Here is a 128,558-nt window from a genome sequence, read left to right as displayed (position 1 = left end):
TACCAATGAATGGGACAAACGAGAGACGTGTTTTGGGAGATGGCGGCTGATAGAGTTTTATAATACTTACAAACTTACTGGAGCTGGCACCTGCTATGAAATTTTAGTGTGTGTGGCATTTAGTATTTATGACTGGACCAGTCAGGCCTCCTTCGCAATTGAACGAAGATTGCAGTCCTCAGGGGGAGGTTCGCCTTCCTCTTTTTCCAGTGCTTGTTTTGAGGCTTTTGGGTTTGAGCGACTTGCTTAATTTACCTATCCTCTTAATAAATAAATTCAGGGTGGCATTCCCAGTCTCCCTTTCCATCCCCCCCCCCCCAAAAAAAAGACTCTGCTTAATTTACCTGGTTGGTACTCGGCTTAAAAGTATGGGTTTGATGACTTTGCTTAATTAGTTGCCCTTTACCTTTCTGCATTCCTTTCCCTTGTTTGCTCTGTTTTCTTTTTCTTTTAGTTATAGCTTTATCTCCCCTCATTTTCGCAACAGAACACAACTTGGTAGTAGCCTAATCTTTTATAGAAATGTCGTGCAATGATTTTAAAGAGCACTTGTTGTCCATCATAGAGTTCACTTTTCAAGAAAGAGAGAAGCTTCAGGTAAAAAGGTTTGGTTCCGACTCCTCGACCAGATTTGTCTCTCTCCTCTCCGAAAATTTGTGCAGCTTTCGTAAAAGGTTTTATATCTACAAGCTTTGTAAGCCTCGTGGGGTGTTTGTACAAGAAATTACATCCAACATCTACATGCATCTTAATTCGAAACAAATGCATGATGAATGAGACTCATAAGAACAAGATGAGATGATTGATATGGTACACTGCGACATAATGTATATGATATAGTGTATAATTTTTCTATTTTAGCCAACTATCAAAGAGATTATTATTCAGCAATTTCCCTGGTCTATTCATGGATCGCCACTCTGCTTCAACCTGCCCGAAGCTTTGCTTGCAATGGATGAGTAGATCATCTTATCCGCATAATGAGCAACCGGTTTCATCCCCACGATCACAGAAGGAAGAAACCGGAAGTTGATTGCCGGTCCATTTTGTGGACGGGACTATGACCAAGTACAATTGCTTACATATAACCACACTCTCTTTGTTTTTTGGTAAAACCACACTCTCTTTTGACCTGAAGACTTGGCCCTAGTTCTGTGGGACCAGCATGTCATTGCTTCAGCCACAAATAGAAGGTGGTCTATTTTGTGTTTCTAAAGGAATCCCCTTTTTGAACATGCAGGACTCCAACCCCGACAATGGTTTACTTTAAGGAGGCATTTGGTGCATGTAATCTTAATAGGATTACATATAATTTTACAACAGATAATCATATTAACAATTTATTTCGTCATTTTCATAGATAATACCGCATTACATATAATACAGCACTATCTCAAAAAAATAATCTGATTATCTAGGAGGATGTGGCTATGTGATTCCATATAATCTTAAATTCTGCAATCTTTAATAAGATAACTTCAGAATCAAAATATTCTCATCAAATGAATTAAAATAATTATGGTAGTTCCAATTGGTGAAAATAAAAAAATATATATGGGTGATGTCACAAAAAATGGTTGATTCCAAATTAAGTTGTCCCTCTAAAAAATAGACAATAATTAATAAGTAAGGATGGAAGTATTTGAGAAAATTCGTTTATATTCCATGTAATCTAAATTGTATATCAAACACTATAATATAGGATTTTTTATAATTTTATAACAATATTACTGCACATACCAAATATTACAATATAGAATTTTCTGTAATTTTATCAAATAATCATATTCCCTCCGCAATCACATTATCGTAACAATATTGCCTACGTAATGCACCAAACGCCTTCTAAAAAAATGCTTGTGCTTTTAGATAACAGCCACTCTCTCCGACCCGTCAGAGTGGGTGCCAACCAAAACACATGCAGCAAGTTTAATTTAAGAAAGGCAAGTCGGTTCCAGTCCTTGGTTTGACCTCACTTTTACTTTTAGCACTTGGCCAAGTTCTGCTTGATGTTTAGTTCTTGATGTACAATTACATATTTTTTTTATAAATATATGATTTGATCTCTTTACATCCATATTTATGTATGTTCTCTACACAATTATATATGACTAAGGATAAAAAATAAAATTATCTTCAAAATCAAGGGTCAGAAATAGAATGCCAGTCAGTAGAGTCTAAAAATGATGGTCGATCCAATGGCTAGATTGAGTTGGAAGGTGAGACCATACGCTCGCTTCTATTGGCCAAAAGAAAGTGGCTGGGCTGGTGGCGAATGAAGTTGCACAAGCAAAAAGCATTCACAACTGCAATGCCTCTTGGATAGCCAGAAAGATTAGTAATGTTTACAATATTAATTTTATTTCTCTTTTCAAGCTTCTATCAGTAATTTTTGGTGGATCCATAGGTAGTTCAAGCCAAGCCATGAATTTTCAACTCTTATCAAAATTTAGGTTATGCATCCATTGTGAATGGGGATTCCAGTAACAAACTACTTGGTTGTCGTAACATTGGTTCATAAAGCTTTATCTTCAGTAGAAGATGCTTACTAGCACACACCACAAGGGTAAAAGTTGGATCCTCCATACACAAATAAGAATTCTTTTGGTGCCACCTGAATGCATGACATGTATAGTGAAGATCATAATGATATCATAAACAAAGATCAAATATAAAATTTAGTTATAATTTTCTATTAATTTAGTTGGAGGCTTGGTATTTATTTATCGAATAATTCCACATAATAAAAACCTAGTAAATATCAAAATATTTTATTTTTTGTATTTTTCTTTTCTGTACTCGCTTATAACGTATACCGTGGACATAAAGAGTCTCTCATCAATCTCTTGAGTCTTAATATCCCATTAGCAACAATGCAAGAATCCAAGCACTTAAAATGCCGGCAAATGAAACCAATCTTCCCGGAATTGGATTTAGAGCATTGACAAGGTATATTCCAATGTCCATAGCTTCACTTTCAAAGCAAGTTAATTGCATTGGAAGGATATCCTTGTACAAAAGATTGCAATGCTATATACCATACTTGTTATACGGCAAGCATCTAATAATCATTTACCCAATAGTCACTTGGACAGGCTAAACAAAAAAAGCACCATTATGCAAACCAAGTTGCAGCATAATATCATATTCCTATTTAATATACAGCATATTTACATTATATCAAGTTGCACATCATACCTTCGAAGGAAGAGAAGACAACGTGTTCCCACATGTCATCAAAAGTGCACCTGCCTAACCTTCTCCTTTCTGCAAGACAGGACTCATCTAATTACACCCTGACCATTAGAACACGACACATATTATAATACAAGATTTTTGTATATTTTGATATCTCACAGAATAGTGCAATCTTTGATAGATAGCCACTAAGAGATCTGTGCAAATGATGATAAAAAATATTTAGAGTGCTTTAGGAGCTGTGTGAGATATGATCTAACGGTTGATGTCGGAAAAAATAAAAAATTTCATTCCTTCGCGCAAAAGATACAAACCGACCCCACCTTTGGCTAGGCTCGTGCGGGAAGAACAAGGATTCTCCATCGTGCCACGCGCGAGTGTCCTCGAGCCTGCCTTCATTAGTCCACCAAGGCCAGAAGAAAGCAAGCAGCCGAAAGGCCACGAGAAAGAGGAAAGTCCCAAATGCCCCTCTAAATCATAATTACAAGATCACACGGATCAGAGGATCTCAACCGTTCGATCAATGGATTTCTGAAGTGCATCCTAAAGCACGCCGGCCGTGGGGTCGGGTACCGTCTCGTAGAAAGAGAGTCAAAGTGGGAAAATGTGGCCGGATGAGCTCCAGCATCGAAGACGACCCCCCATCTACCGCAATAGCAGTCAATAATCATATTGGTTTTCCCTTCCCCAATTCTGAGATGGGTGGTGGCCTCTCTTTTGTTCTCCTCGGTAAATCCCGGGTGATGGATGATGGTTCACAGGATTCCGGGGGAAGAGACGCCAAATCATAACTAGAAAAGTTTCGAACTCCAATGGAACGCTGGTTATGCCCATGCCGGTCACGTGACCGCTACTCTGCGTTGCAATAATTCTTTGGTCCGTGGCAGGTTATTCTCAGAGGCCACATGCTTGGGGTCCATAAACTATTCTGTTGTGCTGTTTGACACTACGACCTCCACGCTTTAAATAGTGTTTATTTTTGGGGAACCATCCATCACTTATGGCTTCTGGTACAAGGAAAAGTAACGCCAAGACGTAACACATTTAGATGGATCATGAATAGATTGTGTTTTAAAGGATCGAGCTGTCAGGATATGACCTGTGAAAAATAACCACGTACAGGAAACAGATTGTGTCGCATTTAAACCGCCATCACAATTACCCCTGGGAAACCGTCCAATTTGGTTATACATAACATAATTCCCGGGAAAGTATTCCTAGACTTAACACCATTTTTAAAAATTTAAAACTAAACATGTCTTGGTGACAATGAAAAATAACTCTTCTAGCAAGACTATTTTGTTCCACTGTCGGGATAAAAAGCAGACGCCGAAGTTTGTCCAGCATCTTCGCGACTCAAGGGAAGCACCTGACCTCAGACATGATGCCCTCACTCAAGTCTCAAGTGCAGGGCGTAACCATCTCTATTCATGCTTTACTCTCAAGTCTCTGTGTATCAGCCACCAACTATTTGTGTACCACCCTCTCGTAGTTGGGTGAATGACACCCGAGCCAAATTGCTCAGAAAGCCTTCCTTTCGGCTTCTTTTTAGCTGTCTATGGTGCTACAGAATGTATCGCTGATCTCCAGAGAAGTCCTACGGTTATACCACTAATTAACCAGATGATGTTACTGTCATGGTCTGGTCATGGTTGTCATGTTGACAATCCACGCCAACAAATACAGTTAGCCAGTTCCCAATTCCCATCCCCTTCTTCCCGCGGATTAAAGGCCACTGGTTTTCACTTTTCTAGCCAGCAAGAAAGCCACTAATTCTCAGGCTCCACCAGTCATCAGGAGATTCCCCTTCCTGTGACTACGGAAAAAAAAAAAAGAAAAAAAAAGACACGTGGACACGTTGCATCCACACCAGCCAATCAAAAAATCCGTTAATTTTCTGATAAATACTCCTTTTATTTTCGTCTCATCTCTCTCCAAAATCTTCAGTTAGTTTAAATGATTGGAAAAATGAGAACTCATAATCCGCCAATCCAAAAAAAATCCATCATCGGCAAAGCATCATAACAAAGGTATTACAGGCACCGGCCGGTCACCGGACTTCACCAGTGCTTCGCCTGGAAGCCGCTGCCTTTGTTCCGCACGAAGGAATTTTTTGGTTTCGGGATCTCATGGATATCCATCACCTGAATGGTCCTCTGCTTTTTAGCTTTTCCCCGAATTAAAAAAAAAAAAAACAAAATATTAGTACGCAATTAAACACAATAAAATCCAGCAGTTATATATGTTAATGAAGACAAAAAATAATTAAATACCATTTTGGGCTTCTTGGTAGTTTTCATGAAGTCGTCTTCTCGCGGAAGCGAGTCTCTCGGGATCGAGCAGGCTGTGCTTTTGCTCGTTGGCGTTCTGCAAATTAAAAACATAATAATAATTGGAGGAATTAAAATAATTTTCGTTGAGGGTAGGTGGAAAAGAATTGATTTCTTTACAGCTGGAGGAGAGAGTGCAGAAGGCGGAGAGGAGTGGTTTGGCTTAGCTGGAACTTCCTTCCGCGGGACGGCCTTTGGTTTCGGCTCCATTGATTCCCCGCCATTTCTCTCAGAGCTCACGTAACCTTCTGCTTCAACCCAACGCTTAGTTTTCATATACCATCTTTTGATTAAAAAATAACAATGCAAAACCAAAAAAAAAACACCATCACTTACTGGGAGGATTTGGTGAGTACCCGAATTCTGAAGCCTGATATTAAAATTAAAAAAAAAAAAGAAAAGATAGCAATAAAATAGAAAGTAATTTAGATTTAGAAATTTTGTAGAGAATTGAGTACCATATGGTGCCCATTTTGGTGGTTGTTTTTCACAGGGATTTGCTGTGGCGAGTCTCCGTCAGCTGAAATCCATTTGCATAGGAAATTAGATAAAGTTGATGATAAAAGTTCATTTTTTCCTGTACATCTTTTTGTCCTTCTTTTTAGGATTGAGTTTGGTGACCTACTGATATTCGCAGGAGATGCAGTGTCGCCGGCGGAACTCGATTTCACCCACTCGTCCACGATATGCTTCCACCTCCTGGGACAAATTGGAGAGGAGGATCAGATGCTTTTCTTCTAAACTTTCGAGGAACCAAAAAAAAAAAAAAAAAAGAGAAAATTATCGTCGTCATCATCACCTCACGAGTAGCTTAACCAATTGCCGTACTTCTGGCGATGGATGCTTCCGAAAGCCGTTCACATGCCTTCCTATATCCGTTTCCTAAATCCAGAAAAGAAAAATAAAAACTAAATTTTAATAAAACTATCAGACATAAGACGAGAATTTTTTGAAAAGAAAAATTAGAATTTAAGTTTACCTTAAGATTTTGGAATGTAATCTCCATGTCTGCAAGATTTTGCAACAGGCTACCAAAGAATCCTCCGTCTGTGCCAACCAAAACAAAAATTTGTTTCCAAGAATAACCTTCTTTATCATTCAAGAAAATAAAAAGGAAAAAAGAATGCAGAGAAGCAAGTATGGAGATTGACCTGATCGGGGTCTTCCAGAAATTCTTTAATGGCCAAAATTTTGGTCTTGTCGTCGATCGGATGGTCATCGTCTTCTCCTTCTCTCTCTTCTCCTTTCTCCTCTCCATCCATCCACAGCGGCGATGCCGTCGCCGCCCGCTTCCCGGCCGCGGGGCTACTACTCCCCTTCCCCTCTACTCCCCCTGTCGACAGGCCGACGGCCGCCTCCCGCTCCGTCGCGGCACCGGAAGCGCAGTTCCGGCACCGATCCGCCGCCCGCGGCCACGCCGAGTAAAGCCGCTCCACGATCCCGTCTCGCCGCTCCCGGAGCTCCTTGCCATAGTCCGTCGCGGCGACGTCGAGCGCGGTCTCGATCAGCGTCCACAGATCTACGCCCAGGCTCCTCATCATTCTTCTCAAATCTTCCGCATCCATCGCCCTCGCCCCTCCTCCCTTCCTCGCCGGACCTGAAATCCCTAACACGCTTTCATTACTTCCATCCTATCTATCATTCCAAATCCAACAAATCCATCGATTGGGCATCATCGTCCCATTCGATCTGGACTCGACCGAAACGAACAAAATACCGGATCTTTCAACGCAAAATTGAACAAAAACTGACAAAATCCTTTAATAAACACCCGAATTCCAGATCGAAAAGGCCACTTTTTCAGATTTTTTTCCTTACTTCTTCCTGGGGAAGGGAGAGGGAAGATGGATATGAGGAGGAAGTAGCAACAGTGAGGAGAATATAGAATTATATAAGACTGTACAAAACTTTCTCTATGTTTTTTGGTGGGGGTTTTATTACTATTTTGGTGGTTTTTCCTAAAAGACGGGGTGCGGCTGACCTCTCTTTTCTTTTGGGGTTCTCTCCGCCCCAAGAGAAGACAGAAGGGGCCTTGGTTCGTTCTCTTCCCCTTCCACGAAACGAAGCAGACAGCGAGACGGAGAGAAGGGGTAAGAGGAGGGAATCGAGGAGGGGAAGAAAGGGAAATTTAGCGCACACTCCCCGCCCTGTCGCCTCGCGATTAATTTTTTTTTTCCTCTCCTACGTTCGTTCGAGAAGCATATTCCGATGATTTTTTCCTTTTTTTTTTTTTTTTTTTCGGGTTTGCTTTTAATTATGTGGCCCCGTTTTGGGCCTCCGTTGCGGTCCAGCATTTGCGGCGTTGGCATCCCGATCCGTGGGCCGCGGAGACTGACGGCCTCGATTCTGTGGCTTTTGAAGGTTACCATGGTCTCTGGATCCTGGACTCTGGATCAGGACGAGGAAGGTGATGCGAAGCCGAGCGGTCGGCTCTTGTTTGTACGGCTACTGATGTCAGATAAATCCTTGAGTTGCTATCTGTTGTCAGGGTCGGACTTTTACTTGTGTTTATGCTTCAAATATAAGCAGTATTAGTTTATTGAATTATACTCTTATCAGTTATAACTAGGGGGCTCACGGTCAGTTGCATAACAACCCATTCAGCTCTTATTGCAAAGATGGTATGATCTCCTACCTAGCATGTAGGGGACAAAAAAAAAAAAAAGGAAAAAAGATGAATGGGTTCGAAGTACTATCAATTATAACGGTTGGAACAGGAGAATCTAGCATATATTCCACACGATACACAGCTATAATTTTTTAATCTATTTTTGAATTATTCTTAAAATATAATACGATAGTGTCATAAATCTTATGTAACGTATTATGTAGGTTTGTCAAAGATATTATGGTGCCATTGCGATATTGTAAGAACTGTTACTTCGAGCCATAGAGTAATTACGTATGCGTGCGCTAGAGTACAAATTGTACTAAATTTTGAGACCATAAATGTATCGACCAGCTTGAGTTTGAGTTGACATTAATTATGAAGGTATAATAATTTTATATGATATTAAATATATTCTTATAACAAATTAAAACATATGTATTTTATTGTTTTATTATATATAAATATTATATCATATTAAATAAATTACGAAATTTAGATATATTTAATTCAATTGTTAGATAAATTCAACCTGGACCAGTCAGAAGGTACTTTTCTTACTGCATCAAGGCATCGGGTTCGTTATCATTCTTCAAGCTCCCCATGCTCTTCCTCTTTGGTTCGATGGGTACCCCAACCCCCCTTGGCATGATAGAGGTAAGTTTTTTTGATGGCTTTGTAAAGAATATGAAAGCTAATGCCCATTTTGTTATTAGAAATTGGGTAAGTAGGCTATTTATTGCTAATGCTATGCAATGATGCACTATATTGCTTCTGAAACTGAACTAGGGAGGCTTGGGAAGGAATACATGGTGCAATCCATCAACTACATGCGACTGCTGTTAGGGTTGAAAGGGATTCCATGAAAGTGACACAGCTGTTCAAAGCTCTATACTATTCACCAATAATTATAACTGCCCTCTTCTTAATGTCATTGTTGCTATATGTGCTGGCTTTCATCCATTTCATGTTTATCACATTTTTATGGAAGCTAACCAACCAGCTGATGGACAGGCTGGTGGAGATTTGTTCAAACTTGTGTTGGGTGATGCCATAATTGCCGTTCCTCTAGAATTATGCTGGCTCCTTTCTTATTTCAATAGCGAAATTCTTTGTGCACTACAGGCAGCGTAGAATAATCAATATGGAGTGCACTGTCTCGTTCGATTGGTCCACGTAGTTATTATTTTCTAATACGCATTTAATGTCTACAGATCGATTTTTTTATTTAAAAATTTTGTATGATAAAAATGTCTCTGTTCTTTGAAAAAATTATGACATTCTATTTCCATATTATGACATCCTGCATCCATAATATACAAAGGATGTCATAATTTTTTCTAAAGAGTTATGACATTCTATTTCCATATTATGACATCCTGCATCCATAATATACAAAGGATGTCATAATTTTTTCTAAAGAGCGGGAGTATTTTTGTCATTCAAATTTTTTAAATAAAAAAATCGATCTACAAATATTAAATACGTGTTGAAATATGGTTGGACAAAAATACTCCTTTCATATTATGATATCTCGATTATATTATAACATCTTGGGCTATATTACGTCACAGAATGTTATAATTTTTTTTAAAAAATAGAGATATTTTCATTATATAAAATTTTTAAACAAAAAAATTGATCTGCAGATATTAAATATGTGTTGAAAAATAATAACTATGTAAATCAATCAGACGAGATGGTGCACTCTACGTTGGATTTTTTACACTATCCGTGATGCATAAAGAATTTTGCATTTCAATAAAAGTTGAGGGCCTCCCAGCTGCCACACACCCTCACACCCTACACCCACACACACAAGGTGCCAGGTACCGTATTTATAAGTCATCCTACGGTTTTGAGTTTACATTTGGAAGAAAATTCGTAAATTAGCATACAGTACATATTATTGGCTGATGTCACTAAATCATGCATGCCTAAGTGATCGTCTGTGAAAACTTAAGGGTGGATTTGAATTTGTGCCTTCATAATATATAATGGATGGATCAATATGCTTATTGTTGTGTATATGGTATTGGGTGATTGTTAACATTTCTTATTGCTTTGTAAGGTTGCCGCATGTTTGGCATCCTTGGAACCTGCATGATTCATCCACTCCCCTTTTCCCCTTCTTTTCTTGTATATATTGTAACAAGATATACATTTTGCTAATGGGTAACGGTAGAAGTTTGTTGCAACACTTTATCTTGTACATTATTCAAGTTTTTCCTTGTATTTCTCATGCGGCAAGTGTTAGATCTCATTTTCTCTTCTATAGTAAAAATGCCAAATTTTTTATTTTTCCAGTCTAAATGAGTTTAATGGTTCAACAAATTATGTCTATTTGCCATACAGAGTGGATTCTCGTAGATATGCTTGGCACCAAATGTATATATACCATTATGATTGATTTTACGTTAAGACTTAGTTTACAACTAGTTTAAATAAAAAAATATATATATAGTCCTAACGAACCCAATAAACATTATCAACTTGATTCAATTTTCAAACATAGAGCATAATTTTCCACAGCACCACGAGACCATGTCCTTCTAACCTTTTTTTTTTTTTGTTCCAGCAAGTCTTGTTGATCTCTATGAATCCTCATTGACTGACCACTCCTAACTAGAGACAATTTGATATTAATTTGAGTTTTTTCCTTTTTCTTTCTTGCAACAACCATGTATCTTATGTTGGTTTTTCACTTTCTTCGACATGGTCTTGGATACAAATTAAAGTACTCACCCATGCTGGAGCGTTGTCAAAGTCTTATTATAAATTCTTATACCATCTACGTATATTATCCACCACTTTGGTTTTTAATCATATGCTTCTGTTACAATTCCTTGTCTATTTTTTTTTACTTCAATATTTATATTTTTTTTTTTGGACATCAATCTTAATATTATCTCTCTCTTTTTTCTTTTTTTTTTTTTATGTCATACTAGAATTATTTTTTTTTCCAATGCTCTTTATTATCTGATATTGTAAACCATGCAATATTATGAACATTCCTTTCATATCTATAGATTTTTCCTTTAAATCATCAGAGCATGTGCCAATAGCATGTTCTTTTTTAAAAAAAAAATTGAACTAGCTTTGATCCTATTGCACGTCTTCATCTGCTTCTCCGCTGTTGCTTATAGCCTACCTCCGTTACTTCTCTGCGCACAATCATCGTTTAGAACTCGTTATCTTACGGAAGAAAATGATTATAGCTTATGTTGCAGCCAATCCCCTCATCGTCTGATCGTCGGAAATGCGCATCTGCAAGAAAAATCTTCATCGACCGAAAATATCTCCGACGAAGATCCTCCGATGCTTAAGACAGAGAGGAGACTAGACAACAGTGGAAAAATCAGGAGCTCAGCGAGAGAGAGAGAGCTTATCAAAACCGTTGCCTTACCCCATTTTATAGTAGAATGTGGTATGATCCCGCCATTAATAGTGTAGACAATTGAAGAGTTGTCAAATCGTCGGAGACTATCAAATCATCGTGGGTTGTCAGGTCATTAGAATTAACCCATGTCCTTGACAGGACAACGTCCCATGACGGTCGTACAGCATGTCCTTGGCAGGACAACAGCCCATGATGGTTGTGCGGCATTTGGATGGGCTGGCCGACTATACGTCGGTATTTGATTGCCGGGACATCGGGTGATGACTTGGAAACACCGTCGGCTGATCTGGTGCCTTGTGGAAGTCGGATGTCGGCTGCCACCCCCGATAGTGAGTCGGTGATATGAGTTCGGCCGCTCGATCGGTTGGAAATAGTATTGGCCTGTTTGACCGGCATACCTTTGGTCGGATGTTGTCGGCAGTCATTGTCGGAGTCGTCTGTCCATCCGGTGGATAAAGTCGGACGTCGGTCGGACCATTTTGAGGATAAGTCGGCGTATAGGGGTCAGCCGGTATATCCCAACAGTTGTCCCCTCCCACTCCTGAGTCTGATGTCGTGTTGGCCCGCGTTATCACATGGACGACGGTCTCGGGCGAAAAGAGTGGTTTTCCATCATGTCATGCGCCGACTCTGCCGACCATACCAACGGATGATCCAGGGTCAGACGTCTTATCGGGAACGCAAACCGCCATCGGTTAATTAATTCCGAGACGCGATTTTTCCACCACGCGTCGGGGGGCTATTGGGTCGGAACCATTCGCGCGGATGGAGGTGACGTGGATGGAGGCGACGTGGCTCGATCTGGGACAGGTGCATCGAACCGTCGGACCGAAGAAGGGCCCAGGCACTGCCATGTGTCAACATCCAAAAACCCTCGTTCGGTGCGCTTTCAAATCGACCGTCGAAGGGCCTTATATATATACAGTTACTCGTATCCAAAGCTTCACCTTTTACTGTCCTATTTCTGATGCTGAGGCCCTGTCGAGTTGTCCCCCAGTCCCAGATAGCTGTTTCCGTCCTCCTTATTTGAAAGCTCTTCTCGAAGCTTTTCATTCTTGTCCTTTTGTATCTTCGCTCCTTTGCATTTTCTTTTTAGTCTCTTTTCTTGGGGCTAGCGTTATGGCTAGAACCTCTCTTCGAGAAGTCAGTCGGAGAACCCGACGATGATTCCCAGTCGACCCCGGAGGCGGACGTTTCTTCACTTTCGGGGCCGAACGTCGAACGGCTTAGGGAACAATATGGTATCTCGGAGCAGTTCTGACTTTTCGCCCCTGGGGCTGAGGGTCGGGTTAACAACCCGCCTCCGAGCCAGGTGGCCTTTTATGTTGAGGGCCTTTGGGCTGGTCTTCGCTTTCCGATTTGGAGTTCGTTCGGAATGTCCTGGATTATTACGGACTTTGCCCGATGCAACTAGGCCGAACTTAGTCCGATTAATAATCAGCTTCATTTTGTCGTGTCAGCTCTTGCCGACCTTTTCCCGCATCTCTCTCTTCTGGGCATTTTTCATCCTCCGACCCCACCCAAAAGCCCGAGGGTGGTGGTTCTTCAATCTTCGAAAGGGCTTTCATTCATTACCGATCTTCCATCGTCGATCCAGGGTGGAAGAATAATTTTTCTTCGCTTCTTCTTCGCTACCGTAGGGTTTCCTTCTCGCTGGGGCGACCCCCGAACTCAGCCGAATGAAAACAGTCGAGTGGAGGCAGAAGATCGAGAGAACTTTCACGACTGAAGGATATGTCGTGCCGAAGTAGAGAGAGCTCGTCACCGAGCAAGCTCTCTATGATGCCGGCCTAAGTTTGTTCTCCACTTAGTACAGTTCAGTCTGTCGGTCATCTTTTGATTTTTCATCTATCTTCGGACTTGTGCTAATCATTCATTGAAATTACAGGCATGCGCTGAGAGTAAGACTAACAGATGCCGACATTCAGCAGCACGCGCGAGGAAGAAGCCGGGCCCGGGACGACTTTCGCAGTACCAAGAGGCCCAGACATCATCCCCGACTGTCGTTGCAATGGTGGCTGTGCAGCCTACACCGAACGAGCATCGGCTTTGAACCAGTCATCGCCTTATCGGCCGGTGGTGCCACCCGAGGCCGTCCGAGGAAGGGCGCGGAGGGGTAGCCGAAGGAGTATCATGGCCTCGCCTGTGGAAGAGATTGGGTCAAAGCATGAGAGCCCAACAACCTGCGGCGGCTCCCGTCGCCCCTAGGAGGAACTCAGTCGAGTTCAAGCTTTCCATCTTTCTCCGATCTCCGGGCCTGAGACTGATCGGGGGAAGACTCCGATGCGCCGGCGATGACTCAAGGTCGGCGGACCGTGTCGCATCGTCCGACGTTCGGGTTCCGAGGGGCATCGGCCTGGCCAACCACAATTTGGCCAGGAGGTTGTGTCAGGCAACCATTCTCCGGCCGACCGAAGCTCTTGAAAGTTGGCAGGTACCGAGATGCTCTCTTCATTCTATCCAACCATGATCGAAGTGAGTTCTTCTTTTTTTTCCTCTCCATTATTATTTTCATCATTTTATTTTTTGACGATCGACCTTCTACTTGCAGCTGATCTACGATATGTCTGAGTTGGAGATGGGTACTGGAGGTTTGGATATTCGGGTGGCTGGAAGGATAGGACGGAAACCGCCGAAGTGAGAAGGCGATGCTGGTGGAACAGCTGAAGCTGTCAGTCGACCATGAGACCAGGCTCGAGAGGAGATTTTTCGACTCACCGACGGCCTGGCTGCCTCAGAGCCGAACTTCAGTCGGCCGCGAGCAGGCTAAGCGCAAGACCCATTCCGTTCATCGATTGCGGCGTAAGCGGGATGGTTGCATTAGTGAGCTCGAGGCCGAACGCGAACAACTTCAGGTCAGCCTGAAAAATCTGGCTAAGGCCGAGGAGAACTATCATCCGCCCAAGCCGACGTTGACATAAGAAGGCGGAGGCAGAGTTAACTAAAGAGGCGTTGAGCCGTGCGGTGGAGGACTTCCGCGGCTTGAATGAGTACCGGGAGGAGCTTCTCGAGAGCGGCTTTGCCTCCTACCGAGTGGGGTACAATGATGCCGGGATACAATTCAGAGGCTATACCGGAACTCAATCTAAGCAGCGTCGTCCCTCGAGGTCGGAGGACCAAGCCGCAGAGGAGGAGGCCGACCCAATACGAAGGATCAGATGGTTGCGGAGGAGGCCGTCCCTGGGCCGGTGGAACGAGCTACCGAAGGTGAGGCGGCTCCAACCTCCGATCCCACTCGACCCGAGCGGGTGCACCGATCGCTTCCGAACCCTTCCCAGTCCAGAAAGTCGATTCCGATGAGTAGTCGGAGTTCTGCTCTATTGTTTTTATTTTGTTTTTGTTTCGCCTTTGATACTTGCAATCGGTTTCGATCCAATTTTGTAAGTCTAACTTCAACTAAATGAAATCGAAGACTTTTCAAATTTTTCTCTGCATGCGGTTCAAAATGTATATCTCGTCGAGACATCCCGAGGGTATAGGTCGTAGATCCGACATACCTCGTTAGGACGTTCGGTGAGATCAAGCATAGTTGATCAAGGTAGTCAGTAGCGTGCGCCATGCTAAGGCAGAGCAAGCTCCGATCGCAGACCGGCATCCTGACTGTCATACAGATTGCGTAGGATCCAACGATCGAGAGTGTTCGATGCAATTAGCTTGGGTGTCGACTGTAGGTCGAGCGTCCATCACCTAGACCTTGGTCGGGCGTGCACGTCGAGCCAAGTGTCGACCAATCTCCGAATGTAGTTTGTTGACACGATCATTCCGTAAAATCTGATAGTCGAGTAGTGTCCGACGTATTCGGTAAGGATAACGATAATAAATCGAATATCCATTGCCGACCCTTGGTCGGCGTATACATCGTGATATATGATAAACGGTGGCAAGCCGAATATCCTTCGACCGATCGTGATCAAGTCGGTATGTTGCAAATGCGACCTCAGTCGTCTTGACATTTTGTCCTTCTTAGTCGAAGTCAAGTCAGCAAGTTAGCCAGTCGCGCTGATCGAGAGTCGACTGTGGAAGGAGCGCGGCTTCAACTTAAGAGGTTTCATCACCAGCGCTGGCCTTCCATTAGTGTAGGTTGACGAGTCGCTGGTAGGTGGCTCCGATATTTTTCAGACCGAAGGACATCACTCTGTAACAGTAAAGGCTCTTGGCGTCACGAAGGTCGTATGCTCTTCATCCTCGGGCCATCAGATCTGGTTATATCCGACAAAGGCATCCATGAAGCTGAGCAGTCGATGATCGGATGTCGCATCTATAGTTGATCGATCTTCGACAGTGGAAAGCTGTCCTTCGGACAGGCTTGATTCAGGTCGGTATAGTCATACAAATCCTCCACTTCCCGTTGGCTTTCTTCACCATGACGACATTGGCGAGCCAGTCGGGATATGTGGTTTTTCTGATGAAGTCCGCCTCGAGTAGTTTGTCTACTTCCTCATCGATGGCCTTCTGTCTTTCGGGGTGAAAGACGTTTCTTCTATCTCACTGCCTCATGCCAGGGGCGATGTTGAGTCGTGAGTCATTATTTTGGAGGGATGCCGGACATATCCACTGCCGACCAAGCGAATATGTCGACGTTGGCTTTCAATAGCTCTATCAGCTGCTGTTGCTTCGGATCGAACAATTGCGACCCAACCCAGATCACCTGTTCAGGATTCTTTGCCATCGGGATGAAAATCAGCTGTTCAGTCGTTCACCCATTCTTCCTCTTTTCGTTGGTCCAACTTATCGACCGAGGAAATCTTTGATTTATTATTTTGAGTTAGATTTGAAGCATCGCCGAGCGAGCCGTTGATCCCCACGTATTTTTACAGCTCTATTTTAGTCAAAATTAGACCAGCAAGTGATACGTCGAGACTATAGCTCTGAAAGCATTTAGTCCGGATTTTTAAGTATGACGTTGTAGGCTGAAGGTACTCGGACGACCGTGAAGGTCAAGTAGACGGTGCTTTGTCATGGTTCGGCCCCAGCTGTCACAGGAAGGCAATTTCTCCTTCCACTCGACGACATCCCGGGATAACTACTAGGGGCATAGAGACTCTCCTGAGTCAGTCGGTCGACAGTCGCATTCAGAAGAAAGTCGAGTAAAATAAAATATTAGTCGAGCTTCCATTATCAATAAGAATTTTTTTACATCATAATTGCTATTTTGTCGAGACAACAATAGCGTCATTATGGGGAGTTTGGATTCTTCAAGCATCTTCATCTGTAAAAATGATTACATCATCCTGATGGGCTTCTTCGTCGACTCCTCTTCAGCAGTCGTCCCTCGTCCAGTCATTTGGAGATCATGTTGATGACTCCGACAGTAGGTGATTGTTTGCTGCCTCTTCAGTCGGTTGGGGTCGTCGGTCGGAAAGAGGTCGAGTCGGTGGGTCCTTTCGATACTTTTTGAGATACCCTCATCGTATGAGGTCTCTATTTCATCCTTGAGTTGGATGCATTGCTCGGTGTTGTGACCGTGCCCCGATGGAATTGACAGTATTTTCTTCGATCGCGGCCCTTTGCCTTCAGAGCGGAGGCCATCGCAGATATTTTGCTCCTTCGATCTCCATCAGATTGCTCACGAGACGAGAGAGGGGTGTAGGAGTCATACCTGTGATGCATCGGTCTCGGACTCTACCGTCGGAGCGATCTCGAGCTCCATCATCGGGGCGAGACCCGTTTATCGTCAGGGGTCTGCTGGGTTCAGTAGGAGCCCGATTTTTTTTCCGTTCTCCTTCTGGCCCTTACTCTCGGTCAGGCGCCGGTCGAAGCTCTTCGTCCGCGGCATGTATTTGTACGGTGCTCAGCAATTCGACATATTCCGGGGGAGGGTCTTGTCAAAGAAATATATGAATCGAACCCCCTTAGCCCCTCTTCATGGCCAGATAGCCATGTCTTCGTTGAGATCCCGAACCTCAATGTGGCCACGTTGAATCGGCCACAAAGTGTTGGAGTGTCTCATTTTCTCCTGCTTGAGAGAGAAAAGACGTCCGAGGTTCGTAGTGATTTTCGGTTGGTGCTGAAATGGCCACAAAGAATACTCGAGCTGTCCGAAGGAGTGGATACCTCCTGAGCGGAGGCGGAGTACCAGACCCTGGCAGCTTTATGAAGTGTGGCAGGGAAGCCGATGTAGAGGAGGCATCGGTTGCCCCTTGAATTGTCATGAGAGTTTGTAGCTCTCCAGATGGTCAACTGGGTCGGTGGAGCCGTCGTAAGGCTCCACATGAGGCATTTGAACTGACTAGGGATTGATTCGTCGAGGATAAATCAGGAGAGAGATTGGTGGTCTGAAAGTCGACATCGTTTGAAGACTTCTGACCATCCGCCTGGAGCTGGACAAGCCGATGGTGATTTCTTCGAACTTACGTTCGTAGTCGTCCAACCATCGTGTTGAGAAACCCCAGGGTCGAACCTCCCGACGAATTTGAGAGGGAGGCGGATGATGTCCGCGCCGCTTCTCCTTCTCGCTCGCTCCAGCTAGGAAGGAGAGGGATGCCGAGACCGATGGGTGTCGCACCGTGGCCGCCTCCCCCTTCTCATGGGAGTGCTGAGACGGCTGCTCTTGAGGAGGAGACGGAAGTTGACACGGGCGTCGGCGGCTGCTTCTGGACGGCATCGGGTGCGCCACCGGTTGTTCCGCCGGTGGTTGCGGCAACTAGGTTGGTTGTTGTTGGAGGTTTTTGACCGCGTCCGTCATAACAATCATTTGCCGCACGATCACCGCAATCTATACCTCTGTGGTCACCACAGGATGCGGAGAGCTGGGTTCTGCCATGGAGAGTAAAGGAGGGGCCTCTTCCCGAGGAAGAGTACTCACCGATCTGGTAGCTCTCGATCGCTGAGCCCTGATTTTTGTCATCTTGAGAGATTTTTCAAGCTCTATGAAGCTGCTGTCTTACCGCTGCCGCGCCGCGACCCCTACCTGGCACGCCAAATCTGTTGCGGCCAATCCCTCGTCGCCTGATCACCGGAAACGTGCACCTGCAAGGAAAGTCCTCGCCGACCGGAGATGTCTCGGCGGGACCCTCCGATGCTTAAGTCAGAGAGGAGACTAGGCAACAGTGAAAAAATCAGGGGCTCAGCGAGAGAGAGCGAGCTTACCAAAACTGTGTCTTACCCCATTTTATAGTAGAATGTGGTATGACCCGCCATTAATGGTGTAGACAACTAGAAAGTTGTCAAATCGTCGGGGCTATCAAATCATCGTGGGTTGTCAGTCATTAGAATTAACCCATGTCCTTGTAGGACAACGCCCCATGACAGTCATACAGCATTCCTTGGCAGGACAATAGCCCATGCGGTTGTGCGGCGTTTGGACGGGTTGGCCGACTATATGTCGGTATTTGATTGCCGGACATTGGGTGATGACTCGAAAAACCATCGGCTGATCTGGTGCCTTGTGAAAGTCGGATGTCGCTGCCACCTCCGACAGTGAGTCGGTGATATGGGTTCGGCTGCTCGGCCGGTTGAAAATAGTATTGGCTGTTTAACCAGCATACCTTTGACTGGATATTGCCGACAGTCATTATCGGAGTCGTCTGTCCGTCTGGTGGGTAGAGTCGGGCATCGATCGGACCGTTTCAAGAATAAGTCGGTATATAGGGTCAGTTGGTATATCCCAACAGCTTAATTTTTAATAAGCAGATTGTGCTTATGAAATGGTGATATTATGATAGACTAAGGTAGCCCACTCAATTTGAATGGACTATCACTTTAGTTGGAATCAGATAATCAACTTCGAGGCTTTGTATTTGCTGTTAGTTGCATATAGGTTAAGTTAGCAATACACCCATTTTAAGATTATACAATCTTATGCAAATATCTTATGGCTAAAAATTCAAAAAAAAAGTCATAAAATAAAATTTTACTCTATTCCCCCTCATCACAGTTGTGCATCCATTTTTTTTTTCATTTGAAATTGATATTATTGTTACGGATAAAAAAATTAACTTGGCACGAGCCCAACATAACTTTATTTTGGTTTGATTTGTTTTGATTTTTCCTAACAAAGCTCGAGCATGAGTTAGAGTTTTAACCTGGCTCAGATCAACTAGAATTCTATTTAAAATAAAATAAAATAAAATAAAAATTATAAAATAAAATTTTACTCTATTCCTCCTCATCACAGTTGTGCATTCATTTTTTTTTTTCATTTGAAATTTGATATTATTATTAAGGGAAAAAAATTAACTTGGCACGAGCCCAAGATAACTTTATTTTGGTTTGGTTTGTTTTGATTTTTCTAACAAGGTTGAGCATGGGTTAGAGTTTTGATTTGACTCAGATCAACTAGAATTCTAGTTGGGTTGAAGTAAGATTGGATTATCATGATCTTCAATAGTAATTTTTTTGAATGGTTAGTATTTTTTTTTAAATTCATACTAGTTGTTAAAATTATTTTGAAAAATATTCCATAATAATTATAAAAATTGAATTTGATAGATTAGGTTAAATCTATTAAGAATGGAGTGTTGTAAAATAAATTAAATCTAGGCCAGTAAGGGTGATCCAGAATCATCAGTGGATCAGTACATGTAGAGAGTCTGTTGCCTCATCTTAGATTTTATCTAAACTGATGGAGATTCTGTTTTTATTTGACTTGAGCCAAGCCCCACAAACCAAATCCATCACCATCCCTAATTATTATTTACATGTGGATCCTTTATTTTTCTTATTTTTTAAATATCTAAATTTGAAATGTGTTCCTGCAAATCACACCAACTTATTTCATTTTCAAAAATAAATTTATTATGATAAGATAGTACCTATAAAGACCAATGCAAAAGGAAGGGACAACCATCTCATGATGATAATTTGTGCAAGCATTTGCCCCGAAACAAAATTTGCAGCCTTTTCCCCTCATTGCAGTTATGCACTCGGATTTTTCTTCAGTTTTTTAAATGTCTAATATTGAAATGTGTCAAGAGGACACTAACTTATTTCATTTTCAAAGATAAATTGCAGGCGTAACTTAAAAAACACCTAACGTTATTGACTTTGCCAATGAATATGAGCTCAGCCTGCTATAGCATTTTATTGCCACGTTATAATAACCATTATTCGTTGAAATTATAGAGGAATAGTAGTCCCTAACTATATTGCACATATGTTAAATTCAGGTGCTACTACATTAAATATATTCATATCATCCTTTTTGACTCGGAAAAAGCTTTGATAATGGTGACGTTGATGATTGCCCATGTTTTATATAGGTTATATATAAAAACATTATTATATAATTGCTTGTTAGTAACGGCGTTTATCAAAGACCAAACCCCGACCAGCATCCGCTACGAGTACAAGTGTACAAATTAACCGCAACCAACCGACCATAGCAATGCAAATGGCATCACTTCGCATCAGCTTCCGTATATATCATGGACCAGGTCCAGTGGACCACTCCAAATGCGGGGCACATGAACGGTAGATAACAGTTTGATCTAGCGGCTATTGGAATGGTCCATTGGACCTACCCATCTAATAATTAGACAGACGCTAGAGCCTGGTAGTCGGTCCAGGAGCTAGGCAACGTAGTCTAACCGCAGTCGGTGGAGCAGAAGTTGTCAGGCTAACCACGAGACGAGACGACTGGACTGCGGCGATCCAGACCACATCGAAGCACGGATATTGATGTACACGTGGATTGTTTTCATGTCCTCTATGAAAAATTCTTTTACTACACGTCGTACCTTATCCGGTGGTAAAAAGTCGAAACAAAAATACGAACCAAGGCCTATTTGGCGTGGCGCGGCACGGCAATGCCGTGATGGAAATAATTAACTACCAAGAAAATCTGGCCGGTGGCCGCTGCCATACCTAATCTCACCGTCTAGTCGTCTTACCTCCATTTTGTTTCGAGAGCAGCACCGGCGCAACGCAGCGAAGAGTCACCTTCGCTTGGCTCCGCGTCCGGTGACCAGATTACCTGACCGCTAAACGGCTATCCGAACCGCCCCGGGCCGGGCCCTATCTTTGCCTTTTGTGGCAACTCCCGAAACCGCTTCCCGGTATTCTTGAGACCCCGGGGCTTCATAAATTTCCGCTCGGGTCCCTCGCTTCCGTAGACCAGGCACTCGGAGGGGGAGAGGTCTCCTTCGAGATCGTTCCATCAAGCGGCGCAAGAAGTGGAGATAAGAGAGACAGAGAGAGAGAGAGATTTGTGATCGATAACCAAAACCCTAGGCCTGGAGACCCGCGGATGGCGTCGTCGAGGGTGATGCAGTCGTCCTCGACGGCGAACTCGGATCTCGCGTGCGAGCCCTCCATATATTCTCTCACGATGAGCGGCGACCAGGCCAAGAATTTGGGATCCATGAACATGGACGACCTCCTTCGCAACATCTACGGCGACGGCACAGCTGCGGCGGCGTCGCCGGCTACCCCCTTTGGTGGAGACGCAGGGGCCGCCGCTGGCACGGGAGGGGAGCTCCTCGCTGCCGAGGAGCATCGGGAGCAAGACGGTGGAGGAGGTGTGGAGGGAGATCTCCGGAGGGAGGAAGGTGGATGGAGGAGGGGATGGATCGGGGTACAAGGACGCCACGGCCGCGGAAGCGGCGGCAGCGAACGGGGAGATGACGCTGGAGGACTTCTTGGCGAGGGCGGGGGCGGTGAGGGAGGAGGACGTTAGGGTTCCTCCGGGGTCGGTGGCGGCGGGCGGGTTTGGGGTGGATGCGGTGATGAATGATCGGTTTAGTCAGCAGCAGGCTCAATTGCCGCTCGAGAATCCGATGCTAGGGTTTGGAAATGGGGTGGAGGCTGGGGCTGGGGGAGGAGGGAGAGGAGGGAGGGGGAGGAAGAGACAGGTGCTCGATCCGGTGGACAGGGCGGCGCTACAGAGGCAGAAAAGAATGATCAAGAACAGGGAGTCCGCAGCGAGGTCGAGGGAGAGGAAACAGGTTAGAGATATAATTTATGGAAGCTGATTAACGAATAAGATAATTAATTATGGCTTAAATGTGTCAGATTTTATCTATATACGTCTTTGTGTAAATTTTGGCTTAAATGCGTCGGGTTTCTATTATATATGTTTCTGTGTAAATTTTTTCAGGCTTATACTGTGGAACTTGAATCTATAGTTACGCACCTGGAGGAGGAAAATGCGAGGCTATTGGGAGAACAGGTACTGCTTTGGTTAGTTGTATATCATGTTATTGTCTTTTGAGTACACTTATGCTTTGATTTGCATTGTACTCTTGGTAGAAGTTGTTATGTGGTGGAAGAATTCATGTTTATTTCGTTGCAATTGCTGATATGTGGCATGCGTTGCTTAGCCTGGGACTGGAGTGTTTATTACATGGAAAATAAGATTTTTTTCCCCCAGTATGCTTCATGTTCTAATACGGTATTAGTTGATAGACCAGAGTTTTTTTTTTTTTTTTAATTCTATTTATCTTTTTCCTTTTCCTTTCTTTTTCCTCTTCCTGTTGAGCGGTTTGGAGTGGGATGAGGGGTTCTTATGCTTCTTTGGTGAAGGCATTAGTTTTCATGCACAATGTATTTCAGTATTTGTTAATTAGATGGTGTGTTATGTCATAAAACTCAGTCTCAAATTAAATATGATTTTTCACATGAAAAATTGAGATATTAATTTTCCTGGGTTTTGAGTTGGCATCAGCCGGGGGATTTCTTTGCTTTATAGACAACATTTTGTGGCACCACCATATTCAGTGGTACTGAGACATGATGTCTAGCATAAGTTTATGCAGTGTGAAACTCGAGAATATATCTTCTCTCTCTCAGTAGACTAAAATGTATCGTTAATGCTTATTGTTGCTGGATCATCATTTTAAATTTATTATCTGATCTTATTATGAATTGCAGGAGGAGGTCCACAGGCAGAGGCTTAAACAGGTACATGTTCTACTTAAAAGTTACTCATTTATCGTGATTTGGGATATAAGTATTTGATTGATCAATGTGAGCATAGTTATTGCATCTTTCTAAAACTGGTGAAATCCATTTGGTGAATACATATTTTATACTTAATTGATGGGTTGACAAGTTTCTAGACATAATTAACTATCCTCCACATTACTTTATTTGATCAGATTTTTTCTTATCTTAAAGTTTTAGCGCCATATGGCATGTCTGAGAAAGTTTTTGAAATCATACACTGCTTTTTGAAATTGATATACTACTCTCTCTCTCTCTCTCTCTCATACACACACACACACACACGCACGCACGCACAGGCAGAGCATGTTTGTGTTCACATGTGTTTCTATATGCATGTGTATGAGTCAATGGAAGCTTATTTCCGATATTTTTACTGATCAATTTGATAATATCATAAATATGTCAAAATTTGGATATTCATATCTTTAGTATTTTCTTAAAAAAATATAAATCATGCCATAATGAACTACATGGTGATGGGTGTAAAAATTGGATTTGAAACAAAAGAGCACTTCAAATGGTTTATAATGGAACAAGATGGAACCAAAAAATCTTTATAGTAGAATAAGATCTCAATTACAGGCAGAAAATGTGATATGAATATTGAACATGTGGACACTAAGCTAATAAAAAGCTTATGAGGGTCATGGAATAGTGTATGCTTTCCATATCCTGTGGAAAGTAGCCTTACATGCATTATCAGTATAGGGATGTTAAGGGAAGGTTCCAATGATGATTTCCGTTACTCCCAGCGCTGATGGATTCATATGAACTGCTTTCCAGCATTTGCTGAACAATGAGATTACCAAGGAAGAAGTACATATGGAACTTAATGTAGGAGTTCAGGAGCACAACTAGCTAGAATTTCACCATTAATCATGTTGCTGTGTTTGGTATTAATATTCGATGATCGAACTTGGTGTCAAAGGAGATTCTAACATGAAAAGATTTCCCTTTGAGAGTAGAGGTGCCAGGCCAAATGCCAAGGTTGTGATTACATACTTGATCTTATCAATAAGATGATAGATATTCTCCCTACCTGGTTCAAAATAAAGCAAGTGCTGTGCAAGAGCATATTGTTTCCTAGTTTCTTTTGATTTAGAGGAACACTTTCTTATGTCTAGATTGGCACTTCCCAAGTTGATTCATGCCAGAATTATATTTTTGTTTCATAACCTAACAGGTTTGATAATATTTGGCTTCGCAATCTGGACTTTGGTATTTAGGTGAAAGGTGGTGCATAGTTCATCAAAATTGAGAATACAATCAACATTTCTTTTAAAAAGAAATACCTAGGTGATCAAATCAGGAACTTGAATGAATGGTCTGACAATGTTCAGGTTACATTGCTGAACCTCTGGTTTGATTGCAAAGAAGGACAAACCGGAGGATTCATTTGTTTTTTTTTTTTTTTTATAATAAATAATTTGGGTTGGGTTGGGGGGGGTGTGGTGCAGGGTTGGGGGTGATGTTCAAAAAGATAAACAATGCTATACTAGGTATTTTTTGAAGCAGACTAAAATTGAAGAGATTTCAGCAGGAAATCAAGAGCCTCAAGCATCGATTTGAGGAATATTGTTATGCTTCAATCAAACTGAAAATATAGGGAAGAAGAACCACATTTATTTGTTACAGATAGGAAATTGAAATTAGATGGAAATATGTCTGTTGAACAACTTTGACTTGGTAAATATTGATGGGAAATTAAAAATATATAATTTGAAATATGCCAAATGGTGATCATTTTAGGATTTCAAGGTTGGAGACATGATGATGGGGATTCTACTAGCGAGTTGTGGCTGGCCATATCGATAATCATGTTATATGGTCTTACATAATTATTCAAGGAAGAACTAGAGGTGAACAACGGACATGTAATGGGCGATTGGTCCAGATTCGAAAGGCAACCAAGGGAAAAAGGTTCCAGTTTAAGGAAGCGTTAAAACAAAATGCCAACAAGACTGGAAACTATAAAGGTAAGCCTTACTAGTCCCGATCATTGGGATATATTATCTAAATCGTTTAATGCTAACAGTTCCTAATCTTTATAATGATTTTGTTATAGGTCGAAAGAGAAGAAATGTCTATCTGCTGAAATGAGGAAATAGGAATCTTGAGATTTAGTTTAAATATGGTACCTAAAAAAGTATTTTAATATGGTGAAAAATGAAAATAGTAAATCAAGTGTAAGCACAAAAGTCATCTCTCAATTTTCAGTGAGTTGATTAATGGAATAGATGAACCTCAATTTGAGAGAATGCATGTCTCTGGTGATACAATTTGATAACTAAAGCAGAAGTAGCATTGTAAACGATCCAATGGTTGCCGTGTTGGGCCAAGCTGATATAATAATCAAAACTTGGACAGAAGACTTAGAGTTTTTATTGGCCAATTAGCTCATTAAATGAGATCTTGAATGTAAGGAGAATATCAAATGATTCAAGAAGTATGATGGTATTTATTTTAAAACTACTGGTGATGTAAAAAATCACTCCAATTATTGTGAATTAAGATTATGAATCACATTAAGAAATTATGGGAGTCTGATGGATCAAATATTGAGAAAGAAATGGCAGCAATCTTAAACCAATCTGTTTATTCCATAAAAGCAAGTCATCTAGCTTATACTCATGCTTACATTACTCTTAAAAAGATTAGAAGCCTGTGAGATAATTCCATGCATTGGTTTATACTTGTCTGGACAGATGATATTGTAAGTGCCACAGGAGGTATAATAGGGCTTTGAGTGGGATGATGTACTTTGATGCTAAATTAAAATTATAAAGGACAGGTATAAAGGAACAGTGAGAAGCAGTTGAAGTGCTTATAACAAGATTGATGAGTGTTTGGCTGTGATTGCTTAAGATTACTTTCTCCTATAACTTATATCTTATTCTCATTGGTTATTGATTAACTTGCTATTGGCATTAGCAGAGTTATTGTAGTTCATATTATGTGCATATTTGTTAATATGTTCCAAAATTAACAATTTCAAAAAATAATATATGAAATGTGTCAGGATGCCTTATTTTATTGTTTTTGTTATCCGATACACACACACACACACACACACACATACATGTATACATATATATATATATATATATATATATATATATATATATATATACATACATGTATACATATACATATACATATATATATACATATATACATACATACATACATACATATAGATATACATATGTATATATATATATGTATGTATGTATGTATGCATGTATGCATGCATGCATGTATATATCTATATATGTATGTATGTATGTATGTAATGTATATATACATACATGTACACATGTATATATATATTCATACATGTACACATGTATATATATATACATACATATACACGTGTGTGTGTGTGTGTGTGTTTGTGTACATGTATATATATATGTATACATGTACACACACACACACACACACACACACATATATATATATGTATGTATGTATGTATGTATGTATATATATGTATATGTATGTATGTATGTATACATGTACACACACACACATGTATATATATATATATATATATTATTATATTATATATATATATGTATGTATGTATGTATACATGTATATATATACATGTACATGTATATATATATATATATATATACATGTACACATGTATATATATATATATATATTATATATATATATATTATATATATATATATTATATATGTATTATGTATATATATATATATGTATGTATAATATATATAATATATGTATATATATATATATATATGTATGTATATATATTATATATATATATATATATAATATATATATATATATGTATGTATGTATGTATTATGTACTATGTACGTATAGTATGTATATATGTATGTATGCATGTATACATACATATAATACATATATATATATATATATATATATATATATATATATATATATATATATTACATGTATACATACATATATATATTATGTAATTTATATATATATATCTACATGTATACATACATATATATATGTATGTAATTTATATACATATATCTATCTATCTATATATATATATATGTATGTATACATGTATACATATATATATATAGATATATATATAATGCAAATGCATTGAGAGATTGCTTTTAGGATTGGGAGGGGCAATAAAAATAGGCAAAGAAAGGAGATAACTGTGGTGCATATCCTAGCACATCAGTTTGGCATAACTTGATATAGCCCTGTGCAAGACAATGCAAGCAAATATGACCCTATTGTAGCTGTCCTTAGCCTTGATTTACATTCTTTATTTTCTTTTAGCATCTTTTCTGATCATTTCTACTAGTGAGTTCTTAATCTTAAGTTCTACCATTATTGGCTGCATTCTTTATGTTCTTTTTTGGATGCAGTTGAATTTAGGAATATTGTACTTATCAACTTCTGTTACCAAATATATCTAAACTTATGTCCTTATTTTGTTTTTCCATGTTTTTTGCCCCACTCTTTCTCTGTTTATGTTTCCTTGTACAATCTCTCATATCTCACTTATCCACCTTCCAAATAATCCTTGATCTTCTTTTTTCAACTTTAAACCACATCTAGATCCTCTCTTCCTCTTTCTATGTTCACTCTTGTAGTCCCACTCAACGACTGTCCTAATGATCCTTAGTGATCTTGCTTCAACATATAGTTCACCTAAAATCTTTCCCTCCTCCTCTTGTTCAGGTTATTTAAACAAACAGGTTACCAACCATCAATATCAACCTTTATTTACCATGTTAAACTTGAATTAGTTTCCATATTGTATGTGTATTTTTCTGTATGTGCTTTCCTTCTTGATTTTCCATCATGGAGAAAGCACTTGGCAGAGTGTATTACATCAATCATTTGCAGAATAAAGATGAACATATTTGCATTAGTAGTTGTTTTTGAATTATTAGTAATTGCTGAGAGCAATGCTTTAAAAGGCAGCTGCAGTATGCAAGCAATGATGACCGTATAATAGCTGATATATTTAATTCTTTAAAATAAATATAAATATAAAATAGGTAGAAAATTCAAAATAGATCAGCAAAAAAAACATAATAGCAGAAAATAGTGATAGAAAAGGATGATTACAATACTAGTTATGAAACAATCATAAAAACAAGACTGCAGCAAGAACAACAATAACAACAATAGCAGTGGTAACGACAATTAATGACAACAACAAAAACAATAACAGATCAACAATAGCAATAAGAATAAAAACAACATTAACAATGACAATAACAATGTGATAGCCAGAGCGGTAATAACAATAAGTTATTAGTGAACAACTAAACTACATGAGCAGCTACAAAATAACATAACAAATGACAATAAAATAAGAGCAAAAATTTGAAAACAACAACAATAATAACCACTGCACATTCATAATAGAAAAGGCTATTATCTATTTATGGTCTTAGCAATTTGGGATCCTAACAGGGGCTAACTGGGGACATACCTAATCTTTGCTATTTCTTTTGCACAAAGTGTCGGTTCCAAAACTCGAACCCGCCCATTGTGCTTGTCAACCCAAGATTTTTACCACTACACCAAGCAATGTCCATTCATAATGATGACAAAAATAGCCATATTTATTATAATCATTACCAACTCAAATAGAGAGTGACACAAGGAACTGAGATGGGAATGGGAGAGAGGAGGTAGAGGGGGAGATTGAGTTAGAGGAGAAGAGGAGGGATAAAGAGGCGAAAGATGAAGGATGTGGAATTGAGGATGAAAAGATGGAAGAGGAAGGGACACATAGATGGCCAAAGTAGAGGAAGAAGATGAGCAGAAGAAGAGAAAATGGAGGTGGAGAAGGTGATAAAAGTGATGGAGGGGAATGTGGGGGGAGGCAACAGTAGTAGAGGAAAGAGGCAGTGGTGGCGGGGACAAAGGAAAAAAGGAAAGGAAAAAAACCTCTAATCTGATTGTTGTTAGGGCTGAGCATGGGTCGGATTCGGTCGGGTTGAGAGAAAAATTTCATCCGATCGAATCCAATCAGATTGAAGACAATTTAATTCGCTGTCGATCATTTATCATGTATAAACCGTTTGAAACCAAAGTGAATGATTTGCAGCGGGTTTGTAAGGTTGTGTCGGTTTGGACTTTAATGTTGACCCAATGATGATTTTAGACCCAATGTTGGCCCACTTAAGCTTATTTGCATTTTTTTTTAATGCAAAAAAGGTCTAAACCTTATAAGTTATAAATTTTGGGCTTATTTTTAAATTTGTACAAAATAAAATAGAAAAAAAAATATTTACTCATATAAAAGCAACTATATCTGAAAGCTTCCACTTTAGAATTGTCTCAAATTGATGTGCTTCTATCAACAATTCAATATTAATATTCCTATGAATCTAAATAGATGACGCGGTGTTTTTTAGAATGAAATATTGAAGTCTAAACGACGCCGTTCGAAAATGAAAGGGAGTTTGTGAAATACTACATTGGTTGGGTTCGGTTTTATACGGTTTAAAAGTGTAAGAATCGAATCTAATTTTTTATAAATTCGATTCCACCTGATTTATGTCTTTCAACCGACTGAAACCGATGTTTATTTGGTCGGATTGGGTGGGTTTCTTCGGGTTTTGGTTTTTTGCTCAGCCCTAATTGTTGTTGCCTACCAAAGCTTTTGGTTGCTGGTGTTGAAAGTTGTCACCTGCTAATTCCAGAGGTCTTTGTTTGCATCTTGTCCACATCTTTTCACTTCTCTGCTCGTATCTGGTTGAGGGATTAGGGTTGGGGATTTTGATATAGAGAGGAACAGGGTGAGAAATCTTAAGGGACACTTGAAACCCTTGTTTGTTGTGCCCTGTTCTCTGGCTACTGAGCCAGATGGGCTGCGTTAGACTGACCTGATATATGCAGTTTCATAAAAGTCATGAGGTTGCTTATTTGATCCATGTGTGGACTAGTCAACTGCACCTAAGAAATGTAGTTCAGCTAGGGGTCTGCCTCTACCAATACTGCGGCATATACTAATTTTCTAAGAACCATTTCTAACAATTTAACTTTACAAGAGTGGGATATGTTTGAAGACTTTGGTGGATTTCTAGGATTTGTGAGCATGTGAGAGCTGTATCCTTGGAGTGACCAGCCCAAGGTGATGCTTGTGGTCTTGGAAGAGAGTGGCCCTTCCCTGCTTCATTTCCAACTATCGTCCATCCATTCTAATACCTTGCATCATACATGCCGTACTGGGGTTTCTACTCTGTTACAATTGGTTGTGTCTATATGTCCTTTCTCTTTTAAGTTTTCAGCCCAAATTCAACACCTTACATCAGTTGGTATCAGAGCAGAGTTTCAAGATGCCACTCCACTGCCCCAATGTCGAAGAGTGTGTTTGGGAGCAAGATCTGTGAGACATCGAAGTAGATGAATTCTGCCACCAGCTATGGAACGTGAGCAAGATTTGTGAGATATTGAATTAGATGCAACAAAGCAAATAGAAACAAAGCAATGAACGAGCCTACTATCAATAGATATGGAATTACCAATCTTAATCGACTAGCCATTTTCCGAGACCAAAGATAGGGAAGAACCATGGAGGTGCCAAGAGATGACTCTGTAGTGCAAGAAAGCAAATAGAAACAAAGCAAATAAAAACAAAGCAATGAATGAGCCTACTATCAATAGATATGGAATTACCAATCTTAATCAACTAGCCATTTTCCGAGACCAAAGATAGGGAAGAACCATGGAGGTGCCAAGAGATGACTCTGTAGTGCAAGAAAATATAGCATTTCTAGTGAATTTTACTGTGAGCTTGGAAGGGGCTCTTCAAGAGGATTAGCAGAACAAACTTCATGCAACTAAGAATTCAGAACCTGCTAAGATCTGTTTTTCAGATCATCAATTCATGTCATCTAATAATTCAATCAAGGATGAAATTTCATAGGCCAATGGTTTTCATGTGGAGAACACTGCGAAGTGTATAAACATGAGTCAAGAGAGGAAGCAGATTGCCATCTAAGGGCTGTCCATTATTTAGCAAAGAGATATGTTGCCTTGAAAATCATGTATTTAGGTCAAAGGTTATATGGTTTTGCTTTAGAGGCTTAAACAGATTCAATCTTAAACCTTTTGCAATCTCCTTCAAGATGGCTGAAGTTTTGAGAGAATGCAACAAGAGACTGTTAAACTTAGGCATGCATGCAATATTTCCGTAGTCTAAAGTACTTACTTTTTCCTGCTCTTCAAAGCTAATCTAACAGATTCTATCTACATGGAAGCAGAATGCCAGAGGTTATCCTTTCTAGAGAACACTCTTTCTCAGAGAAATTATGATAAAACATCAGGTGGAGGTCAAAATACTACTCTCTTGTCAAATACAAGGATGCTTGGTGGAAAGCACAAGGGCTTCTGTGACAAGAACGCTGGCCTAGTTTAAGTCAAAATTAAAGATTCTCTAGATATTTGGTGGCTCTGCTACACTTCCAAGCTGAATGTGGATTATGGCAAGACCTACTTACTCTGGATAAGCTACACTGCAATCAATAATCAGCCCTTCATCAAGGTAGCCGGCATTCCTTCATCATCGTCACTGTGGATGATGGCTACAACCATAGAAATTTTATTCTACAGCCAAGTACTTGTGGTTTTTTAATAATCCAAGCTTTTTTGTTGATGGTGTATTTGCAATGTCCAATGTAGCTGATTTATTGCCTTACTAGGAAGATTAGGAAAACCAAGAAGACCTAGACTCAATGGCGAGTCTTCTCCACTGAGGGGAGTATGATGTCGGAGCGCCTGGAGTTCACATGCTGAGCAAGTGGGTTCAAACACTACATTGGGTGCTGCCACACTTAGGTGCAATATGAGACATGAGTTTGGGGTGCATGGGTCATGGGATCATGCAGGTTGCCGTCTGCACAGGTCACGGGTCTGGTTTGCACAGGTCTCGGAACTTAAGCTAGCTTTGTCTCATTAGGAAATTTTGATGCTAGTTAATTCTATGGAGTTTTGATTTTTGTGGATTTTTCTTTTTGAAAACTTTTGGTGCTAGTAGAAAAGTTAGTGATTTGGGTTCTTCGAATTATAAGTACCCCGGACTACTTATAAGGACCCCATCGGGACTCCTTTTGTACTACTTGAGCTACTATTATCAAGGTTTGTTGTATTGAATCATGCAGCATTCCATGCATCCGCAAGGGGACATGCCATAGTGACCTATGCCATATTTGTAAGCTACAGATATGATGCCTAGTACCAATAAAACAAACCTTGATTGTTAAGATGTAAGACAATTAATATAAACTGGAAGAAATCATGCATCTTTTAAGTCATATTACATTATGTTGTACATCATGTAGCCATTGAATATACATCATGTAGCCATGGAATATGTTTAGGCCGTGTATTCTACTAGAATATGCAAAAGAATTTCAATTAGGTGCACAAAGACATCTCAAATTCATCATTGCAAACATTCGACATCATTTTTGTTGTTGCCTTTTTGCCAAAACGAGTAAATATTCCTTTCTTTGAAGAGGAAAGACACCCTTCTGGTGAGTTGCATGGCAGATTGGATGGTGATGTTTGCCCATATAGAATATTTGGGACTTGGATGTGAATATTGTCACGGTTGTGAGGTTCTGAAAATGATTGGCATGATTAACTTATCAAAAGTTGTTAATCAAGTTGCTAATTGATCTCTTAGTTCTGTTTGTGTATGCTACACTTGCCCCATTTCCTTAAAATGTGAATCTTTTCTTGGTTTCTGATTGATCTCTTAGTTGTGTTTGTGTATGCTACACTTGCTTCTATTCCCTTAGAATGTGAATCTTTTCCTGTCCTTTTGGATTCTTGCTTTCTTGGTTCGTGTCTTCACTTACTGTCAATTTTCATTTTTGTCTCTTCTCGATGGCATAATCGTTGATGGAGTGCATGTTATTGTTACTGTAAATGTTAAATACACAGTGTATACATCTTTTCCATTAATTTTAGTTATTAAGTACATCTCTTTTGGAGTCTTGTGTTGCCTTAACATTTTTTGAAATGAAACATTGTGGACAGATACTTTTGTTGGGAGCAAAAAGAAAAAGTCTATCTTTAGTCTACACATTGCATGAGATATTGTACCATTATTCTAGTCCTTACTATTGTGGTCACAATTCCTTCCCATTCGTTGAAGCTGTAGTCCTTTACATCTGCAACTCTTTCTAGTTGATACATCACCATCACTTTTGTCCCTTAGCATGCATGTTTGAGTTCTTTAGTTGTGCTTTCATTTGTGTCTTTCCATCTGTCTAACTCTAATCAATATTTTTTGGTCGACTCTTATTTGTACAATATTGCTTCTGGTTTATGGGAAAATCAGAAGATAAAGTTATGATAACCATAACTGATTAACCATAACCTTTATGTCCTGTGTCAACCGTTTGGCATTGGCTTTATTCCCTTTAAGCCATTGAGATTTGTTAAAGGTTTCCTTTGTCAATGTAAGCCTTTCGAATTCTTTCTCGTTCTTTCTGTCCTTTTTTTCCTGGATTTCCTGGTTTTTACAGCCTTGAACACAAATTTAATCTTGGCTTCAACAGGGACATCCTTGCGTATGTCTATACGTAGGGATGTCCATGGTTTTGTATCGTATCATGCCAGGTCATCAGGTTTGGCCTTTTCAAAATTTTGCACATCTTTTAGTCATACCTGGCCTGTCGACATTATCTAGTTTCCCACAGTGATGAAACACTTTGAAGTGCTTAACAGTGACAGGTGCAGCAGCAACACTTTCTTGGCTATTCTCAATATTTATTCCATTATCTTCCTCAATTCTGCAACCTGTTTCTAATTCTCAATTTTTAGTTGTGGTTGTTACCTGTGTAACAAACAAGTGACTCATGTGAAGTTAGTCGGGGTAAGACCAGCCAGTCCTAGAGGTGGTTGGATTGTTTTATAAACTGCATCGCTGTCTAAGGTTCCTATGCCGAACAGAAAGACCTACAGCTGATAGAGAAGATAACCAAGAGTACATTTTCATCTAGGATTGGCCTAGTTTCCACCAAATGTGCTTTTTTTTTTGGTAGCTTTCCAAGAGTAGTTTTTAACATCTACTCATCTAATCACTCCCTTTTTTTTTTCCACTCAAAGGGTAGAATTACTAAATTCATTTGAGAGGACAACATTCGCTAGCCTTCTTCTTCTAGCATCATGTTTCCTCTTCTTCCATCTTTTCTAAAATGCTAAAGCACTTAATTGGAGGGTGGTTTTTTGTTACATTGGATGTACAATCTAGCATATCTTGATTCTTATTCTCATGAAACTTGAGTTTTTTTTTCTTATCTATTATTGTCAAATTATATTTCCTTTTGGAACATTAGACTTTTGCAGCCTTGAAATTAAATGTAAATGCATTTTGGAGTTATTTGCTTCTTATTCTTAGACCCAAATCGGCTTCAGCTTAAATGAGAATGCGAAGCTCATTCAACACATGCATCTGTCATTTGGGTTTCAGGAAGCCTCGAGCCTTTATGAATTTCCACAAAAAATTTGATTTGATCCTATTTTTTATCGATATTTGATGATAATGTTTTCATGTATCTACTTGAATGCTATTAACCTTTATCCCCTTTTTTTCTGTTGAATTCCAATCTACATTTGTTTCTTCCTAAAACTATCTCATCCCCCATACGCAATATCTGTTATATTAACTCATTATCAACAATCTGTCCAATTATTATGTGTCAAGGTGCCCATTTGAGGATTTAAAATGAAGAACTAACAGAGGCATCTTGTTTTTAAATAGTTTAATTTTTACACCTGCAAAAAGCTATTGTTTTCTATCATCCCAACAAGGTATTGTTATAATTTCTCAATTTAGACTTCATAGCATGTGTTTGACCGGGATTTCATGGACAACTAGTGCTAAAACTGTTATATATTAAAAGAGCTAAGAACTTTTATTCTTGAGATGCTTAACAAGGGTCTCTATCGACTTTCAAGTACACTTATGTGATATTTCCACATGAATGAGAAAGAATTAATGAGAGAAGACAGGAGGAAGAAGTTGGGGAGAAAAGAAGAGTTGTGATACACAATCTCAAGATTTCTGGGATACCAGAAATCAACTCATCACATGGAGTATCCCAGAAATCAACTCATGACATGGAGTCTGATCCTGAAATTGATAGTGATTGATGAGGTCAGTCACTTCGCCTCACCCTCCCTCTTGACCCTCTGAAATCAGCAAATCCATGTGTACACTATAGGATGGTCGGGCATTGCAACAGGGCTTGAACTTTTTTCATTTTATTTTATTGCCCTATTTGTAGTTTAGTATCATCCGATAACCATAGATAAGGGATATTAGGTTTTTGTTATATCTGACTATCATTGGGTTTTGTAAAGCTATCTTTTAGCACTTATCAGGAGAAGAAAATGTGATACGAATTTATGAAAAGCTAGGCCTAATACCAGAAGAATGATTCATAACTCCAATGTCCTATATGATCTCTTATTAAGAAATATGGTTCAAAAGTAACTATGTCAGGGATAATTAAAAAAAAAATATTTCTCTGCACGTGCCGGATGAATGTTGGGTTATTTGACCTGTACTGGTTGTCCTGCTGCAAGAGTTCTGTTTGCCCTGTGACCCCATTGAACTTGTATTGTCTGCTGGATTTCAGCATATTTTGATTAAGGCATGCTATACCTACAATTCATTCTCAAAAGGCCATATCTAGGGATTGGGCAAGCATGCTACTCTTGTATGTCACTTTTCATATAAGTATAATATTCCTGATATGAGATTTACTCGAGGTGTCATGGCTTTTGAGGTCATGAGTCTGCAAGAGTGAGTAAATCGTTCGTATTCCATAGCATTACAAAGGTCGTGAGCATATGTTGGCTGCATGCGTCAAATTCCGGAGTTTTTTGTCTTTACATTTGAAGGTCAAATTAAGATGTGATGTTCAAGCTCTGCATAGCTTTTGATCTATAGGTTTGAAAGTCAATTATGATATGTTAAGGCTCTGTGGCCATTTAAAACTTGTTTCAGATCCAAGTACAAGATTGCTTGTTTTTACTTGCGGTCAAGAATTCAAATCAACTTTCTTAGAGTACCTGACAATGCCCTATTCTGTTCCTCTTTATCCTTCTTTGTGTTCTCTTTACAATATGAGCTACTGTTATTTAGTACAAGATATCTTCCAAAATTTGAATAGCATTAGCACATTTGTGCCTTTCTAAGAACCTGTTTTCTCATATTCTTTTTCCTTTGTGTGTGTGTGTGTGTGAGGTGGAGGAGAGAGAGAGAGAGAGAGAGAGAGATAGTGATATTGTCCAGTGGGAGTATGAGCCTATTTTGCTACTTTAGTTTGGCTTTGCTTTATAAGTTTTCACATGAAGAATCAGATGATGCTAACAAGTAATGGTTGTATTTTTTTTTGTAGCTTCTGGAGAACCTGATCCCAGTTACCGAGAGGAAGCAGCCCCCTCGTGCTCTGAGGAGAACTCACTCCATGTAGCGGTGGAAGGGTGCTAAGCCCATCCAAATGCAATTATTGAGAGAAAATTTTCCCCTCCTTGCTTTGTAGGCATTGGTGTAGGGGAAGGAAATCGACAAGATGTGGCATACTGGCACCCTTTTTTTTATTCTTTCCACCAGAGGGCTTCGCCGAGTGACTATTTCAGAGGAATACGTTTACGTGTTTAAAGGTCATCAGTGCGAACAAAATAGTTAGGGAAGGTGGTCTTTTTGATGGGACCAGGAAGGTGGCTGCCGTTCCAAGGTTTTTTTAGCTGGAAAAGTGCGACAGCGTAGATTGCAATAACCATGTCTCTGTTACGTAGATAATTAGAGTCATGATGGGTTGAGCTATGTTTTCCACACACACATTAGAATTCCATCTTGTCATCATTACAGCATACTGATTACTGGTTATATATGTTTCTTTTTTCTGTTGGTTCTTGTCTTTGCTGATGAGCCAATTATGACCTGGATTATTTTCATATCACATCATTATAGTACTTACGTTCTATATATATATATATATATATATATATATATATTAAAGAATGAATGGATGTTCACGTGAAAATCTTTCAAGTGAAAAATTTTTTATGCATCGTGAGCATGTAAAAAATCTGTTATATATAGTTTTGTCCGATTAATATATGTAGTCATCATTTTTCAATATATATTTAATATTTATAATTTTATTTTTTTATTTAAAATTTTAAATGATGAAAATATTTCGATTATTTAAAAAAATTATGAATTTTATGTTTATATTATGATATCTTGTATCTAAAAATAATAAGATATAATATAATGCAGGATATCATAATATTTACAGAGTATATAAATTTTTTTAAAAAATAAAAATATTTTTATTATTTAAAATTTTTAAACAAAAAAATGAAGCTACAGCATGAAATACGTGTTGAAAGTAGTTGGATAAAAATGATCTTTCATATTATGATATTTTAGATTATATTATAACATCTTTAATATTGATTATATTATGATTTTTATATGTAAGAAATAATAATTTGATACAAAAAGTCATAATATGAATATGATGTTATAATTTTTTGAATTATATTATGATTCTGTCGTAATTTTTTTTAAAAAAATAAAATTATATATATTAAATATACATTAAAAAGTGATGATCATATAGATCAATTATATAAAATGATGTATTTTATGTTGAATTTTTTACACCGCTGTGGTGCATAAAGAATTTTTCTTTCAAGATTGGGTAGAGCAGGGACTATACTTGCCCAAGCTGTCAACTCAAGGGATCCTAGAGCAGGGACCATACCTTCTTAAGCTGTCAACTCATGGGGTCCCAGAAAACCTAGGGACCTAGATTGCAATGCCTGCATTCGTTTTCATTACGTGTGAGCCCCAGTATTCATCACTTGATTTCTGCTTGCTGAGCTCTAAATTGACTTGCCTCGGTTCAGTTCTGGGCGACAAAATTTGATGGTTCTTGGCTTTAGTGACTTGACCATTTTCTTGACCATCGCGTTGTCGAATTCCCATCATCACGTTTCGAGATTGTCGATGAATGTACGGATGCACAGAAAGAAGAAGAAGAAGAGAGAGAAACAAAAACTCTATCACGCCTTGCTGTACAATGTCTTCGTTATCCGTCTGGAAGATATAGCCTATGAATTTGTTGGGGTTAATAGACTAGTAATCACTCACGGATAAAGTTAAATCACTTCAAAATTTGTTTAGATTATAGTAATAGCTACTACTAAAACCAATCACTTCAAACTAACTCCCACCATCGCATTAAAATGCCAACCTTCTTTCCTAGATTCTCTCTCGCTTTTTAACCGCTCGGTTTCCTAAGCCTCCTCTGACTCAGGGCCTGTCCCCTACTGGCTGGTGAACCCCTCTGCTGTCAGAGCCAAAGACTCGCGACACAAATTTTGCTGTTCAAAGGATTTCAAATCAACACCGCACTGATTCACGAGAAAGGAGAGTAGCTATAATTCAGAGAGGCCACACTTCCTTACTGTAGCCCCATCCAGCATGGCGGAACTCTCTCCATTCCTTATCTCCTCATTCTCTTACTCCTCTTCCTCGTCCAGCCATCTCAACCCATGAATAACATTGTCATGGACGGCCTCGTCGAGCGGAAAGGCACCACCGTTCATGTTGGAGACTCTCTAGGTGGGTGCCCGACCATCCCTACCTCCCCATCTGTCCCATATTCATTTCCTTTTCCCCGCAAACTAATTCCGAAGCTATACTCTGTTGCTTACCCCGCTCAGTGTTCAAGCACAAACATCACCTCCAGAATTTATACCTCTTCTACAACAGAAGGGCCTTCGATCTCTGCAGCTTCTCCCAAGCTACACTCATCTACGACGGCAGCAAGTCCACCCATTTCACGGTACTCTCTTCAGGCTTTAGAACAAAGTTATAAAATGGGAAAAGAAATAAAAAGAAAAAGATAAAGAAAAAAAGATAAAGGAAGCCTCTAATTTAGATTTGGTTGCTGCTACTGCTCTTTTTTTGTTTTGTTTTTTTTTTTTAGGTGTTGGTTGCAGCTACTGTTAATTCCCACCCATTCTACTTAGCTAATTTCGTTCTCTCTCTTCTCTCTCACAGTGGCATCCTGCCCGCCCCGGTTATTACTACTTCTCCACTCGGGACAGCTCTAGGAGGAGCTGCGAGTTGGGCGAGAAGATACCCGTGAGGGTCATAAACCCTGACCCCTCCCCGGGCCTCGCTCCAACACTCGTCGCCCCGCCGCCCACCGCCGGCGGGGATTTTCCCTCCCACGGCTGGGCCATCAGCTCCCCGCGTTCTACCCCCACCCCCGCGCCGGAGGCTGCTTCCTCTTCTTCTGGCCCGTTGGAGCCGAGCAACGGGCACGCTCCATCGCCGACCTTCGGCGACGGGGGCTTTCCGTTCATCAGTAGCAATCCGGCGGTTCCTCTTCCCACCGGAGGGACGGATTCGGCTACCATTCTTCCACTTCCCTCCCCAGGAGATGGCAACCAGGTGCCTTCTTGTGTACTCCTTTCTTTTCCATCAACCGCAGCGTTCCCTTCTCTTGAAATGGTGATTGAGAAGTCCTTTATTAAAAAAAAAAAAAATCTTTTTTTTTTTTTTTTTTACATTTTTCTTTTGGCTTTAGTTTCTTCTTTTGTGTGTTTTATTGGTTGCTTTGGTGCAGATGGTGGGGCAAGGCTCTATGCTACGAGCTGGTGCTAACTTGCTGGTGTTTGTGATGATGCCTTCCTTTGGGCTGGTGGTGGAGAGCCATTTCCTTTTCGGGGCTTCCGTATAAACAATAAGCGGGCTAACCACTTTGTACCATACTAAAACGTTGGCTTTCATGTAGATGTTTTCAGCTACTATGTTTTGTTCTAATTTTGCAGTTTAGTTTCTTCTCCTAAAGTATTGTAACTTTTGATCATGATAGGATTTGGTGCGACATTGATCAAAATGCTATCTATACCATATGGGTGTGTGATTATGTGAGATACATGGAGTGATAATGATGGCCTAGTTCATATCTGATGATAGGTCCCATCTGGGAATATTTTGGGGGAGCCAGAAAATGCTTTTTAATTTTTAAAAATATTTTAAGCCAAGTGGTGGTATTTGATAAAAAAAATTAATTAAAAATAATAAAATAAAAGCACTTCTTGATCTTTTGAAAAGCTTAAAAACATCTTTTGGGATTAGTTCTATCCAAGAACTCTCCAAAAGTACTACTTGGTTGATGTTGGAAAGTTATTTTGACTTAATAAAATTTTTATAGTGACCAAAATATTCATACTAATATATTGTATTGCATTGTATTGTTGCATTATTATGTTGCATTATATTGTTATAATAATAAAATAATACTTGATTGATATTACATCATATCACTTTCTATTATATTATTATGATTTTATATAGAATTGCAAATATTTCCTCGCATATTGAATTTACTGCAATATAAATCCTACATTGTCATATTATTGCAATATTGTCCACTCTCCTAATTGGGATCCAAGTTTATCAAAGTGCTGTGATAGATAATATGGAGTAGTTGTCTAAGGTGAACTCTTTCTCTTTTTTTTTTTAAGAAAAAAAAATTCATGCAGATATAGTTGAGCCCAAGTGCCAAAATTCTCACAAAAAACTAGCCCTACCTCTATTTTAATCTCTTGTTCTCTATCTTTGTCCATCTCAGGCTCTCCCCCTCTCTCCTTGTATTTCCGTCTCTTTCTCTCTGTTGGGGGTAATATCTCGTCCCCTCAAAATAATAAAAAAATTGGTGCTTTTGGTTTCATCTAATATAATGTACTTTGAGACTATCTGAATTCCATTGATAGCTGGTCCAGAAACTTGCCAATTAAGTGTCTCAAAGAAGCACTTAAGAAAAAAGAGACAGAGATAATAATAAGACTGCTGGAGAGCAACACCTCGATTTTATCAGAGATAGAGCCCCCTAGTCTGAAGTCAAACTATCGAAGCCCTAAATACCGATCCGAGGGATACCATGATCTATACCTCTTAAAGGTTTTTGGCCAATCTTTACTCCTAATCAGCCTCGAAGTCATTCACTATTACAACCCATCGTCCTAGGGAGATCAGCCTCTGCACAAATATTTTGGGTCGCGTCCCCTGTGCGAGACCTGGTGACATCGGCCACTCAGTCTTCGATCGTCGGCTCCTACCCCGACGTTCTTTGCTAGCTGCTGGCCCCCGAGACCAGCCCCCTCCAATCCTTAATTCGGTCGCCATCAATCGAGCTTTCTATGCAGCGTCAAGTCAGATCATTAAAGGCTGCAACTTATCATGATGGCCTTAGGATGTTTTCTTGAGAACTGGTTGCACCCATTCACTAAAGGCTGCAGGTGGTCAAGAGGGAGGTGAGACCATATTATTCTCCAATCCCCTCAAAGTCAACAGATACAATCAATGCAAGCGGCCTCCTCCTGTGCTCCAAGGATTGCTTTGGGTCACCTGAGCCTCACAGAGGCATTGATGCCTCCCCCTCTTATCCCAATTCCCCATAAGCCACATCAGACAAAAAAAATTGAAGAAGAGGGAGGATAGAGATAGAGTGGTGGAAGAAGAAGAGCAAAGAGAGACCGAACTCCTATGCTTGTCTTCTGCCCATGAGTGCTCGTGCTCTCTGTGCTTGTCAGATCCCTATTTTGGCCTACGGACCCCATGGTGGCCTTGACCCTGCTTCAGTTGCCGACTCACTCTCAGCCGATCGATCCTCGGCTATTGATCCCTGCATCGGCCTCCACAATCAGCTTTGGCTATAAGCCCCGTGAGGCCTCTCTATAGCTCATCACATCACTCCATTAATAAATAGAAATAATCATGAGTCGAGCAAATCCCCCATATTCTCCAGCCGCTGCTTGTTAGCTTATGCTATTAATGGAGATGGCCCCCATGTGCCATGAGGCGACGTTGCCAGGCACGGCTCTCGAAGATATTTAATGGGAGACAATATCTTTCACAATTCATGCTCTCTCACACCTCCAACCTCTCTCTATAAATAGAGATAAAATAGAGATCCAAAGATATGTCTCCTCTCCTTCTCAAAAATATGAGTTCTTCTCTTCCTATTACGAAAAATCTGATTTGAACATCGGAGAATTTTCACTAGAGTTATCTCCGACTATGATTTTTCTTGCAGATCCGACCATCATCGACTCGTCAAGATTTTTTTATGTTCCGACGTCTCCAACCAGAGATGAATTTCATCCGCAACACTCAATTTTTTTTTGTGTCCATCTCCATCCCAAACAATGGAGGCAATGGTGAGGGAGCTCTCATCGTACTTGTTCCAATCACAGGATGAGAACCTGGTGGTCATGATTGGTAACGCGATTGTGATTAGATGAACGTACCGTGGTATATGGGGCAGCTTACCAATAGGTCACATCCAATCATGCTCATTGCAAATAAAAATAACCGTGATCGAAAAACAGGTCCCATTCGGTCCGGAAACACTGACCACAATTCATAAACAGTTCAAAAAAAAGTTTTCACATGGTTGCCTCTTTTATTCTATTTCTACCTTATTTTAATTTCTTTGTGCTTCTTTTCAATAAAAAAAAAAAAACGCGTACTTCTTCGTCTCTTTGTATTGTTTTTTAGGTAATTCTTTAATTCCCTCAGAAAATGAAAGGAAAAAAAAAAAAAAAGGGGACTCGGTGAAGGTTCCTTGACGTCAACAGTTTCCTCGGCCCACCCATTGCTTTTCTTGCATGCTTACGAGATTCCCGGTTTCTCTACACTACAAAGCTAGTTTATTTATATTTTTCTTCATTGGCTGAGTTTGGATAATTTCGGCCTTTTCAGGTTACAAAATAGAGGAACCAGTTCAATCAGTCACTCACCACCGCCACCAGTCAGCTACGAACACTGTCCTGCACCAAGCGTGTGATTGAACAGGAACCTCCAGTAAACAATTCAGAATAGGACAACTTCCCTTGCTTAGCTTCAACCACACCATACAGTTGATTTCTGGCCTTATTTAATAATATACTTTCAGTTAAGTAGTATAAGATGCTTGCATGGTTTTTCGACAAGACAAAGTAAAAGAAAAAGGAAAAGCAAAGATTTCTTTTGTGAAAAAGAAGAGGGTGAAATTTGTGTCGTGATTGGTTTAACAAAGGGAAAGAAGTGTCAGAATACAGGAACAAGGAAGTAGATTTCACGCCCTTAATGGAAAAGCAGAAGGAAATAGAACGGATTGAAGTCAGTATTTCAGAAAAAGTAGATAACTTGAAATTAGGAAAAGGTCCCAACTTTTTGACATAATCTTGAGACTCATGCCTTGCCAAAAATGGATTTTTTTTTTTTGTTTCTCAAATGCTTGCCAAGTCCAAGGACACTAGAAAAAGATGTTTTGTATTTAAGAAAACAATAACTAATCAAAGTTTATCAGCAATCTTCGCATTAGACATTATATTCTGTTTTTATTATGACACTGCATGAACAAGGGATTGCGTAGTTCATGCATTGTAACTCAAACCAATCTTGAAGATGGGGAAGGGTATTCACTAAGATGATTGAATTCATATGCTATCCTATTGATGTGAAGACGACATACTTCTACATCAAACTTGGTAGTCTAAATACAACAATCTAGTCTAAGCCATTGATTTTGGTAATCTAAATACAACCATCTAGTCTAGGTCATTGATTTCATGCCCATGAATGTACTGGGTATGTTCACCTAAAATGTGATAGTACACCATGACATTTGTGAGCATTAAGAGACAACTATTCTTGATTGAAGCATAGTATCTGTGTTTTGCACATGAAGAGTTCCTTCTACCACGTGGCACTAGGGGATTAATGTAACTCACAAAAGTTAATTTGATACAAGTTTGGAATGTTGAGTTGCCACTCCAGCATGGGCTCAGAAATCTTCTATACACATTTACAAGTGAACCAAAACATTTCTTCCAAACAGTCTTGCTTTCATCGCTTTAGTAAATCGTTTATCCATTGGATTCATGTGGACTAATTGGTTAAAAGAGGCTTTGGGGCTAGACCTTGGTATTAAAAGAAACCCCAAAGGAAAAAAAAAAGCCTGTGATTCTAAATAGTCTCCTCATGCCATGCAGCATGAAGCTCTTGTTTTGAACCATGGTTGGGCCCCAAACTCTTGATTATGTTTTATCACTCAACCACTAGTGTGACCCATGTTTTTATCATTTGATCACCAATTCTAGAATCAGTCTATTTTAACTGCCCCCATCAAAAACTATTCTCGTCCAAACAGTTGCAGTAATCAGTGTTTGTCTCTTTTAAGTAAATTATCTAGTATTAAAATAATAATAATCAAAGAGGATAATATTACAACAGCATTATAACATAAAATGATAGGTAACAACAAAAGAAAAACACAAATTATTTTTTTCAAATAACTGCTCATTTTATCAAAGTTTAATTTTTAGATTGTACCAACTTCTTTTGGAAGTGAAACTTGGTATAGAAATTTGAAATTATTTTGTTTCAAAAATTGAGCAAAAGATAAATAGCAGCCACTATTTTCATTATATAAAGGACATCATAAAAAAATAACAATCAAATAATTTCCCTCATTTAAACAATCCTTATTAACATGTATAAATATATTGATTGTTTTAGCCAGTACCAACTTTTTTGAAGAGAAAATTGGTGAAAAAAAATTAAAAATTATTATTTTTGGAAAAAAGTATGAAGCTACAAATAGTGTCCATGTTGTCCGATGTTATTTAAATACCTCTTATCGATCCCTTCAAAACCATCATAGGAGCATACATGACGCTGCAATGACTGTTACTTTAAACTATGCAAGGCAATCTCAAAGATCAACAACTTTGTACAAATTTTTTAAAAAAAAATAATTGCAAAACCCTTTTTTCTCTAATTAATTCAAAAATCCTGCCTATTTTAGAATCCCCTTCCATTTTGCTTTTCTTCTTGGGATGCCTTTCCTCCCTTACCCGTCGTGGTTCCCGTTGTTAGTGCCATGGCATGCTAATAAATATCATTATTTTCTGTTTCCATTTTTTATAAAAGAGCCTGACACCCATCAGATTCGGAGATTTCCCCGATGGTTGCTCTACGTGATGGCTCCGTATTGCATGCACCAGGTGCAAATGGACCGTGTCAAATCCTACGGTGGATAACACGCCACGCTATCCTTGTATTTCACCAATTCACGATTGGGCGCCATCCACCATGCATATGCTCCGCGATTCACCGTGCTTCACCTGCACCTGGTGCATGCAATAATTTCTCCTAGTGATGCCTTGGAACGGTTTCTGTTTCAACGACTCGCTCAGAGTAAAACCAAGCCGGATGCACGAGAACTGGCTGAACATCCCGGTGCGTCGTACCCATCGTTACGCTATCTTCTCGCCCACGCAAAGAGACATCAAAACAAAGCAAGCCGGTCAACCGGCATCTCTTCGGATGAAGGAACGGATAACCGCAATTGAAGTCTCCCATAGCAGAAACTAAAACTATCCTACTAATAACTATTGGAAGAAGAGCAATATTTATAAAAAAAGATGGAAGAAGAGAGGAGATTATTCCTTCATGGAGCTAGATCTAGGGCTTAGAATAAACAGGGCAGTTGAAAATCTTACCTTCTCGTCCACTGAGACAGAGACCGTCTTCATCCTTTTCGCCCATCTTCCAGGTATTGCGAATTCTAAAGCACTTTAAAGAAAATTGCTCTCCGGTTTTCTTAGTGGCGGTGGAATCTTCATTGCAGGTTTCAAGGAGGATGAGATCGAGATATCGATTAACGAGGCGGGAACGGAGATTAGTATCAGCGGGGGAGGAGAGAGATCATCCATAGAAACAACGATATCAAGGCGACTAATGTTGGCTACGGAAGTGATCGAACAGTTTCAAAAGGTGTTTCGGATTCCTAATGGCGTGGATTTGGACCGGATCGATGCGGGGTTTGACGAAGAGAACGCCGTCCTCATTGTTTTGATACCCAAATTGATCAAAGGAGATGTTTCCGGAGTCAAAATCGAAGAGATCAAACAAGGAGAGGACGAAGGAGGAGGAGAAGGGAAAGAAGCTTCGTTAGAACAAGACAAGCAAGAAGAAGAAGGGGCTACAAGTAAAGAAGAGGAACAGGACGAAAAAGGAAAAGGCAAAGAAGCTTCGATTACAGAAGATGAACAACGAGAAAAGGGTGAAGTTGGAGAGCCGGAGCTAGAAAAGAGCAGATTGGAATGGAACAAAAGATACCAAAAGAGGAAAGAGAAGAAGATAAGGGATTCAGAGTGGTACCAGATCAGCCTCCGACGCCTCCAGTACCAGTAGAAATCCAAGAAGAGGCTCCATCAGAACCAAAGGAAGCAGAACACGAGAAGGAAATGCCAATTCCCATTGCACCTCCGACACCTCCAATACCAGTGGAAACCCATGATCTGGACAAGAACCTCCATCATTGGAAGCATTGGTACCAACGGAAGCAGAACACGAGAAGGAATTGCAAATTCCCATGGCAACTCCGGCACCACCAGTACCAGTGGAAACCCATGATTTGGATGAAGTGCCTCCATCACCGAAAGCATTAGAACCAAAGGAAGCAGGATACGAGAAGGAATTGCAAATTCCCAGGGCACCAGATTTGCACTAATGCCCCCAGCTCCGACACCACCAGTACCAGTGGAAACCCATGATTTGGATGAAGTGCCTCCATCACCGAAAGCATTAGAACAAAGGAAGCAGAACGCGAGAAGGAATTGCAAATTCCCAGGGCACCAGAATTGCCTCCAATGCCCCAAGAACCGATCAAGGATCTGGAAATAGATCAAGAACAGATCCACGAACCATTAAGTGCTCAACCACGTCCAGAATCAGAGCAAGAAGATTTAGGGCTCAAGGAAGAGGTGGGAGTGGAGAAGAAAGAAGGAATTGGGAACGGGTCGGAAAAGAAGGGGCGGAAGAAGGGGAAGGGAAAAGGCTTGTCGCTATCTCTTACCCCGTCACTGGCGGCCACGGCATTTCTGGTGTCTCTCGCGGTGCTCGCGTTCCATTTTCTCAGGGGTAGAAAAAAATGAGCTACCGGGGTTGGATTGATGTACATGTGTCATTTTAGTATTGGATAAGTTGGTGTATTTGTCTTCTGTCTGGGTTATTGGACTGTTTAAGTTTGCTCAACCAGTTTCCGTTTATTCATTTTATGAGATCACCAATCCGCTGTGGCACGTGCAACAATCCAAGTGAGAGATGCCATGGAATATGGGAAATCACAATTTTTTTATTTTTTTTATTTTTTATAATTTGATAATTGCTCATCCAGAGTATCCCCTTGAATTTTCCATTCCTCTGACTGATTAAGTAAAATATACTCGTTTAAGAAGAGATTGGTTTTAGCATTGAAAATAGGTAATTGGATGGTGTCACGGTTCCATTAGCTAGCTTTTTGGGATGGCACAGGTTGATGCCCGTGCCAATCCCAAGTGGCAGAGATTTGGCGGAGCTCTGCAAGGAAAAGGTATGGTCTGGTGCCGTATGGTCAGGCCAAGTATTGGCACCAGAGACGGGTGCCAAGATGCAGCAGCGCGAGGCACCATGGACGGATGCGCACTGGGGTGCGCATGGGCAGCGCACTGGCGCCATGTTAGAGCACGCCGTGCAGCAGGATGTGTGCGACAAGTACTGGGTCGTGCGGCAGCAGGATGCGCAGAGGATGCGCACAGTGTCGAGGCGTGCGGCACAGGTGCGTGTGGCAGCAGGATGCGCAGAGGATGCGCACAGTCCGGAGGCGTGCGGCATAGGGCGCGGCGGCAGCAAGACGCACGAGGCAACGGCATAGCAAAGCATGTGGCATTAGCCCGTGCATAGGTGTGCACGGTCGGACGCGTGCGCGCATGAGTTCGCAAGGGTGCGCAGGGTGACACCCGAGCCTGCCTTGGGCGCATGCAGCCTGGGCCTTGGCATGCAGTTGGACGAGATTCTGAGTTGGCCTGACGGTTGCCTTCGGTTGCCTTGGTCAGTGCTGTCCAATAGCAGTTTGGGAGAGTTGACAGCAGTTGACTCCCAACTTCTTGGAACAGTTGCCCTCCAAACAGATGGGGACGGTTCTGAGGTGGTTCTCAGCGGTTGGGGAAGTTGTCCACCGCCTATGTATGCCCTGCTTGCTGGCTTGTAGAGGCAGGAGTGGGTAAGCATGGGATATTCGGAGAGACTGTGGGCGGGTCTCTAATATCCATGTATAGTGGAAATTGGAATAAAGGAAATTTTGATATTTTCTTATGTGCCTTGATATCATGTCCCTTATGGGAGGGGAGTGCTGAGAGGCTGAATAGACGTGGGTCTAGTGCCGCACAAGGCTTGAATTCTTACAAAAATTGTGGCGAAATCAGCCCTGTGACAGTTGGTATCAGAGCAGGTTTGCTCTAGCGAAGGGATTTTGGCCATTTGAGAGCCAAAACATTGAGCGTGGGGGTGGCGCTCATGCAACGGATGGTAACATGGAAGCTATCCATGAAAGATGTCCGGTTGGAAGCAATGCTCGGTGTGCCTCAAACGGAAGCCGCTGAACCTTTGTGGTCGCAAGTGGAGCACTCGCTGGCCACATTGGTTCCGCTGCAGGAAGCCTTGGCAATGGCGCAGCAACAATTGGAAGAGATGCAATTTGATGTCAGACTCCCAAGACGGTGCTACAAAACCCTTCGCGGGGAGATGCGCCCGTCAAGATGAAGGTCCCTGATCCAAAGCCTTTCAATGGCATGCGGAGTGCCAAAGATCTGAAGAATTTCTTGTGGGACATGGAGCAATACTTCAAGGCTACGCATGCTCCTGAAGAGGAGAAAGTCTCTATCACCAGTATGTACTTGGTGGGGGATGCCAAACTCTGGTGGAGAACTAGAATGGAAGATGTTGCAGGCCACAGATTGCTACTTGGGAGGTGTTGAAACAGAATTGAAGGAGCAATTCCTCCCTTGCAATACAGCTCGGTAAGGGAGTATGTGAAGGAGCACAGCTCTCTTATGTTGGACATAAGGGATATGTCCGAGGCAGACAGGTTATTCAATTTCTGTCTGGTCTCCAACCTTGGGCGCAATTGGAGTTGCGACGGCAAGGCATCAAGGACTTGCCGCCGCATTGGCTACCGCTGATGCCTTGGTGGATTTGCGAATCAGTAAACCCAGCAATGGGTTTGCCACAAACAAACATAAGTTTGCTGAGAAGAATCACAGGAAGAGGCCAAAGGATGTTGGTGAGAAGCGGACCAAGGATATTGATAAAGGGAAGGCTAAGGTGGAGGGTTCCCACCAAAGGAGGGATCATGCCAATCCTCATCCTGGTTGCTTCATCTGCAATGGTCCTCATCTTGCTCGCAATTGTCCCAACAAGAGCAAGATAAGTGCCATTATTGCCAAAGATGCCTGTGATGATTCTGATTCAGAGGCTACACACCAAGTTGCACCACTGCAATTACTTGGTGCAATTCAGATGGAGAAAGCCAAGGAATCCCCAAACTGATGTTCGTGCGGATGGAAGTCAATGGACATCAGCTTTCAGCCATGGTGGACAGTGGTGCCACTCACAGTTTTGTGGCTGAAAGGATAGTACCCACTCTAGGCTTGAGTGTGGCGAAACACTCGAGCCATATCAAGACAGTCAATTCCCAAGCCCAGGCCGTGAGGGGCATGGCCTTTGACGTCCAAGTGACCATTGGCGGATGGGATGGTCACATGAACCTGATGGTGGTTCCGCTGGATGACTACAACTTGATCCTTGGCAATGACTTTTTTGTCACTGCCAAAGTGGCGATATTGCCACACTTGAATGGACTGATGATCCATGATGAGAGGAGACCTTATTTTGTTACAGGGTGCAGCATGCTTTCGGATGCTGGTGTTCGCGAACTAAAGGTGGAGATGGTCTCTGCCATGCAATTGGCCGTGGATGGAAGTGGGCCAAGTAACTTACCTTGCTGCTCTCATTGATGTGGGCCCTGATGAGACAGCAACGGTGCCAAAGGAGATGGCTGAACTTCTGCAGGAATTCGATGATGTAATGCCTTCAGAGTTGCCAAAGGGACTGTCACCTCAACATGCTGTGGACCACAAGATTGATCTTGTGCCCGGCACAAGACCTCCTGCCAAAGCTCCCTACAGAATGTCGCCTAAGGAGTTGGCTGAATTAAAGAAGCAGTTGGGTGAACTGCTGGATGCGGGAAAGGTACAACCATTTAAAGCTCCTTTCGGTGCCCTGTATTGTTCCAGAAAAAGAAAGATGGTTCTCTTAGGCTCTATGTGGACTACAGAGGCCTGAATAAAGTCACCATTAAGAACAAGTACCTAGTGCCCCTGATATCAGATTTATTTGATCGTTTATCCAAGGCTGCATATTTCACCAAGTTGGATCTACGATCAGGTTATTGGCAAGTGAGGATTGCTGAGGGGGATGAACCTAAAACCACTATGGTTACGAGGTATGGATCCTATGAGTTCCTTGTCATGCCGTTTGGTTTGACAAATGCACCTGCAACTTTCTGCAACTTAATGAATGATGTCTTTTATGATTATATCGATCAGTTTGTGGTTATTTATCTGGATGATATAGTCATATATAGTGGTTCTTTGGAAGAACATCAAAAGCACTTAAAGTTGGTATTCCATCGGCTAAGGGAACACAAGCTATATGTCAAGAAGGAAAAGTGTGAATTCTGCTGCAAAGAAATCAATTTTCTCGGACATGTGGTGGGCAATGGCACGATGAAAATGGATCGGAAGAAGGTGCAGGCCATTCTGGATTGGGCAGCACCTACCAAAGTTGCCGAGTTGAGAAATTTTCTTGGTTTGGTAAACTATTATCGTAAATTTATGGCTGGATATTCAAGGAAGGCTACCCCATTGACAGATCTATTGAGGAAGGATCAGCCATGGGATTGGACCGAAAAGTGCCAAGAGGCCTTCGAGGAATTGAAGGTGGCTGTTTCATCGGAACCGGTGCTTAAGTTGCCTAATTTTGTGAAACCTTTCGAAGTGCATACTGATACCTCTGATAAAGCTGTTGGAAGTGTGCTGGTGCAAGAGGGACATCCGGTTGCTTTGAAAGCTGGAAACTCAAGGAGGCAGAACAGCGATATTCTGCCATGAGAAAGAGATGCTGGCTGTGGTGCATTGCTTGAGGACATGGCGGGTCTACCTGTTGGGTACTAGGTTTGTGGTGAAAACTGATAATGTGGCTAACATATTTTTCTTGACGCAAAAAAGCTGTCTCCTAGACAGGCTCAGTGGCAGGAATTCTTGACTGAATATGATTTGGAATGGGAGCATAAACCTGGGAAGCATAACCAGGTTGCTGATGCCTTGAGTAGGAAAGGCATTGTGGAAATGGCTGCTGCCATTTCTTCTGTGGAAGCAGACTTCACCGACAAGATTCGGGTGGTGGCTTAGTCGGATAAAGGCTATCAAAAGTTGCTTCAACAGGTTCGGGATGGTGTGACCCGAAGATATTGGATTGAAGATGGTCTATTAGTGGGCAAAAGTAATAGACTATATATTCCTGATGGCGGGGGACTGAGGAGACAACTCATGAGGGAGTCACATGATTCTCAATGGGCGGGACACCCGGGAAGGGAGCGCATGATGGCTCTCTTGTCCCGTACATTTGTATGGGCGAAGATGGAAGGGGACATTGAGGCTTATGTCCGGTCTTGCTTGGTGTGCCAACAAGACAAAGTGGAGAGGTGCAAGGAGGCGGGTCTCCTACAACCTTTGCCAATTGCAGAGAAGCCATGGATTTCGGTATCCATGGACTTCATTAGTGACTTTCGAAGATGGAAGGTATGACTTCTATCATGGTGGTTGTTGACCGCTTCTCCAAGTATGCTATTTTTGTCCTAGTACCAGAAGCATGTCCAACGGAGACTGCTGCGGACTTGTTCTACCGAAATATGGTGAAACATTTCGGGTTGCCTTCAGATATCATCAGTGATAGAGATGCTCGGTTCACGGGAAGGTTTTGGACCTATCTCTTTCAATTGATGGGTTCTGAACTCAAGTTCTCCACAGCAAATCATCCTCAAACTGATGGTCAGACGGAGAGGGTGAACGCATTGTTGGAGGAGTATCTTAGACACTATGTGACAGCCAGCCAAAGAAATTGGTTGAAGCTGTTAGACACTACTCAATTTTGCTATAATCTTCATCGATCTTCTGCAATAGGATTCAGTCCTTTTGAGTTGGCGACTGGATGCCAACCTCTTACCCTCAAGAAGTTGCTTGCAAAAATCTGGAGGAATCTACCCGGCAGCCTGTCGATTTGCTGGAAAAGGCACAGGACAGTCTTCATAAGGCAGCGAGGAGGATAAAGAAATATGCAGACAAAGGGCGCAGGCCTTTGGAATTTAATGTGGGGGATAAAGTTCTGCTGAAACTGACTCCTCAAATCTGAAAAAAGATCAACAGTAAGAAGGTACATCTAGGTCTTATTTCAAGATATGATGACCCTTTGAAGTGGTGAAGAAGATGGAAAATGTTGCCTATCGATTGCATCTGCCGGAAAGGTTAAAGGTACATCCAACCTTTCATGTGAGTTATCTAAGGCCCTTTCATGAAGATGCAGATCCTTCAAGGATTCAGGCGTAAAGAGCCCCACCAACAATAAGGCAACAATTTGACAAGGAGGTGGAGAAAGTTCTTGACCATCGGACCTTAGGACACAGCAAGAAAAATAGAAGGTCCGAATATTTGATCCAATGGAAAGGGGAACCAGAGAATGAGGCTAGTTGGGAGAAGGAGACTTCTTTGTGACAGTTCGGAGAGGCGATCCAAACTTACTTGTCACAACTCCCTCCAAGGACGGCGGGATCTTCGGGTGGCGGAGGTTTGTCACGGTCCCATTAGCTGGCTTTCTGGGATGGCATGGGTTGATGCCTTTACCGTGCCAATCCCAAGTGGGCAAAGGCTTGACGGAGCTCTGCAAGGAAAAGGTATGGTCTGGCGCCCGTATGGCCAGGCCAAGCATTGGCACCAGCAGACGGGTGCTAAGATGCAGCAGTGTGCGACACCATGGACGGGCACGCACTGGGGTGCGCACTGGTGCCATGTTAGAGCGCACCGCGCAGCAGGGTGTGCGCGGCAAGTACTGGGCGCGTGCGGCAGCAGGATGCATAGAGGGATGCGCACAGTGCGGAGGCATGCGGCACAGGGCGCACGCGGCAGCAGGATGCACACAGTGTCGGAAGCGTGCGGCATAGGGCGCGCGCGATAGCAGGACGAGCGAGGCAACGGCACAACAGAACATGTGGCATTAGCCCGCGCATGGGCGCGCACGCCGGAGCGTGCGCGCATGAGTTCGCAAGGGTGCGCAAGGTGACACCTGAGCCTGGCCTTGGGCGCATGCAGCATGGGCCTTGGCATGCAGTTGGATGGGATTCTGAGTTGGCCTGACGGTTGCCTTCGGTTGCCTTAGTCAGTTGCTGTCAGCAGCAGTTTGGGGAGTTGACAGCAGTTGATTCCCAACTTCTTGGAACAGTTGCCCTCCAAACAGATGGGGACGGTTCTGAGGTGGTTCCCAGCGGTTGGGAGAAGTTGTCCACCGCCTATGTATGCCCTGCTTGCTGGCTTGTAGAGGCAGGAGTGGATAAGTGTGGGATATTCGGAGAGACTGTGGGTGGATCTCTAATATCCAGTGTATAGTGGAAATTGGAATAAAGGAAATCTTTGATATTTTTCTTATGTGCCTTGATATCATGTTCCTTATGGGAGGGGAGTGCTGAGAGGCTGAACTAGACGTGGGTCTAGTGCCGCATAAGACTTGAATTCTTGCAAAAACTATGGACGAGAATCAGCCCTGTGACAGATGGCATGGAGTCCACGACATGATTCTTCTAAATTTGCATTGCTTTGAGCCATGAAATGAGAAACCTTTTAGAAAGGAATTTAAACAAGGTTACGAAAGATTTCTTCCAAAAATGGAGATTATTGCTTAGCAGTCTAAGTAAATTATTCTTGGGATAGACATGTATAGGCAAAAGATGAGAATAAGAGCTGCAATAAGAAGAGAGGAATTGGACTAATTGACAAGTCCTTCAAAATTTTCAACCATAAGAAAAAAAAGAGAGAGGAAAATTTCAATCTTATTGAAAGATGATTCAGATTGTACTGGTTCAAATGAATTGAGTTTTCTCATTTTTAATTAAAATCTTTGTCTCCAAAAAATTGCTCATCGAAATACCAATTTCTTAGCCACATATGCTTTTATTCCATGAACAAACTATCAAAACTAATATCAACTATCTAACTTTTCATGGTTGTTTAGGAGTGTTAATATTGATTTGGCATTGTTTAAAGATGGAAAAAATTAATTGAGATGCACAATAATGAGATTTTGTATATGAAATATTATAATGTGAGAAAATTATTTGAAAGTGGATCCTTGCACTACAATTAGCAATATAGATGATATACCAAGGTTCAACCCCATTTATTTTCTTTGGAATCCAGAATATATCTATGAATCTATATTCCTTTATAATTACTGATGATTAATTTGTAGACTAGACGATGAATCATTGAGCTACAAGCCATGAGTTTATATTATGGAGTTCTACCATACTCTACCAACTTCTCCGCCCCTTTTTATGTTAATACTTTTGATTATTTTTATTCTAAAATGTGAATAAAGCTTGCGTTCCAAAAAATTAGATGAAATAAAATATTATAAAAATATGATATGATGGATTTTATTAAAAATAATGATATTAAAGCAACAACGATAACTATTTAATTTAATTAAGTAATTAAACTATGTTTTGGTTAATTGTTTGAAGTAATATTGGTTTGAGAATAGGCATCACTTCAACAATTTGATCTTGGTTGGTTGAGAAGATATTGTTTGTCCATATATGAAAAACTTATTTTCTTATACATGTTATCTATATTCTTTGGTAGTGTGTGATGAGATACTTATCGAGCCATTGGGCTCACATCCTTTCTTTGATTTCTTTCAAAGAAATAGCATAAGTAATATCATTCAAGTTTCAAGGTTGTTCATGAGACGGAGTGATCATTAGACTTGAGCTCTAGTAGAATTTTAGACTACGATTATTGTCATTGAGATTTTGGAAATTGGATGATTCAATTTGATAGTTTATATCTTTGGATGCAGTAGCTAATATTGGAGGTTGCTGCCTTGAGATTAAGCTTAGTACACTAATTTTGTGCTTAAGGACTTGATTGCTTTAAGTTTAAGCCATAATCTATTTCATTGTTTAAAAATAGTGCTTGTGTTGTCTTTTTCTTAAATTGTAATATAGAATTTGAGGCCTTGCCTATTTCATTAGATCATGCCTTGTTGAGATATATGCCCATAGCATGTTGTACAGAAGGTTTTAGGGTATGACAAGAATGGTGTAAGAGTATAGGTTTGTAATCCTGTAGATAAGTACAGCCATCAATTAGATTAGTTAGATAAATAAAAATTTAGTGTAACAGAATGCAGGTGTATATTGTACTCTTCTTTCATTTAGAAGATTCGATGTGATCTTATGATTAGGTGGAGATTAGAACTTCAAAATAGGGTTAAGTGAAGATGTTACAATAGGATCCTACAAGATGGATGGATTACTTTAATAGTTTGGTTGGACTTGGTTGAGAAGATATTATTTGCCCATATATGAAAAACTTATTTTCTTATACATATTATTTCTCTCTGGATACATCCCTTTTTTTTTATTCTTTTTGAAGCAACATGATAAACAATGCCCCATGATAAACAATGCCATTGCAAGTTTTAGGATTGTTCATGAGATGGAGCCATCATTTTGCTAGAGTTCTTTAGAATTTTAGAATATGCTTGTTATCTTCAAGAATTAAGAAATTGAAGTGTGTGTGTGTGTGTGTGTATTTAATATGGATGTTAATATTGGAAGTTATGGTCTTCAGATTGAAGTTGGTACTCTCATTTTATACTCAAGGACTGGTTGCTTGGAGGTTTGCTATGTCACATACTCAGCTTGTATGGTTGGTTTGGAGCATGACAAAACTATCATCATATATTTGTCATTTGCTAATTATGAGAATGCTTCCATAGTATTTAGTCTCCATCGGGCTCACATGATATTTAACAGATGCTGGGGATCTGAGAAAAAGCTAAGTTATTTTCTCTTTTTTTTTTTTTAATAACTCCAAAAAGAGTAATAGAGGGGAAAAAAAAAGATACCGTTCACCATCATACGACGTGGCCTTGAGGACTATGGATTTTCGGGACCCTTTTTTGCTCATATAGGGACCCATAGAGCCTTCATCATTTGGGAGCTGCCACCTCAAAGATATTTCAGGGCCAACTTCGTTAGTAGCGTGATCGACAGAAGAAAGATGCTAGATTTGTGATCTATGGACCGAACTTCAGACTGGTGGCTGTTGACAGGAGTCATGTCTTCGAGACCACTATGCTGGGAGGGAAGCCGCAAATAATCTAGGTAGGATCCGTTTTGCAAAGCTAGGATCGGGAGCAAATCATCTCATCATAATAGAGGGAGACTCTGCCACTTTGATGAGGTGAATCCAAGAGTATGTGAGAGGGGATAAGCACTCATCCGCTCTTGTATAATATTTTGATATCATTGATTGGGATTAGTTCTTTTACCATCCTCTAATTTATCGAGAGATGAATAGTAACACTGACTTGATTGCTATTTTTGCTGTGGAGCATTCGGATGAGATGCGGCAGCTTTAAAATTATTTTAAAATATTTTATTTTTTAATATTTTTGAATATATTTATATTAGGATTTTATGAATATTCAGTTTTACAAAAGAAGAAGGAGGAGGGCTGTCTCACACAATTTGATGGAAACCCGGCCCCAATTGGATTGCGCCCATCGAGTGCTGTAAGGGGTGCTCAAGTGGTTCGGAGACGGCCGAAGGGCGACCCATCCAGCCACCGGCTCGCGATGCACCGTCTGTCTCACGCCCTGCGAAGCAAATGGAAGTCCTTCGTCGTCGCCATTCCTCTCTCGACCTCATACTCTCTCCGCCTTCACAAAGCTCGCAGCTTTCGATCGAGCGCAGCGTTGGACGCCCTCCAAGCCCACGCCCGAGTGGCCGGAGGAGGAGAAAACCCCAACTCCTACCTCGTCCTGTATAACTACCCCTCCTTCTCCGGCGCCTTCGCCGCTCTCTTCGCCCACCTCTACCTCTCCCGCCGCCTCCTTCCCTTCCTCGTCCTCCCCTTCTCCTCCGTCGAGCCTTTTCGGTATCTCTTCCCCCCTTCCTCATTACTTCTTTTCTTCTTTTGTTTCAGTGTCGATTAAGTTCAAACCTTTTTCTCTAGGGTAGAGGATTTCAATTTAGGAGGTGTGGATACATGCTATCTTCTCGATTTCATTGGCCCGAAGGGCTTTGCTATTGAGCTTTCTCGAATCATACCTCGGTAAAAATTCCTTCTTTTCCCCCTGAGCTTTAAGGTTCATGGCTATTGTTCGTTAGATAAATGTATATTTGAACTGATACTGAGAAGAATGGATGATTTAGGGTGATAGCATTTGACCACCGCAAGTCTACAATGGCAAGAATTTCGCAATTTCGAGAATGCCCGGAAAATCTCAAACTGCGCGTTGATACCAGCAAGTGCAGTGCTCGTACTGTCTATGAATTCTTCTCAGAGAAGCTCTCCGAAATGAATTCTTCGTCGGTTAGTAGAAAAGCTGAAATTTTTTGGGTTTTTTCTTTTTCTTTTTATACGTTGTCGTCTGGTGTAGCCCATAAAAAATAACAGCTTTAATGTAAATTAAGCTGCCATTTTGTTCTCACTGCGCTTTTCGCTATGCCATTTGCTATTTGAGATTGTTGGGATTAGCAAATAATTAAATGAGAGGTTTGCTGTGAATATAAGTTGCTTGTGATGACCAGGTGCGTTACATTGTTTGAATCAGGGCGATTCTGTGAGTCTATTGAATCAGGAAGATGAAGATCGTGTTGCAACAGTACTAAGGTATTTAGAGGATACAGATCTTCACCAGTGGGAATTGCCTGACATCAAGGCATTTAATATTGGAATCAAAGATGAGCGTGCAAAGTTGAATTGTGTTACCAATCCTCATGTTTTTAAACAGGTTGTATTGCTTCTGATGTCAACATTAATATATTATTATCTGTTGATTCATGATTTTTAATCTTAGTGGTGGATAAAATTATCCTCATGAAACAGCTTCTGGAAATTGATGCTGGTGATATGATTGCCAAGGGTTATTCCTATACTTGTGCCCGTCAAGATGCTGCAAATAAGTTGTTGGATAAGGCCTTCAAGATTCGGTTAGGGAGAGGTTTATATGGCGAATGCCTGGTGTGTTTCAGTCTTCTTTTGAAACCAGATCCTTAAGTGACCATGCATCTGTAGTTTGGAATTTCTGCTGTCTCATCATCTTATTGTTATAATAAAGTCTACTAGTAGCTTTCCACCATGTAATTCTCAAAATGCTTCCCTGTTTCTTTTGAGTTTCCAATCATATTGCCTGTTTTCATGTTTAAATATTGTGGATTGTGAGCAGTTTAACAATATATTGATCATAAAATATGCTTTCATGCTTGATTTCTAAAATAGCAAGCGAGCAACACCAGCATAAATATGTGGTTAGCTTTTTGAATCCTACTTCTTCCATACTTTCAGACTGTGAATGGATGTGTCATGTTGTAGGAGAGGTCACCAGATAAGCTTGCACACTTCATCCTTTTTGGGAGTACATGCTCATAGGAAATAAAGACAGGATAGTGCAGGACACATACCGCAAAGGAGCCATTGCTTTTTGCAAATGCTTGCATCTGAAACTTTCTGTGATGTGGTTGATAATAATGTTAGTGTCTGCTAAGCCTTTGGATATATATTTCTCCATGGCCATGCCAGTGGAACTTGTTTTCATCTCATATCTGATAATGATACAATTAATTTTGTCATAAGGAGCAAAACTGGGATTAAAAAACACTCACATGGATTACTTGTTCACGGAGCATGTGTTTGCAGACTTACCTGTTCTATCTTTTTTCTGAACTTTCTTAGCTTCATAAACTTATCGTTTCTGATGGATTCAAATGTGCAAATTAGATGTCATTCCTAAGTTCACAAGTTATGGTTAAATTTAAACATTATCATCTTCGCATGGAATTCAGTATTGCTGCAGAAGTGCATCTTATGGTGTTCCAGAACTTTTTCACTATCATCTTATGACTCTGTCCAACTTCCATCTTGCTGTTGTTAGGCAATCAGGGATGATGGCAATTCAGATTTGAGCCATGAAATTGGTGTCGAACTCAGTAGAAGGAGTAAGGCAGCTGGTTTAAGGTATAAATTCTATCTGTTAGTTAAGTATATCTTGCTTCCTTCGAAGGAGCATATTCCATGTTTCCTTCATTTTGTAATGCTTTTGAGCCTTTAATAGATACATTTGTGGCTTAAGCAGTCTAGATGTGTGCTAAACTCTGCCAAAAGGATATTTTGGTACTTCTTCACAAGTACAATTGTTTTGATTGCATAGGACTTCTAAAATTCATGTAGTAAAAAAGTTCTAATAATTAAAAGCTAGCTACTGTATAAGAAATGAATGTGATGACTATTTGGAACATGCTAAAGAAATATAGTATTAGTTGAAATATAGTATTAGTTAACCCTTAGGGTCCATTTGGTTGGGGGTAATTTAATATGGAAAAATAAATTTCATATCAAATTACCATGTTTGGTATGAAAAGTAGAAAAGAAAGATGGCAAAAAAATTGTTGGGCCTTATGTTTATTTTTCGGAGAGAGAAGGTAAAACAAATATCATGAGGGGGTTGGTATTTGGTAAATTTTCGAGTTGTGGTAATCCATACTTGACAAAAATATCCTCAATAAAGCTGCACATGTAATCATTAAATTTGTTCTAATGGCTTTCCAAATGCATTCAATAAAGAGCAATTTTGCAAAAAAAATTAAGATGGTGACGGCATTATGTAAAGGGCTATGTGATTATAGTCATTATATAAAAATTAATTGGACATGACAATGCTATCTTAATATTAAAAAATTATTTTATATTCAAGGGTATATTTGTAAATTTGGCTATATTCGTATATAATTTACCTCGAATCAAATGTAGTAATCTTTTTTCAGTTTCATTTTCTAGAGTAATTTTTTCACCAACAAATATAGTAAAAGTTATTTTCTTCCGCAATCATATTTTCAGATAAATGATTTTCAGGAATTGTCAGATTATCCTGTAATTTGACATACCCCAACCAAACAGGCCTTTAACTGAAAAACTATTAGACTGCCATGAAAAGCCACCATTGTTGTGCCAAGCTTTGTTCTGTTTCATTTTTATTTTCATTTTTTCTCCTTTTTTCGGGGGGGTGGGATAGGAGTTAGAAAAGGTCCATATACAATGGGCTAGGTAAAGGGGGGCTTCCTTGCCCTCTAGATACTCTTAACCCTGCAAACCCTGATGAAGGCAGGATTTTTTAGGGCTCTTGGTACAACCATCAGTGGCTTTATCAGGTTGGTTGGCTGTCACCTTCAAGTTATGCTTTTGTACTTATATCAGTGAGTCCACAATCCCGAATTTTTCTTCTGTCAAATCCTGTACAGACATCTAAACCCAATCCATTTAGCTCTGTCAATGAACTATTGCTTTCCTGGTGGCACTGATGCCCTAACTAGACATGGAATGTCAAATCTTTAGCTATAATAATTTATGTACAGACAAGTATATGAGAAATCATACTACCTTGAGTTCTGTGATTACTCAGTGGTTGCTGGCGTTATCTAAGAAATACTCATTGTCCCTATCAGGCCCATAGGAGCAGTTGTGTTCATGCAACGGAGTAATCTAAAAATGTGCTTGAGGAGCACAGACAAATCCACTGACACCTCAGAGATTGCCAAGGTATGTATATCTATGCTGCCATTATTGGTTAAAATTTACCACTTCATTTATCTTCATCAGGTTCGGCTTCTAAGCCAATTTTTTAACTTCATATACACATGAAAGGCATATGGAGGAGGAGGAAGCCATGGTTCGAGCTCCTTTATAATAAGAATGGATGAGTACAACCACTGGACTTCTGTAGTTTGAAGATAAATTTGTATAGGTAAAAATCAAATCCTTGTTCTGCTTAACTGCTTCACTGAGGTGACTCATGCTAGTGGTACAGTTGTGGTTTTAGATCTTAAAAGTAAATGCTGGTAGAAAGTTGGTTCATGCTGCATATGTGTGTCTCCATTTTACAACTGATAATCCAGTGTTCTGAAGCTTTTATGCAGAATATAAAAGTTCTCTATGTGGTGTGGTTACTTTTTGAGACTTCCTTGTGCGTTAACTTAAGCCTCTTTCCACATGTAAATGTCCAGTGCTAAAAGAGCAGATAACTTATAAATATTTTAGCACTAAGATTCAGAATCAACAGGGAGGGTCTACAAGTACATGATAGATTACTTTTTGTTTAACTGAAAAGAAAACCAGTCAAAAAAAATCATCAATCCATTAAAGAACAAAAATTAAAGGTATAAAGTCCTGTATCAAATCATCAATCCATTAAAGAACAAAAATTAAAGGTATAAAGTCCTGTATCACTGTATTTTTTACTGCAGTACTTATAGAGCATTTCTAGGTCAGAGTAGGTTTGACTTAACTTCAATCTAACCCTACCTTCCGTAGCTGAGATTTTATTGGACCAAACCTGACATGAGTCCAGCAAATCCTTGCTTAACTCTGCAATTGTTTGGTTTAGCAGGCTCAGCTTCCTAAGGTGCAGTTTTTGCAGTACGTGTAAAAGGATATTATAAGCCACATGCTCTTAAAGAAAATATTCTTACTTTTGTGCTTTAGTTACAAATTTACGACTAGATCTTGATCAATCAATAGGAGATGGTCTACTTTGTTGGCATGACAAGGATGCAAAAGATTAATGCCCTCACTTAATTCAAAGTCAAGTTCCAAATTTATTGTCAACCATTTTCCTTATAAAGCCTTTAATGACACTCTTATATCTACACAAATGTTTTACAGTTAGCAACTGAAATGTGTTATATATTTTTCCTAGCAAATTGGTAAGCAACATTATGTGTATGTGTCCTTATTTCATTAGTCCCAAAATGTATATTTAATATTTATAGTTGCTTTTGTGGCTTACAACAAAGCTTAACGAGGGGTACCATTTAAGCTGTATTGTAATAGTGAAGCCTGGAAGAAATCATTACCAGTGATGCTAAGATGTCTATATGAGGAAATTTACAAGCAAAAAAAGGAGAACCGAAAATGTTGGCAGGAAGGACATTCACCTACATGCTTCCCTTCAGCTTGAGGTTGTTGGACAAGTGTAGTGTTTATCACAGCTGTCATGCACGAGTCCTGAGCTTACTTCTCCATGCTTTGCAAAGATTTAAATTATGCTCAATTAGTGCAACTATGATCTGATGATCTGAAGAGCCCGGCATCTCTTCCATGTTTTCTTATGATATTAGAAATTGATGGAGTACAACAGTTCCAATTGCTATGGAAGGATGAAGTTCATTTTACCGGTAACAGGATTTCAAATGGATGGAATAATTGTTAGTAAGTGTTTAGGATCAATCGAGTTATATTTTCTGAAGCAACCAGTTGAAAATTAAACTTACAGCCCTTTGCACGGAAGAACTTGGTGTTCTGGTGTTTGCCAAGCTTTCTGAAGATTTACATTGGCTCCAGTGAACCCCAGGCCATGAAATCGATCGATCTCTGCTTCTCATTGTAGGCATATCAGTCTGAAGCTGTTCCATTGATCATTAGGTCTGTTCAACATACTGTACCAACACAAACTGATGAACCATTGGGTGAAGTGGAGTGTCTACAGTCATTCAAATGGATTTTCAGCAAAGGTGAACTCAAGACAGCGGAACAGGCCAAGGAGAAAGGTGCGTCGGCCGACAAGGTTTTAGAATCTCCATGTCTGATATCCCACTAACAGAATCCAGACTGCTGAGTCAAGCGATAATTAAAGAGTATGCCAGCTTTAGTTTGTGGGGCTTGCTGGGTGGAAGGTAACCAAGGACTGCGGGAGCTGCAAGTGATTGATTTGGTGTAGGACTTGTTCGCAGTATATGCTGCTGTAACCATCACACACGGCAAGTTATCATAGCTCAGGTTTGGAAACTTCTGCGATGATTCATCGTTGTAATCACTAACAGATGAAACCCTAAGTTTTCACAAAGGATGTTTCATATGAAGCAAATGAACCTTATAGTGTGTATGCTTTTTGTGTTTTGAGGATTATTGATGTAAATCATTGCTTTTATTGGATTTTTAATGCATGTAAAAATTGTGGAGCAGATCAAGTTGTCTATTTCCCTGTTGATCCTGGAATCCCGAGTCATTGAAATACGAGGACGGGAGGATCTGGATACTAATGTCCGTCAGGTCCATGTTAGCTATGCTGCAAAGTGAACTGAATCCTAGATTTGACTCTTCAGAAAATGGGATTTCAATATTGGTAACTTGGGAATTATCAATACGTACAGTTGCTGTTTCGGTGATTCAGACTTTCCTTACAGGGCTCGTCATTTCAATGGATCACTTTTATTCAAGGCACTGTCTTGATAGGGTAGTCACCATATCCGTATTCTTAGCTTTCTTACTCTTGGCAGCCAGTTGATTGGCTGCTTTTTGGCCGCTTAGATCCATCATGCTGTGCAGCAGAACTTGCTCAGTTGGGAACTAAGTTGGATGACCAGCCTTAGAATGTCTGAATTGCGTATTCATCAAAAAATGAATACCAGCTGCTCTGGGAGATAGATAAGATGGATTTTAGTTTGGAAAAAGTTCCATCGCTACATTGCCATCACAGCTATATCAAACTATTTTCCACAAATAGGTGTATTCAAAGAAAGGTTTGGTGACCCAAACGCCGCAGCCATACAGGTTCATTTAGAATGATAGAGGAGCCGGTTATTTTTCAAGTAATGAAGAAGTGAAACAATGTATACCATCAAAACCTTTTTTCTTTTTTCTGAGGAAAAAAAAAATCATGTCACTGCTTGAAGGCATTGCAAAAAGCTGCAGATCATGTCCGGGTCTACTGGCTTGTCTGAGAGAATATGAATAAAAAACAATGATAATGCCACCTGCTCAACATTACGACAGCAGTCCACAAAATTATCATATCTCAAGACTTAGCAGTAAGCCATTACCAGAGAGTACAGGTTGAGCTCAGATACAATGAATACTTCTAAATCTATAATGCCATTGTTTACTTTCCATTGTGCTTTTTCATTCTGAAATAATTTAATCGGAATCAAGGTTTGAATAAAAAGAAGAAAGAAATCTCATCTGTCCAGACAAAAGAGCCTTGCTGGTGAACATAATTGCCAGTAAATGCTCCTGAAAAAAAAAAAAAAAACAATATTCATTATCCATTTTGTGAATAAATTTCCGCATGCATATAAATAGCCTAAGTGATTCTATCAAGTCAGTTATCTGCCACCATATCCCAAAAGTTTCCGGATATGTTTCATGTATTGGAAACTATGCCACCTCGTGGCAGTCAATGCACAGCCATGGTAAGTTTTCTGACTCCAGAGCTCCAAAAACTTACCACCACAGTACAAAGCCTCAAAGGAGGTTGATCCGAAAAGATAGGGACAAACCATCAAACTTGGACTTCCCTTATCAAAATTATTCTGAAAGATCCTTGCCTTTCTTGCTTAACATGCTCAATTTTCTTGTAAGACATCATGAGCTGTCAAAACTAAACCTTACAAACACACTCACCATCGCATCACCATCATCATTGCATACCAAGTGATATATAAGAATCGGACCTTCCTGGTGGATTGGGGTTCAGCTCAAGTCCTGTCAGTAAATTATCATCTACTCAAATCAAAACTTGGGATCAAATAACGAGTAGATATTGAATTCATTGAAACAAATAGCTGAGATTCATTAACTCTGCAACCTTGAGTCTCCTGCTTTTCTGAGACTACCCAAAATGCTTTTCACCAACTTTTCCTTCTCATCATCTCTAGACTCTGAAACAAAAGAATAGCGTTTTGCGGGCCTCACCTTTAGTTGTGAGTCCGTAGGCTTAAGATCTACATGGTTATCAGCATTGCTTCTAGAACAATCCACAAGCCCATCAACAGCCTGAGCTTGTTCCTTCTCACCAGCTTCCTTACTACTGTACCATGAATCAAGAATCTGGAGAAGAGAGCTCTCTTCGTCACTTTTTCTGCTCTTTCCCTCCGATTCATCAAAATGCCTAGGAGTATCATCCTCAGTATCAGTAAATTCTTCATCTGAAAGAGAAGCTTCATCAAAGCTCACCTGTTTATCCATTTCTTCCATAAGGTTACTACCCTCATGGATTACTGTATCAGATACAGGTCCCAACTCCTCCCAGATGTGCTCTTCACCATATTTGCCTTCATTTTCTTTGCTAATAACCTTCCCTTTGTCACCCTCCAAACTATCAAAAGGTGTTCCGCTAATTGCCCGCTTCTCCAAGCTGGAATCTGACAACTTGTCTGCAGGAAAGATATACGGGGATTCTATCCTCACCCCTGGCATTATCTGTAACAATGATACAAACTTTGGGTAGCCAAGCATTTGATAATCTAGAACATAACCGTACCTCTGAATGAAAGTTGGTCTGACAATGCTCATGTTAAAGCCATCAGGATATTCCTCCAAAAGCTCCTTCAGTAATCTGTGGCAATCAGATAATACTTCTTCTCGGCTGGGAGGCCTCTTCTTTTTTTCTTGGTTGGAAACATTATCAGCTGAGCAAGCTGCAATGAGGCTTCGTAAGTTGAATAACCATAAGAAGAACAAAAAAGCTTCCTATCAAATGTGCTCTCAAAAAGCTTTTTAAAATCCTCAGGTTCAACACCTTCTGTAGCATTAAAGGTTTTCTGAAACCAAGCTTTCAGCTCAGAAAAATTTTGTGGCTGCTTAGAATCTACACTTTCGTTATATGAACTTCCAAGAGGCCTAGATATCTGCTCTTGTTTTTCCTGCTCTGGTAGGCTCTGCAGGCTGGACTGTGACGTTCTACCTGAAAAGATAGAACTTAAACCATTGGAACCATGTGCATGAGATGGAACACACCTTCTTTCATCTGGGAATGTAACTTTGAAAGGAAATGTCTGTGAAGCAGATTCTTCCACCCATTTTTTATCTGAAATTAACAAATCTACTAACTGAAGGAGATGGTTGTCTTTAAGATCCTTGAGAACCCAAGGGCCTTCCTTTTGGAGGTTCCGCACCAATTGTCCCCTGCAGAAAAACCAAAATGAAGTAAAGTGTGATCAAGACTAGTTTAGTTCAGAACTTCATATTGCCAGGGCACAAGAAGGAAGACATGACAAGCATTTGAATAATAACAGTGCTTGTATTCCAGAACTTAAAGTTATATGACTCTACCAAACAGAGATGGCGGGCAGCAGTTTTGCAAACTCAACAAACCTAAAATGGGAATGAGCATAAAATTCCTTTATCATTGGAAACAGTTTGCCTCACCACCAGTGATAATACCGACTAGTAAAAGGTGATGAGAGTAGCTCCCATGTCTGTGTTTGATGTTGGACCCCCACGTAATGCACTCATTACTGCAATATGCCGGGGCTGACATCCAACAAGCATGTCGCACCCATCACCCTTTAGACAAATTGTACTAGCCACTGGTGGCAAGCTGCACCCGTACCCTTCAGAAGTGTATCAAAGTGCCCAAATAGAATTTTTTTCAGCCTTGCACTTATTCATTTATGGTTATTAGACAATTGCTAAACAGAAACATAACTGTCTTCAACATGTCGATACACCAATTTTATGATTTAGCACATGGGAGTTACAACATCAAACAGCACAATCACTCTTTGTACAACTGGAAGGAGTAGTAACTAAGTCTTTATCACCAAAGATAATTCTTCTGAATGACAGTATTCCAGCATTATGGCAAAGATAATTCTTCTGAATGACAGTACTCCAGCATTATGCTGTGTACTTTCTTCAGCTAGACAAAGACATACATTTATCACACCATAGGAGGAAGACACCTAAATTCCAGAAAATTTTCAAATTGGATCCCCTAAGATAAGACAATATATTAAATGCATAACTTTATTCTCTAATCAGTAATTTGAAGCATGCAGAACTTATATTTCAGCAACTCAGCTCCATCACTAAAAAACAAAATCACATCAAAAACTAACTATCGATTTTACATCAGGGGGGTCCTGAACTAGTAAAAACAACCACAGACAATTGCCTCTGGCTTTATTTTCTATTGATTTTACAAATAAGAAGAGTCTTCCGTTTAATAAAACATGACTTAAAGGCAAGCCCGAAACCACCAAACATGGTAAGTTTGGTAATCAAGAAACTAAACAAGAGGGCATGCCACCTTGACTTCAATAGACTACTGTATTTGAGAATTTCTGGCTCAATTTTTAACCAAATCTCTCAAAAGTGGCTTCTTGGTGTCTCACCAACAAGAACCTTCAATGGAAGAAAAAAAATCTGAATAGCTAAATTATCAAAACTGAAAACATCCCCTCTATTCATTGGGGCCCTTCCTTGCTAACCAAGCATTTGATTGCTTGGACTAAGTGACTTAAAAGTCAAAAAAACTTTACCTTCACTAGCAGACAACCATCAATAATGTCTTGCCAAATTCAACACCTTATGGAGCTGCATACAAAAACATACCTAAACCACTTAAAATCACAAGTTTAATGAGTACAGGACACTCTCAACTAAACCTATGACTAAAATAAGATCTGTAATCATTGCTAATTAGTAAAGTAGAACTCCATATCCTCACCAATATATTTTTCAAACTAAAGTAATCTCAATTTCCAGTACTATTGATCCCAGATCACTTGAACTCTAATCAACAGTTCTTGTTGTAGAAACTACTAAAGAGAAACAAATGGCCTGAATGGACTAGACTTATCGCAAAACAAGTTGTTCCTATTTAAAATAGGAACCCTCCCCTCAACTGCTCCAAAAGTCTTATAAACTATTCACTGTATAATTCCTCTAAAGTAGCAAATCATTCTCATAGGCCCTTCTATTTAATTTGTAACCAATAAAAAAAAAATGGCTGCTCTATACTTGACTTAGACACTTGTCTGGTACAAAATAATTTCTATGATTTCTTTTGACCCCATCCATCTATCAACTGGTCCCATAATTGTGGTATACCATAAAATGGGAAGCATGTGTCCCTGAAGATTTATAGGCCAACTTGTAAATTATCCATTGGAACTACTAAGCATGCAAATGTCTATTACATATATAATAGGCTAGGTTAGTGTACAATATTTGGAAACACATTTTTGACAAGAAAAATAATGAAGATGCAAAATATTCACACCTGTTTTATGGGAAAGCCACATACCATTTCCTAATCCTTTTTTTGTAGTTCCATATGTAAGAATCTAAAGAAATTTAGAAAGCCTCTATAGCGGAGAGGGAAAAGGCAATTCCTGTGAAGTGGAGGGAGTCTTTTTGTTTGGTTAGAGTTTGAAAGGAAAAAAAATTCTTTCCATGGGAAGACACTTCCCATGTTTCATAGAAGTGAAAACCCATAAGGGAGATGGATTTTGGGACTTTCCATGGAATGAGAATTGATGACCTTTTTCTTTCCAAAACTATCCTTTTAAGATCCACGGCTGAAATTCTGCAAAATATCAATAGATGGTTAAGATAAAATACTGAATAGTGATATATTCCTAATATTTATATTACTATAAATATTCTATTATATTAATAAAAATATTATAATATTTATAATATATTAATATTATTGTAATATTTATACTAATATGATATTTATAATAATATAATATTATATTGAATATTATATTTATATCTATATTAATAAATTTATTATATAAAATATTAATATTATATTAATATAATATTAATACATATATATTAGTATGATATTAATATAATAAATTATTATGATTTAATATTATATTATAATATATTAATATTATATTTATATTAATATAAATATAATATATATTTATATAAAGTTTGAGAGTAAAAATGTATGATCTTGTATCTATTAAGGATATAATAGATATTTTACATAGTTTTTCCAAAAAAATGGATGCTCAATTAAACATAAACCAATCTGCAATAAACTACTTTCTCATTGTCAACCAAACATGCCAAAATCATATTCCCAGAAAGTAACTTTCCGATAAACTTCCTTCCTGAAAAGTTACTTCATGTGAAGAAAAATTCTTCCCGCGAACCAAATGAGCCCAAAATGAAAAGCTTATCTAATAGTGAAAACGTTGATAACCTCAAATAAAATTAATAAGCAAAAAGAAAATGGTGAGTTTGTTGACATCAGCATTTCCAAACAACAATGAATAAAATGGAAATGGGTGAATTGCTGGTATGAACATTCAGTTTACCTTGTTCTCGATTTTAAGATAATATCAGACCCTTTGGGAGCAAGCAAAAATGATTTCAGAGCATCCCAAAAGTAAGCTTTTGAAAATAAATCATGAGCTTCAGGCAGACAACTAGCATCGGTCAATGTTTTAACAGATTCACCTTGTACATTCCTCTCTTCATTATCAAGGACCTCTCTAATAGATGCAACACTATCCTCTTGACCTTTGGCACCATATTTCCATGATCTCCACCAGCTTGCCATCCGACTAAAGAAACCCATTCTCATGTCCGCTGCACCAATATGCTCTTCCAATGGTTCAACAGTTTTGTCCATTGGAAGCGACTTACTTGCATCTGAAGAACTCAATCCACAACCCACCAGACCAGAAGGATCGTCCCTTGGCCTTGCAGCTTTCTTCTCTTCAGATTTTGCTTTCTCAGAGTGTTTGCAACTGCACACACTTGCTCCATCTTCATTAGAATCCTCACAAGTAGCAGAATCTGGCCTGCGGATGGTACCATTTTTGTCCTTTGAATGGCCACCTCTAGAGCCACTCAAGGTCTTCCAAATCCTTCTAAAAAGTCCCTCTTCAACTAGAGCTTCATTTTGTCGCTGGGATGTGAAAGCACCAACAAAGGTGTCCACGTCTGTCCCTTCAGAAGAAGGAGATGGTTCTGCCTTGGGAGGCTCGGACCCAATAGAGGTTTTCCAAAGCCTTTCAAATCTCCCTTCAACTACACCCTCATGTCCCCGTGGGACAGTTGAAGTACCTATGCTACCATTGGCATCAGTCTCTTTCTGACTGGGAGAAGGCTCTGATATAGTAGTTGGAGGAGCCACTTCTGATGTTTTTCCATTCTGACTGATGGCACAACCCTTCCCACCACTAATTTCAATATCTTTGGCAAGCTTAGGACAGGGTTCAACCGATTCAGTTACACTTCTGTGGATACCAATCGCCAGCGGTTGATTTTCCCCTGGTGGAGGAGGTTTGAACCTCACAACATTTGGCATAGAACAAAGAAGGTGCGAGAACTTCTTATACCCAAAAAAGTCCTTATCAATGGTTATGTTGTTTCTTTTGAGCTCGGCGCGAAGGTCGGAAAGATTTATCCCTTCAGGGTACCAGCATAATACCTGACGGATCCCATTCACTACTGCCTTGGGAATTGGGCGAGCCTTGGCCTCAGAAATTGATTCCATATATTCATCAGGTTGTGAATTGGCTGCTTGCTCCATACCTGAGAAGGGGTCATCAAGAACCCCTTTGTAGTGCCCATACCAAGACCCATATAAACCATCAGGTGGATGGTTAAAATGCTTTACAGAGATATTCTCTCCCCTAACCAAAGCAGACCATGGCCACATGATGGTTGCAGCACTGCAGAGGACACCTGGAGCAGTGTCAGTGCTAGCAAGGACTATGTTATAGTTGCTCATCCTTAAGCGGTGCAGAATGTTTGCAAAATCCCTGTCCCCCGATATTAGGAAGAAGTGGACAGGCGGAGGGTTTTGTGACACCCAATAGACAAGATCAGCCATGAAAGACCTGTCGGAGCTGTTTTTCCCACCTGCAATAGAGCAGCACATGAGATGTTTTAGAAGTTGGGGGACACATCTAGCAAAGGTATACAGAAAGTAAATCTGAAATAAGTTATTTTCCATCATTTCCTTATCTAACCATGTAACTAAATTACTGCCAAGGAAAAGTTTGTGTTAAAAGGTGTTTTTTAAATCATTGGTTGAGTATGCCTAGTTATCCTAATGAATCACCGATCTTGTCAAAGCATCAATCTGCCTCTTCAAGTATGTGAATGATTCACATGCCTCTTCAAGTATGTGAATGATTCAAATGCTCACAGTGGTAAATGATGTCAGTAAAGATAATAGGCCAACCATAATTAAATGATACCTTCTAGGCAAATCAAGCATCAATCTGCCTCTTCAAGTATGTGAATGATTCACATGCCTCTTCAAGTATGTGAATGATTCAAATGCTCACAGTGGTAAATGATGTCAGTAAAGATAATAGGCCAACCATAATTAAATGATACCTTCTAGGCAAATTCTTCAAATCATTCGGAGGAAGCTTTGCTTGTGCAATGCAAGTCCGAATTGTAAAAGTTAAATTACAGCTATATTCTTAAAAAAAACATAATAATAAAATAAACAAGCCCTTTATCCAGTCATCTTTAATGGAAAAAAAATTGATTCAGATAATAGCAATCAATAAATAAAAGATGGAAACAGAAAATAAAAGAAAAAAATTACCAATAATTGACATTGTAGAATGATTTTTTTCCCCGAGTAACATGTTTATGCTTCAATTGCTCATTTAAAGACTGGTTTTTTTTTCTTAACCCAAAAAAAAAAGACTGAATTTTCTTTCCTCACCAAAAAAAAAAAAATTGTCTTCTTAGCACCGTGAATTGAAACATTTGCAGTATGAATGATAAATGAGAACATTTCAAAATATAACTACGGCTAAGCCCAAAAAAAGGAAAACTAGAAAATGAAAGAGAGAAAAGGGAAGGAGACGAGCACCGACTACGGGGCACATGGTTAAGGCAAACGCCAGTGGAGGTGAGCGCCTCCTGAGTGGCTCGAGAGAGCTGAACCACATCCCCGAAGGCGGTGATGGTGACCGGCCCTTTTATGCCGGTCGACCGGAGGGCCGACGTTATCCGACTCGCCACACGAAATACGTTCACGCCCACCGGGATGTTGCAGTTCTCGAAGTCCCACCATACGGAGACCTTCACGTTCCTGCTCTCCCCCTCGTGATGCCGCCTGGAGGAAGACGAAGAAGAACTGAACGGATGAGAAGAAGAAGAAGGGGAAGGAGGAGATGAGGCAAGGATTCGGTTAGCCGCTGGTGGTTCTCCTCGCCGGCAACGGAATGGAGGAAGATGAGAGAGAAGCGGTAGGAACGGAGAGGGAGTGGAGAAGGAGGGGGGAAATGGATGAAGAGGACCCGAGGAATTAGGGTTTTCATTGGGGGCAGGGGAGGAGAAGGGTTGGGGTTTGGGGCGAGCGTTTTGAGGGTTTCGCAGAGGCTTGCGCCCGCGTGGGAGCGCACGGGAGAGGGAAAGGGAGAGGGAGAGGCTTGTTAAACCCTCGCGGAGGCTTAAACCCTGGGGTTCCGGCCTGGATCACGCGAGGAGGATACGTGCGTTCTGAGAGCTCTGGTTCAGATCCAAATAGATTGGGCGAGTCCATTGGGTCAGTGGGCTCTCCTTGGTGGGAGGGACGGGTGGCGCGCTTGGATTTTAATTAGACTAGACTAGATGGAATAAAGCGTAGCTTCAAACACAAATGGAAAGTTTCCATCTTGCATAAGATAACTTTCTCCATGGCCACTTCTGTAGGATATCTACTTTCCTCCATAAATCTTTTATATTTTGGACTTGTTAATGTTAGCTATATTATAGAGAGACTAGCTTGCTGATCGACTCTTCAAATCAGTATTTTGGATGATAGGGCAATATCTTGGTTTTTTTAGGTGCTTGCTTCTTCATCTTGTCAATATTTATAATGGTTCAGTTTTGTTTCCAAGCTTGTGAATAATATCACTTAGGCTTTGCTTTTGTTAGCACTTAGCACAAGGGAATAAGACAAATATAGTAAAATAATTATCTTTCAACTTTTGAAACTCATAGAAAATAATAACAAAAAAGTATCTAACACAAGAACAATTTGTAGATTAGGAGTGTATAGAGAATCTTGATGATAAATCTTTGAGAAGTTATTGATGCATGAAGGTCACAGACATTTTTACTGCTTCTGCGGTTTTCTTTTGAATTTATTATGTTCAACTCAATTCATGACCTTCAAAACAGGTAAAGAAAAGAAACCACGTAGGAGCAGTCCTTCTTCTAGAAACAAGCCATATAACTTAGATAAAATTTAATCAAATTGCTTGCCTTCTACTTCATCCAGCATAATTCCATTTAAACCATTTTGATCGATGTGCATCTAATTAGGTTGGCTGGACCCACAACGTCTAGCTTATATACCAACATGGCTTCGGATTATCTGCAATACATGTATTAGAATTTAGGCCAATCCATTTAATGTTTGATTGATTTTTGACTGGGTCAAATTATGTGTTATTTTTCTTCTTGCATATGAGCACTGGAAAAGAAAACCACACGTGATGTTGTTCAAATTACATATGAACATTGGAAGAGAAAACCACGTGTGATGCCGTTCAAACTAGTCTTTTTTCATGCGTCTTCGCTTGGCACTAACTTTAAAGGTTGAGCCCTAAATGGTAGAAGATTCGACGAAAGCCACTATCAAGCACGTCACGTACTAAGATTGCATCGCATCAAGTACATTAAAAAGCGACTTCAGAATATCCTCTTGCGTTCTCTAATAGATTGGAATTGACATACCTTTTTTCTTGTATAATTATCTCCGATCCATCCCCCTGGCCAACATGTGATGACCCGCTCTCGTTGTGGGCGCAGCTTGGAGACTTTCTTTACCTACATTATTCCATGGGCTAGAAGCTATTCACATGGAAACCTAATGTGATTACGAGTAAGAGCGAGTGTGGGCAGCACTCATCCTCATCGAGGGCATACTGCCGTGAGACATAGGATGTCACGTCTCAAATTCGAAATATAATACAATCATGTTATTGAGAGATAGAATCCACGATAACACAAAGTTAATCTATCATAATCATCTAAAATTCATTAAATAAAAAAATTAATTTCATTATTCATCAAATAATTAAACTAATATTAATTCAAAGCATCTAATCCAAAATCAAATACAAATTCATATCTCAAAATAATTATTTACTATAAATTTATGATCATCATATAATTAAACTTCATCTACAAAATTTTCAAGCTTGCATCGTAGATCTCCAAAGCCTGGATTTTCTTCTTCGGTTATAGCCTTATTTCTCTGTATAAAAAAGAAAAATAAAAAAAATATGAGCTACACTAGCCCAGTAAGTAGAATCTACACTTCCTTATCGGATTCAGCATAAGTTTTTTTCATAATAATATAATATTTAAAAAATAACAGATAATACAAAATAAAATATTTCATAGAGCATATAATAAAATAAATGATAAACCAATTATGCATGATAAATCATGAATATTTTATAAATATGTTTTGAAAATATTTTTGTCATATGTCCATGTCATATTTTCAAATCTTGTCACATATATTCGTGCTATAGTTATTTTATACCCATGATAGGGCAAGTATTTTTAATCGACAAGTTCATATTTCGCATGCTAACTTTATACCCGCTGGCAGGGTCTGTATTCTTATGGATGTTAGTTTCAGATGTCGATCTTCCCCAAAAAATTCGTTCATAGCTATCTAAGAGTCTTTGAAATCATTATATTTTTTTCTTAAAACATACATATACATAGATGATAAAACTATAAAATTCATACTTCATAACCATGCTATTTTCATAAGACATATTCATGAAATCAATGTTCATAATAAAACATGCTTTTTCATATCACATATACTGATTCTTATTTTATAAAAAATATGATTTTATCAATAAAAGATTATATGCATGAAAATCATGGAGATTTAAAAATAAATAAGGAGCGTAAGATCCACTTACCTCAATCATCCTAGATCTTTAGTCTTCTTTAAATGAATCAGATAATCCTATTTAAAATATTAAATCAGGATCAATTTTTATTTTATATATTAAAAAATTAAATAATAATAAAAAATAATTGACTGAATGATCAGTCAGATAAACCCCCCAGACACTAAATCGATTTGGAGTCATAGGTCCTTAGAAGGAGAAAAGATGGCCTGATATGGGATCCATAGGTCTTCTTAGAGAGAGAAAAAAGGAGAAAGAAAATTTTAGAGAGAGAAATGGAGTGAGAAGAGAGAAAAAGAGGGAGGAAGAGGAGAGAGAGAGAAATTCTCTCTTTTTTTTCTTTTCTTTTTTTTTTTTCTTCTTCTTTTTTTTTCTTTTCTTCTTTCTCTTCCCAACCGAATAGAGGAGGGATCGAGGGGAGGAGGCTCGATGGCTCGGGCTCCAGCAAAGGGCGGCGACATAGCTAAAGGTCCGGCGATGGTGAAGGTGGCGGTGGAGCTAAAGACGGCCGGCGACGAGGTTTAGTCGACAGAGATCCGAAAATAATGAAAAATAAGAGACTTTTTCTCCGACAAAATTCAGCGACTCCGGTCGCCAGCAATCGTGCACATAGGCACGGGAAGGAAGGGAGAGAAGAGAGGAAGAGAGATCGTGGCTTACCTCGAGCTTCGGTGACCTCTCCGGCGAGAAAATGAGGCGAGCACGGTGAGGCTTCTACGAGCAAATTCCGACGATCTTCGGCGTTTCGCTCCGGGTCCCTTGGTGGGAAGAAAGAAAAGGGGTCTCCCCCTTAAATAGAGCTGAAGGGAGGAGTTTGACTCCTCCCCGACAATGTTTCCGACTCCGATTAGGAGCTGACGGAGGAAGAAGAAGATTCCTGCAGTCTTCTTCATTTTTTTTTTTTTTTAGCTTCTGAGATTTTGGACCCGATCCAAGGCCAAATGGACCGAGTATTACATACGGTGTTCTTAAATCTTCGGATTTTACCTCTATTTTCTAGATTGATGAAATGTTAAGTAGAAAAGATGGCTTTTCTCAAAATTTTTGATGGCGTCTTCAGACTTTCCAACATTGCTATCACCCGCCGTATCTCGATTTGAAATTTTAGTCTGATTTTATTTTGAAATTCATGTAGCGATGTGCTCTTTCACGGCCTTCCCATCTAATTGACTAATCAATGTATATGTGCCGTTCATATGAGACCTTTCCTTTATTTGGCTTTTAAAATTTTTATTTAAGTATTTGCTATCGATAATATATATATATATATATATATATATATATATATATATATATATATATATATATATATATATATATATATATATATATATGTATGTATGTATGTATGTATGTATATATATATATATGTATGTGTATATATATATATATATATGTGTATATATATATATATATATATATATATATATATATATATATATATATATATATATATATATATGTATATATATATTTATTGTGTGTGTTTATAGAGATATTCTTTTTTTTACCACACTGTATTTATCATCTTTGTTTTTAATACTCATATGAGACGGTCAGAACAATCCAAAATCCAAAAACAGGTATGTGCTGACACCAATTATTTGTTGTCCACCTATTTTCCCACCTGACCAATGCCCAACATGCATCAATCTTGAACATAGGTTATATTCTCCGCATCCAATTTAGAGCCACCAGTATGAGAATTAATTTAGCTGAGCTCCAAAAGTAAATTGCTCACAAGTACAGCATATCACATGCATCAAATCAGGCCTAAGAGCAAATGGAGTTGGTTCCATGGATTTTATGTCACCACAGAATAAACCATAGAGACGAATTCATTTAGTATAACATTTATTTAGAATGTCTATATATAAACAACAGCATGAATACCAACAATCCAACATTTTGCTCAATGCATACATAAAAAGTTTGCTGAATGCGGCATACTTTGGTGATATATGCTGAGAAAAAGCATTTGGACAAGAAGATCAATTATCCTTAGCAATGTAAAGATAACTAATTATCCATAGCAGTGTAAAGAAAAATTCTGTTTTTTTTTTTTTTTTTTTGGTAACAAGAAAATATTCTGTTTTTATTAGCCATTATCTAACTCAATTATGGTATTAATCCTTTGGAAGGAATGATGTCATTTATACCACAAATCACATCGCATGATACAAATGCCCCCCTGTAGTTCTTATCCAAATACGATAACATGCTGGTCCATGCATGAATTTAACTTCAAATCATGAATTAATATGTTAGATATAAAATTGTATTAAAAAATCTATGATCAGATGAGACAACTTTGCTTTGAGAGGAACGTGATTGTTAGTGAACTTGCCCATGGCCTATTGGTTCCACCACTCTTTTATTGGACGGAGTCTCAGAGGTCTCTGATGTTGATACCCAGTACAAAGGATTCCAGAAGACAAGAACCATTCACTGGATGCCTCTAAATGGTCCGACCAGAGTCAACAACCCAACATATGACGTGGTCCCTTCTATTCTAATTATGCCACCGAGATACCTACGGTGCCACAACCCCAGCAGGTTAGATTCCGAAACTAACCTTCGAGTCTTCTAATATCACCACCGTATCCAAATGTCCACCACCTGATCTAATCATCCAGATCAATAAAAAGCAGCCAAAATTAAAATACATGTTCACTTCAGCGGTAAAGTCCTATCATTTGATTTATTAATGAAACCAAATAGACGGTTAGGATTTCGAATCCATCCATCCGTAGGTACTGTGATTTCACGGGAACCTTCGTTGGACGGTTGGGATCGAGCAATCAAATCGTACTTTTTCCACCGGCTTTCGCCGTCTCTTCCCCGTGGTCACGGGCAAAGCCATCAGTTTCGTCGCCGGAGAAGAGGAGATAAAAACCCCAGACGGTCTTTTAATCCCGATCTCTGCTTCTAATCATTGCAATCCATTGATTCGTGGCAAGATCTGGTCATTTCTCGCCGGAAATCGTCGTTCCGTTCCTCTTTCTGGCCGAGATTTATGAACGCGAGAGAGGAGATGCGGGCCTTCTGAGAGGGATTTAATCCGATTTTCCTGAAAAATTTAGGCGTAGGGATGCGAATATCTAGGAGGGCTTGGGCCGCTGATCACATATGTTTCGGCGGATGCGACGCTTCATCGGCCTGAATCCGAAGAGCCCACCACCGAAAAGACTGCTTAATGCCGGGCCTCCAACGTCGCAGCGGAGGGCTACAAGATTCAACTCTCCAAATATGTTGGAGACCGTACACGAGATCGCCATCTATATCCATCGCTTCCACAATCTTGATCTCTTTCAACAAGGGTATTCAAATCTTTAAAATTTATAGAGACTCGATATTTTTATTAGTACTAACTTTAAAGTTAAAGTCTTTTGAACTCTCGAGAAATTTCTCTCTCTTTTTTTTCTGAATCCAAGGTTATGTAAAAATGTACCTTTTCAGATATTAGAATTACTATTCCTGACAAATGTCTGTTTGGATTGCAGATGGTATCAGATAAAGATCAGTGCAAGATGGGAAGACAGTAACAGGAAATCTCCTGGTACTCCGGCAAGAGTTGTACAGTATGAAGGTACTTTTTCTCGCTGAAATACTTGAACTGGTGAAGATAAATTACAATATAGTCTGAATTATTAGATGATAAGGGGTAAGGGTTTTGTTTTCATAAGTATCATGATGCCATTTTGGGATATGAACACTACAACTGAAAGAAAAAGAAATTCAGCAGTTGTTTCTGATAGTAGGGATGTTTTTGGAATCCCAGTTGCAAGATCAAAGCTGGGCTGGAAGGATATTTACTTTGTAACTTTCTGATGTTTGTGGTAATGTGGTTCAAGTTATATCACAGAAGGAAGAAATTGGCTACATGCTTGATATCCCCACTTCGAAACCATCTTAAAATGAAACAACCTGTTGTCCTTCGTCTTATCTGCAGAATATTTGGATTGGAATGAGAAAGGCGTTATGATTTCTTTGTGTTTTGGTTTAAATGTTGCCAACTATTCTGTGAATCTTCTAAACCTGCCCTTTGCAGTCTAGACTTTAGATATAAAACTTTTGTTATTTCAACTCCATGTTATTTTGAGGGAAACAACAGCATATTCTTCTTATATGTGTTCTTACAAACATACAAACACACACTCTCACTCAAGTTATCAGACTAGTTTTATTTGTATGCAATGTGCATAATTAGCTAGTGTAGAGGTAAAATGAAAAAAAGAAGTGTCTGATTGGAAGGATTAGGGGGTTCTAGAAATTCTAACCAGTGGTTTTCTGCCTTAGTTATCTTTTACTATCTTTTACTTTTCTTCATTATTTGAACTTTAGCTAATAGATAGTGACATATTAGGTGCGTTGTGCAGCTCCTGATGTAGCCCTGGATGATATCTTTGGTGTTTGGAGGATAGATGATGCTGATCATAGTTTCTCTACACAGCCCTTCCGAGTCAAATATGCTAGACAGGATGTTCTTCTGTCTGTTATGATCTCTTTTAATTTACCTATAGGGGAAGATGAGGTTAGCATGGTTTTTCTTCTTCTTCCTGGAGCTTATATTCATTTTGCTGGTTAATAGCACTTCCATGCATTTTTATTTCCAGAGCCCATCGACGTCTGCAGTAATACTGAAATTTGAGCTCATGTATGCTCCAATATTAGAAAATGGGTGAGTGGATGGGCTTGATCACATTCTTGTGGCTTACTTGAAACGTATCTCTGTTGTTTGTCTTCTATGTATGATTAATTATATGTGTGACGGAATGCAATCATATTGTGCGATTACATCTGAATCCTTTTTTGGTTCATGTCACAGCTCTGAGATGCAGGCTTCTTTTGATGCAGTTTCAGCTGCAGTCCATGAATTCAGGATTCCCCCCAAAGGACTGCTGGGTTTGCATTCATATTGCCCTGTTCATTTTGATGCTTTCCATGCAGTGCTTGTTGACCTAAGCGTACATGTCGTTTTTCTGAAAGCGGGCACTTACACACATGCACAGAAGGTATCCAGGTTTGTGATGGTGTCAGTTTTGAACATGGATTTTCTCCCTGCAAGAACATGTTTTACATATACTTACTATATACATTGCCTTGTTGAATTTGAATGTATCAGTACTTCTCAAATGGTGGAAAATCATGCTGATGAACATTATGAAGAACCCAATCAAGTATGCATCCAAATCGAGTCTCCTTATTCTCCTATATGCCGCATGATGACTTGTACATGGAAATGCACACAACTTAACATCATTTTAATACATCATACATGTATAACAAAATTTGTAACTTGAGCATGTGTTAATTAAATTCTAGACTGTTAGTTATAAAATCCTACCTTTCGATGTGGAATTTTATGCTCACTCAAGCTTCGGTTTTGTTTGAGCCATTTTATCATATATAATATCATGCAGTTACCTTCAAAAGTGGGATTTGGGCTGCTGTTAGCATGGTCTGAATCAGTTGTGCTCTGTTTCATGAATTTAGATAGTACAAATTACAAATAGCTGTTTAGGACCATTTTTCCTTCCCTCTTTGACATCTCTTAGACCATGCCTTAACAACAGTGGGTTTCCCTGGTATATCTGCTATTCTCTGAAGAGTGGAACACAGGAAGTCAATGTGTTGATGGATTTTTTTGCTACTTTGTGAAGTTTTTCGAAGGATAAATATGAGATTATTTTTATTTGAAGGAAAAAGTAGGAGAACCTCTGTGTTGGCATCGAAATAAGTCTTTTTTTTAATTTCTATAATAAGAACAGGATTCTTGTGGATCTTAAGGATACTCCTTATCAGATTTTTTTTTTTTCAGAAAAAAAATCAATATCTGTCTTGCCTCTATATGTACGATATTCCTTTTCTTTTTTCTTCCTGCTAATAGTTTTAAGAAAAGTATATGTCAATGTTGGCCTGAAGCTCACTGACCAAATCTTAAGAAAATGTTTCTAGATAGGGGTGCCAATTTTCAATTGAGTTCTACCAACCCAACTGAACCCACCAAAATTACTGGAGTTGGGTGGGATTCTTTTTTTATTGTGTTGGTATGGGTTAGCCGAGACTGACTTAACCTGAGACTGACCTGATTAGAAATGGCTCGGGTAGGGGTTTGATCAACAACTTAATAGGTCACCACAGGTTGAATAGATCTTTAATGTCCATACAAAATCCCTAGGATAATAGCAATGGTTGAACGGGCTATGGCCTAATAAAGGATTTTTTTTTTCTGATGATAAGAAGGGTACTTAATTAATTGTTAAGAGCATAAAAAACTCCAGAAAAGAAAAGTGGAGGCAACAATATGTTTAGAATTATCATGTTTCTCTCTCCATTTCAATTTGTTCTCCTTGCATTTTCCTTCATTTGGATGTCAACATCAAGTCCCCTGTTTTTGACCATATTTTATTTTGATTTACTAAGGTATATAATAGAGAACAGAGGTGAAAATTAGGTATTATAACCATATTTTTAGGGCAAAAATGTGGTAGTTTACTTTTAGGTAAGAATGTAGTTAATCCTCCCATATTCCATCTATAACATTAATACAATAGAATGCTCCTTTTAGTTCTTTTAGATCAATTTGAGTCTTGTTATTCAAAATTAACCTGTAATGTTTTGTCTCAGTCTATGCACAATAAAAGTTAAACTTTGATATGTTTTGCGCAGATATTGGGTCAAGGTTGGATCTCAAAAGCAATTGAACTTGTCAAGCTATTATTAGCTTCCCGTGAATTACTTCTTGAAGAACTCCGAAGAATCAGCAAAGCAATTGATCAAACAGTTGAGGATTTAAATAATGCTGACTTGAATCTTGGTAGATTCGAGTCCATTAGTTCTTCAACACCAGATTCATCTACTTCCAGTTTGGACATTGCTGGAATGAAGATGGGTGTGGGGCAGTTGGTTGGCATGTTACATAATATTCTGGAGGTATCCACTTTATAACATTGTATTCTCCATTTCATTCTCTCCATGCAGAAAATTCTCTTTTTTTTAAAAAAAAAAAACTATCGGTTTTGTAATCTTCCTGATTAATTGGTAATTCTCTTTGTGCTCATGCAGAAAAAAAATGGGGTTATTGAGTTTGGAAATGATGTCATTCTCTACACCCTATCTAAGGAAGAGCTGCTGGACGTATATTTCACTGTGGGCAGCCAGCTTTCAATTATATGGAATGCATTTTTGAAGTTTCATAGGTGCAGTAGATTCTTTTAGTGACTGTTTCTTAACCGTTCTTTTCTGGAGAGTTTGTACGGAGAACTTTTTTTTCCCCCATAACAGAGTTTATTCATTGTTCTGAATGAACTTTCTGGAAGTTATAATTCTAATTTGTTATAACATGCATTTTTTTGCCAACAATACAAAACAATAGCTGGAGTTATAATGTATATTTCCTTGCTTAATTTTGTATCTGAATTCACAATTAGAACAACTTAACTACAGCACCTCTGGAAAGAAAATGTTATGAATGCTCTACCATGAAATTATGTTATTTTCCTACAAGAGTGATGACTTTTTGTTGTAGATGTCATATAAACCTGTTTGATCTATAAATCCCTTTCTGTAAGCCTCCTTTAGAAGGCATTATCTGTCTAAAATCGGAAGTTTTTGCTTGGTTTTAGTGGCTCCTAGATCATATAATCATCCCAATCCCATATTATTTCAGCTTCAATTGTAATATTGCTACTTAATGATGATATATATACATTACCACTGGAACCAGCAATTGTGTCATCTCACTTTCACAACAATTACTGTCTGATTTGCAGTCTCAAACACCAGTCTTCTGAATATGTATTGGACATGCTACATGCTCTCACAAATTGCATTATTGAAATGGTATGTCTCGTTGCATAAGATGACACAATGGAAGCTTATTTCTTCGATTAACTATATACACACGAGCATATGCACACACACCCACCACCTGCCTAGCCACCCAAAGCATACGCATACACTGCATGTTATATTCGTTGTCAAATACCCCTAAGATACTTTGTATATTTGCTTTGTAAATCGGATATGCTGATGGAGATGGTCTTAGTCTGACATTTAACATATGTAGTATAGGTATTACATTCCGTTTTATTTATATCACATATTGGTTTGGTGGAAGCACATGTCCATGTTCTGTTGTCTGATGTGAGTTATGATGTTGATCACGAGTGTTTTCCCTGTGAAGCATTCTTAAACCTATTTTATGTATTTTTTATAATACATTAGCCACTTTTCCTGTTTTGTACCATATGAAGAGCCAGTGTTTGATTTAAATTATAGTCTTTGTCCAACATCCATAACTATTCCCCATTTAGATGTTTTAATGCCAAATCTTTTTCTAGATATGATCAGTCCTGGATCCATGTGATACATGTCTAATGGTGTTCGTCTTGGACGCTTTTATGGATAATGCTCCATATAAAATGATGGATTTCATGATATGACTATTTCACACTCATATTATGACTATTTCGCACTCATATTATGCCAAATCCTCCATATTACTTGTGCCCATATGTATGACTATTCCACACATATGGATGCAGTGAGTAGCATGTACACTTAATTACATGTAGTTTTCCATGTCACGATAGGACACTTTTATAACATCATAACAAGTGAAAGAAGCTTTAACCTTTTATGTTATTTCTGGCTTTTAAGATTCTTGGTTGTTGAGAATGATCTAAGTGCTGATTTTTGTCCTGCATTAATATTTCAAGCCGATTAGAACAAACAGTATAGTCTTGACTCTCAATATTTTATAAGATTTTAAACTGCTTCTCAGTACTGTTCTGAGACTAGAAAGCTTGAATTGCTTTGTTTTCACTAGTACACTTCTGCTCATGATGCTCTTTGGTCTATGGATTGTCTTCAATTGCATGGTGACTCAAAATTTTTAGGTGCATTCATGCATAGCATATGAGAATACATCTTATTGAGTGTGGCTATGAACTTGAAACAAATTCTGATGATCGAAATTGCTCTGTTCTGCTCAGGATAAATAAGATTAGGATAATTGAATATCTATATGATGCTTGGGCTTCTGATCGAAAAGCAGAATGGTCTATATGGATGGTTCATTCGAACATTGAAATACCTCACCATTATTTGAGAAGTGGAGTGGATGATTCTTATCACCGTAATGGGCTTGGAAAAGTTGGAACTCCATGGAAATCCAGTGAGGATGTAATATGTCTCTGAGCCCCAAACTTTCCTATCAATTTCCTGACATTAAATATTAATTTATCTTCCATATTTTCAAATTTTGTAGTATTACTTTGTTAAGTATTATATGCAAGGTCATCGAACACTTATTAAATAGTTTGGTTATTTGTATATTTGCACTCCACACAGAATGCGATGGCACGAGCTGAACTGCATAGAAAAAGTATTGGACAAATGAAGGTGAGATATTGTAACGGCTGGAAATGTTTTTAATGGTTGAATCCATGTTGTTTCCTGGAGATTCTAAAAATGGTGGGCTCTCTACAGATTAACAGTCAGTCTATTCAAGACATGCAAATATTTGGTGATCCTTCTCATGTCCCTGTCATTCTTGTAGAACAGCATATCATGAATTTTCCACTGCATGGTTCTGGCAACAATTTGCCTTCACACTCCCTGAATCAGCATGACACTGCTGCAATACCTACAGAGACTGGAGAAAAGACAGCACCAAAATTTGGTTTTGGTGCTAAAAAGGGTGGTCGTATACTAAAAGTTGTTGTCTTTGTGCATGGATTTCAGGCACGTGCTCCACCTTCAATGGTCCTTTTTATTAATATGCTTCTCATATTCTAGCAGATTAATGTGTTGCATAAAATCATGGAGTTGTGTGACTCTTCAGCATATCTTGCCCTATTTATTTGACTTTGGATGGCTTTTCCAATTTATTATTGTTGCCCTTGTAGTTATCTTGTCAGTTGTATATGCATAGTATATAAAATAAAGTCATTCCTCTTTGCACTGTTTTATAGCTACTGGATTTCATGATAATTTAATTGAGTTGCCCATTGCATTCTGCATTTGCATGTGCATGACCGCTGCACTATTTTCCTATCTCGTTGTCCCTTCTGCTTGACTAATGATCTATAGCTCCTCTCCCCTGCCCCCGTGTTCTTCTGCATGCTCAGACATCTGATTTATTTGCATATAGATCTAAGATAAAATGACTTTGGAAAATCTGAATGCTTCCTTTTCTCTGATAGGTCATACCACACTTTTTTCCTTCTTGAATGGTTTCCATTATCTAATTTCTTTTCTAGTTGTCTAACACTTGATGTCTTAAGTCTTAACCCTTTGGTTGATATTCCTCTACCCGGTGTTTGACTTCTTTTTCCTAATTCTGTAGCTCCTCTCTTTTGAAGAATACCTGCATCCCTTAATGTTGTTATATTTATGTCCTTCATTGTTTTTGGCATGTCCTTTCTTTGAGAAAATGTCTTTAGTTAGTGGTCATGGCATTGTGACCTCCATAAGTTAAAGGCCTTTGCACATGACACACTTGAGAATGCTTCTTTAAGAATCAATTACATGTTAAACGTCCGCCACAATGCCGTACATATGTACATAATATTGCATTTTGTTGATGCCTTTAATGGTTTTACTTGATTTTCCAGATTTTATTGCCTGATGTCATTCTGATTTGTCTTAACCAAATAAATTCCTGAATGGAGATTTCTTCATATAATGTAACAAAGGAAATCGGCATGCCTTTCAATTCTTAGTGAACCTGCTTTAAATCAATTTATTTTGTTGATGCAGGATTATGTCATAATTGGCTATGAAAGAAGCTTATGTTCAATAAATTTCCACATCTTTATTATATTTTTTAATTGCTTTCTTGTATTTGTTGAAGTTGTAGGAAAAAAAAAGCCTTTAAGCTTTGTGAATTAGTAATGTAGATTTAAAGTTTTCAGTAATGGAAGTCTGCTCAAGAAATTTTGTTTATAAGTTATCTGTTGAAGATCAGAATGTATCTATATTCAATTTGTAATTTGTTATTTAAATCTTTGCTCTTCAGAATGGGAGTTCTGAAAGTTTTACTGGAGTAATCATGAACACATGATCTCATTGGCAGGGTTTGGATTTCATTTTTTTTTTTCACTCTACATGTCTATCCTTTGACAAGTTTGAAGTTGACTACTCCATTGTAACTACTTGATAAAAAGGCTTATGCTATTTCTCCCTTGTTTGTTGCACCTGCCCCAAAACCTCATTGAGGCAACAGCAGTGAAGAAAAAGGAATTGGGTGCAGAAGATAAGTAGTAAATATTATTAACTATTACCATCAAATATATGTCAGCTCTCTCTCTCTCTCACTATAAAAGGGTGGTTCACTGCAAGAGACTCCTGGCACTTAGGGTCTAGGGGATGGTCAACGTATGCAGCCTTATCCCATGTATGAAGAGGCTGTTTCTGTGTTTCCAACCTCTGACTCCCAGGTTATAATGGTGCGAAAACCTTACCCTTGCACTAAGGCTTACTCTCTTCTCTCTCCCTCTCACTGTTAGATTATTTAATACTGTATATAACTCTGTGTAAAAGCTGTGTGGCCTACTGATTCTCTCTTCATTGACTGCTTTTATAACTTGCCCCTGATGATTACACAATCCTAAAACACCACAGCAAAACTTGCTAAGAAGCTACAGAAATGCTTCAAGTAGTTAGTTGACAAATTCTTCATTCGCCCCCCGCCACCCCCAACCCCCCCTCTCTCTTTTTTGAATTTTGGACTGAATCAAACATGCTAGCAAAAACAGAAATGCACCATATGGAAAATTATATTTGATGTCAACTCTGACTTTTGCATAATTGTGCACTATTTCGATGCATCCCAATCTAAGACACTGTAACCTGCTTATCCAGTCTATCCATGATCAGCATTTTGTCATCACAAACACCTTCCTTCTATACCATGTAAAATGAGAGAATTACTACACACACATTTTTATGGTTCCATTTTTACCATTGACTCCCATCCAGTCAACTTGTTGAAATAGAATACTATATAAACTGTATACTGCTTAGTTATTGAATTTACTACTGTTCAGTAATGATGATTGCAAAACATATATGCGAGTGTTGGGGAGGTATTTGGAATGGTTTAATTTAACAAAGAACTATAGGATATGGTCAGAACTCAGAATCATCTGCAGGGGAGTACCAAAGATGGTGCATATGATTCAGCCTTGATAAGGTTTAATTGTGTATCTCCATATTTTGTTTCTCCCCTTTTTATTCTACTTATGCCCATGGTGTCCATGTTAAATGCGTAACTGATTATATATCTCTTCAAAGTGGTAATTTAGTGAGCTTTCTATTTGTGACATTAATGTATCCACTACATATAGTGTAGCTTACTTGACTCTTTTTTTTACTTCAATTTATGTCAAAATAGGGACACCATCTGGATTTACGGCTTGTTCGGAATCAGTGGCTTTTGATAGATCCTGGAGCCGAGTGTCTCATGTCAGAGGCTAATGAAGAAAAAACATCTGGAGATTTCAGAGAAATGGGAAGCCGGTTGGCTGAAGAAGTGACTGCATTTATTAGAAGGAAAATGGATAAGCTTTCAAGGCATGGAGGCTGCAAAGACATTAAGCTTAGCTTTGTCGGGCATTCCATTGGAAACATAATTATAAGAACTGCCTTGACAGGTATTTATTCATATTTTCTATGATTGTCCTTGCATGCTATCCATACATCATTCTAAGAGTTTTGAATTGACAGAGAGCATGATGGCACCGTTTCTAAAACACCTGCATACTTACATGTCGGTATCTGGACCGCACCTGGGATATTGGTACAGCTCAAATTCCTTGTTCAATTCTGGGTTGTGGCTACTGAAGAAACTCAAAGGAACTCAGTGCATTCATCAGCTTACTTTCAGTGACGACCCAGATCTCCAAAATACCTTTTTTTACAAGCTCTGCAAGGTAATGCATCCAGATCATTTATCAGAAGGTTGTGTTGGGATCCACAGTATGGCGCACGATGAACCAGTTTTGTAATGTTTTTGACTCACAACACCTGTGGTATTGTTGAATCTGCATTATACAAATACATAGCCGAGAATCAAACCTTAAATATTTATTTCTAGTAATGTTTACTTTCTTAAGCCACCAAACCTATAAAAGGACAATCATTTTCTTTGTCAAGAGACCATAGATACTCTTCTGATGGTGCCATTCTACTTCATCTTAATTATATTAAATGTTACCTTTAACTATATGTATCCTGAAAATTCTGTTTGAGTCAGTTGCTATAACTGTCGTTCACTGCCTCCATTTTAAAGGAGCCTTGTTTGTAATTAACTTTCTGCTCTGGCCTAATATACTTATTCTTTTTTATGGATTGTGATTTATGTGGTCTGCTCTGGCCTAATCTACTTCAATAGTGATTAGGTAGTGATTTGGTGTGTTATTTGGATTTGTTTCCCCTATTCTTTTGGGCTTATGGCAATGTTTCTAAAACTTGCAGTTTGGCCTCATACTGCTTGCTGGTCATATAGTATGACCATACCAACACATGCTACAGATCAGTAATGAAAGTTGGAAACAGGATGTAAAAACACTGTTAAGCTTGGTATTGAGTTATATTGGCTTGATCCAAGGTTGGTTCACCTATGAATCAGACTTGAGGGGCTGCCTTGTACCAATTCCTGGATGACATGGTATGTACCATCTGGTATGGGCTGCTGAACCCAGTGTTTTAGCCCTTTGCTCGGGGAATAGGAAAGATTATAATATTATATATGTTTTTTCCCCAAAAAGAGTTGGATTTGTCCTCATTATTCCACTTTTTGTGACTTGTAAACCAGAGATTTAGATGCATTTAGGGGTAGGGAACCACTACCTTCTCCCTTCAAGACTGTTGGCCGATAAAAGAGCTGCATGAACTGATCATACCTAACCTGCATCAGGGAAATGCTTAATTCTATCATTGTTGTGCTCTTGGGTGGAAAATTAATTTGTTTTCATGAAAAACCTTATTATATGATAACTGTGACTGTGGGCAGTAATTCTGTTGAAAAGATAATACTAATTTACTGAACTACCTCTCTGATATCAATCTCTCTCTTATCTCTCTTAAATTTTTTCTTCAAATCTCTTCCAACTGTTGATATGATTAGTATTCCCTGCCTCCCTGAACATGCATTTGCACACCCCTGTATACTTTTTTTATGACTAAGCAAGTTCCTATTGGAGGATTAAATATGTCGGAGTACTATTGATCTATTAGTGACTACATTATTGCTCACAAATAAAGAAAGACTGATACCTTTTGTTTATCCTTTTTCAGCAGAAGACATTAGATAATTTCAAGAACATTATCCTATTATCTTCACCACAGGTATCATTTCGTTCTTCATTAATAATAGTGACTTCTTCTTTATCTGATAGTTTTATTTTGCAGTGAGAGCTATAGGATGATTTATGATTATGCTGTTAATATCCTCTTGAAGGCATTCCATAAAGCATGGAAATATGGATACAAACCTGGAAACCTTGTTCTCTTTCCTTCCTTCTCTAATTATATTTCCTTTCCCCCTTCAGTTACCTTTTGTCATCAAGGATAAACAAATTTGGATAGGACCTACATGATTTTTCTTTAATTCCTTTTGAACTGTCTTATAATCTTTTAGTCCTTTGTTGTAAATAATCTAAATTGAATTACATATTAACAAATGCGTAAGATATTAACAAATGCATATGATTGGGCAATGTGGCATTAGCTTCTGTAGAAACTTGTATGCCTTTTACTTTCAAGGCCTGACCATGCTTTTACATGTTCACAATCTAATTAAAAGTTTGCTGTTATTTGATAGTTACTTCTTCTGTAGAGATGGCTATGTCAACAAAAACAACTGAATGCATAGATATTATGATGTTCTAGAACAACTCTAATAGATAAATTTGGAAACTTCTGCTAGAGAAAGTGTTTCTGATTCATATGAATTTGATACAGTTCTTAAGTATATCTTTATTTTTACTGTACAGTTGTGACCCTTTTTTGGTGCCTAATTATGTACATAAAAAATAATTGTACCTGTACATGTCATGTATATGAAATTGCCATGGGATTCTTACCTGGCTTACTTGGCTCCTATATGGATAATTGCACCCATGGTCTGCCATACAGCCCCATGCTGTTCTATACGGATTGTACCATATCATACCGGTATGATATCTCATACTGCATAGACACTTGGTCACTATCTTGTACCGTAGCGAACTGTATATTAATACTGTAATAGGATGGTACCAATACAGAGTCCATACCGAGACAGCGAATCTTGATTGTACCTATATATTTTTTCAGTCTATTCTACCCTATACTGATTTTATAGTGTTAAAAAAAAAAAAAGGATGTCCCGCGACCCAGTCCCCCCCCCCCCCCCCCACATTTTTAGCCTAGTAAATTGTTGTCATGTAATTAAGAAACATGAAGCATATTTAAGCATTACTAGGAATATAGTTTCAGAACAGAGATGATCTTGACATAGGGCTCATAAGGGTTTATTTTCTGATGGCAAGATATGATATGTTTTGACATGATCTATTGTTAGCTGTTACATTTATTGCACAATTCATTTTTTTGTTCTATGAATACAATTATTTTAAGCTAAAAATGTTTCTTTTTTCAATATTATAATATAAAATCAAATTATACCACATAGCCAATTCACGAAATCTATTATCAGATGTTAGAAATATTCGACATGCAACACCCAACAGACAACACAACCCTCCCTCCGCCACATGTCCCACCCCCGCCCCCCCCAAAAAAAAAAAAGAGAAAAAAAGAACCAAGACAATAAAAGTCGAGAAATTCCACCCATTCACCCTTATACCAGTGCTTGACACCAGATGTAACAGTGTCAAAGAACCATGGAAGGTAAAAGAATAGCAGATATATTGGTAGTGGAAAGAGATTCTTTTCTTTAAGATAACTTACTAATGCAGATATGGGTTGTATTTTGTTCCCTGATCATCTCAGTAAGCCACCCATTGCAAGTGTTTTTGCATTTTCTCTGCAAATCTGGATAACTTTTTTTTTTTTAAAAACTTTTTTCTTTTTTTAAATAAATGTTTTGTCTTGTGAAACTAATAAGTTTGCTGAAAAGCTGATTCTTATATTTCCAAACTTCCTGAAAAATTTTCTGTGGATAAATACAAGCAAATTGGTGCAAGAATAGTGTGATCTTGTTGCTGAGTTCGACTTTTTCCCCTTAATTTCTAAATATTATATATTCTGGTACCCTATCCTTCTCCATGAACATCTTACTGCTTATTAGCATTACCCCCCCCACTCCCCCACCCCTCCCCCTCCCCCGCCCCTACTAAATTGCCATCTCTTGCCAGGATGGTTATGTTCCTCATCATTCAGCCAGAATTGAGCAATGCCAAGCATCATCTTGGGATCACTCAAAGAAGGCACAAGTGTTCATGGAAATGTTGAACAACTGCTTGGATCAGATCCGTGCTCCCTCATCTGAAAGGCGTGCATTCATGCGCTGTGATGTGAACTTTGACCTATCTACTCAGGGGAGAAACTTGAATACCATCATTGGCCGAGCAGCACACATTGAGTTTCTGGAGGCTGACACATTTGCAAGATTCATAATGTGGTGCTATCCGGAGCCCTTCCTTTGACTGTTACCCAAATTTTTAACAGGTTGAAGCTTCCCTCTTTTGCCTGCAGCACCATTTCCATATTAACATCAGGAGTAATCCTTTACTTGCTAAGAATGAGGAGCAACAAATTCGTTAGCTATATGCTAGGAGATGAAGATAGCCTGATGCTGGAATCGAAGTGTTCATGGAAATATGTTGTAAATTTTGCAGTTGTGAAGCTTTTGAACACGGAGATCTGTAATCATTTCTTAGTTTTTAGAAATATAATTATATTATTTGTATTTATGATTTAAATCCTTTCCATGAGTATGTTTACGTCTAAGGTTGGGGCATTTAAAGTCTAGGAATGTCATATATGCTTTGCAGAATAATGAGCTAATGCTAGAATCGGCATTTCATCTTTTTCCCAATATCCTTTGTTCGTTGGTAATACATGCATTGCACCATCATGCTTGAAAGAGAATATCCTTTTATAAATTTTTATCCATTAACTGTCCACCTTTTTGTCGTTTAATTCAATTCTACAGCTATTCAATGATCTCACTGCTGGTTTTGTGCCTCATGTTGCCTTGTGATTTTTTCTTTTTCCTTGCATCAACCTGCTAGGAAAAAGAAATTTTTTTTTTTGACTGTGTCAGCGAGGGGAAAAAAAAAAGACCCTTCTACTGCATAAAGCTATTAAGCTTGATATTTCATTTTTAAATAAGTTATGCCTCCAATTTTAATTTCTATCTCATCGGATTCTGCTGTTCACCCTTCTGGAAATAGCTGCGCTTCTCGCAGCCTGCAACCTTTCGTTTTAATTTTTATCTTACAGAATGCCGATATGCTCATCCCATAATTTAGCCCAGATATCTCGTGCTTCATAACAGGAGAGTTCAGAATTTCAGCAGTTCGTGGTTCAAGTCAGATGTGCGTTTGGAGGATTTTTTCTTTTTCCTTTTTTTTTTTTTTTTGACTATCTTAAAATTGACAAACGATATCCGGATTCCGATTTACCAGGCCCGGACATGGGCTTAGGTGTGGGTGTTTAAATACAGTTTTCTCATTTTAAGTTTTATACTTTGGCAGTAAATGGGCAGCATAATCTCTAAGCATACTGTGAATATACTGTGAAGGTGAGCTGTACTACCTCGGAAAAAATAGAAACTTTCCAACGCCACCCGTCCAGGTGGGTCGACAGCTCTGATCATCCTCATAAGCTCAACAGTTTCGAAGTCTAAGCCAATAGCTGTGATAATTTATAATCAGATATCAATGCAGAGAACCACATTGTCGCTGGACACAGCTAGAGCCAGCTCATTTATTAAACAACACAGTTTTCGAGTAGCAAGTGTCATCTTTCTGCAACCATCGCGACACAAGCAATCCATGCACATCATCATTTGCAACAGATTACACATTGATTTGTGCTAAAAAAAGCCAACTGCCAAAGCAGAGAAGTTGGTTGGGTGAAAGAAGGATTGTGCTTGTTGAAAAGACCAGCAAACTTGCAGTAATTCTTGTTGCATTGTTCTCTTAATTCCATAAAAGTAGCTTCCACTGGTAGGGTATTGAGGGTGGTGAAGGATCGTTAAAAAACTTATACATGTGATTTGGAGCCTGAGTGCATACGAATGCACCTTTCATGGATGACATATTGCAAACAAGTCCAAGCTGACAAATGCCAGACATCCTGTTTCAATGAGCTACCATTATCAATTCACCCATTAAATCATTTCACACAAACTGGATATGAATCGAAACACAAGGCTATGAGCTGCTCACTTTTCAAAACCACAAAGATCGCCTTAGCTTCAGTTCATGAGTATATTAACTGCCCATAGCTACAGATGTTGAACTGATGATAATCACATGCTGTCCAGAACGTTATCATATTGATAATGTTATCGGATAAAATTTGCAAAACATGTTTCAGCAGGCAGGGGTGAGCAATGAAGACACTAGGCAACCACAGATAATAGATGGATAAGCAAGACAGGTACAAATGAAAGAACTACCATAGTTTTTCTCTGCAGGAAAAAGAGCTCAACCAGAGAAAACACTAATAAGACAGAATATTTCAGGTTTGAGTTGCACTGTAAGATTTTGAAACCATGAAGACTTCACTATCAAGGCTCTAAATCACAAAGAAATGAGAATACAGGTTTCACCTGAAATTGAGAATAGATTAGAAACCAAAGACAATAGGGACTATAACAAGTATTTATCTGTTTATTTATTTATTACATTTCATTTTGGGAGAAGATGAAATAACATCAGGAAAATCTTATGTTTTAATCTCTAACTAATAAGAACTAAAAAGTAACACTTGAGAGATTGAAAAATTTCATGATAAACAAGATAGTTTGGGCATGATAAGGAATTAGCTATGTACAATTCCAAGTATGACATGCAGTATAAGAAAGATCTCTTGCCCCTTAATTCATCTTGGCTACCTTTCTGATCAATCAACCAGGTAAAAATTCAGAAGACAAAAAGCAATTTTACTGTATAAACTATGCATTTAATCTATGTCAACAGTTAATATGAAATGATATATTATGCTTATCATGTTGAAGAAGCAAACAGACTAAAAGCAAAAGAAGAGGAAGTGAGCAAGTCGAGGTGAGCTAGAACAGTAAACGTAAACAACAATGTAATCTTATAGTCTCGAGGTTTGCCATCCTACTCTGCTGTTGGTTCCTAATCAAATCCAATTTCTCCAAAATGCAAAGATTTCTAAATCCACTTTTCTACCCTTCATCTTGCATTGGAGATGAGACAGCCCCTGCAGGAGAAATTAACATATTTCGACAGATGCCTGAACCTTGGAGTCTAACAGCACGCTATGCTCAAGTACAACTCATATGCTATCCAGTGCCCAAAATTCTGTTCCATATAAATCATGCTAATTTACAGCAAAAGTAGTTTGCTTCGGAGATCTCTAAATCACTCTATTCCTAATACACATTCTCAATTCCTCCCATGTGTGACAGAAAATTTAATCATGTACTCTGACAAGTTTAAGAAAAAGAGGCATATATAAATTTTAATTGTCATCTAAACCTTAATCCTATACACCGTAAAACTGTAAGAATAACCATTAATTATTTAAATTTCAAACTATTCTTTTTTTGAAAAATATTGCCAATATTTCTTTGTTTTAAACAATAGACCGTCGACTTCATTAATCCCCTTCAATGGCATTCACTCCAATTTAACCGGCAACATCTGTCAAAGCCTATCATTGACAAACGTCTCTCTTACAGCTTCAATCCAAGTTACTTACAGCTCTTCACCTTTGTCTTTTCCGACATGCTTACAACATTGAGCTGGCAATGAAATCTCGCGTTATTGATGCTGTACATTCCCATACGAACTCAGCTAGTCCCACTTAAACCTCAGTTAATAAGAGCCATAATTTTGTTCTCCCTAAAACCACATCTTTCCATATTACTACACATTCACATCAAATATTCTCATATCAATAATGCCTGTGTTTGGACCATTCTATCATCCGACACTCCATCTGTGTATTATAGTTTGGGACTTATTTTTGCCTTCTAATATTTCCTCCCAAGTTTCCAAGGCACCAGATGCTCAGGAAAACCACAATGCACATCTCCACTAAATCAACCCAACTTTGTTTCTGTCAGATATTTCATGTCTCATTTTTCTATATATTAGAGTATCCAATGGAATAAATACAATTCCAATATGGTATCTTTAGGCAAACAATTTTTATTGTAGCTCAATTTTCATTTTTCTGCCAAAATAATGTAGGATATTAGTTCTGTCAGTATTTAGACCTTTGTCCTTTGCTCTCCTTTCACAACATTAATTTACATTCAATGCTAGCATTCTTTCATTATACATCATCTCACCTCATACATTCAACAATATTCACCTATGAAAAGCATATAAAGGTATGTGCTGTGCATCAATTTCCAATAAAAAACTTATTTTGCAGATAGCTATAATGTTTAAAGCTCTCATTTAATCTTCCGTACATGATACACGCCTTTAACATTTTCATTCTAAATCTTTTTATTACACTTTTCACCTTAAGCCCACAAGTTAGACTTTCTAATAATTTCCAAGTCAATAAATCTTTGCAGAATTTCTGTTAAATTTTTCATTGGTCATATAAGGTAGCTTCCATAGTTCACCATCTCAACATAAACCAAAATTATTTCGATAGATTATTGACTTATTGTCATCTTTTCTCTAGGAAATTAGAACCTATATAGAAATCCAAACAAGAATATACAAAAATATCTCATAATCCTAGCCAAAATAACATGTAGTGTATCCAATACATATAGCCAAACAAGGAAATGGGTACATAAACAAGGCAAACATACAACAAGAAAAATTACAACAATAAAGGAACTAAAAGGGTGATAATTGTTATATCATTGTGGTAAAAAAGAAGTGGCAATAACATTGAAATGCCAAAGTCTATCCTTATCAAACCTGCAAAATCCAAGAAACTGATTCAATTCCTTCCAAGTACCCCACCACATTATGTGCTAAGATTTGGCAACAAGACAAGCTCACCATGTAACATTGTTGCAAAGGGTATCCAAGATAACATGCACCTTTTTATGTTTAAGTCTCCCAAATGGTTGGAATATGTTTCCTGTGTGCTTTCTATTTTTGGCTGTAAAATAATTACATTACTTTCATAATTACATCACTTATCTAAGCAAGTTTTCCTCAAAATTAAAATAATAGAAAATTAATTCACTTAAACCATGTTAAAATTATCAATTTCCTTGCAATCCTCAAATAGTTCAATAACTCATATATGGTATCATGATCGCAAAAATACACCATTGAAGGCCTAATTATAGCCACTCAGCCTTGTTTTGTCAAACTGAACATTTTACAGGTTTTGAAGTTTGTCTTGCTTCATTATCTAGAATAAATAATTCATTAAAAGATCCAAAGCTTTTCTTCAATTTATTCATTATTCTCAGCAAGATGATATGCAATTTGATCCCATCAATCCTCTAAAAGTTTTAGGTATTTCACCCTGGTCAAGATTTTAAAATGGGTTATCCATTTCCTTCACAATTTATAGTTATTCCATACTGCTCCTACAACCCTCCATGAACATTTCGCAACCAAATCTTGTCCATTCTCCAGCCACTTTACTCATATTCCAACTCTTAGGATTAGCTTGCGCATGTTGCATCATCTAAGTGGGCATAATACTTGCCCACAACTAAGTATTCAACTAAGATATTTGGTAATTGCTCCACAACATCCAAAATTCATTTTGATGTTTTCAATAAGAAAGCACAAGAAATTTAAATAATCATGAGAGCTGACTTACTGAAATGTAGCATCTTTTCCCTCATTTCTTCTACTAGTTCATATATTCAGATTACATGGTCTTCTAGCAAATCAGAACAAGCAACATTGTTCTCCTATCCAGATAATCATTATGCATAAGCAAATACCAGATTAGAATATCATAGTATCATAGAGGAAAAGTGTTCTGGTTTCTTAAAGAAAAGGAAGCTTCCAAGTTGAGAACCCTGGATTCTTTTCATGAAGCTGTTGCACTCATCATCTGAATCTAGAAGTTCGCTGAACTGGCTTCTTGATCCACATGTTATTTTGGTAGACTGTATCAAAAGAAATGGTAGTACTTGGCGGAGAAAATCTGGAATGCTATTCAGAATCTTGTCAGTTCCTAGTTGACAATTGATGCATAATTTTGTTTAATAAAAACAGTTTACAAACCACATTTATGATGAGGGTGTATTTTTTGAACATTTTATTTTTCCCTACCATCTTGATACTAGGAAGGAGGTTCTCCTAGGATTTGCTTATTGATCATTTTATCTCAACCTCATTTAAATTACAGGTAAAAATATCTGTATACATCATCATCAACTTCCTCTACTAGACTATATCTCTCAAGGCTCATATGCTGTTGTTTTAAACCAAATGATGAAATGAGCTCAAGAAAAGAGTCTTTTTGAATTGCATTTACAGCCAAAATTATAGGTTAGAAAGACACAAGTGCATGAATGTAAGAGAAATATTCTCACAAACATCAGAACCACATTATTTTGTGACAAGATATGTGAAGTAGGACAATACCAGTTAGGGCTGCCTACGTGTGATAGTGGGCCTTGAGACAAAGGAATAGTGATGCAAAGGACTTTGTTGCTGGCTGTCCAAATACCTAGATTAAGACAATAAATAGGAAACTTAATTTACTCCACTTGTGGAGCACTAGATGTGAAAGGATGAACCAAACATGATCTAGAGCTCTTAAACAATCAAATATAGGTTATAATCATAATAGATCAAATAATGCACAGATTATATATGCAAAAGGGTTTTGAATTTTTTGAATTAAAGAAAGTAAGTAATATCAAAACCCTAATGATACACACACACACACACACACATCTGAGAAAGAACTTAGCACATAAAGCAATTAGACTAGTGTAGCAAATAAATATAAATAAAACAATGGTATAACAAGCAGCAAACAGCAAAGGGAACAAGAGGCAAAGAGAACGAAACTATTAGAGAAAGAAGAGTGGATAATAAAGATATGGGAGAAGTACGAAATAGAGAACCGGCCGAACTAGCCTTTCTTTCCTTGAACCATCATACAAGATTCAAGGAACTATCCCGAATTGCACAATTTGGGACATACCAAATTGAATCAGTCGGTTATCGAGATGGAATGGTCTACTGACTCGGTTTGGGCTTTAAAACCCACGCTTGTCTCGCTTGCTTCACTTGCTCGCCTCGGGTAGGGTTTCATCATTGCAACCACTGCCAATGACAACTCGGTACATGTCCTCTTCTCTCTCAGTTTCTCTCTCGCCCTCTCCGCTCTCGCTTGCCTCAGCTAGGATTTTGTCATCACCACCATCGCCAACAACGACAACTACAACCAGGTACACATCCCCCCTCCCCCTCCCTCTCTCTCTCTCTCTCGCATGTCTCTCTCCCCCCCTCCCTCTCCTTTACCCTCTCTCCCCTCTCCCTCTCCCTCTTGGTTCAGTATAGCTCAGATCAGTATGGTACATACTAGCATCGTACCAAACTAGTCACCAACTAATACGATACCCGATAAAAGTTTGGCAAACCTTGCAAAATACAACACCTTGCAATAGACCTTTTTGGACTCCCTAGAAAGTTCCTACTTGGGGTCATCTAGGATTCTTACAAATATACAAAGAAATCATCAACCAACTCTTTTGACTCTTAGTAGGACCTTTTAAAGATCATGATTACTATAGTATATACTATTCATGCTACAAGGACATGAACACAAAATCCAAGTTACTTTCATATCTAAATACAATTATTGAAAGAAATTAAATACATAAATTAGATCTAGATGATTTCTAAACTAAATAAAATAGAGAAACTTGTACTGTTGCACTTTTGTTGACTACTCTATGAACCCAGAGGATACTCCTGCATCAACATGCATTTTGCATAATGAAATTTCACCATCATAAGTAACCCGTTTCTTAATATTCTAGATGCAAAAGTAAACAGACATGCTCGTCTGTTCATCACTTTCCATTTAAAATTTTTTATCACTTCAAAATTCACTATTGTGAATTAAAAATGAAATATTATTGTTTATAAGGGGAAAAAAAAACACTCAGCTATTTTCAAACTCAGAAAATCAATAGAAAATTATACAACAAAGACATTGAGGCTAGACATGGAACCATCAGTGATGGACATTCAAACTTTTTTACAGAATGTACTTAAGATAGACACAAGAGCGCTACCTGATCAACTTATTTGGGGCCTGAGATGCTTGATACTTGTCTTCATTGCCGCTTCTCCCATCACCTCCCTTTCCGCCTAGCAACCAAACACACCCCATGAAACCCAAATACAAGAAAGGTGACGATTTGATCATATTCTGAAGGAACGCCCAACTAGAGATTTCACTCAGGATCGTGAGTCTCTGACTAGCAACCAAACACAACCGATGGAACCCAGATAGATGGAACCCAGATACAGGGAAGGTAACATCTTGATTCCATGCTGAAGGAACCCCCAACTAGAGACTTCACTCAGGATAGCGAGACAAGCAATCAAGACCCTCGGTTCGGCTACGTACAATCCTATGGAAAACCTCCCTCACCTGGCGTTCCAGGGGGTCCAGGCCTCCGTCCATGGACTGGCAAACCCGGCCCAGCTCCTCCACCCCCTGTCTTACCTCTGCCTCCTTCTCCTCCATCACTGGAAACTGGATTGAATCCATTAATTCCGTCAGGTGGTGAGCGCACTTCTCCATCCGGTGGATTTCCTTCAATAGCCCGCTCGAATTCTTCCGTTCCTTTTTCTTGGACTCCTCAACAATCCGTTCGTGAAGCGACAGGATGGGGGCCGCCCACGGGTAGCTCCGGGGGATGGAGAGGTGGATTCCAAGGCCACGGTCCTGGCAGGGGATTGCGGCAACAAGCGCCCACATAACGAAGAGGAGCACCGAGCTCATGGTGAAGACAGCTACCACAAGGCCGCCGGTGGCCACGACCTCGTGGCCGCGGGGGGCGGCAAGGTTGTTCCCGATCGCCTGGAGCTGGCGGGCGGCGGACCATGACCGGGAGACGCTCCAGGAAAGGGAGCGGAAGTGGCCACCGGAGGAGCGGCGGTAGTGATGGGGGTCGCGGCTAGAGGAGCCGCTGCTGCGGCCGAAGGAACGGTTGCGGTGGGAGAGGACGGAGCCGGTGGCGTCCTTCTCGTCGAGCATGAGAAGGGTGAGGTCGGTGAGGGCCTTCTGTGCCCGCCGGAGCTGGCCCTCTCCGAGGGCACCGCGCCGCTGCTTCCGTGGGTCGGCGAGCGCGACGAGAACGATCTCCAAATGCTTCCGCCACTGACGGAGCTGCTCAACCCCGTCGCGGATCGCGTTGCAGACGTCGAGAGCCTTGACGCCGCGCTCGAAGAAGTCAGCGATCATCCGATCGAGCGGCGGCCGACCGAAGGCGGCGCGGTGGTTGAAGAGGACCACGCGGAACTCCTCCTGGCACACGAGGAAGGTATCCAAAAGCTTCCGGACCCAGGCAAGGGACAGAAGGTCATCACCGGCGGAGGCGGAGAGGTCGTGGAATAGGGCGGCGATGCGGCGCTGGAAGGCGTCCAGATCCTGGTCCAGGCCGGCGTCGTGGTGGTGGCCGGCGTCCATAGCGTGAATCTGCTCCCGCCGTGTGCTCAAGATCGAACGGCCAATCGACGAGAACGGCGTCGATGATCCCTGGTATTCGGTGGCGGGCATTGTCACATCCCACGAACCCTAGCTCTCTCTCTCTCTCTCGCCCCCCGCCGAACCACCACCGACGGAACCCTAGAATTCGCCGGAACCACACCAATAAGGCACCCGAAAACCCTCGCACACAATCGAATTCGAAGAATAAACAGGAGGAACCTGGAATTGGATGGTTGGCGGATGTAGAACCCCGAGACGGAGCTGGGATTTTATGCCTCTCGGCCGACTCCTCGCCCCTCGGACAAAAATAGGCTAATGCTGGGTAAATTTAATTATTTTAATAATTTTATCAAGAAAAAAAAAATACACCGTGGGAGTGACCGCGGAAGGCGGGACGACGGTCCGCGGGACGACAGGCGGTCACTCCCACGGTCGAGACGCGATCGGCACGCGAAGGGACACGTGGCGGAAGAGCGATGTAGACCGGTGAGGGCCGGGCTGGGTCGGGTCGGCGCACGCGTGAGGTTGAGAAGCCGTAATCCCGGGGACGGGGCCGTCTGACATGTACGGTTCACCTGCCAGGGTGAAAGAGAACCGGGTCGGGTCTCTCGTGCGCGGAATGTTTCTAGAAGCACCACGGGATTTCACGACGGCAGCGCCCCCGGTCGCCCCAACCGGCAGGCTGGCGCCGTGGTTTAAAATATCGCCGTTATGTTACAGCTATCTTTCCCCATGATCTTTAATGCCATCACGTTTTGTCACGGGGATATGCTTCGGGGTTTGTGGTATAAAAATATCGGTTCTGTTGTCGCGATATGCCATCGATTTTGCCAGCATGGTTGTATCCTGGAGAACTGCAAAAAAAATATATTTAATTCATCTAATAATATTAATTTTGTTAACGTTTTATCATAAAAATTGTATTTTACCTAACTCTGATTTTGGAAGTTAAAGGTGAACGTCTTCTAGTTGAAATTTTTAATTAAAAATCATCTATTTAATTGACTAGAAAAATTATACATTTTTGAAGAAGATAGGTTTCAAGATGACGGCTAAGTCTTAGCTGTTATGTGTAAACCACTTGGTACTCGTGAGATATCACAAATTTTTTATATTTTTTATTTATTACAGTAATTACGGTTTGATGTTCTTCTTTTCATTATTCATTTTGGCCAGACAGGAAGAATTTCGATTAGTTTTTGTTGATCAAGCTGTCTTTTATAGAGCTTATGCTTATCACAAAGTAATCATCTCGGAAAGAAAATTAGCTATTTTTGCTGGATAATGTGACCTTCATCCATGTTCCAACAATAGTTTCTAAATTTTAACCTTCATTTCAGTTTAAAAATTGTAGATTATCCTATAAACAGTGACTCAACGATACTGTTTGATAGTTCACGTGCGACACCCAGTAATATATTTACCAATCTTTTGTCTTTTTTTTTGGTAAAAAATTCACCGATCTTGTTTAAAAACAGGAAAACAGCAGCGTGTCCAGAACACCGGTCGCAGAACGGTGGCGAGTGCATTTTAGCGAGAAAACTTTTGGCTTCCGCGGTTTGGAAGAATTGAAAGGGTCTACGGTACCGTGTCCGCGAGCATCAAGTCCACCCCAGGACCGGTGAACCACATGCAACCCTGGACCACCAGAAAGGACCATGATAAGATGGCCGGGGAGTGGGGCACACGTTACCCCGGAGATGGAGATGACGTCAGGCATCACGATGCTAAGTGGGGTCCACGAGATGACAGGTGACGGCCCATCCACGTCAGCATAAAGGAATAAAGTAATAATATGAGCGGATTACCCGGGAGCACGTGGGACGGGATCTCCAATGGGAACGGGAACGGGTGCACCTGATGTTTGTGTCCAGTGTAATTTGCGGCGATGTTTGAAATATAATCTAATATGTAGAACGGGCAACATCAATCCCGTTTAACTGAAATGAGGTAAATAATAAAAATAAAAAACAAGATAATAAAGGTAAAGTAGGGCGCTCCAAGGTGTACATACATAAATGTACACACATATATACATAAATACATACAATAAATAATAATAAAATGATTAAAGGGCTATCTATATTTTTTTATGAAACATGCTGTAGAGTCTAATTCTAGCATCTAATATTTTCTAAAGCTGTCACAACTTGTGACACGATACGATAAGATTGATATTGGATGGCATATCTTTCACCAATCCTCTCGCATAGACAGCAATTAAAAGAATTTGGAACTAGATCGGGCCATGCTACTGCTTTGTCTAAATTGCCTCATAATTATTAGTCTCCTATTTTTCTTAATTGTCTAAAACTCAAAATATATAAATTAAATTGCAGACATAAACAGGAGATCATCTTTAGTTAGATTTTCTAGCTAAGCAGAGCATAATGCCCTTCGTATGTAAGATTAAGTTTCCAAACCGAAAACAAACGGTTTTCCAGGTGCAAGAATCAAATTCTATTTCAGGACAAGAAATTATGTGAGATTGAAGCCTTTCACTCTAATGGATTTCTCGACCAAGTCATGCAAGCAAGAATACTTGTTCAACATACAGTTTATAGATTCCAACCACAAGCAACAGATTGGAATGTTATTGGTTTGCGTTATGATTCAAATTTTGATGAGCCATGGTAGGTGAATGGATCAAATAGCCATTGCAAGTCAGATAGAAATCTGATAATGAATATTTAAATGTTAGAACTTGCATGCAAAAAGCCTGTGCCACTCGGATGTCTCCCTACGTTTTAGATATTATAATACATTTAGAATTAGGTGTTATAAGCATAATTTTTGAACTTTTTTATTTAATTGTAGGGCCAATAGATCCAGAAAACACGCAACTGTGAAATAAGCTACCAAAATTTCAGGGGTCAAACACATAATAGTTGCAGAATTTCGTTAGGAAGAACGTGCAATTTGAGCATGGCTTGGCATAATCCGTTAAATGCGGTCAAATATCTAGTGCAGTTTACCGACAACTCAATGCAATTGGCCATGGTTTTGCATGGGTGGCTTAATTAGATGCGGTCCAACACACTTTAAATGTTATTTCAAACAGACATGAAAACTTGCAAGCTTGCTCTGTCACTTCACGGATATTAAAGAAACGTGAACAACAACATCTATAACATTGGGAACTCTTCTGAGCCCCAGCTAACCATGCATGAATCCTGTCATCAATATACCCTTCCCTTAATGACCACGTCCTTCCACCAAATTCATTCTTACTAGGTATCGTAAGAAGATAAATAAAAGACACTATACATTTTTCGAATCTATAACAAACGTATTAATTGAAGAAACTATAATCACCATCAAACAATCACACCAAAGCCACAGCCACCACCCATCCAGACTTCCTATTTCTTTGTCACGTGTTCTAATATCAGAGCAGACCACCCAACCTTTGTAATTTTCCAGCGAAGTCATACTAGACCCACAAACTCTATCTCGATCATAATCAGATAAATTAACTATTTCTTCCAACCGCTGCCCAAATCCTCACCGTGAGTTCAAACATCCAATTAACCTTTTTGCCCCCCCACATCCCATGCACCCAACAGGTCACCAAAACTGGCTAAAGGCATTTAGCATTGCTTAAAAAAAGTATTATTACATTAAAGCAAAAATGAATTTCTCAAAAAAATAAATATTTGGTAACAATACATGAAAAATTCTTCTACAAGAAGAGAAGTCACAAACCTAGCCCCCCTCTCTCTCTCTCTCTCTGAAACAGAAGCAACACCATACTTTTAAACTAGCTCCAAAAGTCTTACTAGATAATTAATAATGCAAAAACAATACAGGTCCAATCTCCTCCCTGCTGTTTGATCTTAACAATCCACGAAGTCGGCCAAGTTGCAGAATAATTGCCTACAACCGGTCCCGCTCCTACCAAATAACTGCAGATTGTAGTTGACTTTGATAAGCAAGTGGGCATAACCCGTTGAATATATGGAGTACGCTAGAGATCAGAATAAGCTAGCTAATCAGTATTAAAAGACTCTCCTCCTCATTTGTTTAATGGACATCTAGCATCATAGGAGATTGTAAGTATGACCTCCACCATCCGTTGCTGGGCCTTCCAGATTGTTTGCAGCCGTATGTCTTGGACATTTGGTGACGTAGTCCATGAAGAACATGCCAAAGCATTGTTAAGCGGAATACGGCGTCAGAAGTAACCAACTGAATGTGATTGGGCTGATGTTGATGGTCCAATATACAATGGATCAGGGGCCAGCAATGCACGGACGCTCCAAATAAATTAGTAGAAATTATTTGGGCATCCTCCGAACATATAGCGCACCACTTCATCTTATTGAACCATGCAACCGTCACTTTTCAATGCATATTTAATATCTATAATTTTATTTTTTTATTTAAAATATTTAATATTAAAAATATTTTTTTAAAAAATTATGACACCTCTTTTTAAAAATTATGGCATCCCTTCACAAAATTATAACATCCCTTTTTTTCAAAAAAATTATGACACTTTTTCACAGAATTATAATATCTATTCAAAAAAATTATGACACCACTCCTTCACAGAATTATCATAATTTTATAAAAAAATATCATAATTTTTTAAAAAAAATATATCATAATTTTTATGAAAAAAATATCATAATTTTTAAAAAAAATTATCATAATTTTTTTAAAAAATATTTTATTCATTCAAAATTTCAAATAAAAAAATAAAATTATAGATATTAAATATATATTAAAAAATGATAACTACGCGATTTAATAGAATGAAATAATGTGCTCCACGTTAAATTTTTTATACTACGAATGATGCAAAAAAAAATTATAAATAAATAAATATCAAAATATTTAGAAATAAAAGTACAAACAGCAGCAAGCCATACTACGAAGGCATGAGTTGCCATGCAGAGCCCGTTATTAAAAGCATGAGCTAAATAAAATTGTAAATTTGGAATACATGATACGAACAAGACATATAAACCACAAGCTAGAAACAAAATGGTTTAGAGTTTCTTGCAGCCTTGAGTCACCTTACGTTGGTTTAAAACATCCTGATCGAAACAGCCATTATAATTTCACCGTATCTGAACAATTGACCGAAAAATCTTTATTTGCATTTACGACCGCTGGCGTTTGGCTTGATTTGGATGTTACCACCGAAATAAAAACAAGTTCCAGAAACCAAGTTACAGACTAACTCTGGATTCCTTCTTAGATACAAGTATGAACATGAATGGGTTGGTACCAGACAGGAAAAGTAATGAACTATGGTGGGAAATCCAGCAATTTGGCTGTTACCTAAGCGGCCATGGACAGAAACCATTCAGGCCACATATACAGTCACAACCATGAAAAGGTTGCCAACAAAGATATACAAGGAAAACTCGAGTTTAAATTGCACACTTCGCGATAGTGCTTGTTTTCTTTTCTTTCGTTTTTTCAGATGTAGATTATCCCTTGTTTTCTTGTGCACAGTGCACAGTGCACAAAATGAACATTATCTTTGATCACTACCAAGACAATTCATTTGTCTGATCTTCTATTCTAGCATTCCCATGACTACGTCTTGGAGTAACGAAGAATCCATGAAACTTCAAGCATGTGAAGGGCAGATCCTCAAAGCCATGAACAGCACCTAAATAAAATGGTCCTTCCTTCCGGGTATTCTTTCCGATGCCTGCAGGAATCTGCAACAGCAACTTACAGCTGCACGGTTGAGGAGATGTGCAGGAATTCCCTGAAATCTCAAGTCACAAAAGAATGACAGCATGCATTTAGAGTCAACTACTTGGAAGCCTTCCACATATTCTGGGCCTCTATTCAAGGGCGCCCAACAGGCAGTCCACTAGAACAGAATGGTATCGAAGCATTGTTCCACCAACACGGAGTCATGTGTTAGGCAGAAAATTTGCGTATTGACATATTATTTTGAAAGATTCCAATTTAATAAATCTGTTATCATAAAAGCTTCAATACTCAACCATTGTTTTCTATGTCAATTGCTTTAAAATTAAAAAGAAAATGCAAACAACTGCCAGAATAAATAATAGATATAGAAAAAATGAAAAATCCAACAAAAAAAAATAATATAATGGATTGATAACCCCTCCAACATTCAATCTTGTGGTTTAAATAGAACCAGACACTACCATAATGTCAAGTAGTAAAAACATGTAGACTGAGTACATGCAGAAACATGGATGAGAAACATTAATGATCATTAAGGTATACAATAAGAAAGGTTGGAACCATCACAGAAGCAGATAAAAACCCTCCCAACAGACAAAACGCTTTGTTATTTAGGGAAGACACATGCAATCGCTCCCAACGCTCTTAGCAGAAAGTTCTCTAGTTTTTGAAAAATGATTAACAGTACTTGGGAAATCTTGGACAGAAATCATTCTTCCTGTTTGTCACATCTGAGAAAATAAAATTTTGAACCCGGCAACATCATCTAATTGATCCAAATTACAGATGTCTCCAATGACTGTTGTCCACGATCACTTAATAGAACACGATATAAAAGGCTCTTCCGCTACTTCCCATGCCACTGTAACAGAAAACAGAATCAGCCTTATCCATTGCAATAAAATCAGCAATTTATTCCCCAGGAATTGTTAATACAACTAAAGAAAAAAGATTTACAGTTGGTCTAAATAAAGAATGCTATTCCTCTCGGAGTCTTTGGTTGTAAAATAAAGGGGTTCAGTAAACCAACATGCATGACCAACTGGCCACCTAATTGATAGCTACCCAGCTGTGTTGATGGTCCACCTGATCTGAAACCAATTAATACCCAGCCTATCAACCAAACAGGAAGAAATCAGTTTTTATTTGATGGGAATTGCATCATACAATTTGGAGGTTATTATGCTGCCTGCAATGGTCCATGACTGACTAGGAAGTTGGGAGCACCAAATGGATATGCTTCATTCACTTCAAGGACAAAAGAAACCATACTTACGGTCTATCATGCAATTACAGTTTAAGTTCATTGCCTTATTTACGTCCCAGCAGACAACTTAATTGTTCACTTGAGCACTACAGCATATCACATTATGCGAGCACTTACAGTTTAAATTAGGATACAAGCATAAATAAGCAGCAGCTTATTCACTTGTTTTATATCACATAGACTGAAAACACGTATTGTTCTCAATGAATCCATGAGTTTACCGCTGCAGGTAACAACTACAAAGTTCCAAGCAGATGAGTGATGACTAGTTCTCCAGTAAACCTATCATGCCCATAATTTAGCAGAGGATTAAGTAATCAATCAACAATACTTAGCTTATTGTTTGATCTACAAGACCAATAAACTTGTGTTATTAGGGGTAGCCAGGGCTCTTTGTATCTTTTTCTATAGGGTTTTCCTGTGTGACTGGTCTCCCCAGCTCCTTAATCCCACCCCAAGAAACAAAGCTACATAACATGATCCTAAATGGTTGCTTAATCTCAAACACGTAATAGTATTTACACAGGTAGTTCAAATTAAACCTAGCATCATTCAATTTTGCAATGTCTGCCTGAAACTAGACAATTAGATCTCTGATTACAGAGCATATTAACCACTAAGAAAGTTTCATCTCAATTGTCATGACAAATCTTTCATCTGTGAGAATTTCCATTATGCATCCTTTCAACCCAACTCAAGATTTTTTCTGTAAAAACCACCACCATCTTCCACCATGGCAATAGGGAACTAGGGGATGACAGATTGCATTATAAAAACAGTCTAAACAGTGAACCAAAAGGGTATAACATAAAACAGCTTAAAACAAGCAAATCACAAAAATTCAACAATTCTGAGTAAATTTAACAATTTCAACATGAGCACAAAAACAGGTATGATAAAGTCACATATCCAGACAGGAATAGTATATGTTTTCCTTTTTGGGTAATAAAAAGTAGACAGCAAATAGTCAAGGGGATACATGGTTACAGAACATGGTGCCCTTCACTGCAAAATCATCTGTCATTAATAATGACTGCTTCAAGTACCTCTTTAAAAAAATAAAATAAAATAAAATAAACTAATGCACTGCTTCAAAATTTCAACAGAAAACTTTGGCATCGATTTGGACAAAAGCAAGCAGTTAGCATGCATTGTTTGGGTCCTTGAAAGATTATGTGTAGTCATACTTTAATGAAGACAAAAAACTCAACTTCAAAGAATTAACAATCTGTAGCAAAACAAAATTAATAATTATCAAGCTGCAAAGTGAAACTCAGTTGCAGTAACCTCAGCTGTGATTAAGACACATTCATAATTAAGATCCACAATGTCATGATTACAACATCAACCATAGAAAGAACTGTTAATTAGCTTATCAGAAACAAGGGCTACAATGCCGCTCAACAATTCAGTCTAAAATAGTATACACTTAAATAAAAGGCTACAAAAGTCAGGAGCAATGTGAACAATAAATATTCATTTAAAGCTTTGAACTATCCATTAAAAAGGATATAGACAGTGATAGGGACAATGGTATGGGTAAAGTTTGTGCCAAAAAAACCGTTCTTCAAGCCTCAAAAGAGGAACATAGTTGAAATGAATTTGAAAAAAGAACACAACTACAAACTAAGCAAAGCATGGAGTTAAATATATTTCATGGAAAACCAACAATTGACATGAAGAGGTTGAATTATAAAGCAGACAATAAAATAAAACATAATCTTACAAGATAACATTTAGAAAGGCTAATGCACTCTCCCAAGTTGTTTTCACATGAAATTTTATACATAAACCGAAAGCAATTATATCAGCAAAAAGCAACCATTTAGTGAAAAATAAGCAAATAGAATAAATGAAAGCAAACAAATATACGAAAACTGATACTTTGTCACGCTTATCATGTTCCCTACAAACATATGATTTAAAAGACAAAAAAGATGGAATATTACTAGTGCCTTTTAGCCACTCAATTTCAACTTTAGGGAAGGTTTGGAAAAATTTAATGGAAGCTCTTTTACTCTGACATAAATCCCTGCTTAATAAACATTTACCAAAAAAGGTTGAGATAATTGTGTGGCATTTACAAATAGCATCCAGACAAGCACTACAATATGCTGCAATGGTATCCATGCAACTGATCTGAGTTACAGGAAAAGAAATAATGAATCAAAACCAATAACAGCCCCCACCCCCCCCCCCCCCCCCCGGCTCCTTTACATTTACCATCATGCTTGTTAGCTGGTTCTTAGAAATGCAAGTCTTGGTGTCAAATGACCAAATACAAAAATCCAGAAAGCAAAGCTGTAAGCATTGCTATATGCAGAAACAGTTAAGACCCAAACAAGAGAAATAAAAGCACTGTAAACAAAAGGTTTAAGCATCATTACAATGCATTTCCAACTATGCACTTCATATAGTTAAGCCCTCAGATCTCATAGCTCTATAAATTCACCGCGGCTCAAATAATGGTATTTCACTTTGAGCATTTCATGTGCAAACAGAAGGATGTCGTAAAAGAAGAAGAAGAAGAAGAAGAGAAGAGAAAAGATGGGTCATGACAAATAGTAAAAGCAGCAGCAGCAGCAGCAGCAGCAGAGGAGTTGGTGGTGCTGTGGTGGTATAGCAAGGGCACAGTAATGCTCAAAAGAATAGCCATACAGCCACTCCATAAACATGTTTCCATCATTGGGCATCATCAAAGTTCAAGACACAACAAGAATCCAACCAAATAATCACCAGGAAAACATCCAGAAAGGCATTTCTACTTATCAGTTTAACATCTAACTCATAAAAAAAGGGCATTGTAATGCTTTGCAAGTTTCAATAATGCAAAAATCCAACGTCTCAAAGAATCCGCACTTCTGATTCAAGAACTGAAATCGAGATATAGTGCCAAAATGTTTAGACAGTGAGAAAGCGTCAAATACGCGACATGAACAGCCTTCCGTATCCGAAATCTCCATAAGAAATCCCATCTTTTTCTTTTTCTAAAAAAATGTCAACAAATCCAAAAAATTTACCAATTGCCCTTTATTTTTTTAAGGCGGAGAAAACAATTAAAAAATCTAAATAATAAGTTTCACGAGAGGAGCCCTCAGATCTCATAGCTTTCAGCATTCATCGACGGCTTAATGGCTGATTTTTCATAGTGAGCATCTTTGACATGCATAGAAGAAGAAGATGATGAGACGACGGTGATGGTAATGATGATGATGACGATGATGATGGCGGCTGCAGTGGGAATGGTGATAAGATTAAAGCACGCACAGATGCTCAAAATGAAAGACCAAGAAGCCGCTCCAAAATCCACAAGGTTTCCATCATCGGGCATTACATAAACACGACTAACATCTTTAGCAACAGAAAATAAAATTAAAATTTAACAAAAAGGTGAATAGAGTACGCTGGTATCCACTCCGACGATCCACAGACTTCTTATTCAAGGAAAATCCCCAACAATAAATACGTCAATAAATCAAACATATTTTCTATTGCAATACAAAAGCGATATCTGGGGAAAAAAACTATGCGAGAACTAGAGAATTTTTGTTAAAAAAAAAAAGAAAAAACATTAGGACCAGAGAGAGGGCGAGGAAGGACTTGGAACCCTAGCGGCAGCGAGACGCAACCAGGCAGGGCATGGGAAAACGAAGGGGTTCGCTTACATATAGGGGATTGATCTTCTAATTGCCCACTAGAATTTGCATTAATATCGAAACTGCCATCATAGATTATTTCTGTTCCTCTATTTGATTTGTTGTTATATATTATCTGTTTCGTATTTTCCAAATTTTAATGTTAATATGAAAATATATTGATTTCCTTATGTTTTGCCCATGGATTCTTGTGAATCGGATGGGTTAATTAAAGCTTTCATCTGGATTAATGAGTTATGCTCATTTGAATTCGTTATGTTGCATGATGATATTATATATTCTCAATCCTTAATGCTAATATCATATATAGATATTTTATTATTTTCTTGCTACTAAAATTCTTGTGAAAGTCATGATCGTGGATAAATAAATATTTTTATTTGATAAGTAAAAAAAAAAATACATATAAATAAATATCTTATCTTAAAAAAAAAAAAAAACTGTGCTCCCATCAATTTTTATATTTTAATTTTATATTAAAAAAATTATATAATTTTTATATTTTTTTATAATGACATTAATAACAGATCTTTTGTAATGGATGCAATTCAACAGGTGCTTCATGGTTTAAATGGAAACGTTTGAACATGATACAAATGTAATATGATATAGGATAAAAAATATTGAATTTAAAAATAAAAAAATTTAATTCCATATATCTTTTGAGCATTTATGAGTTACCCTTATACGACCAAACATCTAATAATATAAGATCAATAATTAAAATTTTAAAAATAATAAAATATCATAATTTAACGATATCAAACCCACGTTGGCCCCACCCTCCCTCCACCACCACCACCACACGCATAATAAGCAACAATGTACGACGTTGCAGACTTGTAGAAACGCCAGTCCTTTCTTATGCGCCTCCACTGTATCTACAAACTCCATAATTTTCTAAGATATTTTCTCTGCTCCTTACCTCTAATCTGAGTATATTACCATAATTACACCAGGCACCTTTCTTGCCATACCAGAGATTTAACAAGAGGCTTCAAATAGCGAGCAATGAGAGAGAGGCATTTAGTTCCTATGCAATCTGTGATTAAAGATCCATCCCGGTTGCAAACACAGCTTTCATTCAGGCATAAACTATCGAATTTCCAACATTGAAACGTATCAGGTTTCAAGACTAACATTGCCAATTTAACCTACAGATAACAATGTTGGTACAGGTTTTTGAGCAAATACCGTTGCCGACACTGTCGCAAATCATCTGATCGTAGGTTCTATATCCCTCCACAGGGAAACCCATCAAGTAACACTGAACCTACTTCCAAAGTGCACATATATACATCATACAAGCAATCGGTGATTACTTGCTCGCTAGACTGACACCCGGCCGTCCGCATTAGACTCATAACACTGGATAGCCGTCCTATCTCCGCTTTTATTCTGACTTCCAACCAAGCAACAATTCGGCATGACCCCCTCAGGCACCATTGTGCCCCCAGAAGCAGTGGGCCCCTTCTGTCCAGCCTTTTTGCCATCGGACGCGAGGCAACCCTGAGTGAATGATCCAGATCAAGTATGCTTTATACCTCGGTCTAGGCCCACAAATGGAAAAGTTGCCGGCCCCATCTGCATGGGTACCATCAAATATTCCTAAAGAAAGGTATTTGGTTTAAAGGGATTAAAGATACGGAATGCAATGGGAAAATAATAAGAAAGCATCCAACGGAATATCCATTTGATCACTTGATACAGAACCTGTTACAGAAAATAAAGAGAGGGGTAAGGATGAAGAAAAGAAGATAAGAGGATGAATAGATGCTGCAACACGGTTGCAAATTAGAGCTGATGCATCAACAGCTGACGCAAATTAGACACCACCAACTTTTGTATTAGTTTTCCAGCATTCTTCCAGGTGCGCTATTCGCAAGCCAGCTTGGTGTCAAAGCTACTCAAGCAGATAGCAAAAGCCTGGAAAGCTGAAAGCGGGTACCGATAATCCATGGTGAACATATCCTTGGCAACCTTCCCAAACTGCAGTATGATCTTATCATGCTCCGGTGGTGCGGGTTGCGACGGTGTTGGAGCTCCCGCAGCAGGCTGTGTCGCAGATATAAGCTGGAAGTTCTTGACGGATGCAACGGTCACCCGACCCCGGAAGTTGAGGCACCAGCATTGCAACTGCTCGTGCCATCTCGGGGCCTTGTTTCGAAGGATCAGAGGCCTCTCTTTAGCCTCATCTTCCTCGTCGCCAATACCACCAGCTCCTCCAGCAATGTCAGAGAAGCGAGAACTGCTGAAATCCATGGAGCGGTCCATGATGGATGATTTGGAGAAGGACATACTGCCAAAGGAGTCATCCAACGAGCGGGGGAGCAGATGATCAGGCTGGCCAGGGACGGTCCCCCCAGCATCGAGGGCTGAGGCAGGAATGGAATGCATGATACAGTGCATGCGTCTTGGGCCACGCGTTCCCAGGACGTTCAGCTCATACGTCACCTGTGCTATGTTGTAGCTTCCAGATGGAAATTTAGGAGACACTTTCTTGGAGTAAAATCTCCTGCTTGTCTTCCCTGGCTGGGAGATGGCTGCTCTGTTGTATGCAGGTTGAGTATCATAGATTACAAACTTCGTGCCAAGAAAATTAGACCTAAGATGAAAGTCAATCAGCTTTCAGCTCATTAAATTAACCCAAAATGGAAAAGAAGGATTGTCTTTTACAGTTGTAATCACCTCAGTTTTCCTATATAAGTGTTGCTCGATCTTGATATGTTTTCAGCATCAGTTGATATTATGTACTCTGTACACGTTGTGCGCCGAGTTCGTTTCGCTGATAGGAGGAACTTCCCATTTTCAACGAGTACAGCTACAATAAAAAACCAAATTAGATATTAATTAAAGGATATACCATCTTCACCCAAAACGTTCGATAAAACAAACTCTACTACCTCTATAACATATACTAGCAACACGCACTAGTGAAACAAGTGTATCCAAGTCGCGCACGCGAGAGAGAGGAGAGAACCCAATGGAAAAAGAAAAAAAAAAATCAAACACAGAAGAGAGAAGAAAAGGAAAAAAATATAAACTTGCCAGGTTAGTTAAGATAATGCAAACACGAGCAATGTTTGATCCGAGCGTACAATTGGAATGTAACTGCAACTGATTCTCAACTACTGAAGCTGGAAAGACATGGCCAACACAAGAACTAAGAATTGGAGAAACACAAACATAGGCTCGAGCACTACAATATAAGTAGCAGAATACAACTTCAACATGAGTGGAATTTCCCAGCAATAGAAGCACCTTATCTTTATTTTTTTTTTTGAAAAAAAAAAGTTCTCAGTTGTGCATGGGAAACTGTCAATCACACGAAACATGTAGGAAAACACCAAGAGCCTGTTTAGACATTCTTACAGTACTAGGCTGAACATCCTATAGGATTTGTGGATTGGACTGTCTGTTTAAGCATAGCTGTATCAACCATATACCACCCAGCCCAAACCCCGTGGGAAGAAATAAAAGATCTCCATCGGGCTAGGATCTAGACTGGATTTGGATAGGCTCTTAAAAAATGAAAGTTGGATGGGACAATAGATCCAATTCCTACAGGATTTTCAGCCCAATCCTATAGGAATATCCAAACAGACCCCAAATGGTCCATCATCTGGCTGGCAGAGGCTTTCCTGATCAAATCTAATTGCCACTGAAAAAGTGCCTCAAGAAGAGCAGATATTGAAAAAGGGAGCAGCAGCATAACAGATAATCAATGCCTTGAATAAAGGATTAAATTCTTAATTCTATCGATGAGGTTTGGTGCTTAAAGCAAACCAGGTCGACAAACTAATGACACTCATGAGGATACACTTAAACCCAATGTGGCATTTATGCAAACAATAATTAGACTCAATAAATTCATTAACAAAGGCATCAATTGTATGGACAGAAATAAAGAAAACAAGCTCACCAGGACTCAGACACAGATACAGATGATAAGTTAGAGTTGATTTATCCCTCTTGATAAAGCATTGAATAGCGCCATCTCGAGGTCCAGGCTGAAATAGGCAAAAAAAACTATAAGAAACATTTATATCGAATATCATTTCCATGATTATTCCATAACATTACTAATTACTTGTCATATCATAATAGGAAAAAAAAAAAAAAGAATAACAATACAATGATCCACAAAATAGACACAGGGAATTAAGAACAGCACCTGCTTCAGGGATACTGGAAAAGTAAGCTTTCCACAAAATTCTGGACTTCTAACAATCTCTTTACACATGTCCCTCCATGACCTGCAAACAGCTGCACAGGCAACTACATTTTTGCGGGAAGGCCAAGTGCCCTCACTTGCCTCCAACCTTTTGATCACATCACGAAGTAGTTCAGGAGGAAGGCTAGCCCAACAGCTGTCCTGGATTACTACAGGTTGATCATGCAATTCGTCCACAGCACCCTGAGATTTCCCCCTGTGATGACCCGAGAACCTCACCTCGAAGCCCCGGCGAGATAAGCTACCGATGCCATCTCTCACATCACGAACAATGCTACGGAATGACATCTAAACCTAACTCAAACTCAAAAAGCAATCTTCCAATAGGCATATACTTGCTAGCCTGCTATTATGCAAACAGCAGATGCCAGAGACTTCCAGTTTGGGTTGACAACCTCCACAGGTAGTAATAATCTCATACCACAGCTCTCAAGCACCATTCAAGGCATTACACTGAATCATGTCTTGAAAGAAGAACTATTGAGAAGCAACTCTCTTACCTTCTTATTACAAGTTGAAAGTCCTGACAAGATCTCAGGTACCACCAAAAGTGATACAAATCCCTGCAGAACAATAGTTATTAGTCAACAAAAAAAAGAAAATAAAATGTTGACACATAAAGCAATTAACTTCAGAACATATCGTGAAATTAAAAGTCCAGAGAATCTGCAGTTACTTTTATACGTCTATGAATGCAGTCACCATGGAAACCAGCTTCAGCATTAATTTTTCCAGAACCAACTAAATCATATGCCGACTTAGCTTATGCGAAGATTACAAGACTATTAATTCAGAAGAATTGATTGAAGTTGATTAAATGACTCCATAACTATGGACCTAACGTCACATAAAGTTTTTTTGTGTTTCCTTTTGAGCCAACACCACAGGCTTCGATTGCTCATAAATATTCGGTTCTCAGGTCCTCATTCAATAGATTTGCAAATAACTTCAGAACTCAGCAAGCAAAAAAGGGAAATCTCTTGTTGGGTGGATGTCTGGCCAGGACACCACCTCCCAAGACCCTTTCAGTACCACGCGATGCAGCAGGAAGAAAGAAGAAACAAAACAGAAGAAAAACAATCAAAATACGTGGATCAGCCACAAAAGGGCTCGCCTCCACGGGGCATGCAAACTTCACTATGAAAAGAAAATTTTACAAGAGGAGACCTCACCCTCAACCCTTGTACACCCAATTCTCTCTCACATGAAGTTTCCCTCACAAAAGCTCTCTCTCTCTTGGAGACCCCCCTGAACCCCTGAAGAGCCTGGCGACCGCTGTCCAAGAGCCTCCTGCTCCTTCTCTCACAGCGCCTCACGCCTCTCTCTCTCCTCTCGGTTCGTACGGCGGCGAGAAACCAAAACCGCTCGTTCTCCGCTGTGTCTCAGGCCTTTTAAAGCCTTAAACATAGGTTAGAGGGTGATTAGGAATCCTTAATCAAGCCAAATCACGTCCCAAGCCGTCCGATCAACACCGGGAGCTCTCTGGACCCTTAGATCGCGCTCCGGTCCACGGAATAGGGCCGTGGACCGCGAGAAACGAGTGGGAAACGTCCACGCGGTCCACAGGCCGCGCCGTGGACCACCCGGTCCACGGTGGACCGGGAATGGGCCAGCAGGCTGCTGGGTCGCGCGTCCCGCACGGGCCTGGGCCTGGGTCGCGCGTCCCGTGCGGGCCTGGGCCTGGGACGCGCGTCCCGCGCGGGCCTGGGTCCCGCGTCCCGCCCGGGCCTGGGTCCCGCGTCCCACGCGGGCCAGCGGGCCTGGGACGCGCGTCCCGCGCGCCGCCGCCTGCGGCCGCGCCGCTGCCGCCCGCCGCCGGTCGCCGGCGGTCCTCCGCCGCCTCGGTTTTCGTGCTATCTTCGAAAGCTCGTATCTTCTCCATCCGAGCTCCGATTCAGGTGATCTTGGTCTCGTTGGACTCCATTTTTCGCCGCGAACCTCGCTGTGGGCTCAATGTGGGCTGAATCTTGAGGCGTCAAATCCTAACAATCTCCACCTCGACTCGATATTCAGCCTCCTCCAAACTCTGAGAGCTTCTGGATCTCCTCGCCCCCATGCCCTGGGGCAATCGCCTGCTGATCATGGATGGGCAAACATGGGAGTCGAGCCAGGCTGCTCGATCCCATCTCCGTCGTATGCTGTGCTCCTCCTGACCTGAGACCTGCTCGGGGCATCATCCTGCGGCAATAGGAATCTTACCTTGCGACGTCGCCTCTCGTCCTCCCGAGTCTCTTGTCTCATGCCCAATCCGCCTCCTGGAGCTCCACCTCGCTCTGGGCTCCACCTGGCTCCCGATGCTCCACCTCGCACTGGGCTCCCTGCCAGGTAATAATGTCCTCTGCTCCCCTTCTTCCCCTCCAGCACAATCCTATCGCCGCGTAGCACCCTCAAGATTCCTCCACCAGCTACCGTCCTGTAGCCTCTCGAATCCAGTCTGCTAAGTGAGATAAGATTCCGCCTGAAATCGGGTATGTATCGGACCTCCCCCAATCTCCTCACTGCACCGTCATGTGTCCTCCAGCTGACCGTCCCAATGCCTCTGATCGCACAGCTCGATCCATCCGGCAGATATACAGTGCTCTCACTGTTCTCCAGGGAGTCAAACTGCTCCTCTCTGCAACACACATGATAGGGGCATGCAGAATCTAATATCCACTGCTGGGAAGAAGTAGATACCTCGTCAGATATCTCCAGGACATCTCCATCTGAATCGCTGCCGGCCGTCGCTACAGCAGCCACCATCCGATTTTTCAGTTGAGGGCAATCTCTGGCTAGATGCCCCAACTCTTCACACCGGTAACACCTGATTTTGCTCAAGTCCCTCCTGGACTTAGACCGCCCTCGATGCGATCTTCTGTCGCTCCGTCTACCGCCTCCTGCACCTCCAGAAGTCACCAAAGCTGAGCTATCGACACCTGAGCTCGAAGCTGAGTTCTCCCTCCTGAGAACCTCGTTCTGGAGTATCGCCGCGGTGACCTCGTCCATCTTGATAGTGCTCTTCCCCACTAGAAGAGCAGTCACCAAGGACTCGTACGAAGAAGGAAGCGACGCCAGCAAAACCAGCGCCCTGGTCTTCTCCTCAACGTTCTCGCCAACGCTGAGAAGGTCGGTGAGGATCTTCTGGAAGTGGCTCAAATGCTCCTGCACGCTCTGTCCCTCAGTCATCCGCAGTTGGTAAAACTGCCTCCAGAGGAAAAGAGTGTTGGTGAGAGACTTCGCCATGTACAACTCCTCGAGCTTCGACCACAGCACCGTCGGGGAAGTCTCGCTCAGCACATGGATCACCACCTCATCCGCCAGGTACATGCGGATGGTACTCACCGCCTGCATCTGTAGCCGTTTCCAATCCCGCACCTCCATGGTGGTCGGTTTCTCATCGCACAAGAGAGCTTCGATCAACCCCTGTTGGATGAGCACGTCCTTCACCCTTGCCTGCCACAAGGAGAAATTGCTCTTACCATCAAACTTGTTGATCTCCATCCTGATTGTTCCTGTTTTCTCCATCTTCAGTCTTGCTCACCACCACTGCAATCTGCGTCCTTGTACCGCCTTGCTCTGATACCACTTGTTGGGTGGATGTCTGGCCAGGACACCACCTCCCAAGACCCTTTCAGTACCACGCGATGCAGCAGGAAGAAAGAAGAAACAAAACAGAAGAAAAACAATCAAAATACGTGGATCAGCCACAAAAGGGCTCGCCTCCACGGGGCATGCAAACTTCACTATGAAAAGAAAATTTTACAAGAGGAGACCTCACCCTCAACCCTTGTACACCCAATTCTCTCTCACATGAAGTTTCCCTCACAAAAGCTCTCTCTCTCTTGGAGACCCCCCTGAACCCCTGAAGAGCCTGGCGACCGCTGTCCAAGAGCCTCCTGCTCCTTCTCTCACAGCGCCTCACGCCTCTCTCTCTCCTCTCGGTTCGTACGGCGGCGAGAAACCAAAACCGCTCGTTCTCCGCTGTGTCTCAGGCCTTTTAAAGCCTTAAACATAGGTTAGAGGGTGATTAGGAATCCTTAATCAAGCCAAATCACGTCCCAAGCCGTCCGATCAACACCGGGAGCTCTCTGGACCCTTAGATCGCGCTCCGGTCCACGGAATAGGGCCGTGGACCGCGAGAAACGAGTGGGAAACGTCCACGCGGTCCACAGGCCGCGCCGTGGACCACCCGGTCCACGGTGGACCGGGAATGGGCCAGCAGGCTGCTGGGTCGCGCGTCCCGCACGGGCCTGGGCCTGGGTCGCGCGTCCCGTGCGGGCCTGGGCCTGGGACGCGCGTCCCGCGCGGGCCTGGGTCCCGCGTCCCGCCCGGGCCTGGGTCCCGCGTCCCACGCGGGCCAGCGGGCCTGGGACGCGCGTCCCGCGCGCCGCCGCCTGCGGCCGCGCCGCTGCCGCCCGCCGCCGGTCGCCGGCGGTCCTCCGCCGCCTCGGTTTTCGTGCTATCTTCGAAAGCTCGTATCTTCTCCATCCGAGCTCCGATTCAGGTGATCTTGGTCTCGTTGGACTCCATTTTTCGCCGCGAACCTCGCTGTGGGCTCAATGTGGGCTGAATCTTGAGGCGTCAAATCCTAACAAATCTCCTGTCATCACAACTGAGGGGCTCTTCTACTGGCCCTCGGGAAAAGGAAGTAGATTGTCGTGGCAGAATAGGACACCACTATAAGATACGCCCAATAGACATCTCAGAAGCCGAACAGAGGTCGACAATATAGAAAGGACCTCGTTGGAGGAGAAAAAAAAAAAGAAATAATCAATAGAAATGCATTAGAAAAGAAAATTTTCTCCCCAAAACCAAACGCTTCGACCAAAAGGAAGCCAGAAAAGGGGGACAAAAACAAACCAAGAAGAGAAATTTCAGCCTAAATCGCCAAAATAGTGCTTTAGGTCTTTATGAGAAACAAGAGACAGCATTCCTCCCCAAACTCACAACCGTCGGAAGAAACCTAGATCTTTATGAAGATTCATACAGAAAGAAACCTCCAAAAAAAAAAAAAAACATCAAAATGCCTAAGAAGAACTCGGAACTCCAACACCACCCACCGAGACATCCAAACTTTGGTAAATTTCTTAAAGGAATGACAAAAGAAACATCTAAAATCACAGATCTACAATGATTCCGTCCAAAAAGTACGCACAAATTCCCCAAGATCCCACTCAAGACCGACCAGAAAATCAAAAATCATCGATAAATCGCCCAAAAAAGAGAGAGCGAAAGAAATCAATAATCCGGCGTTTACCTCTCAAATCGAAACGGAAAAGCCCCACAAGGGCCTCAGAGACGAGCGCTTAAAACCCTAGGCCTCGGTGAGAGCGCAAGAAAGGCATCAAATCCCACAGCATCGATCTCGCCCGCACCCAGATCTCGGCCCGATCCCTTCCTTCCGATTCGCCGGCACCACCACCGTGCACGTTCTTCTCTCTCTTCGACCTTCTCCGCCTTTTGCATTCAAGAAGCCAGCCGGATTTGAAAGCCTCGTTAAATCCACTTGACAGACGGAGCGGAAAGTGGGACAGAAGAAAAGAATTAAGAATAGATGAGCCAACCCCGGCTTCCATCCTTATTATTGGTATTATTTTATCCAAGCCGCGGCCCGTCCACGCTTGCGGGGCCCTTTGACTTTCCGTTCCGTTACGCGTGCCGTCGCCTTGTCCCGTTCCCGTTCACATATGATGTGGCGCTTGCCGTTTGTAAATCTGGGACCCTTTTGAATAAAAATCCCTACATTTCTGAAATTATAGGAAAAGCCCTCCTATGTTAGATTGCTGGAGAATAATCATCACATTTCATATGAAATATCTGAAATAATCTCAGCTCCCGTGATGAAAAATTATATCCGCTCTTTCTCAAAAACCTAGGGAGTGGGTAAAGTGGGTGGCAATTTATTTTAATTCTTTACAACCTTTATCCATGCATGGTTGGGAACTTGGATTTTTACTACGTACACATATATTTTTTTGGGATCTCACATATTTATTGCTAGAAACTTATCATGTTGTTAATTTACTGGCCATGTGGATGTTCATAAGTGAACTGTGACTTTTTTTTTCTTTGATAAGATGAAGCAATTATACATTGTGAGTACGAACACAATAAAAAAAAAAATATCCTAAAATACTAATGGCACCTCAACCATCTCAGTCCATACAACTCCAATGTGCTCATCCATAAAAGAGGCCACTTAATCGACCATACTATTGATTTTCTGATAGACATGCTTGATCTCAATCAAGAAATCCCAAATAAGACACCAAGTATCGTTGAGGAGAAGGTGAGCAGCACTAACCTGCTTCTGCAGGCCACTAATGACGGTGGCCAAATTATCCTTCACAATCAGCTTCTTTACCTGCAATCGCAACCTCACAGAGAATATACCAGTCCAAGCAGCCCGCAACTCTACTGCAGAAATGATGCTATCGAAAAGGTGACACTCATTGGCTGCCACTAATCTGGAGTCAGTATTGTAGATAATGAAGCCTGCACCATCTTTGGAACCTCTCATATCGCTATTGAAGTTGACTTTTAGGAAACTCGGAGATGGGGGCTCCCAAATAATAAAAACAGCACAAATCGCTGCCTGAGCGAATGGAGAGTCACAGATGTCCCAAGTAACAAAGGTTGAACTAGTTAATAGTGCATCTATAACCTCCTTAATTTGCACTAACGCCCTCTTCAGGATTAATCTCACTAGCTACCAAAACGTCTCAAAGGTTCCCCTATGCTACCCTAATCTCCAACCACCTAGATGAATCACTCTGTAGGTTTCGTCATAGCCCCTCCAAAAAAAATTAAGCCAGCTCTATAAAAGCACTTGCCACCCAAAAGAACTCCGCCAAAGTTTATACACGTCAAGTCTTAAGACAAAGAAACAAAACATAGTCTGCCATTTTGTCATCACTACAATCATTTGGATAAGGCAGAGGAATGCCCATGTCCTTAGCATGCAGCACTGTCCTAGTTGGAAGTCAACACCAGGCCACCTTCCAAAAGAAGAGATGAACCCTCGAGTGGATTTGGAGTCTCTAAATCTACACCCTATCCATCCTTCTGACCACCTCCCTCCTAAACACCTCGTAGAGATCTCTCGTCGCTGCCTTTGATATACAAGCATAGCTCCAGACTCTACTATTTAGACCCCTGAAGATAGAGACAGCAGTAGCCAGCACTCTCTCCACTAAAGCCGATCCGAAAAGTTGGGATACCATATCAACATGCCATCCATCTCTTTGGCCGAAAGAAATCCACTATCCACATGAGTCAGTAGTCTCCACACAGATATAGGTGGATTAGCAATCTATTGATATGTCAGTAATCTAAGAATCATGAGTAAGATTTATGTCCCATCCATTCCCTATATTTTATTTAACATAATCAAGAATTATCTAGATCCATAGGTAGATCTCTTTTCTTATAAAGGAGTCTCTTTGATCAACTTGAATGTCAATGCCAGCAATCCAAAAGGCATACTTAGCTCTAATCACCTCATCGTGACTTCTCCTTGAATTCACAATTTATGTATGTATAACTCACATTTTATATTCTGCCTCACGTACTTGGTATTGGAAGTGGAGGACTATGCGGCGAATTTAGAAAATGTCAGGAATGATGCTGCAAATAAATCAGGTGGGGTTTGGGTTGGACTTTTGGAATGAGAATATTTTGAGGTGGGGGAATTCGGAGGTGTAACTTAACGGACCATCACGAGGTCCGTTGAGGAGCGTGCTGATAATTTAAGAAAACAATGTGTCGGAAAATTATGATGATGTCCGCATGCTCCATCATGGAAGTCTAGGATGGCGCAAAAATTAGTGACACGGTCATTATTTTGACCAAAACTTGGCCTACCGAGTCAAGGGTCAAACCACCTTCTAAGTTACGATAGATACTTTAGTCAATTTTCCATGCATTAGCGCCCTTAGATGTTCCAATTAACTTAATTTATTGGATCTGATCCAATCAAATTAAAATTTTATAATAAAAATTTTACATCAATAATTTAAGTCGTTGAATATATTTTACTATCTCAAAATTATTTGTATCCAAAAAATCATATGGTTTGCAAACTTGTAGTCCATATATCAAGTAGTCAAAAATTGAACAATCTAAATAAAATTTAATTATATATATTTTTTTGTTCATTTGATGCATAAGTTAAAAATCTTTAAATCATATGATTTTTTTTTATATAAATAATTTTAAGATAATAAATCACATCAAATGATTTGGATCATTGATGTAGAATCCTTCTTATCCAATTTTGATATGATTGAATTTGAATCCAAATTTAATTAATTTTATCCAAATCTATCTTTATATATATATCTATATATGATTTAAGTAGGAGGTGCTACCCACCTCTTACCGATTAATGATGACGGCCAATATTTTGTTGTGAGTGTAGAAGGTAAAATCTCTGGTTTTCTTAGCATTCACAAGGGAGGCATGGCAATCTAAGTTGCTTAAGCTATTTTTCCGGCATCATGGCAGTGGTTAAGTTGGACGGTTAAGGCACGTTAGGTTTGTGATTGGGCCGGACCTCAACGCATGGACTTCCTCGTGTGGAAATGAATTCAAATTGATTTAAGATTTTGGAGTTTTCAATGTAATATACTTGAAAGTACTCGAAATACTATACCCTTGCAAAAATAAAAAGCTGATTTAGTTTTGGTCTAGGGTGATAAATTGAGAGAACTTGGACCCAACTAATGGGACTTCTTTTCACTTTTCCTTTTGTTTCTTTTCCATCCTTTGTTTCAATGGTCCAACTTTGATAATTACTGGGAAACAGCACAGTTGATTGACTAAAGGAGAATTTGCAATGAGTCAGCATCTTTTATCATGGAGGGTAGCACTTGATGAATGCTTTGGAGTGGCTCCCATCTACTTGAAAACGTCCATCAACTTAATTAATAAATTCAAAGTGTACGCCCTGAAAGAGTGGAAGCATGAAAGTGATGACACAGAGAGATGACAAGACTCTATGTTTTAGAAACAGGTGGACTCCCTAGATGTCAGATTATAACAATCTTGACGTGAGAAGGTGAGAGAAGATTGGTTGTTAATTGGGATTTGTGTGCCATATAGCTGAATTGTCTTTTGCAAAGACTTTGCTTGTTGCCTTTTTATCTTACCGCTAAAGGAAATTAGTACCACTCTTTACCAAAGTAGATACTGTTAATTTATGCGAATCTGTAAAAATTATGGAGCTGCAAAAAATGGAGGCAACACAAACATACATTTTTAACGCAAGTTGATTAGTTTCAAAACTTCTCATAATTCAATATGCACAGAAAAAAAGAGAAATAGAAATAAACTAAAAATCGTATGAGAGTTATATAGAATAGGATAGTAAGAACAGACTTAATATTTCAATATCTTTTAGAAAGTATGGTTTTAAATTGAGTTGAGCGAAAAAAAAAAATCTATTTATCTAAGTTAAATTTATAAAGGCAAAATTGAGTCTAAGTTCCATACATTTGAATATTAAAATGCATTTTTATAAAACTTCTAACTCCAAATGGATGTTGAGGACCAATATAGTTTGCAATCAGGCTACCTAATTGCCTTTTCCTTCCACGTCTTTCTACGCGGTTTGCCCTCTCCTTTTGTTTTATTGGTTCTAGTAACCTTTTTCATCGAGTCATGGAATCCGTTAATGACTCATAAAACCACGAACCTTTTTCATCGAGTCATGGAATCCGTTAATGACTCATAAAACCATGAGCACAGACAGATAAGAACTTCCGCAGGTGGTTCGTATATGTTATTATTTTGCACAAAAGAACAACACCATGTACTTGATGCCTGACATTAAACAATTAATGTACAGAACATTTTTAAAAAAAAGGAGCAACAAAAGCCATGACTTTTAAGTTCTCTTGGTCGCGGAACAAAGCATGATACAGGGACAGGCAAGCCACTGCCTTTCCATGTCTCATGCCATCACTATTATTAAAAACAGGGGCATGCCTATTGTGGCCTAGATGATCATGTTCATGGTGCTTACACATGCATTAGGATTGCAGACAGCTCACCTAAAAATGCATAATATTATGATTAAATAAGTTGGCAACCACTATGTGGACTAGAAACCTCCACAATATACCATGGAATAAGGAATGTGTATTACCTACCAAAAGAAGGGGATGTGTACCACTCAGAGGGGAAAGTGAAAAGAAAAAAAAAAAGAGAGGATGATGTAAGTTAGGTGTGGTCCCACATTTCATATACATTTTGCTTATCGCAGTGCCGTGAGTCTCGTTTAATTAAAGACATCATCTGTTATAGAATTCGATAAAAAATAATAACTGTTAGTGGAGTATTTCTATTTTTTCCCCTCTCGTAGAGCAAGAATGAAATTTAGCAGTTCATATTTTATTTCAGTGTCATGAAGGTGCAAATAATGGCTGCAACCTTGAAAAATTTCGAATGCCTGTAAAGTTGAAGGCACAGAGCTTTACAAAAAGCCTTATCTTAGGTCGGGAGTCTCTTATTTTGTTCATGCTCTCTTTCCCTCTCTAATAGTAAATACATCAGGGTCTCGTGAAATTTCCTTTCTAGTTAAATTTTCATTTATTATTGAAATGCTCTTGATTAGTGTGAGTCTTTGCTTCACAGTTCCCATACCACCTTTAAGATTTTTTCTCTGAAGATTTTTTTTTCTTTTAATATCAATAAATATCAAAGAATTCCTTGCATTTCGTGGTTTGACATGTTGTGGGTGTTGACGTGGACACCGTCTTGTGCGCATTAACTAACGGTCTAGCCCAAATTAGCCGGGTCAAACAAGCCGGGCTTGGCCTAAGTGGCAGAATGGAATCCTCCATGCGAAATCCCACTACTTTTGGTTGGAGCCTGGTGGAAAGCGTGGGTCAGCCTACTTATGACGAATGCTTTTTTTTTTTTTTTTGGTGGGTCCAGAGTTGAAGTCTTGGTCTTGGGACCCAACAGCGAACAACTTCTGGGAAGGGACACAACCAATTTTGACCAAAAACAATGTGAATTCTGGGCCTGGGGGCCGAAAGCACAAACTCTCGAGAAGGTCTGATGGTTCTCCAAGAGTCTCAACTGCACCCAATTGACGGCCAACTTGAAGCGGTACAGAGGAGGAAATTAGAGAAGGGATTCGGCAACCTTTGCTGCGTGAAATTGTTCCCCTGAGAACGTGGTAACTAGATTTTTATTGATTTTGCTACTCTAGAGTCTAGTCTATGCCTCTTTCAAAACTTCTGAGAGATTGTACAGGCGCAAGCCTGGCGTAGGGTTGTCAACTGCCCAATTTCTTGGCTCAGCTACAATCTTTCTGGGATGGAAATAACTTTATTTCTGCAGCAGAATCGGGTGCGATACATAGCAGTCCTTGAGTTTCGGTATGGGCTAACATATTGCTTTCTTAATTCACGTCTATGTAATGTATGACATCTTATGATAGATGGATAAAATTTTTGTGATCAGATCGATCATGAAAAAATTTATGATCGGACCACCATCGTCTATCATGTTTCTGAAGCACGCCGCATGCATAAGCATCCGTACATTAAAATATTAAAAAAATAGAAATTAATAAATAAAAAATTATGTGATGTCTATCAAAACTGTTCAAATATCTTTAAATTTTATATATTTATATTTTTTTAATATTTTAACACATGCGAGTAAGTGCGCAAGGCATGCTTCAAAAATGTGACAGACGGTAACGATTCGATCATAAAAATTTTATCCATGATAGATGGGTCATTTCTTCCCGTATACTCCTTCCTCTTTCTCCTCAGGAAATTGTACGTGATATTGCATGCATCATTTGGCCATGCACCATATAATTACCTCATCTCTTTTATAGGAAGCACATTCATCGTGCACTTGACATGACGATTGGCCTACATGAAGGATGCGTGTTTGTTGGCATGGTACACAATCATGCTATTGCACATGATGTATGATATACTTTTTTTCTCGTGGCTCAAACTAAAAGTTGTGGACTTTGCATCAGAAACATGGTGATATCATTGTTGGATTGAGAGGAAGCCACATGTTCTTGAGTTTGGTTTGCATCTTTCACGGTGCAAAATGATCGATTTTCCTTCGTGACATCGTCCATAAGATTGTACCCTTTACAGCACCGAGAATGAAAGCACTCCAAACTCTCTATTCATCAGCCGGCAAAAGCAATATTTATGCAATCCACCGGTGGATGAGAATGGTGAAGCATTCTTTTGCACAAAATATACAACCCCTACCTTGTGGTCTTGGTATATATCGATGGATGCCGGCGTATCGAGACTTGGAAGAGGTTCATTTGCCACGTGGCAGTTCACGCTCTAGTGATTCGTGACCGGTTCAAAAGTTATCCGGCCAAGTTAGGCCTGAACCTATTTTGACCCGGGTTGATGGTAGAAAAGTAATTCTTTGTACACCGGATGTGGTATTAAAAAAAATAGACCGCTCTATTTGATTAAGCCACGTGACTACTATTTTTTAATATATATTTAATACCTGCATATCTATTCTTTCATTTGAAATT

At 39.6% G+C, this 128,558-nt stretch overlaps 8 protein-coding genes, 1 long non-coding RNA gene and 1 pseudogene across 26 annotated transcripts; 5 read left to right on the top strand and 5 right to left on the bottom strand.

Annotated features, from left to right (window-relative positions):
• Positions 1–5,091: 5,091 nt before the first annotated feature.
• Positions 5,092–7,705, bottom strand: LOC140851601 (probable mediator of RNA polymerase II transcription subunit 26c; annotated as a pseudogene).
• Positions 7,706–21,318: 13,613 nt separating this feature from the next.
• On the top strand, positions 21,319–37,346 carry LOC105051995 (bZIP transcription factor 12-like). Its single transcript, XM_073243163.1, is given in 5 exon segments — positions 21,319–21,922; positions 21,924–22,419; positions 22,572–22,643; positions 23,345–23,374; positions 36,835–37,346. Coding segments are annotated over 5 exon segments (873 nt in total). The 5' UTR covers positions 21,319–21,722; the 3' UTR covers positions 36,910–37,346.
• A 758-nt stretch (positions 37,347–38,104) lies between these two features.
• LOC105037497 (uncharacterized) lies at positions 38,105–40,394 on the top strand. 2 transcript variants are annotated; one of them, XM_073243520.1, is made up of 4 exons: positions 38,105–39,074; positions 39,176–39,297; positions 39,516–39,971; positions 40,087–40,394. In XM_073243520.1, the coding sequence occupies exons 1-4, from the start codon at positions 39,005–39,007 to the stop codon at positions 40,198–40,200; spliced, it is 762 nt and encodes a 253-aa protein (XP_073099621.1). In that variant the 5' UTR covers positions 38,105–39,004; the 3' UTR covers positions 40,201–40,394. The 2 variants fall into 2 exon arrangements, with proteins under 2 accessions (XP_073099621.1, XP_073099622.1); XM_073243521.1 differs by having other exon boundaries at positions 38,109–39,074; positions 39,516–39,911.
• A 5,458-nt stretch (positions 40,395–45,852) lies between these two features.
• On the top strand, positions 45,853–47,583 carry LOC105051996 (uncharacterized). The gene is given in 5 exon segments (XM_073242990.1): positions 45,853–46,068; positions 46,144–46,599; positions 46,602–46,679; positions 46,823–47,021; positions 47,083–47,583. Coding segments are annotated over 5 exon segments (1,206 nt in total). The 5' UTR covers positions 45,853–45,965; the 3' UTR covers positions 47,453–47,583.
• Positions 47,584–57,176: 9,593 nt separating this feature from the next.
• LOC105051998 (uncharacterized) lies at positions 57,177–62,946 on the top strand. Of its 4 annotated transcripts, none has more exons than XM_029266702.2 (9): positions 57,177–57,610; positions 57,689–57,787; positions 57,889–58,048; positions 58,290–58,469; positions 58,565–58,699; positions 59,610–59,692; positions 61,177–61,270; positions 61,376–61,475; positions 62,848–62,946. In XM_029266702.2, the coding sequence occupies exons 1-8, from the start codon at positions 57,309–57,311 to the stop codon at positions 61,457–61,459; spliced, it is 1,137 nt and encodes a 378-aa protein (XP_029122535.2). In that variant the 5' UTR covers positions 57,177–57,308; the 3' UTR covers positions 61,460–61,475; positions 62,848–62,946. The 4 variants fall into 4 exon arrangements, with proteins under 4 accessions (XP_029122535.2, XP_029122534.2, XP_073100058.1 ...); XM_029266701.2 differs by having other exon boundaries at positions 62,547–62,946; XM_073243957.1 differs by having other exon boundaries at positions 62,524–62,946.
• Positions 62,947–64,458: 1,512 nt separating this feature from the next.
• On the bottom strand, positions 64,459–72,890 carry LOC105052043 (uncharacterized). The gene is given in 6 exon segments (XM_073243956.1): positions 64,459–64,738; positions 65,129–66,162; positions 66,165–66,631; positions 69,790–71,344; positions 72,322–72,624; positions 72,627–72,890. Coding segments are annotated over 5 exon segments (3,330 nt in total). The 5' UTR covers positions 72,769–72,890; the 3' UTR covers positions 64,459–64,738; positions 65,129–65,299.
• A 5,188-nt stretch (positions 72,891–78,078) lies between these two features.
• On the top strand, positions 78,079–92,300 carry LOC105051999 (uncharacterized). Of its 5 annotated transcripts, none has more exons than XM_029266704.2 (15): positions 78,080–78,692; positions 78,876–78,961; positions 79,752–79,906; positions 79,989–80,053; positions 80,201–80,395; positions 80,498–80,552; positions 82,045–82,308; positions 82,441–82,574; positions 84,372–84,561; positions 84,730–84,780; positions 84,943–85,122; positions 87,776–88,034; positions 88,108–88,313; positions 89,680–89,730; positions 91,743–92,300. In XM_029266704.2, exons 1-15 carry the CDS (start codon positions 78,502–78,504, stop codon positions 92,031–92,033), a joined length of 2,373 nt encoding a protein of 790 aa, XP_029122537.1. In that variant the 5' UTR covers positions 78,080–78,501; the 3' UTR covers positions 92,034–92,300. The 5 variants fall into 5 exon arrangements, with proteins under 5 accessions (XP_073099226.1, XP_029122537.1, XP_010930973.1 ...); XM_010932671.4 differs by having other exon boundaries at positions 84,868–85,122; positions 89,683–89,730; XM_010932670.4 differs by having other exon boundaries at positions 78,081–78,692; positions 84,868–85,122.
• Positions 92,301–93,273: 973 nt separating this feature from the next.
• LOC105052000 (protein BYPASS1-LIKE) lies at positions 93,274–101,500 on the bottom strand. Of its 10 annotated transcripts, XM_029266706.2 has the most exons (4): positions 99,782–101,500; positions 98,115–98,199; positions 93,783–93,831; positions 93,274–93,690 (listed from the first exon to the last, which is right to left on the bottom strand). In XM_029266706.2, the coding sequence occupies exon 1, from the start codon at positions 101,272–101,274 to the stop codon at positions 100,069–100,071; it is 1,206 nt and encodes a 401-aa protein (XP_029122539.1). In that variant the 5' UTR covers positions 101,275–101,500; the 3' UTR covers positions 93,274–93,690; positions 93,783–93,831; positions 98,115–98,199; positions 99,782–100,068. The 10 variants fall into 10 exon arrangements, with proteins under 10 accessions (XP_029122539.1, XP_073099228.1, XP_029122540.1 ...); XM_073243127.1 differs by lacking the exon at positions 93,783–93,831; XM_029266707.2 differs by lacking the exon at positions 98,115–98,199.
• Positions 101,501–106,670: 5,170 nt separating this feature from the next.
• LOC140851438 (uncharacterized) lies at positions 106,671–111,822 on the bottom strand. Its single transcript, XR_012134190.1, has 2 exons — positions 107,842–111,822; positions 106,671–107,746 (listed from the first exon to the last, which is right to left on the bottom strand). It is a non-coding gene; the product is annotated as an uncharacterized lncRNA (long non-coding RNA).
• Positions 111,823–113,470: 1,648 nt separating this feature from the next.
• On the bottom strand, positions 113,471–121,570 carry LOC105052002 (tubby-like F-box protein 14). The gene is made up of 5 exons (XM_010932676.4): positions 121,278–121,570; positions 115,982–116,604; positions 115,730–115,817; positions 114,496–114,628; positions 113,471–114,412 (listed from the first exon to the last, which is right to left on the bottom strand). The coding sequence occupies exons 2-5, from the start codon at positions 116,327–116,329 to the stop codon at positions 113,683–113,685; spliced, it is 1,299 nt and encodes a 432-aa protein (XP_010930978.2). The 5' UTR covers positions 116,330–116,604; positions 121,278–121,570; the 3' UTR covers positions 113,471–113,682.
• Positions 121,571–128,558: the final 6,988 nt, after the last annotated feature.

This window comes from Elaeis guineensis, chromosome 9 (genome assembly GCF_000442705.2).
Source record: "Elaeis guineensis isolate ETL-2024a chromosome 9, EG11, whole genome shotgun sequence".
Taxonomy (NCBI): domain Eukaryota; kingdom Viridiplantae; phylum Streptophyta; class Magnoliopsida; order Arecales; family Arecaceae; genus Elaeis; species Elaeis guineensis.
The sequence above is the reverse complement of the archived record's forward strand: the minus strand, read 5'-3'. Positions and strand labels throughout refer to the sequence as shown.

Excerpts from the sequence above, each read along its gene's own strand:
- LOC105051998 (XM_029266702.2), top strand. The coding sequence starts at position 57,309 with ATGCACCGTCTGTCTCACGCCCTGCGAAGCAAATGGAAGTCCTTCGTC. Across the intron at positions 58,700-59,609 it reads GTTTATATGGCGAATGCCTG|GCAATCAGGGATGATGGCAA; the intron begins GTGTGTTTCAGT and ends TGCTGTTGTTAG. Across the intron at positions 59,693-61,176 it reads AGTAAGGCAGCTGGTTTAAG|GCCCATAGGAGCAGTTGTGT; the intron begins GTATAAATTCTA and ends TGTCCCTATCAG.
- LOC105052000 (XM_029266706.2), bottom strand. The coding sequence starts at position 101,274 with ATGCCCGCCACCGAATACCAGGGATCATCGACGCCGTTCTCGTCGATT.
- LOC105052002 (XM_010932676.4), bottom strand. The coding sequence starts at position 116,329 with ATGTCATTCCGTAGCATTGTTCGTGATGTGAGAGATGGCATCGGTAGC. Across the intron at positions 115,818-115,981 it reads TTCCAGTATCCCTGAAGCAG|CCTGGACCTCGAGATGGCGC; the intron begins GTGCTGTTCTTA and ends TGCCTATTTCAG. Across the intron at positions 114,629-115,729 it reads GTATCTGTGTCTGAGTCCTG|CTGTACTCGTTGAAAATGGG; the intron begins GTGAGCTTGTTT and ends TTTTTATTGTAG.
- LOC105051999 (XM_010932670.4), top strand. The coding sequence starts at position 78,502 with ATGTTTCGGCGGATGCGACGCTTCATCGGCCTGAATCCGAAGAGCCCA. Across the intron at positions 85,123-87,775 it reads TCTTTGTGCATGGATTTCAG|GGACACCATCTGGATTTACG; the intron begins GCACGTGCTCCA and ends ATGTCAAAATAG. Across the intron at positions 89,731-91,742 it reads TCCTATTATCTTCACCACAG|GATGGTTATGTTCCTCATCA; the intron begins GTATCATTTCGT and ends ATCTCTTGCCAG.
- LOC105037497 (XM_073243520.1), top strand. The coding sequence starts at position 39,005 with ATGAATAACATTGTCATGGACGGCCTCGTCGAGCGGAAAGGCACCACC. Across the intron at positions 39,075-39,175 it reads TCATGTTGGAGACTCTCTAG|TGTTCAAGCACAAACATCAC; the intron begins GTGGGTGCCCGA and ends TACCCCGCTCAG. Across the intron at positions 39,298-39,515 it reads GCAAGTCCACCCATTTCACG|TGGCATCCTGCCCGCCCCGG; the intron begins GTACTCTCTTCA and ends TCTCTCTCACAG.